The following is a 126,244-nucleotide window of genomic DNA, read 5'->3' on the forward strand; positions in this document are numbered from 1 at the left end:
ACAGGAATGTTGAGAGAATGATGTGGGATTAATGTAAGGGATGACGATCAATGTGGACTCAATGGACCAAAGAGCTTGCTTCAGTGCTATACAACTCCAGGGCAAAATACATCTCTTGATGCTCCTGGACACATCATCAGGTTACATCACTGATGATGTGTTCAGGAGCATCAAGAGATGTATTTATCAATGTGACTCAGGTGGGTATTTGGAGGAAGGCCTGTGCCCTTAAAGACTGTGCAGCCTTATCACTCTGGTTGGTATATCTTGCATTGTCACATTTCTGAGGTGGCATCTTGGCACAGCTAGAAGAGCCGTCATCTCCAGTGACCCAGGAGTTGCACATTCCTCCAGTAATTACATGGGCTTCCCTTAGATGTTCAGTTTCCTGCCACATCTCAAAGACGTGGAGTTTAGAGGTTAATTGATCACTAAAAATGTATGTATGTGAGTGGTAGAATTTGAGGGAGAGGGGGTTGATGGAATGGGAATAATATGGGTTAGGGCAGGATTAGTGTAAATGGATGCTTGATGTTGGTGCAGACTCAGTGGGCTAAAGGGCCTATTTCCATGCAGTGTCTCTCTGAAACAGTGGCTCAGCTTTGGTAACAGTGGCTCAGCTTCTTTGAACATAAAATGAGATACACAAAGACACAAGCAACCTTACACAAATACCTTTTTATTTTTCATCCAAAGAATGTTACCCGGAACAGGGGATGCTACTCACAAGACTGCACATAATGGTATTTTGTTATCAAAGAGGAAAAGATAATAAATATTATGAATCTAACTTGGGTTTCTGAGAATGTGAACTTTAGAAACGATCAGGTTTTTTTTGAATGAGTTCATTTGCTAAGGAAATGGAGTAATAAAGTAACATGTTCAAAGTAAATTTGTTCACAGTAATACCAAAAAATTAGGAACAGTTTAGAAACTTGTGTCTGCTCCGCTATTAAATAAGATCACAGCTAATCTTTTAGTTCAAAATCAGTTTCCTGGACTACCACGATATTGCTTCATCCGCTTAAATAACAAATAAATCTATTGATCTCTACAATCGCACATGCACCTATTCTCACTAAAATACCAATCAGGATTTTACCATTGCAGTTAATATCAATCTGATTGATTTATTTGCACTTTACAAAACCTCTGCCCTTTTTTCTATCAGATCCATACCCCCTGGCAATTTAAAGAAGCCTGGTCATTATAACATTTGAAGTGCCAAAAAGGTCATTTAGTTTAGAAATGTAGATTTCTATAATCACAGTTCACATATCATCTTCAAGCATCTTCACATATTTTATTATTGTCCCAAAGTCTCTACAGCTCTTATATTTTCCAGGTTGTCATTAAGCAAATGCAGAAAATTTACATTAGCTCACAACCAGTGTATTTTGCATGTCCTGCATATGCCAATTTGTCTTTCACTTTTGAGTCAGTTTCTAATCCGACGTGTCAAATTATTTTACTACTGTGCATCTATGGCTGCCAAGCCTAGATCCTCTCTGTTCCGAACTTAATAGTTCCATCCTGGCAGAAAAATCACAATTTGTTAAAAGGAACTTTCTCCAAGTCATGGAAAACTGCCTAATGTGGGCAATTTAACTTTGCATGGAGCAGGTTTCAAACACCCAGACATCCATGCCCAGCCCTGCCCATCGCTCCCTCCATCGATTTCCAACCCAGCATATCCCAGAATCTCCAGAGAGATCCCACCACTGATCTCCAAGGTTCCTCTCATTGCGCTCACCATTGACCAATTAGCACTTAAAGTTTTAGATTCTCCACTCCTATAATTGGACTGGCAACTACTCAAGGGGTATTTTCCATGGTTTCCATGGAAAGAGTTTTTCAACTTTTCCTTCTTTTAAAATTGACAACTTGGTCTATTATTGACCAGATTCAAATACAAGGGATCTAGTAATAACTGGGGCCATCAGCTTTTAATATCTCATCCCCAATTCTGACGAGTTCCAATAGGATTCCCATGTTATTGCACATTGCTGCTTTAAATAAGGTGGATTCTGATAAATCAGCAAAAATTGTGCGGAATAAGTACTAACAATCGTGAGCAACGTAGAAGCGAGAATGAAGTCAAAGGAAATAGTCACAACGGAATGATGAGTTTAAATTTGAAGCAGGAAACATGAGGCAAATGGAGGTCTATAGAGTGAAGAAAAGTGTGTCTAACAGAATGAGAAACCACTAAGGCTGCATGCTTTGGCAATGGCATTGTAGACTTACTGTAGTTTCTGCTTTTTTTTTCCGCTATGTGATAAATTGCAAAACATGCCAGTGCAGTATGAGAAATTACCCAGCTTTTCAAAGTTGCACGGGTATAAAAATCAAAAGCCAGAAATATTGATGCCATCCATCTCAAATCATATTACATTTGACTTCCCATTCAACCTTCTAAGCGAATATTGCATTTGTCAGTTACAGCTGAATTCAGTCTGGAGAAGCTTCATAAAAGTAAACAGCAGCTTTACTTACATTTAAGGTTTCAAGGTCAGTTTATTGTCACATGTACCAATTAAGGTACAGTGAAATTTGAGTAGCTTACAGCCATACTAAGTGAAAAGCAACAAGACACACCACCACATAAAAGTCAACATAAACATCCATCACAGCGGATTCCACATTCCTCACAGTGATGGAAGGCAATAAAGTTCTGGCAGGATGTTTGTGTATTTGGAATTTATTTTCTTATAGAGATGTGGACATTTATTTTACACTGTTCTTGTGAATTCTCTGCCGGCCATTTTTGTAACCTCTGTAATGAGTTCATCTGATGTGCTATGAGGGAATAATCTTTTGAAGTTTGAAAAATGCGATTCCCTGTGGGACTCTGATGATTTATGATGAACATGTTGGAGGCAAAAGGAGCACTGGCAGCTGGAGGCTCTACTGGAGTAGAAGGTATTCCAAGGAGAACCAGTCCATCCCAGTAGTTGCTTGAGTGCAGGAGGTAAGGGCAGGCACTTCCCAGCATCATTCATGTGTTGTGCCCTTGGAGGATGTATCTCAGCCAAAAAACAATGAAAGTCATGTTGCAGCAAAGTCTTTGCAATTCAAACGGAAGAATAGCTTTCATAGTAACACCATTTACCATGGTTCAGAAATGTATGCCTTGTAGTAATTGATCATACATGAAACCATTTTTTGAGGTATTTCTCTGAGGTTTAATGAGGCACTATATAAAAATGCATGTAACACTTTGCTAAATAACCATTGCCAGAGTGAGGTCACATGCAAAGAACAGCACCTTGTATTCCACAAAGGTAACTTACAACCCAGTGGTATGAACTGAATGCTCCATTTTCAAATAATATATCCTACCTGCTATGTGCCCTCTTTCCCTGGCCCTATCCCCTTCCTCACACCCCTCATCGCGCATGCATTTCACCCACCACCCCAGTCACCTTCCTCCTTTCCCCCCAATCCCCCATACTAACCCTTTAACTCCCTTCTTAAACTCTCCACCGCCCCCTTCCACCCATATCCCTCCCTCCAGCTTTACATTTCACTCCTCCTTTTCTTTCCTTATAGACAATAGGTGCAGGAGGCCGCCATTCGGCCCTTCGAGCCAGCACCGCCATTCAATGTGATCATGGCTGATCATTCTCAATCAGTACCCCGTTCCTGCCTTCTCCCCATACCCCCTGACTCCGCTATCCTTAAGAGCTCTATCTTGAATGCATTCAGAGAATTGGCCTCCACTGCCTTCTGAGGTAGAGAATTCCACAGATATGTGACACCCTTTTGTTTCCTTTTCACCTCTCGGCTTTATCACTTATTCTATCCATCTTTCAATCACCCCCCCCCCCCCCCCCCCCCCCCACTTCACCTCTATGCATCTATCGCTGCCCAGGCTTTGCCTTATCCCCCCTTTTCCAGGTTTCTTCCCCATCAGTATGAAGGGTCCTGACCCAAAACATTGTCTGTCCATTCCTCCCGCAGACGCTGCCTGACCCGCTGAGTTCCTCCAGCACTTTATTTTTATATCTTGACTAACTTGTTTCTCCCCCTCTCAGTTCTGAAGAAGGGCCTTCAGCCTGTTATGTTTCTCTTTCCTCACATGCTATCTGAACTGATGAGTTTTTCCAGCATTTTCCATTATGATGTCAGAGTATGGTGGAGGTATTTCCAACATTCTCAGTGTTTTGTACCTCACTGTTCCAGCATGGCGCTTCTTTCCTTCTCCTTAATTCACCTCTTACTTATATTATCTCCAGACAGATCAGCCACAATTAACAAGCCTGAACACCCTCTCTGCCAAAATCACCCCCACTCGTGTTGGCTGTTTGCCTCCACCCCACGGCTTCTCTGCAACATAAAAAAACATATTTCTACCTTCTCTCAGATCTGATGAACGTTTAAATATGCTACTTCAGTGTGGTCGGTTAAAGATGCTGAATGTATACCTCATAATTATTCAAACTCTTTTAATAGACCGAATTTATGAAATGCATTTGAGTCAATCATTATTTATTATTCTCGGCAATGTAGCAGATATATTACAGTTATTTATTTGTTTGTTAAGTTATTTCCAGGGTAATATTGTTTTATAACAAAGGATGTACTTCCATAGGTTAAGAATAAAAACTGAATTTATTGTGCTGCAAAGTTATAACAAAATACGATACTTTAATGCCCGTGGTACCCGGTTTATCACAAGTCTGCCATCATAACTTAAAGATGCAAACAACCAGGGGTCAGCGGAGGACCATTCCACTGCATAAACACTATCTTCATGTTCTTCATAAGTAGCTATTATGCTGTCCTGTAGTGGCTCTTTCCTATAAAGAAAAATCAATAAATCGTTAAATACTTCTGGCACCTGGTGAATATCCCCTACATTGCTTAAAATAAAATCCTAATGGGATACCACCTTCCACTACAAGATTTAGGAGTACTTATTGCATAACAGTTTTGGTTATCTGAATGAAGCCACAGCACAAGCACATCAAAAAAAATACTGTTAGCACAGCGTGCTCATAAAGCCAGTGTTATTCAGTTGTTCTTTAGGAAGCCCTAAACTAATTTTTTAACCAATTTGTATTCTTTGTCCAAAGGAAGGGACTTTAATGGATACATGACTACCTCCATTTTAATTTGAATAAGTGTATTCCCAATTACCATGCTCCCTTCTCTTTGTACTCCATAAGTTTGCACTTCTTGTCCATAAACCTTTGTTGTGCCAACATTTCCTAATGTCTTTTTGCCACTTCCACTTAATTTTGCTCTCGGATTCATAAGAATATGATCCATGCAACACAGACCTTAAGAGGGAAGTTTCAGAAATTATATAATTTATATTGCACTGCAATTAACTATCATATGCCCAAGAGAGAAAAGTATTTTCCACATAATAATGGGGAATGATATAGTGTATTACAGGTTCTCATAAAGTGCATTCAGAAAGTATTCAGACCCCTTCACATTTTCCACATTTTGTTATGTTACAGCCTTATTTTAAAATGGATGAATTAAAAAAAAAATCATCAATCTACCCACAATACCCCATAATAAAAAAGCAAAAACAGGTGTTTAGAACTTTTTGCAAAGTAATTAAAAAGAAATAACTGAAATATCACATTTACACAAGTATTCAGACCCTATATCAAAATTGAGCTTAGATTCATCCTGTTCCATTGATTATCCATGAGATGTTTCTACAACTTGGCTGTAGTCCACCTGTGGTAAATTAATTGACTGGACCTGATTTGGAAAGGCACACACCTGTCTATATAGGGTCCCACAGTTGACAGTGCATGTCAGAGCACAAACCAAGCCATGAAGACGAACGAATTGTCCGTAAACCTCCGAGGCAGGATTGTGTCGAGACACAGATCTGGGGAAGGGTATAAAACAATTTCTGCAGCATTGCAGGTCTCGAATAGCACAGTGGTCTCCGTCATTCTTAAATGGATGAACTTTGGAACGGCCAGGACTCTTCATAGAGCTGGCCGCCTGGCCAAACTGAGCAATCGGGGTAGAAGGGCCTTGGTCAGGGAGGTGACCAAGAACCCGATGGTCACTCTGACAGAGCTCCAGAGTTCCTCAGTGAAGATGGGAGAAACTTCCAGAAGGGCAACTATATCTGCAGCACTCCACCAATCAGGCCTTTATGGAAGAGTGGCCAGACGGAAGCCACTCCTCAGTAAAAGGCACATGACAGCCTGCTTGGAGTTTGCCCAAAGGTACCTAAAGGACTCTCAGACCATGAGAAACAAGCTTCTCTGGTCTGATGAAACCAAGATTGCACTCTTTGGCCTGAATGCCAAGACGTGACGTCTGGTGGAAACCTGGCATCATACCTATGGTGAAGCATGGTGGTGGCAGCATCATGCTGTGGGGATGTTTTTCAGCAGTAGGAACTGGGAGACTAGTCAGGATCGAGGGAAAGATGAATGGAGCAAAGTACAGAGAGATCTTTGATGAAAACCTGTTCCAGAGTGTTCTGAACCACAGACTGGGGCAGAGGTTTATCTTCCAAAAGACAATGACCCGAAGCACACAGCCAAGACAACGCAGGAGTGGCTTCGCAACAAGTATGTGAATGTCCTTGAGTGGCCCAGCCAGAGCCAGGATTTGAACCCGATAAAATATCTCTGGAGGGACCTGAAAATAGCTGTGCATCGACATTCCCCATCCAACCTGACAGAGCTTGAGAGGATCTGCAGAGAAGAATGGGAGAAATTACCCAAATACAGATGTGCCAAGCTTGTAGCGTCATACCCAAGAAGACTTGAGGCTGTAATTGTTGCCAAAGGTGCCTCAACAAAGTACTGAGTAAAGGGTCTGAATACTTATGTAAATGTGATATTTCAGTAATTTCTTTTTAATTACTTTGCAAAAATTTCTACACATCTGTTTTCGCTTTTTTATTATGGGGTATTGTGTGTAGATTGATGATTTAAAAAAATGAACTTAATCCATTTTAAAATAAGGCTGTAACGTAACAAAATGTGGAAAAAGTGAAGGGGTCTGAATACTTTCTGAATGCACTATATAACGGAGGGAAATCCAAGTTTCTTTCAGGTTCAGTATCCACATATAAAACTTTAATATCCTTTCCTTTGGCCCCCTAGTCTCCTTGTCCCTTATGAACAATATTCATAAATGTTGTCCTCTGCAGCAAAATAACTATTGGCCCTTTGTTTGCAGACTAATTCAACATGCAGTGTTGTTTTCATTTCTCAGTAACATCTACTGAAGACAAAGACCCAACGTTGATCAGTAACTTTTCACTCCCTCCTATTTTTTTAGCAGGGAGAAAATAAAGGAATAGCATAGTTGTGATTTTCTTTCTTCTATTTAAGGCTGGAAGAAAATAAACACACAAAATACACAAAAGGAATGGAAGTAAATGAATATTTAAATGAAGGTAAGGCTTGGACAGCAGAACAAGAGTTCAAATTCCATTCTGTGAACTAAACACAAAACCTAACGTGTTCAGTCATAGAGAAGAGATTTTGTACTTTTGGCAGGAAACTTTCAGGTGTTTATTAAAAAAAAGACCCCGCTCTCTGGTCAAGTGCACGTAAAAGATCTTGTGGCATTACTTGGAGAGCAGCAAGGTTGGTGCATTGTATCAACATACATTTACACCCCACTTATCTAAAATTACACCTTTATTTTTAAAGCTAAATTTTCTATTCCCACAACACAAACTCAGATTGAAAGCTACATATAACTCACAGAAATTATTCATGTACAATAGCTGTTGATGCTGGTACAGAACATCTCACATTTGTCTGTAAAATGCTACCATCTTTCGAAGGTTATAATGAAGTGATAATTAACATACTTCTCTTCTTGCTGGTTCTCCTCTTGGTCACTTAAGTCATCATCATCCACTAAGTGGCCGAATGGCTCTGATGAAATAGACACCATGTTGGAAAGAATGACTCTGCTGTCACTGCTGCCAGTCAGCACCAGCTGATCATGTGAGTGATTGTATCGGACACTCCACACCCTGCATGCAGGAAAATATTTTTTTTGTAGGAATGTGAGACGATACCATTAAAATGCAGAATATATCTCATCTATCAATTCACAGATTTTTGTTATTTTTCTTTTTAAATTTTTCTGCAAGTTTCTGCCTACTGAAATGGCGTCATGACATACTACGGTTTTTAGGGTCGAGTGGTCTATCTTGTTCCTCTAATATCTTTGCGTCAGTCTGAAGAAGGGTCTTGACCTGAAACACCACCCATTCTGTCTCTCCTGAGATGCAGCCTGTCCCACTGAGTTACTCCAACATTTTCTGTCATCTTCGGTTTAAACCAGCATCTGCATTTCCTTCTTACACATCCCAATGAATCTAATGCTTGCCTGCACTGTTTATTGATTAACTATTTTCATGAAGGCTGGATATTATGGCTGGGAATTAAGTTTTGTGCAGGCTTACCAAGGCTTCCAACAACGTTAAGTCTTGCTCCAAATTGGGCCTTGGGCTCATTTCCAGCAGGCCGTGTGCTAATCGGGCATCTCACTTGTGGATCCCTTTTAAAAATGAGCAGAGCTATGCTCCAAGCTAAATTGAAGTTAAGTTAAGAAAGCACAGAGCCAACAGGAGACATTGGATGCGTCAACCTGGTTGCAATCCATGGCACGCTTAAAGGACCCGGGGAGCAATTAAAAAATGAATGCTAAAGTCAGAAATTTAATCAGTGAAGAATTTTAAGCAATGGGGAAAGGATATGCTTTTCGGGACCATTATTTCTGGTGGTTTGTGTTAGCTTCAGGCAGTAATCTTTCTTAAAATTATCTGATACAGCTTGTATTTTTGAAAACAAAAGTTTACTTATTTAACACATATCAAAAAAGAAATCAATTATTATACTTAGAATCACACTGTATAAAATCTTTGCACAGCACCATTCAACTTTCATTTGAAATCTGATAGCAATGGTGAACGCAATGAGCATTTCCATGAACTGCAGCATGCCTCCCCATACAGGGGCAGGTAGGTGCACAAAGACTGCTGATCGTGCACCATGACATCAATCATCTTATCTGCATGCATTCAATCCCCAGTCTTTTGCCAGGTCCACTCTGGTCTTGTCAGTATTCAGTCACAAACTGTTGATCAATTCCCAACCCAACTGAAATCCTTACCCTGACCTGCCATACCCCATTATCCCTTGATTCTCTTTCTACCCCTTTGATCTTCAACATCTCTTTTTCTTCCTGTCCCTAAATTTCAACTGTGAGAAATTACAGAAGCAAACGTTGTGGTATGAGTTGTGCACAAATGCATGTGAAGGTTTGCAGATTACCTATCCAACACACCAAGTTCATAAGTTTTAGGAGCAAAATTAGGCAATTTGGTCCATCACGTCTACTCCGCCATTCAATCATGGCTGACCTATCTTTCCCTCGCAACCCTATTCCCTTTCCTTCTCCCCATAAGCCCTGACACCCGTATGAATCAAGAATCTGTCTATCTCCGCCTTAAAAATATCCACTACTTTGGACATTGTTGGGGTACGGAATATGGGATCACTGGAGCTTTACTACAACCGGCATATTCAGCCAATTCAAGGTGTGAATACCACATGTTGAAGAATTTTCAACCATATCAAAGCACTGCGAAGTTTTCTTTATCCAAATTCCACGTTAAACATTCAAGTGACAGAAAAAATAGTTATTCTGATGGGTGTCTCAGCAGGGAGCAATGCTTGCACTGATTCCATCAAAGGAATTAAGAGGAAAAGAGCAAAAAAAAATGCTTTCCACGAATTTAATCCTGCAAATGTGACTGATAATGTCTGGGCCTTTGAATGGTAATGCATTGTATGACTCATTTAGTTTAGAGATACAGCGCGGAAACAGGCCCTTCGACCCACCGGGTCCACGCCGACCAGCGATCCCCGCACATTAACACCATCCTACACACACTAGGGATAATTTTTACATTTACCAAGCCAATTAACCTACATACCTGTACGTCTTTGGAGTGTGTGAGGAAACCGAAGATCTCGAGAAAACCTACGCAGGTCACGGGGAGAATGTACAAACTCCGTACAGACAGCACCCGTAGTCGGGATAGAACCCGGGTCTCCGGCATTGCATTTGCTGTAAGGCAGCAACTCTACCACTGCGCCACCATGACCACTTATGTAAATACTCATGTATTTTTATGCATGATGTAAAATTTAAAAACAAATTTTGGTTTAATAAAAATAATTTTTTGAACAATGGAACTTAAAAGTTGGGTTATTCACAGGTGTGCTTAGAGAACTGATTGAGCTTTAATTGGAAAAAAGGACACCACCGCTTAGTCCGAGCACATCCTTATCCAAGTGCAAGGACAACCAGGTGCAAACACACACATGCAAATTCCAACAGGAATTACTGTATAGCAATCAAAAGTGGAAGCCAAAGCTCGGTTGTTCCGTGTCTCCAGTCTCCAGGATGCTGTGTTATCCTTATCTAGCAGTGAAAGAGCAAATCTGGAATGTTTATCCACTGGATCATACAATCCCCAAATCTGAGGAAGGATGTGCTGGCGCTGTGGAGGGTTGCAGAGGAGGTTTACGAGAATGATCCCAGGAATGAGTGGGTTAACATACGATGAGCGTTTGATGGCGCTGGGCCTCTACTCACAGGAGTTTAGAAGGATGAGGGGAGACCTCATTGAAACTTATCGAATAGTGAAAGGCTTGGATAGAGTGGATGTGGAGATGATGTTTCCACGAGTGGGAGAGTCTCGGACCGGAGGTCATGGCCTCAGAATAAAAGGACATTCCTTTAGGAAGATGAGGAATTTCTCCAGTCAGAGGATAGTGAATCTGTGGAATTAATTGCCACAGAAGGCTGTGGAAGCCAAATCAATAGATATTTTTAAGGCAGAGATAGATAGATTCTTGATTAGTACGGGTGTTAGGAGTTATGGGGAGAAGGGAGGAAAATGGGGTTGAGGGGAAGAGTTAGATCAGCTTTGATTGAATGGCAGAGTAGATTTGATGGGCTGAATAGCCTAATTCTGCTCCTATCACATGAACTTATGAATCCATTCGGACTAAGCTCACTTTGGAGTCTGAGATGGTTGGGGAATGTACTACAGGTTTCTAATGAGATATGTAACTTCAGCCACAGCACCTGCAGAATACTATCTTGCTTTTGGCAGAGAGTCAAAGAACTAAAAGTGAACAATTTTATAATTTGAAATATCTATGGACCAATTAGGAGCAGAATTATGGCTTATACTGCCACTAAAATCGGAAGCGATCAAAAAACTAGTTTTTTTTAACACAACAGAAAAAGTAAAATAATATGATGTTAATGACAGTCTCCCAACCTCATGGCTATGTGGCACAGTGGTGGAGTGGAACTGCAGCTTCACAGTTTCAAAGACTCAAGTTCAGTCCTGACCTCCAGTGCCATCTGTGCGAAGGTTGCACATTTTCCATGTTTCCTCCAATTTCCTCTCATATCAAAAAGGTTTTTTTTAGGTTGGTGGGTAACTTGGCCACTGGAGAATACACTATGGAGGTTACAGAGAAAATTAAAAGAGGGAAATGGGATTGTTCCAAGCTCCCATAGACTCCATGGGGCAAGGAACAATAGTGTCTTGTCTCCATAACCACAGACAACAATTCCGAGGAAGAGGGAGAATTGGCTCTTAACATTCTAATCTACTTAAGCACAGCTTTCAGAAGGAAGACCCAAAATATTGTCAATTACATCCATACCAAAATGAATGAGTCTGCAATGCTGATTAAGAAAATTGCTTACCAGTGGGAGTGCTCTTCTAAAGTCTTGACTGGTTCCTGAACATTTCTGGTATCCCAAAACTTCACTTTACAGTCATCACCACAGCTTGCTAAATAGTACTGCTTGTTAGGATTAAAGTCAAGGTCTCGTACCAACTGGCCATGTGCATTTTCCACACAGTAGACTTGACTGTGGAAAGAAAATGCAAAGTAGTTCACATCTGAAGTAGCCCAATGCACATGTGCATCCATTTTTTTTCTGACAATGAAAAGGATAAATAATGTGCAATCAAACTGTACATCAAGGGAATTTTCCCTGATCAAGATCATGTCTCCGAACGTGCAAGTTAAGTGAAGCTTGTCCTTAATAAATAGTACATGCTTATATTTATTTGACTTTGCAGTGGGAATCTGTTTATGGAAATGTGGTATTTTATCCAGGTATTGAGAATGATGGCACCAAGGCACATTTTTCATTTGATCTTTCCATCTTTAATGCAGAACTTCTGAGTCAACCAGCTCCGTGCTTGGATGCGAGGGTCTGTGCTAGGAATGTAGGCAGTTCCTGGGTTATGTAAGGATTCAATTTCTCTGAATTATCCTTAAGTCAGAATCATCTGTTTTCTATAGCGATCCATACTTAATCTTCTGGACCTATCCTCAAAGAACTTGTCAAATGCTTTACAAAGTCCCTGTGCACAACATCTACTGCCCTATCTTCATCAATCATCTTCATTACTTGTCCAAAAACACAATAGAATTTGTGATAGGACCTCCCCTACACAAAGCCATACTGATTTGTCTATTTTTTTCAAATGCAAGTAAATCCTGATTCTCCGAACCTTCTCCAATAATTTCCCTACCAATCTTGTAAAGCTCACTGATCTATACACTGGCCTATAATTCGGTATATTGCATTTATTTGTTAAATACTGATAAATTATTTCATTTTTATAAATACAATGTTTTGCACGAGATCCCATTTTCTCATCAGGATGCAAAATAACCCATGACAATTTAGGAGAACAGCAGCACTTTCTCCCAAATCCCTAAGCAATATTCATTCCTTAAACAGTCTCACCTAAATGATTAATTAAGTAGTTAACACTTTTTTATTTATTCTCAGGGAGCAGTTGACATTGACAAGACTGGATTTATTGCAGTGATGGTGATGATGGCCTTTCTCTTGAACTTATACAACTCTATGATGATGGATGTCCAATAATAAAGTACGGTCATGAATTCTGCCACTGACTCAGCACCAATGGAGGAACAGTGAATTATATACAAGTTAAAATGCTGCACAAATTGGAAGTATCTTTACATGTTGTTTACACACCATTGCAGCTGCAGTCTGTGGAGAGAGGGAGAATGTTGCAGCCAGAGTAAGCTTTATGATTTTCTCCATGTCCTGAAGCCAAAATGCACCAGTGATGCTGCACAGTCGGCATATTGGAGGGCAGCGGATCCAGGATCATGGTCAAAAAATGAGCAGACCTTTCAATTTTTAAATCATCAAGGCTTGAGTGTTGCAGGTATATTCTTTCAGGCACAATGTCTGCACAGACAGCGGTCCTATTGTAAAACTTATTACGTCAAGTTAAGACAAAAAGTCTATAAAAGGGAAGAATTGACTGTATTCTGATCTGCTAGAAGCCTCTCATGTAGGCTTGCGACCATTGGCAGGCAAAGAAGAAAGGCTTGGAGATGGATGTCCCATCTTGAGGTGGAGAGGTACTGCTACAGAATGTATTTGGAAAGATCATTATCACACCAGTAAAGTCTCTTGAAAGGGGTAGACAGTCCTAAAACACAAAAAAACATTAACTTTGGCAAAACAAAATAAAGGGAGAGGCGAGATCTAAAAATGCCTTCTCCATCATCAAACTGAAGGCTCACTGTGAACACGCCAGATCTGGCACCACGGTTTGTGGATGGCAATTTGACGATCTAGAAAAAATCATCCACTCATTTATTTCCTCCCGCCTGGACTACTGCAACTCCCTATACACTGGGATCTGCCAATCATCCCTGTCCCGCCTGCAATTGGTCCAAAACGCCGCAGCGTGAATCCTGACGGGTACCCGTAAAAGGGACCACATCACCCCGATTCTGGCCTCTCTCCACTGGCTCTCCCCCCCCATATCAAAAATCTTCTAACCCACCACTCAATCTCCAGGTCTCTCAGGTAGGCCGACTTGGGGCTACTGACTATCCCGCGGTCTAGGCTTAAGCTCAGGGGTGACTGCGCTTTTGCGGTTGCAGCTCCTACACTGTGAATTAGTGAATATTAAATAGGTTAATTTATATTTTCAAAGGCATTACACATGGTGTTTTCATACAATTTTCATACAACTGATCATTGTGTACAAAATCTTCTACAAATCTGGTATTTTTGTAAAGTTTATATCTTTGTTGCAAAAAAGCCCTTTTTCCTTCTCCACTAAACGTTATTCAGTATTGGTAAGCGTATTGAGTATAAAGTTGGCACATCATGATGTAAGTGTACATGTCCTCAGTTTGTGTACTGTGTAGTAAGTCCGGGTCACCCAGCTATGGGAAGGATATCATTAAGTTGGAAAGGGTGCAGATGGGATTCACTAGGGTGTAACCTGGGCTTTTGGGCTTGAGTATAGGGAGTGTTTGGATATACTAGGTCATTTTCCTTTGGAGCGTAGGAAACGCAGGGCTAACTTTTTAGAGGTGTTCAACTTCATGAAGGGCATGGATAATGTGACCATACACATTCTTCTTCCCAGGCTAGAGGATTCTAAAACTGGAGGGCACAGGTTCAAGATAAATGAGGAGAGACTTAATAGGGATGTCAGGAACAACCTTTTCTCTCAGAGGGTGGTCTGTATCACTAAAATAAGCTGTCAGATGAGCTTATTACGACTTTCAAAAGACATTTGGATAAATATATGGATATGAAGGGGTGAGAGGGCTATGGACCCAATGCAAGAAAATTGGACTAGGCCAGTAATACCAACTTGGTCAGCACAGACAAGATGTGATGAGGGGTCTGAGGGGCCTGTTTCCTTACTCTATAGCTCTATGACTCTGTTATTTAAATAAGGCAATAGGACCCTGATGAGATTTTCTTAGTTTTTGGCTGACTTCCCCCCACAAGGGATTCTTTGTGTAAATCTTTTTTATTTTTTATGAAGTCCTAACTGGATTGAATTCTTGAAAATTAGCAAAGTATCCTTCAAAAAAATTAAAGAACAACCATTTGAATAAAACGTTCAGATGTTCCGAAATCTTTTCAGAAGTTCAAATACTTTGGAAGGTCAATCACTGTATAGGTAAACAATGAGTAGAGCTCAATAGGAAAATTTGGTGCAGTTTGCTATCCAATGAGGTGAAAGGGTGAAGTCAGAATTGCTTGGGTGATTTTTTAAAATATAATCGCTGCTTGCAAAATGCTGTTTGATTTCTTGAAAAAATATCAATAGCTTTATTCTGTGTTTAAGCATGTCCAATGAAATCTCAATGGTTGCAGGGACAGAGACAAAGAATTCTGACATTACAGAGTTGGCACTGGCTGCACAAACAAGTCAATTAAATACCATTAAGGAATTGTTTATTACTGACTCAATAAGATATTTGTATTTTCAACTAAACCATCTTAAAGCCACCTGTGTAGTAAAAACAGTAATACCAATTACGAAAGTGACAGTAAATTGTAAGATGTTAATTTGCTGAAGTGATCAACTGAAAGCATGCCGAAAGGTGGTCATTTAACAGGCTGCATTTTAATAAGTTTAGAATGTCAAGCATTTTCAGGTTATGTCTTCAATATACAGCAACTACAATGAACTGCTGATTGGGAGCCATTTTGTGCTTACCTCATGGTCCTGGTGTCCCAGCCTCGAATAACTGTGTCGTTAGCTGTTGCAATTTGTGTGCAGTTGTGGTGAGGACTCCATTGTCCAGAAGTAAACTTTAACTGGCCTTTTCCTTCCAGAGTTGCTGAACTTGAGAGCTGAAACACGTTATATAAACAAAAGGCATCAAGAAAGGAAGATAAAGAATTCAAGAAACAGCCAAATAAATTAACTATGCAGGAATTCATAAAAAATGTTGTACTTTATAGTCACAGAGAAATACCACACTGAAACAGACCCTTTGGCCCACTGAGTCTATGCCAACCATAATGCACCCATTTATACTAATCAGTCATTAATCCCACATTCTCATCTATTTCTTGCCGGCAATACTTACAAAACATCTTTGGACCTCACAAGAGTTAGAAAGTATCCTGACTGATTGGATTATGGCCTGGTATACCAATTCCAAAGCCAAGGAACGCAAGAGGCTGCAGAGAGTGGTAGACTTAGCCCTGTCCATCACAGGCACAGCCCTCCCCACCATCAAAAGCATCTACATGAGGTACTGCCTCAGGAAGGCCACATCTATCATCAATGATTCCTACCTTCTAGGCCATGCCCTGTCTTCACTGCTAGTGTCAGACAGGATGTACAGAAGCCTGACGCTGCACACCAGCAGATTCAGTAACAGCTACTTTCCTGCAACTATCACGTTCTTGAATCAAGCCTTCTCGTACCTCGACAATAAGCCATCTCTTGCACTACCATAGATTTGTTTTCTTTGCACTAATGTCTTGTTTTTTGCAGTCCTTTTCTCTTTTTACCAAATATATTTTTGTGAAATTCAAATATAATTTATGTAAAAGATATATTTCTGTTTGCTGTCTGAGTTTATGTGCCTGTGATGCTGCTGGAAGCAAGATCTCCACTATATCTGTACCTCAATGTACTGTGCCTAAGACAATAAACTTGACTTGAAGAATGGTTATACCACATGCAAATAATAGTCTTTGATATGTTGTGCCAAAAAAAATAAGACCAGTGAAAAAATATTTAACCAGGGAGTCTATATTGCAAAAACATTTAAGTTCTCAGGATTTCCCAATGATGCACGACACTTGATTGCACCTGTTCCAGTTGCCACCACTTTCAACTCCCAATGTGCCATACAAATAAAGTTTAATGGATGTGAAGCTGCTATTGATTTCACAATTATCCTGCTGATATTTTCTGATTCACTTTAATTTTTTGTGACCTTTCCCATTCTTCACATATTGGTAACAATTCATTAAAATGATTTGACCCTGTTGTTTCCTTCCACTGGAAGTAAACCAGAGCCAAAGTCAGCAACTTTCTGTACAATCCTATTAATTTATGAACAATTGGTAAATGTTTACTTATAAAATTGATTTAAAAAAACTATATGGGATTAATACATAAAGAATGAATAATTATCTTTATTTTCTTTTAAATCTTAAAGCCAGTCATTTCACCACCTTACAACTCCTTTAAAACATTACACAAACTTAAATATCACAAACATTTTGCTCTCCATCCATTTTTCAACTTTTTATTTTCACGCTCTCAACTCCCCACTGCACAGTGTTGCTGTACACATTCTAGACAATCCAAACACAGATTTACGGCTAAATCTCTCCAATGCATTGGAGAGCCAGCGAGTTCATTTCCCTGCTGATCTGGTGTGGTATTCGGTGAATTGTAGTGGATCCAGTTCCTTACCCAGTATTATAGTTAATTTATTGTATAATTGATTATTATAAATGTATCCATGTGTTATTGCACTAATGAGCCTATTAAGCTGCAGCAGGTAAGAATTTCATTGTTCTATTGCCTGTATACAGTGCCCTCCATAATGTTTGGGAAAAAGACCCAACATTTATTTATTTGCCTCTGTACTCCACAAATTGAGATTTGTAATAGAAAAAAAATCACATGTGGTTAAAGTGCACATTGTCAGATTTTAATAAAGGGCATTTTTATACATTTTGGTTTCACCATGTAGAAATTACAGCAGTGTTTATACATACTTCCTCCATTTCTGGGCACCATAATGTTTGGGACACAGCAATATCATGTAAATGAAAGTAGTCATGTTTAGTATTTTGTTGCATATCCTTCTTTGCACGCAATGACTACTAGAAGTCTGCGATTCATGGACATCACCAGTTGCTGGGTGCCATCTCTGGTGATGCTCTGCCAGGCCTGTATTGCAGCCATCTTTAGCTTATGCTCGTTTTGGGGGCCAGTGCCCTTCAGTTTTCTCTTCAGCATATAAAAGATATGCTCAATTGGGTTCAGATCGGGTGATTGACTTAGCCACTCAAGAATTTACAATTTTTTAAGCTTTGAAAAACTCCTTTGTTGCTTTAGCAGTATGTTTGGGATCATTGTCTTGCTGCAGAATGAACCACCGGCCAATGATTTTTATTATGCTACTACCATCAGTAGTTGTATCATCAATGAAGATAAGTGAGCCAGTACCTTCAGCAGCCATACATGCCCCGGCCATATCACCCCCCCCCCCCACCGTGTTTCACAGATGAGGTGGTATGTTTTGGATCTTGGACAGTTCCTTCCCTCCTCCATACTTTCCTCTTGCCATCACTCTGATATAAGTTAATCTTCATCTCATCTGTCCACAAGACCTTTTTCCAGAACTGTGGTTGCTCTTTTAAGTACTTCTTGGCAAACTGTAACCCGGCCATCCTATTTTTGCGGCTAACCAGTGGTTTGCATCTTGCAGTGTAGCCTCTGCATTTCTGTTCATGAAGTCTTCTGCGGACAGCGGTCATTGACAAATTCACACCTGACTCCTGAAGATTGTTTCTGATCTGTCAGACAGGTTTTTGTGAATTTTACTTTATTATAGAGATAATTCTGTCATCAGCTATGAACGTCTTCCTTGGCCTGCCAGTCCCTTTGCGATCAGTAAGCTCTCTTTCTTCTTAACGGTGTTCCAAACAGTTGATTTTGGTAAGCCTAAGGTTTGGCTGATGTCTCTAACAGTTTTATTCTTGTTTCTTGTTTCTCAGTCTCATTATGGCTTCTTTGACTTTCATTGGCACAACTTTGCTCCTCATGTTGATAAACAGCAATAAAAGTTTTCAAAGGTGATGGAAAGACTGGAGGAAAGAGTAGGTGCTGAGAGCTCTCTTATACCTGCATTAAGGAGTCAATTAAACACACCTGAGCCATTACAAACGCTGGTGAAGCCATGTGTCCCAAACATTATGGTGCCCTGAAATGGGGGGGACAATGTATAAACACAGCTGTAATTTCTACATGGTGAAACTAAAATGTAAAAAAATGGCCTTTAATAAAAACTGACAATGTGCACTTTAACCACATGTGATTTTTTTTCTATTACAAATCTCAAATTGTGGAGTACAAAGGCAAATAAATAAATGATGGGCCTTTGTCCCAAACATTATGGAGGACACTGTATATGCCAATTAAAAACTCTTGACTCTCGTCCCTTGTCAAGCACGCCAATCAGTATGAAGCGAGAAAATAAAAAAGGTCTAAAAAAACTCCAATTAATTAATGATAGAAAAACACAGGGCTTTTGAAGTCTGAAGATGTCCTGACCCAAAACGCCACTTATCCATGTTCTCCGGAGATGCTGCCTGATCCACTGTGCGTCTTTTTTTCAATTAAATATTTTTTGGGGGGAATATTTTCCAATTTTACCACTTTGTTAAGTTATTCTGGTTCATTGAAAGTTTTCTATAAAGGCATTAGGAATGAGGAACTTCAATTCATATAGAAAGGTGTTGGGATTGATCTTCTTAAAAATTAGATTAGGGAGAAATTTAATAAAGATATTCAAATTTATTAGTTTGGAAAAGTTCAAAGGAGAAATTGTTTCACTGGCAGAAGGAACATTAACCATTAGAAAGATTCATCCAAAGAATAAGCAGTTGATGTGAAGTAGATTCTTCACAAAGACAGTATGATAGACAGTGAAGATGGTTATCAAAAATTACCGTGGGATCTTAATCAGTTGGGCAGTTGATTCTCTCTGCCCAACCTGCAGAGCTTTCCAGCATTTGCTAATTTAATTCAAATTACCAGCATCTGTGGTTTATTGATTTTTCTGAAATATTCTTGCCTGATTATGCGATCAGAGAGCAGCAACCCTGTATGCAGAATGTACATGCTGCCACTTACACCTCAGCCATCAGATTATTTCTTATGCTTCCAATATACACACACACACACACACACATATGTGATGAGGTATTTGAATCTGGACACTGCGCCTTGGATTGTACTGCAATAACGATAACATATCTAAATCGGCTGCCCCAAGGAAGTGACTGATGTGTGTTGTGGAGGTCAATAGGAGGATTGAGTGGATTTGGAGGTAGGTTTGCTCTGGAAGCTCAAAGATCAGGGACCCGGCAATAGAAGATGGGATCGAGTGAATGGAAAGAGTTGAAGTTTGCAGATTGGATTCAGAGAAATTGTAGGGCCTATATGAAACAATTCTCAGGACTGTGAGCTTTCAGTTGTCAGTAATTACCTCATTTAGGGCACAGTGTTTGGGGTTTGTTTTCTCCAAACCAATCAGCAGCAACCCAAAGCAGATCTTCTACTTGACTCAAAGCTTCATTAAGCCTTTTTTCTGAATTTTCAAATGGTCTAATGCGTGCTTCATAGGCACAAGACGCCTTACCTGTTCTTAGCCATTCAGAACCAGGTGCAAACATCTTCCCTGTCTTTTGGCACTTTGGGAGGATGTATACCATCTGACAACAAACCTGGCATGGTCCACTTTAGCTTCCAGTCAATCAATCTTTATTTTGGCCCTCAACAATTATAATAGAAACTCTCAATGTAAATTTATCACACCATAATCACATTTTGTAAGCAATTTTGACAATATACATTCACTATCAAAAAGATGCAATTACTGTCAATACGTTTACAAAAGGATGTTTCCAGTAAGAATGCAAATAAAATAGATTTTTACCGAAAACAACTCAGAATAGGAAAACAATGTTTTTATCAGAAAAGAAAGAGGTAAACTACAAAATTACTGACCACGGCCTTGCTTGAGCTTTCTTGCAGGTCCCAAAGAAGAATATGATTATCAGCCAATGATGCCATCTTTTTACCATCTCCCATTGGCTCCCATAGTACACTGTAGATCAAAATTTCTTTAGTAACAATCCCAACAATATTCACCAACACAATTTAATAGTAAAGTGCATATATACCATGTATTACAAGGTCTAGGTTTGCACAATTCAGAATATCAAAGAGTCACAAACTATGCGGAATTATAGTAGAGCAAGTTACCCAAGTACTTTGTTCCTGTTGTATATAAATGTCATTACTTACAAAGGGAGGATATAATGGAATGATTATCCAATGATGCCACTTGGAGACTCATTGCAACTTGCAAATATTGAAGGCTGAAAGTCTGACACTTATCTAATGGGAAAGTTAAAATTCATGCAATTTATTCACCCAAATATATTTTCATACACTTTTTAATAATGTTGCAAAATTTCGTAACAGATTTGAAGCATAATGAAAAGTTGGGAATTAGATGAGGCAGAGGAGGTTAAAGCAACAGAGTTAAAAGGGGATAAATACTTTTCAGATGGCATGTTAGATCAGAACCTACTCATGGAAGAATGAAAATGGTCTCTAATGCATTTATAAGTGTGCTCCAATAGATTACAAAGTTTCACATCTTCACTGGAACTGACACCCTACTTAAGGTGAACACAACTATTTATAATGCCCATGATAATCCCATATTGAATGAATCAAAATCATAATTAAGTAGATTGATAGTCCTATTGGAAAGGTGCAATGTTGGAACTAATCCAACGGAATGCAGTCAGGCAAATAGATGAAATGTCACTGAGTGAGCACTTTGGAGACAATAATCATAACTCTGTAACTTTCAAAGTAGTTTTGGAGAAGAATAAGGATAAGTCAGAAATTAAATGTCATTATTATCACTAGCTACAATACCACCCACTTTTGATTCATCTGCAAACTTGCTAATCATGTTCTCATCCAAATCATTGATATCGATAAAAGGGCCCAGCACACCACTTGTCACAGGCCTCCAGTCTGAAAAGCAACTTTCCACCATAACCCTCTGCTTCCTTCCATGAAGCCAATTTTCTATCCATTTAGCTGTCTCTCCCTGAATCCCATGGGATCTAACCTTCCACAGTAGCCTACCATGTGGAACCTTGTCAAATGCCTTACTAAAATCCATGTATACAACATCTGCAGCGACCTTTTTAGTCACATCTTCAAAACACTCAATCAGATTCGTGAGACACGAACAGCCACATATAAAACCATGTTGATTGTCCCTAATCAACCCTTGTCCACCTAAGTGCATGTATATCCTATCCCTCAGAATATGCTCTTGCACCTTCCGACCTCAGATGTAAAGCTCATTGGCCTGTAGATTCCAGCCTTTTGCCTGCTGCCCTTCTTGAATAGAGGCACAACATTTGTCGCCCTCCAGTCTTCCCCCACCTTGCCTGTCTTTAACGACAACTCATAAATCTCAGTGAGGGCTCTTGCAATTTCCTCTGTAGCTTCCCACAGTGTCCTCGGATATGTCTGATCAGGCCCGGGAGATTTGTTTATCTTTATACACATCAAGAACTTCAGCATATCTGCAATCGTAATACTGACTGCTATCAAGACACTTCCAATGACTACCCCAAGATTCCCCCATCCTCCTGTCTTTCTTCACGGTAAAAACAGGAGAAATACTCGTTGAGGACCTTGCCCATTTCATGTGGCTCCACACAGAGTTGATTCTTTGATTCCTGAGGATCCTTTGATTCCTGAGGAGTCCCACACTGTCTCTGGTTACCCTTTTTCCTTTTATGTGCTCAGAAAATCTCTTAGGATTATCCTTAATGCTATCTGCCAGAGCTATCTCCTGTCCTCTTTGGGGGATTATAATAAGAAAAACAAGGATTTTAAAAAGTTGTTTTCGTCCAAATTCAACTTGCTTGAAAAACATTTTCTGAAAGAAAAATTAGATCTCTCTGACAATGGATTAAAAAAAAATATGAACCAAGTATTAAGCACCAAGTAATCAATGTTTTTATTTTATGTCTGTTTTAAAAATCCATATGCAGACTTAAAGTGGATGAAGATCTTGAAATAAAATAGTTTCAAAACATTTTTGATTATACTTGATAATACTTGATATTCCACCAGTGCAGCTGACCTGCTGGTCCTGAGATTTGTGAAATGTGGTACTGTGTACATGATCAGCATGTACATTTCATATTCGGCTCGATCATCCTTCGAATGCATGCTAAGGTTTTGAGAAGAGAGCCTGGCTTTCAAGAAAAAAGCTTCAATCATGTAACCCTAGATACAAAATATATTTCAGAGGATAACTGATAATTGCAAAGTATGAAATGTTTTTCTACTAACATTTAATCTTAGGCATTAGAAATTTCAGGTAACTGAGAAATAAAATTGTAAATTATTTATTTTTAATGAAAACATTCAAAATATTTTGGGGAATTGGACAGCCAGACTGTGCCATCGCAGGAAAGCATACTTCCACTCCAAAATATTTAGCTATTTTTGGAAATAAATTGCTTTAGATCTTAAATAAGATCGTGGTATACAATTAACCCATGCTCATTCAATGCGTTGCAGGCAGAACATTAAACTGCTGCTACCTACTGCTTCATATGATTGCTGCCTGCACCCCAGCACCACCTGTGCTGTTCATTAGTCTCATGAATCATCAGGCAGCCAAAAATCAAGGGCTGTTGCAAGAAATAATGGGGACCATTTGAAAAATTAATCCCTCTGATACCTTGAGAAGTGGTCAAGCATTCAAATGAAGCTCTACCAAACATTTCTGACAGTACACAGATCTCGGTATAAGATGTCCGAACACAGGCCTTCAGACAAAAGAAGCAGTAGGCAATGCCAAGAGGGATGAACACGAATGCAATGTCAGACCAAACTATAGATCGCCAAATGCAGACCTCCCAACATTTGATTTAAGAAATTCATAATTTTGATGTCCAAAATTCAGAATTTTACATCAAAATTCATTATATGGCGTGTAATGCAACATTTCAGCAAACTAAAAAGCCTGCACGCCAAATGCGCATATGCGTTGCGCTACATTCATGTGTGAAAAACAATTATTATTTCCAACAGTCTGTAGTTCTTGGGCTACATGTACAATGTCAGGCCTGTCATGAGTATATTCTGCTATTTATAGAAAGGATATTGAACAGAAATACTTTTTAAAACACAAAGAAAAAATTGGTTTGTTTTGTTTTTAACTAATTTTCTTTTTCCTTACACATCCCAATTCTCTTGGTATTGAATAAAAGAACAATGGTCATAAAATGTATGACTAAGTTATGAAGAAAGAATTTCATATAAAACTGCACAAACCTAATTTCATTGAAGCCATTCTTGCTCCAGTGGTCTTCAACAGCAAATCACAACGGTCCATGTCCCCCCCACCCCCCCAAACTACCCTTCCCCTCCCCCTTTCCCCCCACCCCTCCCCCTTTCCCCCCACCCCTCCCCCTTTCCCCACACCCCTCCCCCACTCTACCCCATCACCACATACTCCCCTCCCCCTTTCTCCCCACCTCCACTCCCCTTCACCCCCTTCCCACTCCCTCCACCCCCCCCCCCAACTCCCCTTCCCTCCACCCCCCCACCCCCCACTCCCGTGCACCCCAACCCCTCCCCATTCACCCACCCCATCCACTCTCAACATCAACGGGCCTCACGCTATGCAGCGAGGCGTGGCCAATGGCGGGGCCAGGCCGGGACAGCAGCGGGGCGGGGCCAGCGGCGGGGCGAGCCGAGGGGCAGGGCATGCCGCGAGGCATATGTTTTACGGGAAAATGTGAGGCGAAATCGGAATGACGGAAATTAAATAAGAAAGTGGAGACCTCCTGCCAAATTCGGAAGGGTTGGGCTCAATCTTCAAATAGCATAACTGAATAACTCCAGACCTCTTCGCTGCCGCCGATGTCCTCCCCGGCCATCCGCTGACCGGGCCGACCGCCACTCACCAGTTCCCCGCGGGCCTCCCCCAGCGACTGTGTCGACCCATACCACTCCACTGCCCAGCAGCAGGTCGCAGCCGTCGCTGTACCCGGCTCCCAGGATCAGCAGCAGGTCGCAGCTCCACCCAGCCCACAGACACCGCATTGGCCCACAGACCCCACCAGGCAGAGTCCCACAGCACCGCTGGATCCTACTGCCTACCCCCTACTACAGGGAACCACAGCAAGTTTTCCACTGGGTCTCCCCCTTCCCCCTCTAGCCAGGCGGCCCTAACTACTCCCCACATCGGTCCTCATGCCCCCCCATATGCTCTGTTAACCCACCACCCCCTCACCATGCATCCCCTCCGCCTGCCCCCTTACCCTCATCCGACCCCAATCCCCACACTTGCCGGGTGTTCACCATCCCCCCTGACCTCTCCCTTTCAGACCTCCTCTCTTCAACTGTACTACTGGCCTCACCTTGTAAAAAATCAATCTTACAATCTCTTTTAATCAATATTCAGTCCTTCAGTTCAAATGTTCTACATTTCACAGTGTAGATGCCTTGCACTCCTAACTCACATACCTGGCAATTATCAAACCAGGACAGTCAACTCACTTTTATACGTTGTAAAATGCTCACTGATTTGCTTCTTTTTACTTGCAGGAAAATGTGTCAGTCCACAACAGGGAAAAAAAGTAGAACTCATAGAACAGAGAACAGTACAGTACAAGAACAGGCTCTTTGCCCACATTGTCAGTGCTGAACATGGTGCCCCGATAAACTCATATCTGCCTGCACATAATCCATATCTCTCCATACCCTGCATATCAATATACCTATCCAAAAGTTTCTTAACTACCACTAGCTTATCTGCCTCCACCACCATCCCCGGCAGCACGGTCCAGGCACTCACCACCATCTGCACAAAATAACATGCCCCGCACATATCTTTTAAACTATGCCTCTCTCACCTTAAATCTATGTCCTCTAGTTATTGATTTTTCCATCTTGGGAAAAAGGTTCTGCCTCTCATAATTTTATATACTTCTATCAAGTCTCGCTGCAACCTCTGGAGTTCCAGAGAAAATAATCCAAGTTTTTTCAACTCTCCCTGTAGCTAATACCCCTAATCCAGACATCATACTGGTAAACCTTCTCAGCACCGTTTCCAATGCCTTCACATCTTTCCTGTATTGGGGCAAACTGAAGTGTGCTTAATCCCCCATATTCTGCCTTACCAAAGAACTCTCCAGCCGCATCTTTACTTCCTTACTCTCATACTCAATGCCCCGACCTATGAAAGCAAGCATTCCATATGCGTTTTTACCACTCTAGCTACTATTGTTGCCACTTTAAGTAAGTTATGGACGGCCCTCAAGATCCTTCTGTACAATAATGTTAAGGGCCATGCCACTAATTGCATATATCTTCTTCACATTTGACCTCCCAAAGTGCAACACCTGAAATTTGCTTGGATTCAACTTAATCTTCCATTTCTCTGCCCATTTCTGTAGCTGATCTATACCAGCTATGATAGACTATGATAGCTACTATGATCGTTGTATGTAATGCCATCCTCACAGTGTGCAACCCCAGCAATCTTGGTGTCATCTGCAAACGTGGTAACCAAGTCGACTACATTTACATCTAAGTCATTTATTCCTATCCCGAAGAAACTTCTCCAATAGTTTCCCTACCATTGACACAATATTCACTGACTGCCACTGTATGCTTCATTTTTTTTTCCTAATCAGATGTGCAGCACTTTGTCAACGTGGGTTGTTTTTAAATGTGCTATACAAATAAAATTGACTTGACTTGACTTGACCTATAATTTCCCAGATGCTCTGTACATCCCTTCAAAAAATAAAGGAAAAATATTAGCAACTCTCCAGTCCTTTGGGAAGGTCTTCACCAAGTCTCACACAATCTCCTGTCTTGCCTCTCTCAATAACCTGGGATAGATCCCATGAGATCCTGGTGAGAAATCTACCTTAATGCACTTCAAGAGTCCCAACATCATCTCCTCCTTAATCTCAAAATGCCCTTACATTTCAGCATTCTCCACACTGACCTCACTATTCTCCATGTCCTTCGCCTTGATGAAAACAGATGCCAAGAACTTAGAGCTCATTATTTGTCATATGGAAAAGCTAACACAACCGTGAAGTCACCAAAGATAGACACAAAATGCTGGAGTAACTCAGCGGGACAGGCAGCATCTCTGGAGAGAAGGAATGGGTGACGTTTCAGGTTGAGACCCTTCTTCAAACTGGGAGTCAGGGGAAAGGGGGATATAGAGATATGGAAGGGTGAGGTGTGAAAACAACAGATCAAAGGGGGCGATGGTCAAGGCAATATTGAATGGTACATTGTAAGCTGAGGGGAAGGTGACAACGAGGCATACAATCAGTAATATTTAGTTAGGAGGACAATTAAAATAGACAGACAACTAGGATGGGCAAGGATGGAGAGTAAAGGAAAGCAAGGGTTACTTGAAGTTAGGCAAATCAATATTTCTACCGCTGGGTTGTAAGCTGCCCAAACAAAATACGAGGCATTGTTCCTCTAATTTGTGGTGGGCCTCACTCTGACAGTGGAGGAGGCCCAGCACAGAAAGGTCTGTGTGGGAATGGGAGGGGGAGTTAAAGTCTTTAACAACCAGGAGATCGGGGAGGCCTCGGTGGACTGAGCGGAGGTGTTCAGCGAAACGATCGCCAAGCCTGCACCTAATCTCATCAATGTATAGGGGTCCACACCTGAAACAGCATGAAGTAACCGTGCTGCAATATTAAATGGCCAATGCTGAGGTTTTAATCAAAGATTTTCATATCATCATATCATATCATATATATACAGCCGGAAACAGGCCTTTTCGGCCCACCAAGTCCGTGCCGCCCAGCGATCCCCGTACATTAACCCTATCCTACACCCACTAGGGACAATTTTTACATTTACCCAGCCAATTAACCTACATACCTGTACGTCTTTGGAGTGTGGGAGGAAACCGAAGATCTCGGAGAAAACCCACGCAGGTCACGGGGAGAACGTACAAACTCCTTACAGTGCAGCACCCGTAGTCAGGATCGAACCTGAGTCTCCGGCGCTGCATTTGCTGTAAAGCAGCAACTCTACCGCTGCGCTACCGTGCCGCCCGTTTTCATGCTGTTTTGGAAACACATGTTGTTGCCTTGCAAGTTCATACTACCGCCAACATAATTCTGGACACCACTTTTCATAATTCAATACATTTTCATAATCTGGCAACAAATGAATCACCAAGACTATGGGGGTGAAGCAGCTATAGAAACAAAGAAGCCTAATTCATTGTCAGAATTTTAGCATCTCTGCTCCCAAGTCCCTCACTCTTTAATCTCTATGCTGTTGCCATGTACTGACCAGGACACTCAGGCTTGTGCAGATGAGGCCTTGATGTACATTTTGTGGTCATTTTCATTTCATGCATTATGATAAAAAGGATAATGTGATGTAAATTATTGGGGAATAGCAAAAGGTATTGGCGAATTGCATACACATTACTGAGGATACCAATGAATAATTTAAACTTGTTGAGCCTGGGCAGAAGAAGGCTGAGCATTTTGCAACTCCCCCCCCCCCCCCCCTTCCAATTCTCTACTTACTGTTGTACTTCCTACTGCTTTATTTCCATATCCAGCTCTCAGCCGGCAGCTACTTAATGCTTAGGATGAGCAGTTTGCCAATACACTAACACAAGCTTTCAAAGGTGCTCAACTGCAGTTCCACACTGTTTCAAACAATGGGAGCCATTGCTTTAAAATGTCAATGTGTTCTGTATAATTTTCCCTGTGGTACAATGTTGCCTTGCAATGCACATGTGACCAAAGATCAAAAGTCATATCATGAGGAGTTAATTCTCGGTGCTCAGAAGGTAGTCCTTGAGTTGAAATGCTGGTTGAAACATAAATAGAAGTGAGGATGAGACAACAAGAAGGTATAGCATCATTGGCATATGCCAGCATGATGCACTGCCAATGGCCATACTTTAACAGAGTGAAACAATTTTTCCTTCTTAAAAAGAGCCAAGGTCACACTTGGCAGGTCAATCTTAACCTGCTCAATTGGAAGGCTGCCATGTGCAAAACTGTGTTCACTGTGCCTGTGCGTCAATGAGAGCAGGATGAGTGTTGCTTGCCTCAAATGGTCTCATTCATGAAGGACTGCAAACTGTGCCTTGTGGTTTGCAGCAGTCTGAAAGGAGCTGGATACATAAGTAAATAAAAACAATCACTGATGGCATAAGGCAATACTATAGTTGTGCTTTGAATCTCACTACAATTAAGAGCAGGAGAAGTGCCCCCGCAAATAATCCAATCCAGCTGGTAGCAGCTTGTCTTGTTCTGTGCAGCAAATGCTGTGCTGTAAACTCAGTAATGCCTTCATTTTTCTCATTTACATGCTGGCAGCAGTTCCTAGCTGCATAACCACACAATCTCTTTTACAAATGGTGTTTTATGCAGAAGCTTCCAAACCCTTTTTGAACACTAAGTCTTGTAAACTGAATGGCACTAAGAAAAAAAAAAGAATACTCTGTGGCCAGGTTGATTCAAGTGTGTGAGAAAGGCAAGGAACTTAAACATGGAAACAACCATTTCTGTACCATTTCTCAGGAGTAATGGCTACCGCAAGTGTAGTTTCCAATGAAACATGCACCTTGAAAGTGTGAGTATATTTATTTTGAAAAGCATTTAATTTATTATTGAAGTGTTATCAAAAACTTGAAAATCAGATTTTTAATTAAATCTCAGGTTTAAGCATAATTCATTTAAACCATCTATATCTAATGTTCAATGATTGTCATAATTAGCCAATTACAATTGCTGCATATTGATTAATGAAAGAAACAGATTTGGTTTATCATGAAAATTATAACACAAATTATTGTGTTATTTATTTGGAAACATTTCAGTCTCATTATTTCAAATCTTGATGTATATATTCCCCAGTAACATTTACCTTAATCAGCTCCGTGTTAGAATACATTAAAGCTAATAACTTGTTAAACTGAGCAGAAAACTGATGGATAATTACTTGAATAAAATAAAACCGTATACCGGTGTAAGACATACACAAACTAATTGTGGCTTTTTATTCCCTGAAAATTTCTCTTTTTTCTACAGGATTTTGCTATTTCTATGTTACAATTAAAATTTTCACATCCTGAAATGCATCCTGAAGGAAGCATTTGAAATCTTTTAAATCAATACTGACCGACCTACCATGAAACGTTGCCATGGGCTGTGTTGTCAAGGTGACAAAGCAGCTCCAAGGTCTGCGGGTTGCTTGATGAATCATCAGGAGATTCATGACTGCCTGATTCCAATTCCTTCGGCATCCGCCACACAGCAGCACACGTCAGGATTTTGCTGTCCGAAGCTAAGCACCAAAGAGAAAAAGATTGGCTGTCAACAAATCTTTTAATAAATGTGCTGAAAATTTAACTCATTGTACTCTCAGATATAGGCAGCTTTCACAAAAGGATAACTGGTTTATTTATTAAAACCAGGAGCTTAGTTGTAAACATTACATGCATACAAAACAACTAATAACCTAAACTCATCTTTACCACAAATTCTATTTTATATCACTATTTTTGCCAGTGATAACCTGCTCATTTCTGAAATAGAGGACAATTTTCAACCCAATGGTCATAATCAGTGCACATCAAAGGTAAATGTAATGAAATATTTTAATTAAGTATTAACTGTCATATTTCAATTAAGCAGCAAAGAAAGAATAATAAAGCAGATTTAATTTGGAGAACTGCAGATATTTGTGCTGCAATCCAGACAATGGCTTCTGAGGCAAGACAAATTTAATATTTTATGTGTTCCAGCTGCCCCTCAGATTTTGAAAAGATCCCTGTGAAAATCGTAGCATAGGTATCAAACATCTGAAGCTTAGGCTCATGTAATTCGCCATCAATGATGCTATCATTTTATACCAAATTACATGTATAAACAATAAGTGTTTCTTTACTGTGGGTTACTTAATTGGAATTTATTAGCATTGGTAGGTATCCTGAAACAAAAAGATTTTTGGGAGTCCAGTTAAACAAATGTTTTCATTAAACCATTCCTTCAAGAAAGTGCTAACATCCAAAAAGCAACAAAAAAAAATCTCTCCCTCACTTTAAAGTCTTCCTAGATTGCTTCTTAAACTCCCTCCCAGTCCCGTTTAGTTTAATTTAGTTTGCCACTGATTTTAGTTCAGTTTAATTTAAGGATACAGCGTGGAAATAGGCCTTTCTGCCCACCAAATCCATGCCGACTATCGATTGATCATCCATTCAAATTAGTTATCCCACTTTCCCATCCCCGACACACTAGGTGCGATTTTCAGAGGCCAATTAACCTACAAACCTCCACCCCTTTGGGATGTGGGCTGAAATCCATGCGGTCACAGGCAAACATGAAAACTCTGCACAGATAGCATCATAGGTCAGGATTGAACCTGGGTCTCTGGCACTGTGAGGCAGCAGCTCTACCAGCTGCGCCACTGACCTGTCCCTCTTCAATTATTACTGAAAGTGCTCACTGAAAGTAGGAGCACAATTCCTTGTGACCCCTCCTTTACCAAATCCATTTGCATTTACCATGAATACCATTTGAAGGTTAGTGTCAGCAAACTATTGAGATGTAGGTGCCTTGACAGCAAAACCAGTCCTCTGCTTACCTGAAATATGTACATATCAATTTCCCTGTATCGCAGTGCAGGGAACTATTAGGAATGGAAATTCCGGTTGAGAATTCTTTCTAGCTGAATGCTAGTGGTGGAGCCTGACTGTTGTCTGACAGATTCATTAATTTTTCATTCAAAACCCAAGCAAGCTCTTAAAACAATTATCAGACAGAATGTGAATAGGGAACCGTGCTCTGGACTAAGGAACCAGCTTTACATGGAGTGGGCACACCTCCATGCAACAAAAAAAAATCCAACTTCTGTTTTTTATCACTGTTTTTCACAATCTCAGCTCATGTGATCTTAAAGAATATTTTGCCAAACAGTTAAGAAATTATCTGTCTGCCAGACAGTCCATAATGCAATCATGAAAAGCCAGCTCAAAACCAACCCTGTTGAAAGTCTTGAGTTGAATAAATCCCTTGTTCCTGTGGATGAATATAGAAACATGCAGCACAGAAACCGGGCTTTATGGTATAGCTCAATCATACTGTGATGCCCAACTGTGCCTCATTTGTCTTCATCAGGCCCATATCCCTCTCCTGTTTTCCTATTCAAATGCTTGTGTAAATTGCCTTTTAAACATTGCAACAGTATCTACATCCACCACTTCCTCGGGATGATCGTTCTAACCATATACTCAGTGAACAACGTCCAGAAGAGGTAGTGGTAGATACAATTACAATGTTTAAAAGGCATTTTGACCACATGTGAATAACTTGCCCCTAGGCATTTTTGCCATATGTGAATAACTTGTCTCTTTAAATTGCATCACTTTACCTTAGATCTGTGACCTCTTAATTTAGACTCCCCTGTTCTGGGAATTTTTAAAAAACTATTTATCCTATTTATGTTCGTCAAAATTTTGTAAATGTCTATAATGTCACTGCTCATCCTCCTAAATTGCGGTGAGAATACAGCCAGCCTATCTAAACTCTTCTCATAACTACAACCCTTCATTCCAGGCAACATCCTGGTGAATTTCTTGTGCGATGAAGGTTTAGCAAAGGCAACTACATTTTAGAGTTCATTTAGTGTTTTTTTTTAATTGCAAAAATAGTACCAAAAGTCAGGTTTTCCACAAATAAGAGTATTACAGTCTCAACTTTTTAAATGTTTCAAATGAAGATTAATACGACTCTAAATTTGAGTACTTTTTAAATCATGCATGTGGCTTATATATTTTAATGTAAAGTTCATTTTATTTCTTTAAATTAAAATTTCATTAAATAAAACAATTTCAATATCTGCAGTTGTAGCTGCAAGATAAATTTAAAAATAATTTATTTACATAATTCTTAACAAGATTTATCGCATTTGTTTTGATACAAAGAAATTCCTTGCATTTATCGATCAGGAATCCTACCCCTTTGACTTTTGATTTGAATGAGTTTTACTTATTCTGATCAGTTTTCAAGAAATAAGATTTGGTCACAATATTACATGAATGGTAATATTCAATAGTCATCAGATGCAATCTATATTTTTGCACCGTCTGTCTGTTTTCCTGTTGAATTCAAATACAGCTACTGGGAAGATAATGTACTGCACACTTTCTAATTTAGCTATTAACCACACACTGGCAGTTCATTCCATTTAATTTGTTACTTCTTGGGCACGATGCTCTGCCTCATTTCATTCTAAATGTTTTTGTTTTGTTATACTGTTGTCTTTTTTTTAAGTCTTTGCTTTATGTGATGACATACATTAAAAAAAGAAATGTATTAATCTGTGCAGTGCAACTCGAACAGTTAATTTACCATCTACTGCCTTCACTCTTACTCCATTTTATATTATCCCCCCTGTGGATTTCTTGCTCCGTTTCAAAATCCCCCTGAGCACGCAACTTATAGTGGATTTTCCAGTGGAAAGAAAGCCTGTGTTATCATTGCCAGCAGCACAGAAAATCAATAGAGCTGATCAGACACCCCATGCTGCTGCAGGGATAATGAGCATTGAGTGCCAAAGATGGAAGGGACAGAAAGGAATGGGAAACAAGACAAAGGTGAACAAGAATAAACCTGGAAAGAAGCCCATAAATAAACCAGAGAGACAAGGGAGGGTTGGGAAGAATAGAAAAAAGAAACAATAAAAAAGAATCAGGATAAATGGCAAGTAAAAGAGATGTTTTAATAATTTCTATAATTTTGTATTTTGGAAATACAAAAAATAAAATTGGTGTTACTGCATATTTTTAAAATATTTTTTCACTGTAAGCACTTGTAAATAGAATTTTGACGACTAAAGTGTGATGTTTTCCTTGTACCATCTGCCAATATTCTTTATATTAGTTAAATAAGGAACTCCAAACATAACGTTAAAATATATATTCTGGTAGAAACATTTAAAACACTAAACCTGAAGGCATAAACAAGTTGTACAGGACATCGTTTTATAAATGTTTTAATAGTTTATGATGGGTCCCTGAGTTTCTTTGTAGTTCAAGCACAGCAGTTTTCAATAAAGAGCAATTGTACCAAAAAGTACACATATTAAGTTACATTAGACAATTGGTAAATATTTCAAGGTGCATTTCTTATTGGAGTACAGATCTTGCAATTCATTCTAAATTCTAGATTATTTATACTTGTCCCAACCCTCGTTGTAAGGGAAAGTAAGATAAATGCATGAGGGAGAAAAGAATAGCATACATTGATAAATTGTATAACTATGATGTTTAATGGGAAGGGGCCTGTATGCAATGCAAATAGCACAGAACTATTGGACCAATAAGACTGTTTTGATGATAAATTCTATGTCATTCTATGTAAATACTTGCCATGAATAGCCCCAGAACCTGATTATCACGTTGATAGTCTAAACTATCATATGAAGTTCCTCAGGATATTCAGCAGATGGCAAATAAATTCCTCCCATGCAGTCCAATTTATTCAATTACCTCCAAACCGGCTGCTGCCTGCAGTTCACAGCAATAATCTTCAAACGCCAGCACAAACCCATTCCTCTGAAACCCAAGTTTGCAGTTTTCATTAACCAAGAAACGAACACATATTTTTGCATAAGGTAGACAGAAAATGCTGGAGTAACTCAGCAGGTCAGGCAGCATCTCTGGAGAGAAGGAATGGGTGATGTTCGGGTCGAGACTCTTCTTCAGACATATTTTTGCATTGCATACTCCATGGTAGTATACAGCAAAGAGCATAAAACATGCATGGGAAGAAAGCTATCACATTATAGAAGAGAAAAGGCAACGGGTATGGAAGATAATGTTCGTGAATTTTACATTCACCTCTTCTCTCTGAAGACTTCTTCCAAGAATGATCAACAATATTCATTTTTCCTCATCATTAAGGAGATAAAATGCACAAATTGCAAACAATACTAAGTTTTTCAGAGATAGAAAGATCACAGAATGGAATGCAATTAAAAATTACTTGTCTTCTTATGCTGCCCCTTGGTGTCAAAGGATGATTTACTTCCAGTTTTGTTGGTTCTGAGATGGCTAATGACGCCAATGTGAGGACTACAGACTCTCACAGATGGTGCCGGCAGCAGCTGATGGGCTAGACAGATTTTGTGGTAGTACATTCTTTTGGCCACTTATGCAGAGCCTCTGTGCTCACACAAACCCAAGGTTTGCAACACTTTGAATGCTTCATCTCCACTCTATACAGAAGACATTCCCAGGTTTCACTGGGGACGGTTTGGGCACAACCTTGATTTTTTTCCTCTCCCTGCCTATGCCAAATCTCTGAATTAGGTATATGGCATCGGGCATACAAATCGCGTGGCAAACTGAGTGGAACTAGTGTTTGAACACCAGAGGCATTAGTCTGGAAGTGAACACTAACAATGGATCTCTTAACCTCCAGTAAATTTGTAGAATTTTAAGCAAACAGTTCCAGTCATATTTTTCCAGTGTCTCAAGCTACTTAATGTAGATTGCTTAGGTTTCTGACGCACAAAGAGCACGTAATCGTGCTGAGTGATAGACCATGAGGTTTGTTCCGGATCTGATGTCTTGATCTTCAAATACCCTTTTGCTCAATCAACTAAAGAGTGTCATGCTGCATTGAAGGTGGTGGTGTATTTCATCCTCCACGCCTGCCTTCACCAAGATGTTTCGAGGTATTAGGAGTATACATTTATTCTGTAATCAAACCGAAATGTGTCTTTGCACATTGGGTGTCTTTTGAACAGTGAAAATTAACTGGGAAAGTTTGTAAGTATTCCTATATCAACAATGAAATAAATTATCAATTGAATTGTTTTGAAGTGCTTGAGGATGCATAGCTCGGCAGACGTTCTATATTATTCATGTATGGGACGCAGATATCATTGTCAAGGCTTATCTTTAAATGTCTTTAAGAAGAATGGCTTGCCAGCTTCTGGACCTTGGGGGAAAGTACTAAATTGGGAAAGCAGATTACAACTCTATTAAGCAGAAACTAAGGTGATTATATTGGGGGCAGTTGTGACTGGGCATGTCCATATCAGATACTTATGTCATTTAAAGGCTAGCTGATCAGCATTCAGAAACTTTGAATGACAATAGAGGTTATATATTTGATCAAAAAGAAAAAGATTTAAGAAGATGAAATCAGACATGACCTTTTGGGAATATGAGCCAAGCAGGAAGGAAGTCAGGTAGGGAATTAGAAAGACCAAAACGTGCCATGGGATGTCACTGGCAAATCGCATTAAAGAAAATCTCAAGGCTTAATAAATGTATGTTAAAAATAAGAGAGTAATTATGGAAAGGGTAGGACCATTCAAAAATAAAGGAGGGAATTTATGCTTGGAGTTTGAGGCTGTAAACGGGATACTAAATGAGTACTTTGCATCTGTACTTACCAAGGAGAAGGGCATGGAAGATAGATCAGTCTGAGGAAGACTAATATGCTAGAGCACTTTGAGATTAAGAAGGAGGTGGGGTTGGGGCTCTTGAAAAACAAAGCAGTTAAATCCTCATGATTTGATGGGATCTATCCCAGATTATTGAGAGTGGCAGGAGAAAAAATTGCAGGGGCCTTAACAAAAATCTTTATATTTGCTCTTAGCCAAGGTTCCAGAGGAATGGAAAGTCGTCAATGGTGTTTCTTTGTTTAAGAAGGGAAGGAGAGAAAATCAAGGCAAGTATAGACCACTGAGCCTCATGTCTGTAGTATGGAAGCTATAGGGGAGAATTCTTCGAGATAGGATTTACTTGCATGTGAAAGTGAATTGGAATAACCAAGGATAGTCAGCATGGCCCCGTCTGTGGCAGGTCATATCTTACTAACTTGATTGAGTTTTTTTGAGGAGGCGCCAAAGGTGATTGATGAGGTTAGCGCAGTGGATGTGGTCTAGATATATTTTAAAAAGACATTTGATAAGTCCCTCATGGTAGGCTGATCGAGTAGATTAAAATATATGGGATCTACAGAGATTTGGTAGTTTGGATTAAGATCTGACAGGGGGTAGTGGTGGTTGGGTATTATTCTGGCTGATGATCTGCAAGTAGTGGTGTTGTACACGAACCTCTTGGACATAAATGGAAATGGGTTGGTTAGTAGGTTTGCAGGTGACACGAAAATCGGTGGAGCTGCAGACAGTAAGGAAAGTTATCAAATATTACAGAGGGATATCGATAAGTTACAGGTATGGGTGTAGAAATGGCAGATGGAGCTTAATCAGCACAACTATGATGTATACAGTCAATAGCATGGCCCTTAACAACATCGTTATACAGATGGATCTTAAGTGTCCAAGTTTATAGCTCCTTGAAAGTGGCAACACAAGGAGATGGAATGGTAAAGAAGGTGTATGGTATGTTTGCTTTCATTAGTTGGGGCATCAAGTGGAAGAGCTTTGTCGCAGCTTTATAAAACTTTGGTTAGGCTGCATTTGGAGCATTGTGTGCAGTTCTTGTCGCCTCAGCACAGGCAGGGTGCGGAGGCAATGGAGAGGATGCAGGAAGAGGAAGAGGTTTACCAAAATGCTGCCTGGATTAGAGGGTATTAGTTACAGTATGAGAGGTTGGACAGACTTTGATTATTTTCTCTGGATCCTTGGAGTTTGAAGGGAGATATGATAGAAGCATATAAAATTAGGATAGGGTAGAGAGTTAAAAACATTTTCCATGGTGAAAACATTAAAGACTAGAGGGGATTGGTTTAAAATCAGAAAATTTAAAGGGTGATGTGCAGGGCAAGTATTTTTTTAGATAGGAATGGGTGCCTGGCAAGGGTGGTGGTGGAAGAGAGACGATAGTGGCATTTAAGATGCTTTTAGATAAGCATAGGGATATGCAGGGAAAGCAGACAGGAAAGATTAGTTGAATTTGGCATTGTGTTTGGCACAGATATTGTGGAAGAAAAGGCCATGCTGGTCTATATTTCTTGCACTCCGACACTTTCTAGTGAAGCTTCTTCCACAAGGTAGGATGTTCAGAGACTAAAGGGCCTGTCCCAGTTACACAATTTTTATGGCAACTGCCGGCGACTGTCAAAGACGTAGCAGATCGCCGAAGTTTTCTTTTACCCTACGACAATGCCGAGACAGGTCGATACAAGTTACTTTTTTTGTGAAACTAGCACCTGGCTAAGAGGTTACACCATCTTCGGAAACATCGCAAAATTCCCACGCTTACCTGACCGTCAAACTGTCGCCTCCAATCTACCTGTCAAATGTCCTGACGGTAAATAAATTGGTTAAACAAAACTATCTTCTGGTATCTTCAAATGCCTTTTCTTAATTTAATATTCTGTGCTTCTAAAAGTATCTGCGACAACCTAGCAAACCTGGGGACAGCATGTGACAGCGCCCGCAATAAGCTACGATACCTGGCGACAAGCCAGCTGTCACGAGAAATTTCTATCTGGAATTTTTTCCCATGATGCGCCGAGATCCGCTACGATTCATTGAAGACTCCTCACGATTATGCCCGCGACACCCGACGGCGAACGTTCGGCGACAGCCTAGTCGCCGGCAGTCGCCTTAAAATCGCCTAACTGGGACAGGCCGTTAAGTAAGACTCAGTAAGACTAACACCATAGAACAATTTCCATGGTAGGCACAATGGGAGCTGCACAAGCTGGAATTCTGAGCAAGAAATACAAAGTACTGGAGTAACTCGAGGGGGTCAGACAGCATTTTTGGAGAACATGGATTGGCGTAAATATTTTGGGTCAGGTTGCTGTTGGGCAAGTCCACATCTGACATATGGGAGTCGTTTAAACGCCAGTTGATTGAAGTTCAGAACTGGCATTTTCCAGTAAGGAAGACGGATAAGGATGGCAAAGTAAGAGAACCTTGGACAAACAAAGAGGTTGTAAATTTGATCAAAAAGAAAAATTAATTGCATGCATGGTTTAAGAGGATGGAATTAAAAAGGCCTTCGAGGGCACAGCATTAAGGTGAAAGGGGCAACGCTTAAAGGAGATGTGCATGGCAAGTGTTTTGTTTTTGCACATAGGGTGGTGAGTGCCTGGAAAATGCTGCCGGGGGGTAGTGGTTGAGGCCAATAAGAAAGTGGTATTTAAGATATTTTCGATAAGCATGTGGATGTGCATGGAATGAAGGGATATAGATTATGTTCAGGCAGATGAGTTGTTCTCGGCATCATGTTCGGCACAGACATTGTGGGCCAAAAGCCTTGTCCTTGTGCTGTATGTCCTATCTGGACAGCTGAGTGATGGGAGTCTTTGTGTGAGAAAGATCATGGGAAGGAAATATTTTCGAACTCATTCTGAGACCCAGTGGTAACTTAAGAAACTCATCAAAAAAAGAGGGGACTGGGAGGGAGAAAATTTGAAAGATGCAATGTATGTCAGAAACACCAAATGCCTGTGTTCAAGTTGTAAGGGCAGACAAGAGCTTTCAGTTGCCTGTCACTATAATTCTCCAACCCACTCCCATTATAACCTCTGCCCATGGCTTTGTGCACTGTTTCAATGAGGCCCAATGCAAGTTTGACGAGCAGCACTCCATCTTTCAACTGGACATATTGGCAATAGTGGGACTCAAAATCAAATTCAACACTTCTCTCTTTGTATCGGAATTGGCCAGTTTTACTGGAGACATACCTATCTGTAAAATAAACTGCATTATTTTTCTTCTTGTTCCAATTGTCTGTAATAACTCTGACTTGCATTTCTGAGCTTTTGCATGTCCTTTAGTTTTTTTTTCTCCCCAAATGCCCTCACTATTTCATAATCATAATAATCATAATAGTACTTTATTAGCCAAGCATGTTTGCAACATACGAGGAATTTGATTTGCCATACAGCCAAACCAATAAAGAGCAATAAGATACCCAAATAATGTTTTTACGTGAACATCCACCACAGTGACTGCTCCACATTCCTCACTGTGATGGAAGGCAAAAGAAGTTCAATCTTCTTCCCTTCTTTGTTCTCCCGCGGCCGGGGCACTCGAACCTTCCGTTGACGGGGCGATCTTGGCTCCCGCAGCCGGCGGCCGAGCCCTCCGCTACGGGGCAATCAAGCTCCCACATCGGGGGGATCTCAGCACCCCCGCGCCGGGTGATCAGACCCTGGGTCGGAGCTACTCGAACCTCCTGCGACTTTGGAGCTTCCCGACATCAGAGATATGATCCAGAAACTACCCGAGACTGCGACCTCCTCAATGTTGAAATCCGCAGGCCGCGGTTGGAGTGTCAATGGACAATAGGTGCAGGAGTAGGCTATTCGCCCCCGTCGAGCCAGCACTGCCATTCAATGCGATCATGGCTGATCATCCACAATCAGTACCCCGTTCCTGCCCTCTCCCCATACCTCCTGACTCCACTATCATTAAGAGCCCTATCTAACTCTCTCTTGAAAGCATCAGAGAATTGGCCTCCACTGCCTTCTGAGGCAGAGAATTCCACAGATTTACAAATCTAAGTGAATTTTTTTTTCCTCATCTCCGTTCTAAATGGCCTACCCCTTATTCTTAAACTGCGGCTCCTGCTTCTGGACTCCCCCAACATTGGGAACATGTTTCCTGCCTCCAGCGTGTCCAATCCCTTAATAATCTTATATGTTTCAATAAGATCCCCTCTCATCCTAAATTCCAGTGTATACAAGCCCAGTCATTCCAGTCTTTCAACATACGACAGTCCCCCCATTTCAGGAATTAACCTAGTGAACCTACGCTGCACTCCCTCAATAGCAAAAATGTCCTTATTCAAATTTCAAGACCAAAACTGCACACCGTACTCCAGGTGTGGTCTCACTAGGGCCCTGTACAATGGCTGAAGGACCTCTTTGCTTCTATACTAAACTTCTCTTGTCATGAAGATCAACATGCCATTAGCTTTCTTCACTGCATGCTGTACCTGCATGCTTACTTTCAGTGACTGATGAACAAGGACACCCAGATCTCTTTGTACTTTCCCTTTTCCTAACTTGACACCATTCAGATAATAATCTGCCTTCCTGTTCTTACCACCAAAGTGGATAACCTTTCATTTATCCACATTAAACTGCATCAGCCATGCATCTACCCACTCATACAACCTGTTCAAGTCACCATGCATCCTCATAGCATCCTCCTCACAGTTCACACTGCCACCCAGCGTTGTGTCATCTGCAAATTTGCTAATGTTACTTTTAATCCCTTCATCTAACTCATTAATGTATATTGTAAATAGCTGTCGTCCCAGCACCGAGCCTTGCTGTACCCCACTAGTCACTACCTGCCATTCTGAAAGGGACCCGTTAATCCCTACTCTTTGTTTCCCGTCTGCCAACCAATTTTCTATCCATGTCAATACCCTACCACCAATACCATGTGCTCTAATTTTGCCCACTAATCTCCTATGTGGGACCTTATCAAAGGCTTTCTGAAAGTCCAGGTACACTACATCCACTGGTTCTCCCTTGTCCATTTTCCTAGTTACATCCTCAAATAATTCCAGAAGATTAGTCAAGCATGATTTCCCCTTCGTAAATCCATGCTGACTTGGAACGAACCTGTTACTAGCAAGGGATCGCAGGCTCCGATGGCAAGTCCATGGCCCCGCATTGGGGCTCAAAGTCACTTGAACAAGACCGCCAGCTCCATGATGTTCAGCCGCAGAGCGACCGGAAATACAATCCAGAAGAAAAAAAAGGGAAAAAAAGAAAAAAAAAATTTGCTTCTCCGGCAACGTACGAGATTGACAAAAGTTTTCCCCGACCCCCTCCCCCGCATAAAACAAACCAGAGAACATTAACATATACTTTTAAAACACACTAAAAATAACAAAAATGACAAAGACAGACTGCTGGCGAGGCTGCCATCGCTGACGGCACCACCCGGTGGACACTAAGCAATCTTCACAAGCAAATAATCAACTTCATAAGCAAGGTATCACAAAATGCTGGAGTAACTCAGCAGGTCAGGCAGCATCTAGGAGAGGGGGAATGGGTGACGTTTTGGGTCGAGACCCTTCTTCGGACTGAAGAATTCATAAGCAATGTACATAAAACACCTCTTTTTGCAGATACTACATGACCTGCTGGTCTGAGATCCATGGAACTGACAAACCAATGGGAAGAAATGTAATACCTACCAATTTTTGCCCCAGGCCTCTCCATCTTCATAACAATAACTCCCTTAGGAACACTTATCCTCACAAGAGAGAGAAATTATACCAAAAAAAAGCCTTACTGCCTTATACACACGTTGAATATTTTAAATGTATATTTATTGGCCGAAAAGATGCTTTCTTCCTCAAGTCAAGTCAAGTCAAATTTATTTGTCACATACACATACACGATGTGCAGTGAAATGAAAGTGGCAATGCCTGTGGATTGTGCACAAAAAAGAATTACAAAAAAGAATCCTAACATCGCCACTGAATTGACCTTACTTTTATTTATACTGTTATATGTATAGTAATGTTAATATTGTTTAAGAAAATAAACTAAAGTACTAACATTTTCATTGTTCATTAAATTTGTGAATGATTTTTGTTTTCTCTTCAGACCCCATGTTTGTATACTTAAATTTGAATGAAGACATCCGGCAATAAGTATGGATACTATAATAAGTAACATGCAAAACTATTTGGACAATGTCCCAACACAAGCAGTTTACACATTTTAAAGATATGAAATCCCTATCTTGCCATCTGAGTCCTAAAAGCATTCTGAATATCAGGGAGTAGGTTACCAAATTACAACCCAAATTCCAATCCAAAAAAGCTATCTTGCATGGTTCCCAAGTACCATTCCTAGGAATCTCAGTGACAATGATACCTGGAGGACTTATTTAGTCCTAAAGATATTGCATTTCACCATCACAAGTTGTACTTACAGAAACTATTTAAAACAGTATTTCTATTTTTTTTTTTTTCTTCAATATTTGCAACCATTTCAAAAGTTTCATGCAATGACTATGTCATGCCAACCTCAGCTTTCAGAGAACATCATCAATACCAGTTCTAAATTCTAAATCTTTGCGCACAATACATTGCTCTGCACAAGAAGGCCTGAAGAAAATAAGATGCAAAGTCTCTTACCCAGTAATTAAAAGTCCTAACCCTTGTTTTCAGCTCCCTGAAGTAAATTGGATAGTTGTGTTTGTGGCCCATGGAAAACCTTCCAATTTAAATTCTAGAAAAGGAAATCAAAAATCATTGCTACGACATATGGGCCATGGAAATGAGACCCAACCATAACATACATTCCTTCCCCCACCTCCCCTAATATCCAGAATTGCATTTAGGTCTCTGATGGCAAGGTTGGTATTTCATCTCTTTAGAATGTGTAAACTGCTCCTGCATGCTCATTGTCCAAATAGCCTTTTATTTATTTGTTATAATATCCATAATCATTCTGTAATCCTGCAATATTTATTATAGCTTGTAATTTTGGAAACTGAGTGGAAACAAATCAAAATTTTCAGAATGATTAAAAGGAGGAGTGCAACTGAGGACAGCATGAGGAGCAAGATAAATTCTTGGGAACGGAAGGCAAGTCTAAAAATCAAATGTAGCTAATAAAACTTTTAAAAATTATGTCAATGTAATGAAAGCCTTACAGAGAGGAGGGGTTGAGAAATAGCAGTAAAGCAGCAAGCATTGCACTCATTTAAGTAATTGCTGCAGGCCCAGCATCATTTATGCATAGGTGCACCATGTGCACAGAAACACAATTCAAAAGTTCATTATGTATTATGAAGTGCTGATCTAGATTTGTAATCCATTTTACACATCAGTCAGGTAGCACATAAAACATGTGTGCAATATGAGAGAAAATGAATTTCTGGTAACCAAGTGATGCTGGAATGAGATTACTTGGCCAACAGACATATTACGCTTTATAATTTATGAAGGCATTGGCCTTGGCTTCGCTTGCACAACTCATGCGGCTGAAGCGCTTATCAAATCCTAAATATGAACATGTATTATGTCACATCTTTACCACTACTTTATCTTAATTAAAAATAACTTTTACTTTATGTTCTGCTGTTGATTGAATGCTTCAATCCAAATATAGTTTATTTTTATGAGTAACATTTTTTTGAATATCCAGTCAGATAATGAGATATTAGAAATTAACTGAAATTACAAAGTTAACATACCTTTCAAAAGTTAATTATGATACATTTGCAAATGAGGACACCTTGAGAGAAAAATACAACTGCTAGGTATAAATATATTGTAAAATACGAAGGAAATGAAAAAAAAATGCATAACGTTCCTTCACTTGATCATTTAATATAAGTCTATATTAAAAATGTAAATATGCAGAATTATTTTTACTGTTTTAAAATGGAGCCTTTTTTTGCAATTTGTGAATGGTCAAATTAATTCACTCCACTTACTTTTATTGTAGCAAGTTGCCAGAACACCTTTATCTGCAGGGCTCGTACTCATGTGCCATATTTCTCCTGCTTGATGCAGAAGGACGTTCTTGTTAATAATGTTATTTTCATCATCAAAATCTATGATGTGAATCTGAAAACATAATAATCCACATCCATAAATTAGTAATAGTGACTGTCAGGCATTTTATAAAATACTCTAATTTAAGAAACAGAGCATGAGATCAATGGTGTCCTTGGAGTGCAGGATCAGTTCACAAATAGTCTGTGGAATAGAAGTATGGTTTCATGGGATTGTGCATTGAAAGGTAGAAGTCAGTCTTCCATTCAAGGGTGATTTAATCAACATACATTAAACAGCAAGGCTTTTCATGTGCTGATATTAATTATCATGTTGATCAAACAATTTCATCTCAAAAAAAAAAAATTACTTTTTAGAAACTCTAATGAGAACTATAATGTTTTTAAAGGAATAATCTTTACTCGTCTGTGCTTGCTCTCCAGTAGTTTCAACCATTCTCCGAATGATGATTACTTACCGGTAAGATACAATTCCAGAGACAGGGACTACCTTTGTAGATACATCACCAAGTTGCCATTGTTTAACCTCAATACATAATTCCTGATAGTGTAAACTTGCAGGGTACTTAATTCTGATCTCAGTTGATGCAGCTGGGACTGCTGACCAGCAACTATTACTAAGGATCAAACCGAGTAGGCAATCCCCAATCATTTAGCTCCATGAACATTTAACATCTCCCCTGGGGGAGGGGGGGGCGAGAATTGTCGACAATTTTGGTCGAAACCCTGCACCGGGACCGAGAGTGGAAAGAGTAGATTGCCAGAAAAGAGGAGTGTGGTGTAATGGTGCCCATTGGATTCCTTCCCCATCTGGTTCTATCTACACTTCACCTCTCTGCTAATGGTTTCTATTATTATCTTCCTTACTTCTCAGATTCCAACACCGCTAGTCTTTATGTTCCCACTAATCATTCTTGAACAGTTGTTGATGCTTTCCCCCTCCCTTCCCTGCACCTGGCTCATCAGCTTTTGTTTTTGGCCTGCTTCCATTAATCATCTGCCTTACTCCATACCTCCCCCTTCCCCACCTAGCTCCATCTGCCTGTCATTATTCACACTTTCTCAGTCCATCAATTACTTTCTTGCCCTTGTCTCACCACTTCCCCTCTCCCTTTTATTCTACCTATCTTCCCTCTTCACTCTCAGTCCTTCTGCAGGTTTCCAAAATGTCGATACTTATTTTCCCCTCACGCAAGCAGATTGTTTGTTGCTCCAGATTCCACCACCTGCAGTCCCTTGTGTCTCGAAAGTGAGATTAGCAATCAAGTGCAAAGAGATATAGAATGCATTGTAAATTTGTGACAAGTGGCATTCCCCATATATATCAAGGAATGAAGGAATAGATGTGTAGTTAAATTGACGTCAAATTAGATACAGTAGCTTTTAAAGATGGAAGCTGGAAATTACAAAATAAAAGAAAAGTGAGTAAATAAAACTAGACCAGTCCCAAGGAACTTTAATTGCAAGAACTAGAAATTGGGAAGGACCATTAAGTTATCGATGTCCAATAATTTAAATCACTAAAATATTCTGCATGGTAAATTATCATATCATCATATCATATCATATATATACAGCCGGAAACAGGCCTTTTCGGCCCACCAAGTCCGTGCCGCCCAGCGATCCCCGTACATTAACACTATCCTACACCCACTAGTGACAATTTTTACATTTACCCAGCCAATTAACCTACATACCTGTACGTCTTTGGAGTGTGGGAGGAAACCGAAGATCTCGGAGAAAACCCACGCAGGTCACGGGGAGAACGTACAAACTCCTTACAGTGCAGCACCCGTAGTCAGGATCAAACCTGAGTCTCCGGCGCTGCATTCGCTGTAAAGCAGCAACTCTACCGCTGCGCTACCGTGCCGCCCATTGGATAACAACGCTACCGTGCCGCAATTGGATAACAAAATATTAGCCTTACCTTAAGGATACTGTTTTATAATGAGAAATGGACAGGTTGGGAAGAAATTTAAGCTTCAGTTGTACAAGGCCTTATACTGACAACTGGAACCCCATATTTCATCAAAGGTACCAAGTTTCAGGGTAGTTGTATTGATCTTAAAATGATTACAGTGCAGTTTTATCAAGATGGTGTTGGCACTAAAAAGACTAAACAATGGAAACAATTTGCCATAAGAAATAAGAGGGAAAAAAAGAAACTGAAGCTGAGAAATGCAGAGCTTTGGGGAATGACCAGCAGGTCATGCCTTGCTTGTAGAAAGAAAAAAAAACGAGTAAAGATAGTACATAATGTACCCTGGCCATACCCTGTCAGAGACACCCTCTTTGCCCATCCATCTATCTGTATCCATCTCTTCTGTATCATTATAATTAACTTGTTTTCTCTCTTTCTCTGTTCTCCCAAGTAATCTTGAAACTGAAATGAAAACGTAATTTCTCGTTCCTCAAGTGCCTGTCGAGTGTTTGGAGCATTTTTTTGTTTTTGTTTCAAATTTCCAACTAATTCAATTTCTTTTTTTTCAGAGTGAGATTATTGTTAATTAGGTATGGTTCAGCTATCATCTGAACGAAAGATGGGTCTGGCACAACAGGCTGAATGGTGTATTTTTTTTGTTGAGTATTTGGTTCTTGAAATTTTCTATCTTTCAATTCAGTATAAATTCATTGAAGCAGGACACAATAAACCACAATATGAAAGTAGGAGAAAGAAATAAGTGTGAATGACTCTCAAGGAGAAAACAGATGGGCCTATTTATGTGATATGCAATCTTTCCACAAATCTAAGTCAAACATATTTAAAATATAAAGATGTCCCCACTTTATTGATTATTAAAATTTGAAAATGTATTGGTATAACTAAAGTTTATTGCTAAGCATGTTGAAAAAATATTGCACTAGATATGAGATACATTAAAACATTTCCTGATGGAAAGCTTGAATTACAGAAACTTTATATTTTCTCTCCCTATATCCTAAATATTCCAAGATGCTGCTCAGGAGCATCATTTAATTTTTTTTAATCAATACCGTGCCACATAAAGAAGACACAAGGCCAGGAAACAAATGTTTGGACCACTACATACAGGTTTTACAGAAATCAAACAAAAAAAGATGTAGAAACAGAGGGACAGAGATTTGGAGGGATGGGGAGATTTAGGAGAGAATTCCAGAGTTTCAGACCTTGGCAACAGAAAGAGTAATCAGTAAAGGTGAAGTAATTAAATTTGGGATGAGCAAGAGGCCAGAAGTAAAGCAGCACAAATAAATTGGAGAGTTATATGAATGGAATTGTTTACAGATATTACAAGGAGCAAGACTATGGAAAAAAAAATGCAAATGTAAGGGGCATTAGAAGTGGCAAGGATGTTATGATCCCAGTGCTGTCCCGCTGTGAAAACAGAGAGGATGAGACGGAGTTTCTTCCCACAGGCCATCAGGACTGTTAACTCTCATATCACCAGGGACTAATTTAATTTACTGTATTAATTTATTTTTTGTGTGAATTTTTTTTTTAAATTTTGTTTTGTAGTTTTAGCATAATCTGCAGACGTTGCCACTTTCATTTCACTGTACATCTTGTATATGTATGTGACAAATAAAGTTGACTTGACTTGACTTGACTTGCATTTAAAGGAACCTGCTCAAGTCTCCCTCATTCAGTCACATGTTTAGTCCTGCTTTCAGGTTCAGAATTTACTATCTCAAAGTAAAACGATCTTGAAACTAAGTATGAGCTTATAAATTATGTAAGCTTACTTATTTTAAATTTATGGGAATCCAAAGGCAATTTTGCATATTTCAGGATCTTGTTAATAAATTATAGACAACTGTATTCACATTTAACTGCACCACACGGCACTTACCTTGCAACGGTATTAAACTTTTAGACGGCAAATAAAAGTGTAGAGGAAACTGCTAAAAAGATGTATTTCTCATTTTTTCCAATAGATTTACTGAAATCTTTTGACACCCCCCACCCACCTCATTAATCCTCATAGAAGAGATATTCACCAACATCAAGCTAATGGCCATAACTAAAACCTCGAGGGTCTCTGTATTTTATTTCTCATCAATGTTTCACTCATTCCTTTCCCCCCGAAGAATTGAATCCTTGTCGATGTGCCAGTTCACAATGCCGAATTATTTTTTATTACTTATACGAAAGTTTGTGAATGAGCCTGTTTGAAAGAAGACATTTGATAATGAACTTGAATTTTCTTCACATTAAATATTCACAAATGTCACTTTAAGCAGGGACTCCTGAACAGCAATCCAAGCTGCACACCAGGACCCAATTTGTTTGCCCAGGAGCCAGCGAGATCCTATCTACTCTGCCCCTCTCCTCGCTAGTTAAATTCAAACTTGGAACTTCCTGAACTGAATAAAGAAGCTGCCCACTTGTCAATCTTTCTGAATTTTATGAAAGCTTAGCAAGGTGGGCTTATACCAGATGCTCCTTTACTCTCTTTTCCCAAATACAGCCGTCCATCTGCTATGCTACTCCAAACCCGGTTATCAGGCTCCCCTTCCCCTTTTACGAATCCTGAAAGAATACAATTTTCAAAATACAGATCATAAAATTTTCAGAAGGTGAGAAGGGTAGGATGTGCTGTGGGGTAGGGAAACCAGTGACACTGAGTATCTGAATTTAGTTTGTGCCAGGGAACGCCTTGGTCCATATGAAATGCAATAGTCAGTGATCTGATAGAGCTCATCAGTCTTGCCTTCTTTCAGCTGTTAAGTTCCTTAAATCCCTGGAAAGTCGACTCACAATTAAATCTAAAATGCCAACATTTGAGTTATGCAGCCAAATTGACAGATTAGTTGTCCAACCCTTGCTCCATAACCTACCACTACTGAAATCTGTTTGAAGGGAGTTGAGATCAGTTTTATCATTTTCAAGTTTTTATTCCATCCATCTGTCATGCCTTAGAATTCTACCTATTATGTTCACACTATAATCAAAGTCAAATGCCCCATTATTAGAACCCTGAATATAAGTACCAAAATTATACTTGGCTGTTGGTAAGAAGGGCCCTGCCCATCAACCGGAATCTCAGTCCACTGCACACTATCGCCAACGTGGTTTGGCATGGATGGGACTGTCATCCATCTACTTCTGGCCAGTATGTCTGCCAAGAAGATCTTCAGAACTGCATTAGTATTTTGTTGACGTCCATTCTGAACTGCTCCACCAGCTGCACCCAAGGCTGGATACTGAGACAAACATTCACTGCTGCTGGAAGATCACACCTCAGTGAATGACTGTTTGATCTGATGAATATCTGCTGGCTCTCGAGTACAATGAGTTGTCAGAACCAAATGCTAGTCAGATTGCAAGACCAGTAGCTGAATGATGCACCCAGTGCTGCAGTTTCCAAGGCTCTGTGGGCCGAGCACACAAGATAGTGTTCTTCTGCCACTGGTCACTGAGGGGGCTGGGCCCTGTGTAATAACCTGGCAAACATCGCTCATGGACTGTTTGGAAATGAAACTTTGATGTCATTTTGACAAAGGTGGCCAGGTGAAGAGAGAGATGTCGGTTTGCGGGCCAATCAGGCGACAGAGGAAGGCCCTGCCGGAGTCTGGGGGTTACCTGGATCGGAAACTATTCCAGTATAAAGAGTGCGTCAGCGGACCAGAGTTTGGAAATGGCACCAAAACATGGCAGTGCCCGCATATGTAAATATGCAAAAGGAATTTGACTGTGCAGTTGCGTATATGTCAAATAAAGAATCAGTGAGCATCAAGTAAATATTGCAGAGGAAGGAACTGCAGATGCTGGTTTACACCGATGATAGGCACAAAATGCTGAGTAACTCAGCGGATCAGGCACCAGTAATTGAACATAAAGGTGCACAATGAATGAAAACAATACAAAGTTCTATAATATATAACTGTATTTTATAAATAAACTATAATTTTATGGATAGTTAGTGTTAAATGTTTTTCAATAAATCCATTATGCTCACATCATAACTGGTCATTATGTCATTATTCCTTAACATACATACTGCACTTATGTCGTAAGGTACAATTGACATTCACCTGATTATCATACTTCAGTGACTGAGTGCCAACCAGAAATCTGATTGCATCTGTTTCAGCTATCTGTGGTGCCAAAGCACGAGCCTGTAAAATAAAAATGACACAAATTAATATTTTTGGTTTTGTTAGTGCATCATCTCATGTGTTTGCTTTATGCCAACGTTTGATTTAATGTCACCAATCACAACTTCCACAGATTATTTTTGTTTAGTTGAGAGATACATCATGAAAACAGGCCGTTCAGCCCACTGACTCCACGCCGACCATCGAACAAACAAGTTCCATGTTATCCCACTTTCTCATCCACTCCCCATGCACGAGGGGACAATTTACAGACGCCAATTAAACTACAAACCCGCACATCTTTGGGAGCTGGGAGAAAACTAAGGCACCTGGAGGAAACCCCTGCAGTCACAGGGAGAGCGTGCAAGCTTCACAAAGACAGCACCTGGGGTCAGGCTGAAACCCAGGTCTCTGGCGCAGTGAGACAGCAGTTCTACCAGCTGTGTCACTGTGCCGGCCTGTTCAAATCCAGAAGAAAGAAAGAAAGTATTCGGAATTAAAAATGACCACAAAACAACTATTCATAACTGGACTACTGAAAAATGCAGGATATATGGAAACAAGGAATACATTTGACTAATAGAGATACAAACAACTGCAGATGCTGGAATCTGTGGCAAAAAGTAAACTGCTGGAAAAACTCAAGTCGAATCTGTGGAGACAAATGATTGGCCATTTGATTTATGTGCCCACACTCTGCTTCGAGAGAGCTGCAAAAAATGCACAATACATTTAAAGAAAATCAATGATTGTAATTTCAACTGGGATATTCTGATGGAGCCATCTGTGTACAGCTTAATCTATTTTGTAAGAGTTGATCTGTAATTCAAATGTGCCTTTCAGAATTTGAAATTACTTTCAGATCATCAAAATTTCCCATCAGTTTTAAAGGATTCGTGGTTATGCGGGAGCCAAACAAAGCAGGAGAAAGTCTGTTAAAATGCAGTCAATAGAATGGACATTAGTACCTTGTGTTGGGAATTATTTAAGCAGAAGCATTGGCCAGCATATCAGGACTTATGGACATTTGGCATAATTGTTCAGCCTGGTATTGTGGCTTGATTCAGAACAAGTAGGGTTATAATTTTGTAGCTAGTTCACTTTGTTTTCAAATGGTAAACTTTATCTTCTCATACCAGTTATCAAACATTTCTACACCTATAAATACATTTAATCCCATTAAAGGACATCTGACTGTCTGTCTCTTATCAACTCAACTGGACGGCACGGTGGTAGAGTTGTTGTCTTACAGCGCCAGAAACCTGGGTTCGATCCTACAGGTGCTTGTCTGTATGGATTTTGTATGTTCTCCCCATGAACTGCGTGGGATTTCCCTGGGAGTTCTGGTTTCCTCCCACACTCCAAGGACGTACAGATTTGTAGGTTAATTGGCTTGGTAAAATTGTCCCAAATGTGTGTAGGATAGTGTAAGTGTGCAGGGATCACAGGTCAGCATGGACCTGGTGGGCCGAAGGTCTGTTTCCACGCTGAATCTTTAAACTAACCTCATCTCCTCTATCCTTCATTTGCCCAGATTATTATCTGTTTTCTCTGCACCTCTGCAGTATAATCAACTACAAGACATTTAAAATCCACAGAAAAGTAGCAACCTTGGCTTCACCAAGTCTGGAGTCATCCCCAAAAGGATTTGGAGAAACTAATGCTCTGATTGTAGACATTCATTCATCACCTCTTCAAAATGTCAATAAAACCAGGATGTTTCTGATAAAAATACAATTACATCATGAGATCCAATCTTTGAGCAGCATGACATTTCTTTACTTCATTCGCTCATGTGTCAGACGACGTTCTGCCATCACTTACTGATCATGGACTGGTTAATACATGAAAGCAGAACAAGCAAACATGATTAAAATGGTAATCTTAATTACAAAACAATAATAAGAGAGGTTAAGGTCCAAAGCACAGGCCAGCTCATGGATAAAATACAAATTACTCCTTGGCATCAGTTTTTCCCAAGGAAGAAAATATTTTGTTTAGTCTCAGCAAATTAAGATGTAGCCAAGATGCTGGACTTGCTAAAAACTGATGAAGAAGAATTACCAAAAAACCTGACAAAGAGTTTTCAAACTAAACTGTCAACTGATTCTCCTTCCCTAAATGCTGTCTGACTTGTCGTGTGTTCCCAGCATTTTTAGTTTTTGTTTCAGATTTCCACCATGTGTAGTTTTTATGATTTTGAATTACTTGAAAAGCTAATTGCACTTTAAGTAAATAAATCACTTGAACAAGATGAGCCTGTCACTATAACTCAGGCGCTCAGGTCTTGCAACATACTCCTAAATCTTCTCTACATATTTTCTAGCTTAACAACATCTATTTAATTTCCAATAGCACCGTGACCAAAACTGAACACAATACTCCAAGGGCAGCTCACCAATGTCTTGTACAACAGTAACATAATATCCCAACTTCTTTACTCAATTCCCTGACTGATAAAATGCTAAAGTGCCAAAAGCTTTCTTCACCATTCTATCTATCTATCTATGCAAGTACAATGAACTTCTTGAAAGATTCCTTCAAAATCGTTGATATTGATGACAGCAGCAAAGGACTCAGCATGAATCCCTGAGGCATACCACTAGTCAACGACCTTCCACTACCACCCTCTGTTTCCTATTATCAAGTCAATTCTGTATCCAATCCCTCTCCAAGGACCCCCTGTAATCTAACCTTCTAGAGCAATCTACCATATGCAACCTTATGAAAGACCTTGCTGAATGCAGCAAGAAGAAATGGTTGATAAACACAAAGTGTTGGAGTATCTCAGCACCTCAGGCAGCATTTCCGGAGAAAAACAATGAGTGACGTTTCAGGTCAGGACCCATCTTCAGTCCTTCTCCAGCACTCTGTGTCTATCTTTGGTATAAAACAACATCTGCAGCTCCTTTCTACATGAGAAGAAATGGTTGACTGAGTTTGGGCTTAAGTTGTGCCTGAGCCATCTTTCCTTTTACATCCCACTCTTTAATATTTCGACTCTTTAATTAATTTGTTTGTGTTTTTGCTTTTTAAAATATTTCTTGCCTCTTCTATACAGGTGATCAATACCTTTTAGAGGTTAGATTTAATTCAACTTTCCTGTACCTTCTCCATTATCTCCACCCAGGGATTCCAGCTGTCCTTCCAGATGGGACAGAGGTTCATGTGCACTTCTTGAAGCCTTATTGACTGTATTCCGTGCTGCCAGTGTGGCCTTCTTTACATTAGCGAGGCCAAGCATAGAAAAGCCAACTGGACGTCCTTGTGTCCCATTTTAACTCATCTTTCCATTCCCATACCAACCTTTCTGTCCCGGGGCCTCCTCCATTGCGAGAGTGGGGCCACAAACAAACTGGAGGGCCAGCACTTCAAATTCCACTTGTTACTTTAAATTACAACCCAATGGTATGAACATTGTATTCTCCAATTTCAAGTAATCACCTCTCACCCCCTCTTCCCTGTGCATGCCTCTTCCCCCCAATGTGGATCTATTTCTCCCGCTATCTCCCACCCTCGCAAAAACAAGCCCAGAGCTACCTTCCATAAACAATGCAATAGATAATTTTAGTTAATGATCCCAAAGAGGGATACATCGTTGCGAACTGTGGAACTGGTTTAAGATTTTTCCCAGATCACACCATCTCTAGCCAACATTCGGCCCATGAATCACCCTGCCTGAAGTCATCAGGATTGGCTATTTTTTAATTTCGTTGTACTCGTTGCAATGACAATAAATGAATATTATTATTATTATTATTATTATTATTATCTTGCTTCCAGTCCCCCCCCTTACAATTAGTCTGACGAAGGTTGGCCCAAATGTCACCTATCCATGTTCTCCAGAGTGCTGCCTAAACCCCTGAATTACTCCAGCGTTTTGTGTCTACCTTTGGTACAAACCAGCATCTGCGACTAATTTTCATTAAATCGTTTTAGTTGTTTGTCTGAGGGAACAGGGGCATTGGTTGACGGAAACGGGACATAACATTCTTGCTCTGGTCTGGGATCTGTATATCTGCTCAAAAGAAACAGTCAAGAGTTTCGTGTAGTAAGGAATTGCAGATGCTGGTTTACACCGAAGGTAGACACAAAATGCTGGAGTAACTCAGCGGGTCAGGCAGCACCTCTGGAGGAAAGGAATGGGTGACGTTTTGGGTCGAGACCCTTCTTCGGAGTGGAGCTTCGGCTCGGTGTCCCATGGCATTGGAGAGACAGCAACTTCGATTGCAGTGCATTTGCATCGTTTAAATGCATCACTTAGTGAAAGATTTTGCATCACGTCCTTGTCTAAAGAAGGGTTTTACAGCCAACGAAGCGCGGTGGTTACTGGTGTGGCAACGAGAGTCACATCAGCTTGTTACGGGGCACTATTTCAGCCCAACCCCAAACTGCTGCCCGCCTCCGGCCTCACCGACCAGTCCAGGATCCACCTTCACTTGGGTGTCGTCCTTAACGCCCCCGAACCTCTGCACTGCCTACCTGGAATTCAAGCCCATAAATAACAGGCGCGTCGTCTTCCATCTCCTCTGCTTGTATTTCAAATAAACGTTGGAGGACGGGAGAGTGGCCACAGAGAGAGAGAGAGAGAGAAGATGAATTAAAACGCACGACAAACAGCAACGATAACAACAACAATAATAAGAAGAAGCCCTTCAGGCCGCCGACTCTGACGGCTCGCGAAACGGACGCCGCGGCTTGCCGTCCGTGCGCTCTTCCTGCTGGAGCGGCGCAGGCGCAGAGCGGAGGACAGGCCGGCTGGCGGCGGTCGGGGGCGACATCAGGTGAGGAAGTGGAGCGCGAGGCGGCGCCGTTAACGGTCGGTGGGTCGCGCGGACCTGCCCCTGGTGACCCACCCACACACACCCCCACCCCACCCACACACACCCCCACCCCACCCACACACCCCCCCCACACCCCCCCCCCCCCCACACCCCCCCCCACCCCCCCCCACCCCCCCCCCCCCCACACCCCCCCCCACCCCCCCCCCCCACACCCCCCCCCCCCCCACACCCCCCCCCCCCACACACCCCCCCCCCCACCCACACCCCACCCCCCACCCCCCACCCACACACCCCCCCCCCCCACCCCCCACCCACACACCCCCCCCCCCACCCACACACACACATCCCCACACACGCCCACCCACACCCCCCACCCCACATACCCACATACACCCACCCGCCCACACCCCCACCCCCCACACATCCACCCCCACCCCCCACACATCCACCCCCCACACATCCACCCCCCACACACATCCACCCCCCACACACATCCACCCCCCACACACCCAACCCCCCCCACACATACACCTACCCCCCCACACACACAACCCCCCTCACACGCACACCCACCCCGCATTCCCACCCCCCACACACGCATCGCCCCACACACACACACAACCCCACACACACCCATCCCCCCACAAACACCCCGACCCCCCCCCACAAACATCCCCCTACGCACACATCCCTACGCACACTCCCTCCACACACACACACCTACCCCCCCACACATACCACCCTCACCCCCCAGACACAAACACACCACCACACCCCCCCCCCCACACACACTCCTCCCACACACACCCCTCCCACACACACACCTATCCCCCCACACATACCTTACCCCACCCCCCCCCTCCTACACACACCCACACACCACCCCCCCCCCCCCACCCCCCACCCAAAATGTGCCAAAAGCCACCTTTACATTCTATCAACCTTTGACACTACTTTCTGGGAACTGTGTACATGTACTCTTAAATTTCTCTACAACACTCCCAGGGCCCCACCATTCACTGTGAAGGTCCCGCCCTAGTTTGACTTCTCAAAAAGCCAACACCTTGCTGTTATATGCATTGAACTCCATTAACTTTTCTTCAGCCCACTCGCCCTGTTGATCAGGATCCTTATGAAATGTTGGCACAAGGAACTGCAGATGCAGGAACCTTCAATTGAACATAAAATGCTGGAGGAACTCAGCAGGTCAGGCAAATTATCTGGAAGACATGGAAAGGAGATGAGACTTTGAAGAATGGTCCAGACCTAAAACTTATTATGACCTAAAACTATGCATGTGTTCCAGAGATGCTGCCTGACCCGCTGAGTTGCTCCATCAGTTTGTGTTCTGCATTTGAAATATACTTCACCATCAAGCACTTTGGTTGCTGAAGATGGTAAATAAAAATCTTCACTGGTGTTCTTATTTACTAATATCCACATTCTTAATTTCTTCCTTTCCTCTCCTACCCGCTGCACTTCCTTCTAATAAATTGCTATAAATAAATCAGGAATCTGACAAGATCTAGAAATTAAGTCGACTTCATTGTCATATGACATATCTAATATATCAAATGTAGGGCAAAAACAAAGAACTGCAGGTGCTTGTTTATATCAAAGATAGAGTAATTTAGTGGATCATGCAGCATATTTGGATAAAAAGGATGGGTAACGTTTTGGATTGGGATCGTTCAGACTCAAATTTAAGGCAGCTGTGTTGATGAAAGTAATTGGGAGTATTAGTTAGGAATTGAAAAATGAATTGCCAATAATTAATATTTGTTGAAGTCATAATCTAGAATTAAGTTATGCATTGTTTATTGTAATCCAGAGGTTCAAGCTTCGGATACCACAATGGCAACTTGTGAAATGTAACTGAGTAAGTTTGTAAACAGACTGGTGCCTGACGAAGTTACTCTCATCATTGCTGTATTGTAAAAATTCACTGGGTTCATTCTCATGCTTCAGAAAGGAAACGCATAGTTTATCTGTTATCTGCTTGAGCAAGCCATTTTGTCATAAGAATGGGCAATAATTAAAGAAGTAAAGAATGGGCAATAATTAGCTCAATAACAACAGGAGGACAGTTAAATAAACATCTGGGTTGGAGAAACAATTAGAAACAATAAGACAAGGCACAATGAACAGTCATGTGAATGAGAATGAACTAATTAAAGGAAGCCAGCACAAATTTGTTAAATGTGGTTCATGGATAAGTAAAATAAAATGCTGAAAACATCAGCAGGTCAGTCAGCATCTGTGGATTGAGAAGCAGAGGTATCATCCCATCATCTTTAAATAAACCTTTTTTTCTGCTGAAGGTAGTGTGGTTGCTATAAAACTGCCAAGCAGTTCTGTCCCGCTGAGTTACGCCAGCTTTTTGTGTCTTATCTTCGGCTTTTCTTAAAGATGCCTTTTCTTCACAGATAGAAAACCATGGAATGAAAACGGTGTAAGAATTGCAATAAATATTTGCAACAATTATTTAATAATTATTGTGAACAGTTCTGGTCACCCCATTACAGAAAGGATGTGGAGGTTTGGTGAGGGTGCAGAAGAGGTTTGCTGCCTGTGTGCCTGTATTTGAGATTATTAGATATTAGAGGTTGGAAAAACTTAGATTGTTTTTTTCTGAAACGTCAGAGGTTGTGGGAAGACGTGCTATCACTATAGAAAAATTATGGGAGGGATAGATAGGGAAGACAATCTGAACTTATTTTCTCCAGGGGGAAAATGTTAACGACTAAAGGGAATAGCTTTAAGGTCGGGGGAGGAAAGTTTAAAGGAGATGTGAGGGGCACGTTTTTTTGCACAGTGGTGGGTGCCTGGGACGCGCTGCCAGAAGTGGTGGTGGATGCAGATACGATTGAGATTTAAGAAGCTTTTAGATAGGCATGGGGATATGGAGGGATAAGGATCACATGTAAGTGGAGGAAATTTGTTTAACTTGGCATCATGTTCAGTATATACATTGTGGGCTGAAGGGGCCAGGAGTTTATGTGTGCAGAAGAGGGTGGGGGTAAAACAAGCTGTGCTGTTTTTAGGGTCCCAGTCTGCCCTCAAAGTACTGAATGACCACCATCTCGACTGTCACCATTCTGTTATTCTAGAAATACAATCTTGCCGATGTTAATTCTGCCTGGAAACAAGAAATAATTATCCAATGTTTAAACAAAGAAGCAAGGAACTGCAGATGCTGATTTACAAATGAAGATACCTGAGTGCTGGCGTAGCCTAGCAACTCAGACAGCATCTGAGGAGAACATGTCAAATGTTTTGTATTGGGTTAATGATAATGCTGTAATTTATAACAAAAGCTAAATTTATCTTTCTCAGATGTTAATACAATCATTTTTTTTAAATTTAAACAATTGATAGTAGCCCAGACTGTAAATATGAATACCTGTCTGACATATAGATTAATCACAAAGCTGTTATCGATGTTTATTGCCTGTTTGATAATTTGTGTTCTTGAGATCAGGACTTAGAAGGGTGTGCAGAATAACAGCTTGTGCAATCTGTTAACATTTGAGGAATTAGTGGTACATTTGTTCTTTAGGATTTTCCCATCATTGTCAAGTAGATAGTTGGCAGGTAGCAAAACTGACAAATCCCCCAAAAAGTTTTGCAAATGGGCTGGCTTCTTTTGCATTTACTTTGTCTGGAGTGTTTTAAACAATTAATTCAATCTATACCAAGGCTATTTGCCATTTCCCTGTGTACTGAAAGCATATATCTCCTGCAGATACATCTACCAGGTTAGTCAGATCAAGTGTTCAGATGGTGCAATATGATTGTGGTAAAATTCACCCATGCTTTGTGTAAAATATGCTGCATGTTCTTAATATTTGTTAGTATGTAAAAAGAGAAGTTCTTAGAAAGGTAGAAACAAGGAACTGCATCTGCTGGTTCACAAAAAAAGACACAGTGCTGGAGTAACTCAGAGGGTCAGGCAGCATCTCTGAATCCTTTTCATATTTTCTGAGGTTGCTGCCTGACCTGCTGAGTTACTCCAACACTTTGTGTCTTTTTTTGTTCCTAGAAAGATGATCCCTTCCAAGAAAGGAAAATTGGAAGGTATATCAACATTGCATTTCAAACAACCTACCATTGTAGTCTGTTTTTTTAATCAAAGAACACTATGTGTCGCGAAGGAGATTATTTTTCTTTCTTAATTCAAGATTCAAGATAGCTTTATTGTCATCCAAATTGGACGAAATTCAGTCACCCACAGTCCAACAACAAAAGCATCAAAATAGGCATTAAAATTACACAACCCCAAAAACACACAAAAAAAGAAACCAACATTTCACCAACATTTAAAACAAAATGGTTTGTAGGTACAAATGTGACATTTGTGTTTCCAAAGTAAATCCCTTTTAAGAAATTACTAGAAGGGAAAATTACTTAATTTAAGCTAGCCATTCCAAAAAATACTGCATTTGGTTTAAACACATACTAATGTTAATGTGTAAATAACGTGTTGGGTATAGACTGTCTGTAATGTAGCAAAATTTAAATATGGAAAGTCCTAAAATTGTGAATTTTGGTTGCAGGAAAAGATGGAAAATCTTCAGTTCAGTTCTGAGGTGACAGATACTGTAACATTCCATATTGGTGAGGAGATGAATAAAGAGGGTGTGACAACGATGCTCCAGGAATCCCAACCTCGACAACAGCAAATGCTGTTTGGAACAGAAAATATTGACCTAAGTGCTGATGCATTTGTATCTGAGCCCACAGATAAAATATCTGAGATCTGTCAGATGAATCTGATGGACAAGCTTAATGAACAGATGATGGAGAGTGTAATAATATCGGACTCACCGAATAATAGTGAGGGTGATGTCGAAGACCTGGCAATCCTGCGTGACTGTGAAGAGGCTCTAGACATGGAATGTGGTGATGTTCGGTCAGTAAGTTCGGAGAAGGAGGATTATAAAGAGGCTTCCGCTGAAGAGAACAAACCTCTTACACCTATTATCAATACTAATGATGACAGAACTCCAACACAGGAAGAAATGTCTGCCCCACAGAATCTGGAGCTTGCAGTCGAATCAGAAGAAGAGCTTCAAGTAACAACAGAAAGTCTTGCAAATGGACAAGATGGCCAAGTTGATTTTGAATTGCAGCAGAAACAGGGTCCAATGTCATTAAGCACTCTTTTGGCAAAGGATGAAAATCTACCAGTATGCAATATTTTTAATCGGGCCAAGCAAGCTAAAGACCTGATTAATCCTCCTTTGAAAGCAGATGGCTATGAACCTCAGATGGTAAAATCTCCTAGCTTTGGAACAATCATTGATACCCCAAGTAAGCCACCACTATTTGGAGTTCATCCTAGCCCTAGCCTAAGCAAATTTTTCACAGATGATGCCAGCTCAAGTTCATCGGCAGCTGAATTTTTTGACTCCTTTACATCAACATCTTTTATTTCTGTTAGTAATCCAAATGCTAGTGCTTCAGTACCTGATCGATTGTCCTCACTTTCTGGTCCAGGGTTGGTCAGTCCTTCCAACTCCACAAGCCAATCTTTCATTGTAGGAAATGGTGTAGCACCTTCAGCATCATCTTCTGAAATACCTCTGTCACCCAAGCCCTTCACTCAGCTCCAAGCAGCATTTGCAGGAAATGATGATCCCTTTGCAACAGCACTGAACATGAGTGAGGTAGACAGACGGTATGATGCTTGGCTTCCATCTGAAGAGACTCGGAAAATGCTAATTTCTGTAGCTACGCAACAGTTCAACACAGTTTTCATTGACAAGGAAAGATTAACCATGCCTGGCCTGAAGTTTGACAACATACAAGTAAGTGAGTTTCATTTTTGTCAAAAGAAACTGGACAGTTGATTATTTTACAATGTTTCTGATATTGAGACATGCAAAGACATGGCATGCATTTACCAAGAAACAATTAGTGATTTTTTTGGAAGAATATAAATATTAGATGTGTTCCTGAAAAAAAAACTTTTGTGCTGAGGGTTTTTCCCCAATTCAACTCTTCAAGCTTGGTGGCATCTCAGTTTTCTACCAAGCCATTTAATGGATCTTGTGCATTTTTGATTATTAATAGATTGTGTCTTTTTGCTTCCATTTAAAATGTCCTAGGCGTAGAATACAGAATACATCAGCTTTAATACTAAAATTTAGCATCCATTCATCAAAGGGTTAGGATTATTTGGCAGAAGTATTTAAACCTAGTGCATACAATTATTGAAAATGAAACATAAAGGGTAGAAGCATGGCTAAAAGATGAAAGAGATTTCAGGTAGAGACTAGCGGAAACTCTTTTTACCATCTGGGGTGTGAAGATGTAAAATCCAAAATTAGTGAAAGAAGCAGAGACTGTTCGCCAGTTCATTTAAGATTGATCAAGGAATTGAAGGAACATAAGAATATATGGGATTAGAGCTGCAGGTAGCAATGTCTCTGGATTGAATATCCAGGTTATGTTTTGCAGTTAAAGTGTAATTTGGCAAATAAATTATCAATTGAGTTTATATTAACTGCTATGGGGTAGAACATTTCTGCCACATTTACTGTGAAGTAGATCCTCCAACTTGAAAGTTTAACTCCCTTTCTTCTAGACATCCATCAAGGAAAATAGGTTTTAGCTATTATGAACACTAATGGGACAATTTCTTAATCTTGTATGGGGAGAAGGCAGGGGGGTATGGGGAGAAGGCAGGAACGGGGTACTGATTGAGAATGATCAGCCATGATCACATTGAATGGCGGTGCTGGCTCGAAGGGCCGAATGGCCTCCTCCTGCACCTATTGTCTATTGTCTAAATATTGAGGGCAGAACCTTTAGGTGAGAAGGACAAAGTTTAACGGAGATGTGCAGGGCAAGAGTTTTACAAATATAAAGGTGAGTGCGTGAAACACGTTGACGGGGTGGTGGATGAAGCAGATATGTTGTGGCATTTAAAAGACATTTGGTTGGTTACATGCATATGCAGGGAATAGAGGGATACGGGTTATGTGCAGGTAGACAATTGATAGTCTTTGCATCATGTTTGACACAGACATTGTTATCCATGGGGCCTGTTCTCGTGCTGTACTGTTGTATGTTCATTACTGGTGTATTTAGTGAAATGTATGAGAGAGTAGGACTTGAACTAAACGTTTGCAAAATGTGATCCTCAGTGGCACTACAGTGCCACCAAAAAAGGTCCACACGATACCATGGAAAATGTGGATCACTTCCCATATCTCTAGCCACCTGAACGAAAGCAGACATCTGATGAAAGTTGCTACCATCTATCATGTGTCAACCCAATCTTTGGCCTTCTGAGGAAAATAATGCTTGAAGATCTGGACCTTGCAGAGGCTGTGGTCTATAGGATATTAATGATTGTGCCACCCAGTACTTTTCCTAGATGTGGACTGCATCCAGTAAAGCGCAAGAGAAATGCCATCAGTGCTATCCCACAAATTCCTCCTTATCCATCAACCGGAAAAGCAAACTCTCCCAGGCCAATATTCGTGGATTGAGGCCCTACATACATTTAGCTTCAAATGCAAAGTCATGATATTCACATTCCTGACAGCAAAATAGGCCTCAGATCTCTGTCATGGCAAGGCATGACAATGTCATGGCATAAGGATAGAATAAACAATTCATTAACATTCTTAATTTGTGCTTTGAAAAAATGTAACTTCCCCACTGAATTCATGGCAAATGTCAAGCTGAAAATGGAGCAAAAGTGACTAGGTGACTTTTTTAGAATTTGAGGGACTGTTGGGAGCATGCAAAAACCCAATCAAATGTCTAGGCGCTTACCTACCTGATCTCCCGGTTGCTCAGCACTTTAACTCCCCCTCCCATTCCCAATCTGACCTTTCTGTCCTGGGCCTCCTGCATTGTCAGAGTGAGGCCCAGCGCAAATTGGAGAAAGAGCACCTCATATTTCACTTGGGTAGCTTACACCCCAGCGGTATGAACATTGACTTCTCTAACTTCAAATAGCCCTTGCTTTCCCTTCCTCTCCATCCCCTCCGCTTCCCAGTTCTCCCACCAGTCTTACTGTCTCCGACTACATTCTATCTGTCCCGCCCACTCCCCTGATTATCAGTCTGAAGAAGGGTCAAACCCGAAACTTCACCCATTTCTTCTCCAGAGATGCTGCCTGTCCTGCTGAGTTACTCCAGCATTTTGTGTCTGCCTAGGCACACCATCTCCCACATCATCAATCCTACTGCCCCCATCCCCAACCTGCCCCCTTCTTTCACCCTTCTTGGCACACACTGATCTCGAATCATCTCAGAAACCATGGTACTCCAGTGAAAGTATGTTATCCTGTATCCTGAGAGGCTGCAAGTTATCTGATGGGCCTAATCAACAGTGAGGCAATTGATCCTGATTTTCAACATTCTGGCAGAGAACTTAAATGGAGTAAAGTGTTTTTAGGAATGGGATTAATGGAAATAACTAAAAACATAAATGGTCTTTATTTTTAAACATTACAAATATATCGATGACCCAGTTAGTATTCAAGTAAATTGCAATTATAGGAAAGGGACAGTTGGAGTAAAGCATTTAATTTCTTTAATTTTTGAAATGATATATTATGTTCTTTTTTTTTGAAATTTGGATTTTACACTTAAATAATAAACCATATTATAATTCTGTAAGCAGTACTTTCCTGCAACCTAAGATGAAAAACTAAATACAATTGTTCCACCAGTCAGGAGAATTTATTGTAGCATTACATGTTTATATTGGTTATTTGCCTTAGAAATGTGCACCCTAGAATTTATCAGAGTTGAGAAGAAATTAATGAAGGTGAAAGATCAACGTTTATATAGATATGTAAGGATCATTAATGCGCATTTGATTGTGTTCAACTGCAGCTGGGTTGATCTTTAATGGCTAAGAAATTATTGGAAATAATTCCAGCCAGATTTGCTGATTTGTTTGTGTGTTATAAAACATTGCCTAGTTTAAGGCACCATGACAGAGTGGGAGTTTAAAAAAAATCTGCTTAGTCTGCCACAATGACTCATTAATCAAACTGGATTTGCTTTGATCCTTTCAGGGTGATGCTGTCAAGGAAGTAATGCTGCGATTTATGGGAGAACAGGCTGCAATGAAGAGACAAGTTTTGACTGCAAGTGCTGTAGAGCAATCCTTTGTGGGGCTCAAGCAATTAATAGTAAGGAAAGTTTTTTCTTTATACAGTCAGAGTGGACAAATAAAAGAACATTCTCATGGTAGTCTTGTTTGCTGGAAATGATGTACAGAAGGGAAGGAATCCCAATGGGCCAGCCATTTTATAAAGATCCATAGGCTGATTTATGGGTGGATGTACCTGTCACTGGGAAATTCCCAAGTGAAAAATGTAGTGTGACCTTCTGCTCAGAAGAGCACTTCAATGATGCCTGGTAGGACTGGATAGAACAGACTTTCCAGCTCTCATTGGACCTATCCAAACGAATAGGAGAAATTGGCTGCAGGTGAAATGTATGTAAATGATTTAATTTGATATAATTATGTTGCCTTAAATGCTTTAATTAATTTTTACGTGTAGTGTCTTAATAATTTGGGGGATGTGGATGGCACCAGCAATGCTGGCATTTACTGCTTCCACCTGATTTTGCCTAATCAAGGAAGGCAGGCTCAAATACATAGGCTGATTGGTTAGGGGGATGGATTTCTTTACTTATTCTTAAACCTTTAAATAATTTTAACTTTTAGATTTCTGACAGGCCCTGAGTGATTATGAATGCGAAGATATTCGCAAATATTCAAATGGTGGGTCTGAAGATGAGTGAGCAAGACTGGGATCTCACTGATGTTAACTGTTCTTGAATAAATGTAGTTAGGAATGTTATGCTTTCATTCCTGCTCCCCTTAAAGCCAGCTCTCCATTATTACCACTATATCCTAACCACATGTACTCACTTCCACAACATCTTTCAGTGTATTACACAAATGCATTTCAACTCTTCTTGGCCCTCCTCCATGACTCTCTCTCTCAAATCATTACTTTTTCTGAATACTCTTTGGCCTCATGCTGTTTGCCTTCACCCATCCTCTGTGCAACCTGATTCTCCACAGTGCTTTATCCTGGCTTTCTTTGTCCAGAATGGGATTGGATAGACTGACTTGAGAGGCTAACCGAATTGTATACAAATTTAATAGGATAGACGTGGAGAAGTTCGATTGTAATGTGATAAAACAAGAGACGATAAATATAAGCCTGTCACCCAGAGATTGTCTCCACATTCAAACCACATATTTATTGAAACAAGTATTATGGATGAGGTGAAATTGGATTCATGCAAAAGGGTGAAAGAAATGTTGATACATCTGCACAGAGAAGAATGGGGGAGGCTTGTGAAGTTACCTTTTTCTTTTAAATGTAAATCTTTTATTGGCAAATTGCTGAAATCACACCGTGATGCTCAGTTCCATTTGTATGGAATCAAACATCATATTTCTCACCAAATCACACCCTTTCCTAACATTTCCATTTCTCCTTCCAGCTGGAGCTTCCTCTCGAACAGAATAGCAGAAAATGTATCACCTTATGGACACTTTCAAGAATAGAAAAGCTTGAAGGCAATGAAGCCTTTTTAACTGTCCTTTTCTTGATTTTTTTTTTCAAAAGCATTAAAGATGAGATTTTCCTAAGCTGGTAAAACTGATCATTGTAAATGATGCTCCCAAGATTTGTACATACTTGAACAAATATACCCTCGGGACTACCATTCCCAAAGTAAAGTTGAGTCATTGCCTTTGAGTGAAAGGGGAAAATTTGGAGGGAACAGTAATACGAGTCCCAATGAAAACTATTTTTTTTTAATTGCAAATGTTGGAAATCTAAAATTAAATAAAAATAAAACGCCGGAAATGCTCACAGTCTGGCTGCATCTATGAGCAAAGAAACAAAGTTAACGTTTCTGGTCAAGGAATCTTTGTTCAGCTGTGATACGGGATCAGCTTGTTATTTCTTTCCCCTTTTTGTTCCACTGAGAGTGGAGCACTTGGCAGACTGGCCTTTTGGGTGTGTCGTCCAGCTCTGCTATTTGCGACTTCTACATTCTTTTGTCTGTTCTTTGTCTATCACCCCGGGTTTTACCCTATCATCTAAACAACGTTATTATGTCCCTTCCCCGTTTTGACAGAGGGTCTTTGGCCTGAAACTAAATCTGTTTCATTTCCCACAGATGCAACCTGACCTGAGTACTTCCAGCACTTTCTGTTTTTGAACTCAATAGTTGCTCTTGAAAACTTTTAGTCTTAAAACCACTTAAGAGGTTTCATATTTGAGTATTTGTAAAATTACAGTCATGTCTTGATGGCATCAATAATTGGAGTTGTCATTGTCCAAAAACACTTATTTTATCAATTTGGGTATAAATCGTGACATAGAAATACTTTGACAGCCAATACAAATGTTGTCTAAATTGATCTCATAGAGTTCTTGAAAGAGGTTTTATCTTATTTTTTTCGATTTAATTGGAACTGGCTTCTCCAGCACTGCAACCTCCCACTACGCTGCCTTTACCAGGAATCTGGAATTTTTAATTGACAACTTTGAATTTGGTTCACCTTTTAACATTCCGGATTGGAGACTTTGCATATTTATCCTGAATTCAATTCTATGATAGAATTACACTTATCTGTTCAAAGTATTAAAAGCAATTGGTGAATTGATAATTTCATTTTCTTTGCAACAGAATACTAAAAATTGGCGAGCTGCTGTTGATCTTTGTGGAAGATTACTAACTGCACACGGTCAAGGCTACGGCAAAAGTGGTCAACCAACAAACCACACTACAGATTCTGTGCAAGTAGGTGATTGTGCAATTTTTAAATTTGCTCTCTAATCCTCTGGAATTATTGCTTAGCTGTGGATGAGTAAACATTAGTTTTATAATTTTAAATAATGTATGTACATCACTTAAGTGAATACCTGTGTAAGGAAACTGCTCTCAATTAGCATTTGGGGTAAAGGGCAATTGATGTATATTTTAAGTACAGCATTTGAATCAAGAAAATATTTAAGTTCATTTTGTAGGTGGCTAGCATCACTCGAGTTTAAATTTAGTACGTTTGGATCCACATCCAACCTTTCATCAGTATTATGATGATACAAGCATTGAGATAAATCAATGCACAATTTTCAACATAAGTAACTTATTTTAGATTTAGATGCTAAACTTTTAAAATTTTAGAAATTTGGGATGTGCAGGTTTTATGCTGAACTCATTTATCTGTTCCTGATTTTGGAGTTGAACTATAATCTGGATTAAAAATATGCTCCGCTATGTTCCAGTTGTGGAGCTTCTGAATTAACTCTATGTACAGCAGAGGAAGTTTGAATTCAAAATGACAATTTTTAAACAGTTTTGGGTGATAGGTATAATTTAATATGGTGCAAATAAATTACATTTATATGTTCATTCTTACAGCTGTGGTTTGTGCGACTAGCCTTGTTGATGAAGCTGAGTTTATTCCAAAATGCTGAGATGGAATTTGAGCCATTCGGGAACCTCGATCAGCCAGACTTATACTATGAATACTATCCTCATGTGTATCCTGGACGAAGAGGTCATTTTTAACTTTTTTCAAAGTTAATGCTTTTTGGACTAAATAATGTGATTTTATAGAGAAAGCAGAGAAGTACATCTCTCTTAAATGTTTGTATTTTCCTTGAAATAAGTAACAAAAAAAGGTCAACGTCTCTTATTTACATTCAAAGTATATTTTCCCAAGGAAGTAAAATTTCTTACATTGCTTTTGTGTAAATGGTTTAGGAGGGAGAGATAGATCAGCCATGATTAAATGGCGGAGTAGACTTGATGGGCCGAATGGTCTAATTCTGTTCCCATCACGTGAAATTATGACAAAAAAATAAGGAAGATATTTAGATTTGGGAAACTGACAAGGGTGTATTAATATTCTGCTGCCATTATTGCCAAAAACGAAGGAGATGCTAGCATTTTTTATCAGAACAGAGAATAAGAAATCATTCTGAGAATAAATGGGAAACTTTTTTATTAACTGGAAGGTTGGTAAACAAACAAAATAAATTTAAATCATTTGGTAGAACCACCAGGTTTAGTGGAAGAGAAATGTAAAAGCACCATTTTATAATCGGAAATACAACACTTGAAAAAGTGAAAGAATCATATTCTATAATAATTGGATGAATTATTACAAGGAAGAAATCTCCAATTATGAAGACTGAACAGGCTTTTCTTAACGTTGAATCAATAATGCAAAAAAAGTGGCTTTTCTGAAGCTAAAATACTGATTGAATATAAAAGGGCAAATTCTGTGGAAATGGGTAGTAAAACTGCTCGTGTAAGAAGGAACTGCAGATGCTGGTTTAAACCGAAGATAGACACAAAAAGCTGGAATAACTCGGGCAGCATCTCTGGAGAGAAGGAATGGGTGACGTTTCGAATCGGGACCCTTCAGTCTGAAGAAGGATCTCGACCCGAAATGCTACCTATTCCTTCTCTCAAGAAATGCTGCCTGTCCCGCTGAGTTACTCTAGCTTTTTGTGTCTGTAGTAAAACTGCTCAGCAGGTCAGACAGCATCTGTAGAGTGAGAAATAGAATCTTTCAAATCAATGACTTTAGGCAACAGGTAAATGTTAGAAATGTAACTGGTTTTAAGTTTAGACCAATGGCAGGGAAAGCAGAGAGGACGAACAGAGCAAAAGGAAGGTCTGTGATCAATGGAAGCTAGAAGTGATTAAATACAGATGGTGCCTCAACTTGCTGTTTCTTCAAAAAGAAAACATCTCTTGTATTAATCCCTCAATACTTCACTGCAGTGTCTCAAAATGGAATGTAACCTGCAGTCTCTTGATTTGGACAAGAAGGTACCAAATGTGGCATGGCTGATTTGAAAGCATGCATGTGGCAAAGCAAACTATTGAGCATTGATTTTGGAAGCAACAAAAGCACCAGGCTAAATATGATGGAAATAAATTGACTGATTATTCTGCTGGTATGAACATTTTCTCTCTATTCACATCCAATATGAATTTCAGATTATGGTTTGTAGCAGAAAAAAACTAAGGTTTCACTTTGCTTGGCATAGCTTTCATTAAGCCAAGATGGCAGTAAAGTTATTTCACTTGATTTCAGTGATTATGGATTATGCAATTGGCCAATGTTGCTGCTGGTTTTTTTTTTGTTGCAAATCCCTGTTGAACTATCCAAGTCAACTGGTTGGATAAAATGAGATTTGAGTTCACTGTACAAGTAAAATACTATGAATGGGTATCGTGTTTGCTTGTGGAAACTCTCCTCCTTGATACATGACTAAGAGAAAGACCACAGGCTTCAGATACGTAGTTACTCCATCTGCAGATGTTACGGTTCCTACTATCAGTTCAATTTATTTTAATCAGTTACATGTTTTAATGGTTTTTCTTTCAAAAGGATGATTTCTATATCAAATGCATCTTTTCCCAATCAAATGATTAACAATTTACCTTTGTACAGGATAGGTTTAGGTGACATTTACGATGTAAGAATGTAAGAAATGGAAGCCGAAGTGGAAAATCAACCCCTTAAGCCTGCTCAATCATTCAGCAATTATTGGGTGATCTGCCATTATTTTCCAGTCCTGTCCCTATATTCCTTTGATTCCTTTATAATAGAGACATTTTTGATTTTCATTTTGAATTCACAATGAGTTGGTGTCCTCAACCTTCTGGTTGGAGTAAACCATAGATTCATGATTCTGCTGAAGAAATTCTAATCCTAAATGACACACCACTTATTTTGAAACTGTGATGTTCTAATCTCCTAAACTAAACAAGTTACTGTCCACTCATTCTCTACTCTTTTTTTAATCTTTTACGGTGATCTTTTAAGGCCACCTCTCATTCTTTTAAATTCTAGAGAATTTAGTTTGGCGTATATAAAAGCTTGTCATTGGGCAACTCAGATCAATCATTAAAACATTTTAACTGGATAAAATAGATTTGGCTGATAGTAGGAGTTAAAAAATCTGCACTGGCAATAACCTTAAGCAAACCTGATTTGAGTTAGAACAGATATTTTTAATTTAAAAATGGACCTGAGAATTGCTACTGGGAATGTTTTACATGTGTTTCAGCAGCAATCTCTTCCCCTTGTCATATTTAGCAAGCCTCAGGGTGCTTGTTTTCATCAAGCAGTGGAGAAAATCAATGACTGCTGAATGCACATCACTTCCTTTACTGTATCTTTAAGGGACTATTACTTGGCCACCTTGAATTATTTTATTTAGCCATCAGTATTTGCCACATGGTGCTGCTTCACTGTGAAAAGCAATAACGTCTGGAAAATATTATTCTGTAGCAAGAATACTGTGAACAGTGATGCTTAATCAGCACTCTTTAGATCTGCTAAGAATAATGAGCTGTGACTATTTAATAGCTCTTTATGAATTCCTGTCTGATCAATTTATCCCATCACAGTGCCTCGAAGAGAAACAGTTCAATTCCAAAGCGACAGGCCTTTGAAACTGCACATTAAATAATGTTCAGTTTAAAAAGGAATAACGAACTAGCATTTATTTGATGTTTATGACCCAAAAATATCTTGAAGTGCTGTGCTGCTGATAAGAATTTTAAAGTCTAATTATAGTCAGAATATTTAAATTTAATTCAAATTGTTCTCCATTTTTTTTTAAATTGCACATCGTTCTGTCCAGGATATCTGTTGTAGTCCTATTTGTGCTATTGGATCCAAATGCTTGAGCTCTCTGTTAGCAGCATCTTCACCCAATGGACTAAGAATTCATGAAAATGGCTTATTGACATCTCTTGGAGGCAATAAGGAATGCTTGCCATGCCAACAATGCAACTGTCAAAGAAATTAAAAAAAACTAAAGGCAGAATTCAATGTCCACATGAATTATCCAGCATTTATCACTCTCCAATACTTTGCAATGTTATTGAAGCATGGTTCAGTTAACAAACTCTGTTCAATGATGAATCATTAGTGTGTGTGTTTGAGCCATTGTACTCAATGACGTGCAGTGTTCATGGTGAGGGAATTATGAATTCTGAACTTAATGAATTGATAGTATCGTAGTTAACGTTTTGGATTGGTGATAAAATTATTTCCTGCTGTTACTTGCATAAAATGCCATAAGGTAGGCTTATAAGACCTTCCTTGATCCAAGCACGCAGCTTTTCACTTTTGAATTGCCCAACAAACAAAAGCGATATACTATCTTGACTATACTTCTTCCAACCCTGTTTCCTGTAAAAACTTTTTCTCCTACTCGCAATTCCTCCATCTGCGCCCAGGATGAGGTGTTTCATACTAGGGCATCAGAGATGTCCTCATTCTTTAGGAAACGGGGCTTCCCCTCTTCCATTATAGATGAGGCTCTCACTAGGGTCTCCTTTATATCCTGCAGCTCTGCTCTTGCTCCCCCTCCCCCCACTCGTAACAAGGATAGAGTCCCCCTTGTCTTCACCTTCCACCCCATCAGCCGTCGTACACAACAAATTATCCACCAACATTTCCGTCATCTCCAACGGGATCCCACTACCGGCCACATCTTCCCAACTCCACCCCTTTCTGCTTTCCACAGAGACCGTTCCCTCCGTAACTCCCTGGTCCACTCGTCCCTTCCCACCCAAACCACCCCCTCCCCAGGTACTTTCCCCTGCAACCGCAGGAGATGCAACACCTGTCCCTTTACCTCCCCCCTCGACTCCATCCAAGGACCCAAACAGTCTTTCCAGGTGAGGCAGAGGTTCACCTACACCTCCTCCAACCTCATCTATTGTATTCGCTGTTCCAGATGTCAACTTTTCTACATCGGCGAGACCAAATGCAGGCTCGGTGATCGTTTTGCTCAACACCTTGCTCAGTCCGCCTTAACCAACCTGATCTCCCGGTGGCTCAGCACTTCAACTCCCCCTCCCACTCCCAGTCTGACCTTTCTGTTATGGGCCTCCTCCATTTTCATAGTGAGGCGCAGCGCAAATTGGAGGAACAGCATCTCATAATTTGCTTGGCAGTTTACACCCCAGCGGTATAAACATTGTCTTCTCTAACTGTCCCTCTCTTTCCCCTCCCCCCTTCCCAATTCTCCCACTGTCTTCCTGTCTCCAACTACATCCTACCTTTGTCTTGCCCCCTCCCCTGACATCAGTCTGAAGAAGGGTCTCGACATAAAAGGTCACCCATTCCTTCTCTCCTAAGATGCTGCCTGACCTGCTGAGCTACTCCAGCATTTTGTGTCTACCTTCGATTTGAACCAGCATCTGCAGTTACTTTTCTATACTCCTTAAAATAATTCTTTGTAATCCGTGTTGGAATTCCCTTTCTTTGTCTGACGAAGGGTCCCTACCCGAAACATCACCTATCCATGTTCACCAGAGATGCTGCCTGACCTGCTGAGTTACTTCTTCTTCTTTCTTTGGTATAACCTGCAGTTCCTTGTTATTACATTTCCTTTCTTCGTAATCTGTCTCCAGAGGAATTTTGCACCCTTGAAATTTTGGTGCTGGACGGGTTGATTTTCTGGTTTGTTGGATGCTACTTCTAATAATACCCCAACATGATTTTTTTAATTTTACCTTTATTTTCACACGTCACACTGTAGGATAATAAATTTTCCTGCGAGCCAGGTGAATTTAAAGGGGCCAGGGAGCATACAAGTAACCTGGACCTTAGCTACAGCTGCTGGTCATTTACCCATGCTACTGATTTCTGGTGATCTGGACATTGGCTTCAGTTGCAGTCCCTGTCCACTGTCTGGCTCTTGAACTTGACTGGAAGCTTTTAACAGTAGTGTACTGCAGAGTGATGGTGCTGAGACTTTTACTGTTTGTAATACATATAAGTGACTTGGATGAGAATGTAGCCATTCTGAATAGTAAGATGACAGAAAAATTGATGGAGTTGCTGATAGTGAAGAAGGTCCTCTGAGATTATAGGGTCAGCTGGAAAGTTTGGCGGAATGGTATCTAATCCTGATAGGTTTAAGATAATGCCCTTTGGGAGGTCAAAATTTGGTAGGACAATTAGAGTAGGGACCTTAGGAACATTGATATACAGAAAGTTCCTTGGGCGCAACTCCATGACTGCACGTTGCAACACAGGTGGATACGGTAGTAACAAAGTATTTGTTATGCTTGCCTGCCAAGGCATAGAGTATTGGAGTTAGTTCATGTAAAGAAACATAATGTCCTAAGTTCCCAGGTGGCAGATGTCTGCAACCCCCTCAGCAGCCAGCATATCTGTGCTACCGGTCTCTCAAATGCTTGATTGTATGCACATGCTGTGCATAGATCTGGCATTTGTAAACGGGAGGATCTGTATTGCTTTCTGATAAAAGGCTTCAGGTTTGAGAGGTGCTATTAGAATAGCCAAGGCATGCAAGTGGAATGCATTTTGTAGATAGTACAAATAGCCACTGTGCACTGGTGATTTGGTACCAGTCATGTAGGTTGCTCTGTTCTAAATTGTGTAATGATGGCTCTGCAGTCATCCAGCAAAACAAAACTTCTATCACACTCCTGCATGTGTTCTGTAACTGATAGAAAGGCTTTGGGGTATCAGGATATGAATCTGAGCAGGATATCCAGCTTCTGGCATTGGGCTAGCCACATAATATCTATGGCTACAGTTGAGTCCCTACTCAATGCTGCTCCCTCTGTCCCCACCCCAGGATGTTGATGGTGGAAAATGTATCTATGTTAACACCAGTAAACATTGATCCAGAATTTTGAACCAGCATTGATGAAGAAAAGTGATGGTGGTGCTGTCTGTCTTGGATGGGAACCTGCACTTTGTTGTCTGCTACAATATATTATTGCAAGTAAAGATGACAGATAACCAATAGCTACCATAAAGGCAATATGGTTATAAATTAATGTTTTAACTAATTTGTAAGTGCAATGATATTGGCAGTAGCTGCATTGCTACCGGTGCTACCAGTGCTTATGTTTCATCTGGCTTGCATTTCCCTGTTTAAAAAATATATACAATTTCCAAGACTGCACAAAAATCTAAAATCAATGAACAATTCCTTGCCACTTGTGTTGTAGTCTGTGGCCTATTAGAAAAAAACAGGCAGACAACCGAATTCGTTTAACCTCTTTATTCTACCCAGGTAGGAGAGAGTCTAGAAACCGAAGCGTTTAGAAACGCTTAGGAAGCTAGAGTAGTCTCTCTCCCAGAATGCTCACAATTACACACATTTTATACCCTTTTATACATGTGCCAGTACATTTCTGTTGCTACCTTGTATGGCAAGTTTTACAATGTCCTATAAATCTTTGTGTCTTTCGGGACCTCCGTGTCCGTTGTGTCCATCGTGACCTCTTCTTTCTTGGGAACAAAGGGCAGTCCATATGGCAAGATGTTCTTCTTAACACTTCAAAGGATGGCTAACCATCAAAGCCTTAAAGCCAGTTGCCCATATCAAAGGATACCCTTAGCCATAAACCGCGCTTCCATGCTGACAACAGGATGTCCTGGCAACATAATCGAGCTGGAGCTTTTACACCTTTTTTACACCCCTGCAATAAAACCCATATGGCCACATGCCAAATGTTTGTTCGCCCTTACACTTGTTTGTTTGGAACTTGAGTAACATTCCTAGACGTATGATTTGGCGCCAATTAGAGAGTTGGGAATGGGTGTTGACATCACCCAACTTTGGACAAAACTAATATTCATTGTTAAATACAGGCAGTTTATCTTGAATTAATATTTTTAAATGTTATGAATATAGGTTCTCAAAAATATGAATAATCAGCTCAAAATGTGCAAATGACAATACCAAAGAAGCAAAAACTGAAATAGTTGATTGTCTCTTGTGGTCATTATTCTCAATTTCTTTTGTAGGGTCCATGATACCATTTTCTATGAGAATCCTTCATGCAGAACTGCAACAGTATGTGGGGAAGCCACAGGAATCATTGGACAGGCTGCATTGCCTGAAAGTAATATGCCAAAAGGTAGGAACGACATTTAAACGTTTGCTTAGGGTTGGTCCAGTTGATCACATGACTGGGAAATGTAGTTTGCTTAATAATGTTGCCAGTGAAGATATGAATGTCTGTTTTCAGAGGATCATAAAAATAAACTGCCTACAAGTTAGTACATCATTGCTGGCTGATTCTATCTCCACACATCTTAAGTACCTATTTTTTTCTTTTCTGATTGTGCTTCCATTTGTCATGGCTATTCTTTACAACAGAGAAAATAGGCTCTTGTGACAACTTTTATGCTATTATGAGTTCCAAACACATCCTAGCATGGCAGGCAGAAGGTTAGAGGTGCAATGTATCAGGTGTGTGACAATTCTGTCAGAACTTGCAAAGAGATATGCCAGTGAGTTTTCAATAGGAGAGAAAGCGGGGGATATCTCTTTATTGTACAGACCAAAAGAGATGTTTGTGACAGGAGGAGTCATGATGATTTAATGGCAGTGGTTATGAGTACAAGGAGCTTCTCAGTCTGTGTAATGAGCTGTTAACGACAGGTTGTGTTTTCCCATATTTTCCTTTATCTTTTTTTATATCTGTTTGCTAATTTATTTTTCCTACTTGTATAAATTTAGCCTGTGAAGCAAACATACTACCTTATCTACCATTCACAACTCATTACACAGACCAAGAATCTTAATAAGCTGGAAGTTATTGCCATTGAGTCATTTTGAATTATCCTATCCCAAACATTCCCTTTGTTCCACTCATTACTACCCCACCTGTACTGAAAACTAATTATCAACTCTGATGAAGAGGTAGTTTCATTTTCTATAGATGTTGCCTTGCCTAAATCTGCATTTATGTTCTGTTTCTCTAAGTCCGAGGTATATGGTATAAAACATATAAACCATTTATTTCCAGACTTGTGGATCGATAGATAGTTTGAGGCAAGGAATATTTACTGTTTGTTAAATGAATGTACTTTCGGTATCATGAAATATACAGTAAACCCATGCAATTACGGGCCAAGCCATCCGTTCATGTTGGCAGGAGATGAGGAGAGAATAAGCAGTAAAACACTCTTGAAGAGCGTTGCTTCGGACATGGTTTTGCAGTGGCTGCAATAAAGGAAGATCCCAGGGTGTTGGATACAGGTGCAGTACATGCTCCTACACCTGCTTCACCCCGGCAATGCGTTCCTCAGTTGCTTGGTAAAGGCGAAAGGCTTCCGTTGCATTGTCTGACTCCTTCTTCCCCCCCCCCCCCCTCTTCTGCCTGCTGGCACCATGTGGTGTGCTTCTGGTTGGGGGAACAGAGAGAGGGAACAGCATGAAGGCAGCATGAGTACCAGGTCTGTCCCTGGTGCACTGAATGTGGGTCCGGAGGCTCTGTGCCTCCCCATCCTGTGAATTCACCTTTGTTGAACACCCGGGCGCTGCGCTTCTTCCCACCTTTGGGTTAAACTAGTCAATGTCTATCCCCCTTACTCGGTCATAGCAGACAATCGACAATAACAGAGAGTATCCCCTCCCCCACCCCATTGGAATTTGCTTAATAAAATGGCTTGGGATTGCAAGCAGGTACAACATCTGGCTTGTATAGATCAATACAATGCGTTATTTATTTTATCCCTTGGTAGTACCATTTAATAAAGTTCTTTGAATATGGATTCTCAAATTAAAATATGTACTAATCTTTATCGAGCAAGTGCACACAAGAATATAGCCAATTAACATTTTTAGAGGTTTATGGTTCTTGTTGGCAACTGAGTAAAGTTTGATAAATGTGAGAGTTAGAGATAGTGGTGACAGATACTTTGGCCTTTCACAGGTGAGATTGAGAATCCTCTTCTCTCTCCCCCCCCCCTCCCCACTTTGATATTCATCAAAATTAGAATAGTAAATTCCCAAGCAAACTATTATTGATATCAAAATTGTTTTCTTTAAATTGTAATTGTAATTAATTTATTAGCCATATATGTAAAAACATACAAGGAATTTGATTTTCCATACAGTTCATACCAAATAAGCAACAAGACACACAACTATGTAAAAATTAACACAAACATCCACCACAGCGCACTGTGATTGAAGACAATAACGTATTATCATCTTCTCTCCTTTTCTCCCGCGGTCGGGGCAAATTATCTATTTCTTCATTTTTAAACACTGTTACTATGGTTGCTTAACATTAGATAATTCACATTGTTATAATAGAAATTACTGAATTATCACTTAGATTGTGCACTTTTGCATCAAATTGCTGACCAGAATTGGCCGAAAAACACGTTATTACATCTACTTTGGTAATCTATGCGTACATGGACCGCAGTAAAAGGACTCTTCATTCACACTTCCTTAAAATGAATTAGTTCATAAGCATAATAAAAAATTGTATTGATTCAGTTCTCTGGTTCTAAATTTTAAATTGGCTCCCTTTGGGTAACATGCACAAACCTCCCAACCCTTCCGAATTTAGCGGAAAGTTTCCGCTTTCTTATTTCATTTCTGCCATTCTGATTTCGCCTCACATTTTTCCGCAAAACACATGCCTCACCGCTCACCCGGCCCCTAGCCACTCGCCTCGCCCCGCCACTCACCTCACCCCACCCTGCCACTCACCTGGCTTCGCCCCACCGCTTGCCTCGCCCCACCCCGCCGCTCGCCTGGCCTCACCCCACCACCCGCCTCGCCCGGCCGTTCGCCTGGCCTCTCCCCGCCAATCACCACACCCCACCTGCCGCTCGCCTGGCCTCGCCCTGCCACTCACCTCACCCCACCCTGCTGCTCGCCTGGCCTCGCCCCACCCCGCCACTCGCCCAGCCGCTCGCCTGGACTCGCCCCGCCGCCCGCCTGGCCCCTCCCCGCCAATCACCACACCCCACCCTGCTGCTCGCCTGGCCTTGCCCGGCCGCTTGCCTGGCCTCTCCCCGCCAATCACCACACCCCACCTGCCGCTCGCCTGGCCTCGCCCTGCCACTCACCTCATCCCACCCTGCTGCTCGCCCGGCCTCGCCCCACCCTGCCACTCACCTCGCCCCACCCCGCCACTCGCCCAGCCGCTCGACTGGCCTCGCCTCGCCGCCCGCCTGGCCCCTCCCCGCCAATCACCACACCCCACCCTGCTGCTCGCCTGGCCTCGCCCCACCCTGCCACTCACCTCGCCCCACCCCGCCACTCGCCCAGCCGCTCGCCTGGCCTCACCCAGCCGATCACCTGGCCTCGCCCCGCCACTCGCCTGGTCTCACCGCGTAGCGTGAGGCCCGTTGATATTGAGAGGGGATGGGGGGGTTGGGGTGGGGGGGAGGGAGGGAGGCAGTGGAGGGGAGTGCGGGTCGGCGGGAGAGGAATGGGGGTGGGGGGCAGAGGAAGGGTGAGGGGAGTGGGGGTGGGGAGGAGTGGGGGGGAGGGGAGGGGTGTGTGGAGGTAGGGGGAAAGGAGGGGAGTCGGGGGGAGTGGTGGTCGAGTGGGAGTGGGGGGAGGGAAGGTGGGGTGGACATGGACCGTTGTGATTTGCTGTTGAAGACCACTGGAGCAAGTATGTCTTCAATGAAATTAGATATGTGCAGTTTTAAATAAAACTCTTCATAACTAAGTCATACATTTTATGACCATTGTTCTTTTATTCAATACCAAGAGAATTGTGATGTGTAAGGAAAAAGTAAAATAGAAAAGAAAAAGAAAACAATTTTATCTTTGTGTTGTAAAAAGTATTTCTGTTCAATAACCTTTCTATAAATAGCAGAATATATTCATGATAGGCCTGACATTGTACATATAGTCCAAGAACTACAGACTGTTGGATATAATAGTCGTTTTTCACACATGAATGTAGCGCAACGTGTTTGGTGTGCATACTTTTCTTTTTGCTGAAAAGTTGCATATTATGAATTTTGATGTAAAATTCTGAATTTTGGACATCAAAATCATGAACTTGTAAAATCAAATGTTGGGAGGTCTGCATGCAGTACATCAAGCATGCCTTTAATGTACTTAAATGTTGCTTATGGATATTAATATTCAATCTTGTTTGCTGCTTTGGTTCCAAGATGCAACTCTTAATTTTGATGGCATAGAAAAAACAATAGCAAACCTTAAAAGATTATTAAAATTTTCGGGTAATGTTTTTGGTACTAAATGGATACCATCGTTTCCCAATTTCATTTTATAAATTCTGAATGAGTTTACGAAAATCCTTGGAACACAGGCAACCTCGTTGGGGTGGAGATTGTCTTCCTAGAAAAATGTCTGTTTCACAATTTTCCATAACACAAAGCCACATCATTTGTGCAACAGTCTAGAAATGCATTTCGAACAAAAAAAATTGTTGTGATTTGTTTACTTTTCTTGCGGAGTAAATTTTGTGAGAGGGAATTTTATTCCTTTGCTCAAATTTTTGGTTCGTGATTTGTGAATTTTACAGAATTTCTGTAACCAAAATGGCTAGAATGCATGGGTTGCCTGTATTCCTTATCCTATGTAATGGCAGTTCGGGGACTGGAAATTTTCCCTTATGAAATTCACAATTTACGACTAAAAATTTTATGATATGGAATATAAATTTGCTCTTACAGAATTTATGTGAGTGATGGCAGGGCAGTATATAACCTTTTTTTCTTATCTTGACACATGCGCTGATGGCGCAGCTTCGTGTTACAGAAAATACTGATTGGGACATTTTTCTAGGAATTTTTCTTCTAGGAACAATGTCCCTCCGCTGAAATGGCAGGATCAGCTGTATTCACTGCATTATGTTCATTGACCAGCTTCATTGCCTTAAATTCATTTGGTTGCTTATGTTAGGAACAGTGAAGACTTATTTTTTGATTCATGTGTAATTTAGTAAAACATGGAAGCTCAATATTCTTTGACTTTAATTTTTTTTAAATAACAGATTTAAACATTCACTCTTTTATGTGGCTCATGTATTTTAATAAGCTTTTAGTAAGTAACTTTACATGCTGGGTTATTTTTGCTGTCAATATTTGGGAAACAGCAATACTTTGTGTATTTTAATGAACCTCTGCCGTTTCAAAAATTTAAGACTGATTTATGTTTCATGTAGGTTCATGATAATTTGGAAAATGGGCTAGCTGAAGATGGAAGCATGATCAGCATATCCTCGGAGAACAGACAAGGCATGAATTATCTTAATACTTTTTTCTCATGAAGGGTAGTGCATTTTTATTGGTCTTCAATTTCACCTTAATTTTAGTTTAATGTCGTCGAAGATTGTGCTTTTAAGACCTTTCTTAATACGTAAGTAGAAATTTGAGAATCATATTTTGTGAAATCATTACACAAGGAATTCTACATTGCTGAAAAATGAAACCCTCAAAATGCAGTTAACCTTTTGCAATTTGAAGGTTTTTCTGTCACCTGTCAATAAGGACTGTATTTGTATATCAATCTTCAGCTTTACTTAAAAGCATCCTGCAGGTGTATGGGACAGATAATTCAGACTGGCCAAAAATTGACAGCCTCTTGCACATCTGTGAAATGCATGGACTTTACCCAATTATGCATCTGGGAAAACTGGCAGAACAGAGAAGCATGATTAGAAGTCTCAACACAGTTGATCTGACTTCATGGCATTCCTGATAATTGTTTATCCCTGTCATTTGCATTTGATTTTTGTTGCTTGACTTAAAATATTTCTCTTATTCATTAATATGTTAATATTGAGCATGTTTTCACAATTTTGGCATATTAAAGAAACAGCATTTCCCTGGTGAAACATGTTAATGTTGAACTCCTTGCTGATTTTGAAATTAAACTTTATTCAAATGATGTAGGTAATCTTGAGTGGGATTATGCATGGTTCTAATCTAAGTCAAATCAACTGGGGAGATGCTGAGGCAAAGATCCAGCAGTGATTACATGATTAGTACAAATGGATGATTAATGGACAGTACAGACCCTGTGGGCTGAAGAGCCCGTTTCCGTGCTACATCTCTATATGTAAGAATCAGAATGCAGAAGGATGTCTTCTTGCTAAACTCCTTTCACTTTCAATTTCTATTTATTGTTTCCTGTATCTTTTAATTGGTGTTTGGGTAAATGAAGAGAGTCAGTGCATTAGATTTTTTGCAGGAGAGGGAATTTTAAAGTCGAGCATTTGAAAAGCCAGTTGAATATGGACAAGGTCAGATGTGCAGATGCAATACTGAAGAAGATGAGGAAAACTCAAGAGAATTTCCAAATCTCATGGAATGCAGCGAGTCAGGAAGCATATGTAGAGGGAAATGCACAGGAAAGTCCACATTTCGGGTGGGAACCCTTCAACTGACTATCCAGATGATTGGTCCTGATCCAAAATATCAAGCAATCCAGATGGAGGATTTCAGACCGAAAGCACCGTCATGCATATCCCTCCACAGACGCTGCTCAACCCACTGAGTTCCTTCAGCAGATTGTTTGTTGCTCTAGATGACAGCATCTGGAGTCTCTTGTGTCTCTGTCCCACTGTAAAAAAGGTTAATTAATGTAAACTCCACATTTCTGGGGGGAAATAATCAGTTTCTCTTGCAATCCTGTCCTCCAATTATGTTACTTCAGTATGAAAACGTATTTCACAATTTCACATTCTGATTAGAAGTATAATGTTAATTGAGTAATACAATTGAATGTAACTAATCATTATCAGTAAAAGTAATTACAAAAACATACAAACTTAGGAATGGAATACCAGGTCGTTGGCAATCCAACAATTGTAAAGTAATAGATCAGACCAGAATCAAAAGGTTGCAAAATATGTGTTAGACTTTTAGGGCTTAAGTAGATTATTCTTTTGGGATACTACATTTACTACCAACCCACTGACTCCCACAGCTATCTGGACTACACTTCTTCCCACCCTGTTTCCTGCAAAAAGTCTATCCCCTACTCCCAATTCCTCCGTCTACGCCGCATCTGTGCCCAGGATGAAGTGTTTCACACTCGGACATCAGAGATGTCCTCATTCTTCAGGAAACGGGGCTTCCCCTCTTCCATTATAGATGAGGCTCTCACTAGGGCCTCCTCTATATCCCGCAGCTCCACTCTTGCTCCCCCTCCCCCCCATTCGTAACAAGGACAGAATCCCCCTTGTCCTCACCTTCCACCCCATCAGTCAGCGTATCCAACAATCATCCTCCAACATTTCCGTCACCTCCAAAGGGATCCCACTACTGGCCACATCTTCCCATCTTCTCTCCTTTCTGCGTTCCCCAGAGACTGTTCCCTCCATAACTCCCTGGTCCACTCGTCCCTTCCTACCCAAACCACCCCCTCCCCAGGCACTTTCCCCTGCAACCGCAGGAGATGCAACACCTGTCCTTTTACCTCTCCCCTCGACTCCATCCAAGGAACCAAACAGTCTTTCCAGGTGAGACAGAGGTTCACCTGCACCTCCAACCTCATCTATTGTATCCGCTGTTCCAGATGTCAACTTCCCTACATCGGCGAGACCAAACGTAGGCTCGGCGATCGTTTGGCTCAACACCTTCGCTCAGTCCGCCTTAACCAACCTGATCTCCCGGTGGCTGAGCACTTCAACTCCCCCTCCCACTCCGAGTCTGACCTTTCTGTCATGGGCCTCCTCCAGTGCCATAGTGAGGCCCACTGGAAATTGGAACAGCATCTCACATATCGCTTGGGCAGCTTACAGTCCAGCGGTATGAACATTGACTTCTCTTAACTTTAGATTGTTCCTCTGTTCCTCTCTTCCCCTCCCCCTTCCCAGTTCTCCCTCTGTCTTCCTGTCTCCGCCTATATCCTTTCTTTGTCCCGCCACCCTGACATCAGTCTGAAGAAGGGTCTCGACCCGAAACGTCACCCATTCCTTCTCTCTTAGATGCTGCCTGACCTGCTGAGTTACTCCAGCATTTTGTGATACATTCTTTTGGGATATATCGTAATATAATGCAAAACAGTTGACCAGAATGCTCTTGGTGTCGCCACTGCAGAGGACACTGCATTGTGGATAGCAAATGCAATAGAGTAAATTTGTAAGTACAAGTGCTATTTTATCTGAAAATGTATTTTCGGTGTTGCATATTAGAAATGGTTGAGTTGACATGATCGGTGTTACATGTGAATGTGTCATAAAAAGTGGAGGCTGTGTTGATAGTGAAAAAGGTATACATATTTTGCCAGAAATGGAAATTGACCAATTGAAAATGGAGGTGGATGAAGGAACAAAGCTTCTAGTTTCCTGTTGCTTTAATTCTCCTTATAAGTGCACTGTTAACGTCTTCACCATCCTTGTGTCCAGTGACACTGAACTTAAAATCAAGGAACAATGCCTCAGCTTTAGTCAGGACACATTATAGTCTTCTACATTCAATTCACAGTTCACCAGTTTCATAGAATGACTCTGCTTTTCCTCTTTTTGCCTCTTCTCGAGCGATCGTTGGTTCCTTTATAGGTAACCATTGTTGATTTTGTCAGTTGGACTCTTTTCCTTTCACACAATCACAGCCCTTTCCATTGATTTTCAGTGCCACTTTATCTGCATCTTGTCTAATCTTTTCCAGTTTGATAGAAAATCAACAACAAAACCAATAACTGAACTTTCTGAACGAACAGGTGATACCTGACCTTTTAAGCATTTCTAACACTTCTGATTGTCATCTCATTGTTTCTAATATAACAGTCTTAACGTTTTCATTGAAATAGCTTGCTCATTTCTTTGCGGTGCAACAGTGTTGTATAATCGCTCAATATTTTGAAAAATGATAGCTCTTATATACTGAGTTATAAAATGCAGCACTGCAAAGGAATTTCCATTATAAATTTCAAATATGGAAAGCTGTAGCCTTTCAGTAGTAGAAAAATAACATATTCCCAAGTTTGTACATTTGACATTTTAATTATCAAATAATATGTGGCTGTCAGAAATAAACTGCTTAAACAAGAATAACTATATAGGAAGCAAACATTGGATATCATTTGTTTGCATTTCATGTACAAGCCATTAGTTGAATGCAATTGTAGTAACATAGGCAACATAGGTATAATTTCTGTATTTGGATTTGGCATATTTCCCATTCATTGGCCAAATATGAGAGTTATTCCATTTGCTGTCTGTCATTGTAAGGGACAGTTACCACCTTAACGTTGCAGTCTGTGTGAATATAGATAATTCTACAGCGATATACGACAAGACGTTTCTCCCTGGAAGTTTCTAAGACAGGATGATAAAGGAATTCAATGTTTAAGGAGGTTGCTGCTTCCCATTTCATTAGGCTGCTTTGTTGCAGATTGATGTCGGAGTTTCTGACCTGCACATATCCTCAGTATTTAATGCAGAACAATATGTAATTTTTGGTAAATATGCATCTTTTACTTTAAAATATATAGGGATAACATTGATGAAACTGTCGATAGGGCCCTGAAAATTATCCTGAGGAGTTTTTAATAGTTTGACACAGTTTCACATCCACATTCCTCACCCAGATTCAATTTAACTTCAGTTTTACTGTGGCTCCTTGATGTCACATTTGGTCATATGCTGCTCTGGATATTTTTTGGACTGGACCAGAGTGATGCTGATGGAAGTCAACTTGGGCTTTAGTGAGAAGGTTATTAATGAATAAGTATTACTTGTGCTATCCACAACAGTTTCCAACACTGCTGATAAATGAAAGTTGGTTAATGGGGCTTCATTTGAGTTGATTGTTTTAATTTTTCCGTGTACGTAGCAAATCTGGGCAATAAGGTTTTTCAAAACTATATCCATTATTTGTTGGAAGTGTCCTATATCCAGTGCACTCAACAATTTATTTATAACCCAGAGTGAATCAGATTAGCTTCCATAATGTTTGAAATGTTAGTACTGTGTCATGATGCATCATCTATGAAGCATGGCTATTAAGTTTGCAAATGACACTAAAAGTACAAGGCATGATTAGGAAGTGTGCACAAGAGACAAAATAGGTGGTATCGATAGTGAAGATAGTTATCAAGATCTACAGTAGATCTTGAACAGCTGGGCAAGTAGGTCAAGGAAGAACTAAAAGAGTTTAATGCAGGTAAGTGTGAAGTGTTTCATTTTGAGAATTCAAACCAGGGCAGGACCTCTACAATGAACTTCAGGGCCGTAGTGTGTTATAGACCAGAACAATCTACGGGTCCAAGCACATAGTTCCATGAAAGTGGCATCACAGGTAGAGAAAAAGGCTTTTTGCACATTGGCTTTCATTGGTCAGGGAACGAAGGATAGAAATTAGAACATTACATTACAGATGTACAAGACATTGTTAAGGCGACACTTGGAGTATTGCGTTCATATTTGTCATTTTGTTATATGAAAGATGCCATTAAGCTGGAAAAGATGCGGAGAAGATTTATTAGGATGTTGTCAAAACTTGAAGTCCTGAGTTATAGAAAGGTTAGGTCATTCTTTGCACTCTGGAGACTGAGGGGTGAGTGATACAGCGTGGAAACAGGCCGCCCAACTTGCCCACACCAGCCAATATGTCCCATCTACACTAGTCCCACCTGTCTGCGTTTGGCCCATATCCCTTCAAACCTGTCCTATCCATGTACCTGTCTAACTATTTCTTAAACGTTGAGATTGTCCCCACCTCAACTACCTCCTCTGGCAGCTTGTTCCATACCCCCACCACCTTTTGTGTGAAAAAGTAACCCCTCAAATTCCCAGTAAATCTTTTCCCCTTCACCTTAAACCTATGTCCTCTGGTCCTCGAATCACCTACTCTGGACAAGAGACTCTGTGCATCTACCCGATCTATTCTCCTCATGATTTTATGCACCTCTATAAGATTGCCCCTCATCCTCATACGCTCCAATGAATAGCGTCCCAGCCTATTCAACCTTTCCCTATAGCTCAGACCCTCCAGTCCTGGCAACATCCTCGTAAACTTCTGTGTCCGTTCCAGCTTGACAACATCTTTCCTATAACATGGTGCCCAAAACTGAATATAATACTCTAAATGGGGGCTCACCAATGTCTTAGTAAACTGCACCATGACCTCCCAACTTTTATACTCAATACTCTGACTGATGAAGGCCAATGTGCCAAAATACTTTTTTACCACCCTGTCTAGCTGTGACCCCACCTCAAGGAACCATGCACCTGCACTCCTAGATCCCTCTGCTCTACAACACTCCCCAGAGCCCAACCATCACTGTGTACGTCCTGCCCATGTTAGACTTCACAAAATGCAACACCTCACATTTCTCTGCATTAAATTCCATCAACCATTCCTCAGCACACCTGGCCAATAGATCAAGCCAATTTTCTATACATTCAGCAATCTCTCCTTGGATCCCATGCAATCTAACCTTCCAGACTAGTCTACCATGTGGGACCTTGTCGAATGCTTTGCTAAAGTCCATATATACAACATCTACAGCTCTACCTACATTGACCTTTTTGGTCACGTCTTCAAAAAAACTAAATCAGGTTGTGAGATGCCACCTCCCACGTACAAAACTATGCTGACTATCCCTAATCAGCCCTTGTCCGTCTAAATGCCTGTATATCTAATCCTTCAGAATACTCTAGTAACTTTCCAACTACAGATGTTAAGTTCACTGGCCTATAGTTCCCAGTATTTCCCTGCAGCCCTTGAATAGAGGCACAACATTTGCCATCCTCCAGTCTTCCGGCACCTCACCTGTATTTAAAGACTACTCGTAAATTTCAACAAGTGCTCCTGCAATTTCTCCTCTAGTTTCCCACAATGTCCTTGGATATATCTGATCAGGCAGTATACATTTAGAAACAGCAATTTCTTTTGGGGGTTTGTGTAAATGAAGAATTCTGGTAACTGTTGCAACTTAAGCATGTTTCATTTAATAACTAAATCTAATATGTTGCACAATATATTTAGGTTGGTCTCTGTTGAAGTTGTTTGTAAAACTGAATTCAAATTAGACTAGTTTGTTGGCTCTAAATGTCATACCTACAAAATCAAGAGATGTTCTAAACTAAACTCAGCTAATTATTATCATAATAGTAAATCTTGATACTCTTAGTTCACAATTATACCCATTTGTATTCAGTTTAATTGGGATCTTTACACCTTTGAATCTTTTAAAATTTTGATCATTGTCTCATATTAGGTACAGTGCCCGCCAGTGTTTGGGACAAAGACCCATCATTGATTTATTTGCCTCTGTACTCCACAATTTGAGATTTGTAATAGAAAAAAATCACATGTGGTTAAAGTGCACATTGTCAGATTTTATTAAAGGATATTTTTATACATTTTGGTTTCACCATGTAGAAATTACAGCTTTGTTTTTCCATTGTCCCACCATTTCAGGGCACCATAATGTTTGGGATACATGGCTTCACAGGTGTTTGTAATTGCTCAGGGGTCTTAGGCTTAAATGCCTCCTTAATGCAGGTATAAGAGAGCTCTCAGGGCACAGTCTTTCCTCCCGTCTTTCCATCACCTTTGGAAACTTTTATTGCTGTTTATCAACATGAGGACCAAAGTTGTGCCAATGAAAGTCAAAGAAGCGATTACGAGACTGAGAAACAAGATTAAAACTGTTAGAGACATCAGCCAAACCTTAGGCTTACCAAAATGAACAGTTTGGAACATCATTAAGAAGAAAGAGCACTGGTGAACTTGCTAATCGCAAAGGGACTGGCAGGCCAAGGAAGACCTCCAGAGCTGATGACAGAAGAATTCTCTTTATAATAAAGAAACATCCCAAACATCTGTCCGACAGATCAGAAACATTCTTCAGGAGTCAGGTGTGGATTTGTCAATGACCACTGCAGAAGACTTCATGAACAGAAATACAGAGGCTACACTGCAAAATGCAAACCACTAGTTAGCTGCAAAAATAGCATGGCCAGGTTACAGTTTGCCAAGAAGTACTTAAAAGAGCAACCACAGTTCTGGAAAAAGGTCTTGTGGACAGATGAGACGAAGATTAACTTGTATCAGAGTGATGGCAAGAGCAAAGTGTGGAGGAGAGAAGGAACTGCCCAAGATCCAAAGCATACCACCTCATCTGTGAAACACGGTGGTGGGGGTGTTATGGCCTGGCTGCCGAAGGTACTGGCTCACTTATCTTCATTGATGATACAACTGCTGATGGTAGTAGCATAATTAATTCTGAACTGTATAGACACATCCCATCTGCTCAAGTTCAAACAAATGCCTCAAAACTCATTGGCCGGCAGTTCATTCTACAGTAGGACAATGATCCCAAACATACTGCTAAAGCAACAATGAAATTTTTCAAAGCTTAAAAAATGGCCAATTCTTGAGTGGCCAAGTCAATCACCCGATCTGAACCCAATTGAGCATGCCTTTTATATGCTGAAGAGTAAACTGAAGGGGACTAGCCCCAAAACAAGCATAAGCTAAAGATGGCTGCAATAAAGAAACATCCCAAACATCTGTCCGACAGATCAGAAACATTCTTCAGGAGTCAGGTGTGGATTTGTCAATGACCACTACAATGCAATACAGGCCTGGCAGAGCATCACCAGAGAAGACATCCAGCAACTGGTGGTCCATGAATCTCAGACTTCAAGCAGTCATTGCATGCAAAGGATATACAACAAAATACTAAACATGACTACTTTCATTTACATGACATTGCTGTGTCACAAACATTATGGTGCCCTGAAATGGGGGGAGTATGTATAAACACTGCTGTAATTTCCACATGGTGAAACCAAAATGTATAAAAATAGATTTTATCAAAATCTGACAAAGTGCACTTTAACAACATGTGATTTTTGCCTATTACAAATCTCAAATTGTGGAGTACAGAGGTAAATAAGTAAATGATGGGTCTTTGTCCCAAACATTATGAAGGGCACTGTATGTAGTCGAAGGTAGATATTACTTCATAACAAAGCATTTCACTGTATCTAGGCAATAAAGTATCATTGAACCATTGAATTAAATAATTTAATAATTGCATTGAATCATTGAACATCTCTTTTCAATGATTTTCAAACTGAATCACATTTAGATTGGGGCAGGGGTTTGGTTTTTGAGACTAAATGTTGGAGAGATGGTTCTAAATGGATTGGAATTTCAGTAAAGAAAAGTTATATGAGTCTTATATCAAAAAGATAGTGTAGGATGGAATCATAAATGTACATGGTTGTAACATCTAGAAGTTTGCTTATTTGACCGAACAGTAAATCCCAATTAATTACAGATTTCTCACTTTTTTTAAAGCATATACTGATTCGCAGGGTTTTCTCAGCCTGAGATAGGATATTTATTTATTGATCAGAGTTCCAAATTTGTTCGTACTGGCCAAGCTCAGCTGGACATAGTAATAAACTTTTTACATTCGTGCCTGACTTCCCAGGATTGAGGAAAGGAAATCATCCTGTGTTCCAGATGGTGATTAATGAAATACTATGAAGCTTAGATAAATGCTTGCATTGATGTTTGGTTTGGCTGTGATACATGCATTCACATATTCTACTGATGATTACAATCTGGACTGGTGTAACTGTCATTTTGGTGACGTACTTAGCTAGTCATCAGTTTCAATTTTCTTCGGGGGGGGGGGGGAGGAAATAGCCACAGTTCAATAGCTCCTTGGTAATTGTCATCCACAAAATGATTAGCTAGCTTTTGGTCATAATGAGGGCCGGAATTGCTCCACGATGGACCACTGCCTTTAAATCCACTGGAAACATCACAGAAAAATTGGATGAAATTGGGGGTGAGGAAATTCATTATTTTATGTCTTTGGGTATATGTAGGCCCCACTAAATGCATAACTAATGTCACACAGCAACTGCCTGTTCAGTTTTTATATTAGTATTGCACAGCTAAGTTGTTAATTTTTTTTAAATTTAACATGGCCACCTGAATCAGAGTATGTCCAAAACATGCAATGTGCTTCTTTAGTGATCTTCTATGGATTTTCACTATTTCTACTTGGCTTTGTTTTGTTTTAAGTATTTTTATTTATGCATCACTTAATTAAAATAAAATGTAAAAATATGAAATATGAATGATTTGAATAAATTATATTGTCTTTTCCAAGCAGATATTCAAACTGAATTATTTTCTTTTGTTTTAGGAAAAATGTGTAGAGCCCAATATATTAAGCTTTTAATCATAAATCTGTTTGCAGTCCTCGTTGCATTGTAGGAGAATGCATCGGCTATACTTTTTTTCTGGATAGTAGTAATAGAAATCATAAATTTATGTACTCCATTGCCAATGCTCACTGGTAGTTGAATCGGTGAAACTAGTAACAGAAAGCAATTATTTGTCTGCCATATTTTTATGAGATGCTCCTGTGTCTTGCAGCTTCTATGCAGTTGTGGAGGTCACGTCTGGGGCGTGTGATGTACTCCATGGCAAACTGCCTGCTGATGATGAAGGTACGTGGGTGGCTATGAGCTGCAGGATTACCGTATATATGCGATGATTTGAGCATTCCGTCTGCAATGCAGCAGTTTAGTTCAAAATGTGTATTGTAGGAGAAGAAACGGAGATGTGTAGGTAATTTTAACCAGACATATTAGATAACGTGAAGATCTCTTTTCAGACTAAAGGTCTTTTCATTGCATTTTATGAAATCCAAAACAATACCATGTCTGTATATTTAATGTCCTGTTCCAGATTTATTATTTCTAGCAACACATGCACCATGGGACCAGTATTTGTAGCATACTGCAATATTTAAGGTTTTCTTAAATTCTTCTTTCAAGCATCCCCAAATTTCTTATTAAATGCTTTAAATTTGAGCCGAGGCACCAGCTGTAGTATTCTGCATGAAAAATTAGTACAGCTTTATATAGGTCAATTTATTATTTTGTAGAACGTCGCCCTCTGCTGTTAGAATCTTTGTCATCAATACTGAATTGGACTGAAACTTAATTCCGTTCATACCCTCATTGTTTCACATATTTTGCAGCTTAATAAGAAAGGAGAGCCATTTAACCCATTAAGTCTGTTAGCATTCCCATCAATCTCAATCCCCACTTATTTTCATGTAACTTCTCTGAGGTTTACCACAAATGCATTGATTCACTTGCACTGACCAGTCAACTTACCACTAATATCTTTAATATAGCAAATTTTCCTGATAAATTACACTGCTATCAAATAAAATTTGACACAAATTATAATTTGGGTGGAGATCACCAAAAACTTGATCAAAGAGTTTAAAGACTGTGTCTGAAAGTCATTTAACCGACCAGTGCATCTTTCAGATACAGGAGAAAATTGTAACCTGTGGGGACACAGACAGAATGTGCAGACTCCACACAAACAGTGCTGTATGTCAGAATCGAACTCTGTTCGCCAGAGCTGTGCAGTAGCAGCATCAACAGCTGTGCCACTGTGCTATCCACCCGATCCTAAATAAATATTGGGGTGCTAATTGTATTCAAGACATCCCATCATCTTACTGCCACCATCTAAGTCCTGGGGCTCCATACCAAACAGCATTGTGGATGTACTTAAACATGAAGATGGGTGATCCAGAAGGGTAGGACTGTAAAATGCTGGCATTGTTACTTTGCTGAAGCCCACCTCCTAAAAAGTGAATCATTAAAAAAGCTCTTCCAGAAATTTATCAAAACCTTTTTTCACCTCTCAGCCAGATAAACATGATAATGTTGTTACTTTGTTGAATCATTTGCATGTGATTAGCCCTGAACATTGAGTAAATTAATTACACTGTATTACCAGTTTGTTTATGACAATTGGTGACCATTCTATTAATTGGTTCCAAAGAAGAAATAGTATTCTGGTCTCTTCTGATCTATTATAGATTTTTGTTTTGTGCCTTTCTCTCTTCTGAAATTGAGTGGCAGATCTGCAGGAACTAACTGCTTCTGGATTCTTTCTAGAAATTGCCATTCCCATTGTATAAATCAAAACAGCCTATTCATCACACCCAACTATTGCATGTCTTCTTCAGCTGGGGAGGTGACAGATTGGACAGTATTCCACAAGAATTATGAATGAATTTTCCCTGCTTTTTCGCAGTCCGACATTTACCCTTTTGGGGGTCAGTTTATGTCAGCATGGGTGTGGATCAGTCTCAAGTGTCACAGCACTTGGCTGAATTCCATACTGTAAAATTCATATACTGTCTGACGATAGGTAGGGGTTTATTCATTATTCTTTTGTATGCTTCTTCATTTGTCCAATCTGTGTCCTTTTTTGGGAAAGTGACTTCGGAAAAATGCAGAATAATGTGCTTGCACAAGGGAAGACCTTGGGTGCCTTTTACACTCATTAGCAATGCAGTGGCAACTGGGTTGGCTTGAATGTTATCAGAGCTAGTTAGAGATTATAGTTTTATTTAAAGAATGTTATTGACTGATTGAAAGACAGCAGATTTACATGATGTGATTTACAGATGTTGGCCAAATCATGTTTGCCACCCGTAGATAAAGTAGAATGTGGTGTTTTGTATATTTGAATAACATGATAATATAAGTGTAGGAAGAAGTGAAGAAGGGTCTCGACCCGAAATGTCACCCATTCCTTCGCTCCAGGGAGCTGCCTGACCCGCTGAGTTACTCCAGCATTTTGTGATACCTATAATAATATATAAGTAATTGGACATCACTCGCAAAGAAGATTGAAGCAAGGAAATGCAGATGCCAGTTTCCAAAAAAAAGACAAAATGCTGGAGTAATTTAGCAGATTGCCCACCGAGTTGCTCCAACACTTTGTCACAAGGTAGGTTATAGGTTTGATCCCAGTTTGTGGCAATAACCAAAATTGTTTAGAGATCAGTAGTGCCAGTTATCTTTATTTCTCAATAAAAAATTTTTTTTATATGCCTCACATTTAAATAGCTTCCAGCAGCACCCTGTATAGCTTCATGCAACAAGAATAGGTTGAAATACTGATCTGTTACACGATCAAGGTTAGTAAGGAAACGGTGATTTAAAGACTAGCAGGAAATTAAGGATACCTTTCAGTGGAACTGCTTTCACCCATTATTTACAAAGCAGCATATCCAAAACCTCGATGGCAATTCTATTGTGAGATAAAATCAATATCCCCAGCAAGCTCTCTTAAACGCACTTAACCGAGCGACTTTTAGGCAAGTACCATCAATGTCAAAGATTAGCACTTTTGTAAGCATCCATTGAAAGAAACAGACTTACCATCATCCAGTTATCTCAGGCCATGTTAACTTTTTGTAAAAATTATAATGCGCAACAGAATTTTACTTTATTCTGATTCCCGTGGCCTTTCCCCATTGTTTTACAATTGCTTTCCCATTCAGGTATTTAACAAATTCCCAAATTACTCTTTCAACACCTTTTCAGACTATGATCATCCTCTGCTTTAGAAGTCTCATGCTGCCTCTGATTCTTTTACCACTTAGTTTAAATCTGATCCCTCTTATTATCATCCCTCCTTTTACGGGAAATTTGCTTTTTATTTCATGCATCATTTGTGATTTTCAGCATGTTTATGATAACTAAATATGATAGCTAAATGGATCTTTATGGACTTCATTAAGAGTCCTCTCATTATAGATAATCCTTAATCCTCTGATAATATAAAATGTAACCGTGCAAACATTTCCAGAGGATTAGAGTAAGTGAAGACAAGTACCAGGATTAATTGGCCACTTTATATTCCATCCAGTGTGTAGATGACTGGTAGCATCTAGGAGGTTTGAGGAATGTGGCGAGGATAAAATAGGAGTCAGTAATAGGTAAATAGGCATTTTTGATGGTCATCATTGATTCAGTGGGCTGAAAGGCTTGTCTGCATGCTGTATGACTGGACAACTGAGAAATATGTATAGATATATGAAAGAAACCTCATTGGAATAATCCCAGATGGGGGCAGTATTGTTCTCATGGTTTTGGCATAATAAAGAAGACTGGATTATGGACCTGCAGATATGCCCAAACCAATTATGCTGGTAATTCAAATTCGGTTAAACCTAAAACAAAATGTTGTAATGTAACACCGTGGTGCAGCAGCAGAGTTGCTGCCTTACAGCGCCAGACACCCGGGTTCTAACCTGACCACGGATGCTGTCTGTACGGAGTTTGCACGTTCTCCCGGTGACCTGCTTGGGTTTTCTCGGGTGCTCCGGTTTCCTCCCACCCTTCAAAGACGTGCAGGTTTGTAGGTTAATTGGCTTTGGTAAAATTTTAAAATATTGTCCCGAGTGTGTGTAGGATATTGTTAGTGTGTGGGATCGTTGGTCGGTGTGGAGTCGGTGGGCCGAAGGACCTTTTTACGGGCTGTATCTCTGAACTAAACTAAACCATTGGATTGCTGCCTTGAAAAAAATGTCTATAGCCGACATAGACTCTCTATCCCAAAATATAACCTCACAATAGGGCAGAGCATAAATGGGACAACATCTAGGGCATGTGTGAAGGGAACTGTAAGTTTTATAGGTGATCTTATGGTTAAAGATGCCCTCAGAGATAGTGTCCACAACATGATAGAATTTCAGATACAGTTTGAAGGTGGACACCACAAGGGCAAAACCACTATCTTCAATTTAACAAAGGGCAATTATGGTGGTTTAAAGGTGGAGCTGTCAAAGGTGGATTGGGAAAATTAAGCTAAGAGACAGATCAGTAGATGAATAGTGGCAGATATTTGAACAGCTGGCCTGTAATGTTCAGTGTGAATTTATACCAATTAGAAAGAGGTATTCAATGAAAAAGAGGCACCATCTGTGATTAGCAAAGGAGGTCAAAGATAACATTAAATTGAAAAGAAGGACATGCAAAGCAGCATGGACTGGTGGTAGGCCAGAGGACTGGTAATTGTTTTAGGATCGAGCATTGAAGAACTTGCAAGCTCAGAAGAAAGGGGGAATCCTCCATCAAAACTCCTCCAGAAATGCATTTGATTCCAGCTGCCTATTCGTGTCCCATACCTCCTTTTTCCTGACCAGAGCCTTAATTTCTCTTGTCATCCATGTGAGAAATCTCTTTATGGGATGGATAGAACAATCTTTGTTACAGTCCATTTTAAGTCCCTCTACTTAATTCTCTTTCCAAAACATTAACGAGTAGATTGGTGCCGTTTTCTTACTCAGAAAGAACAATAATTTAATTACTTCTGCTAATTTTCACCTTTCCTGCACCTTTCACGTGACGCCACTTTAATTCACCATCCCACTTTCTCGCTGACCTATCTATCTCTGTTGTCGAACATAAGTTTGAGGAACAGCATCTCATCTTCTTTTAAGGCATTGTACTCTTTAGGCCTCTATCAAATTTGCAGATGATACAAAGCTGGGTGGTAGTGTGAACTGTGAGGAAGATGCTATGAGGTTGCAGGGTGACTTGGACAGGTTGTGTGAGTGGGCGGATGCATGGCAGATGCAGTTTAATGTGGATAAGTGTGAGGTTATCCACTTTGGTGGTAAGAATAGGAAGGCAGATTATTATCTGAATGGTGTCAAGTTAGGAAAAGTGGACGTACAACGAGATTTGGGTGTCCTAATGCATCAGTCACTGAAAGTAAGCATGCAGGTACAGCAGGCAGTGAAGAAAGCCAATGGAATGTTGGCCTTCATAACAAGAGGAGTTGAGTATAAGATCAAAGAGGTCCTTCTGCAGTTGTACAGGGCCTTAGTGAGACTGCACCTGGAGTACTGTGTACAGTTTTGGTCTCCAAATTTGAGGAAGGATATTCTTGCTATTGAGGGCGTGCAGCGTAGGTTTATTAGGTTAATTCCCGGAATGGCAGGACTGTCATATGTTGAAAGACTGGAGCGACTAGGCTTGTATACAATGGAATTTAGAAGGATGGGAGGGGATCTTATCGAAACGTATAAGATTATTAAGGGGTTGGACACGTTAGAGGCAAGAAACATGTTCCCAATGTTGGGGGAGTCCAGAACCAGGGGCCACAGTTTAAGAATAAGGGGTAGGCCATTTAGAACGGAGATGAGGAAAAACTTTTTCAGTCAGAGAGTTGTGAATCTGTGGAATTCTCTGCCTCAGAAGGCAATGGAGGCCAATTCTCTGAATGCATTCAAGAGAGAGCTAGATAGAGCTCTTAAGGATAGCGGAGTCAGGGGGTATGGGGAGAAGGCAGGAACGGGGTACTGATTGAGAATGATCAGCCATGATCACATTGAATGGCGGTGCTGTCTCGAAGGGCCGAATGGCCTACTCCTGCACCTATTGCCTATAAATTCAACAATTTCAGGTAAAGTGTTTTTTCTGTATCAGAATTGGCCAGTCATTCAGGTTATTCATCTGTTATATAATCTCAGGTTTTCTCTTCCTACAGGCGTTGTCTGAACTGCTCAGCATTTCCACCTTCTCCTGTTGTGTTCAGCTTTCTGCAATAACTGTGACCTGCATTTCTCAGCTTTGATATTTACCTTTGTTTTCTCTGTCTAAAGCTTTGATCTGTACCTGTTTTATTAATCTCGATTAATCATTCAGACGGTGGTTGTGTTCGGCAAAGATGTGGGCCAAAGAGCCTGTTGTATATTCTATCGTGCATGTTTTGTCAACTATCCTTTTTTTTAAATCTAGGTACTGAATATCTGCATTCACTTTGGGCATTATGTGCCATAAGTCATGTTCAATATGCAGGATGGAGATGTAAGAAACTGCAGATGATGGAATTTGGAGAATAAAGTAAACTGCAGGAAACTCCTGGGTCAAGCACATCTATGAAAGCAAAGGGATGGTCAATATTTTGAGTTGATGCCCTGCATGAGGACTGGGCGCATAAAGAGAAGATATCCAATATATTGCAGTGGGACGAAGGGGCAAATCAAATGCTGGAAGTGGTAGATAGCAACACAAGGAAAAATAAAGAACATTTTAAGCAGATGGGGGTGGGATAAGGATAGAGACAGAGACTGGTAAGTGTTAGAACCAGATGAGACGGATCAAACCAGATGGAAAGTGAGTTAGGAAATGTGAACCATGTAGAGAAATGTCCTCTTTAGTAAACATAATTCCCCCCGCTGTCATAGATGCACTCTCTCTGTTGTGCTCTCGCTCCTTCTCTTACCCCAGATGGAACAAAAATAGAGTTCCCCTGTTCTCGTCTTTCAGCCAACCAACCTCCACATTCAACACATCATCCTCTGACATTTACGTCACCTCCAACATGATTCCAACACTAACTTCTCATCCCCATCCCTTTCCACGTTCCACAGAGACCACTGCCTCTGCTACTCCTTGGTTCACTCATCCTTTCCCATTTAAACCATCACCTCTTCAGGAACTTTCCCGTGCAACTGCAGGAGAAGGAACACCTGTCCCTGTACCTCCTCCCTCACCTCCTTCCACGGACCCAAGCAGTCCTTCCAAGTGAGACAGGTTCACGTGGACCTCCTGTTAGCTCATCTGGTGTTTCCTATGTGGACTCCTGTACATCTGTGAGACCAAGCATAGACTCGGCGACCATTTCAACGAACACCTGCACTCAGTCCGCCAAGTCTACCTGATTTCCTGGTTGCCAACCATTTAAACTTCCTCCTCCCATACCCATACTGTCCGGGGCTGCCTCTATTGCCAGTGAGGCCATACGCAAATTGGAGGAACAGCAGCCCATATTCTGCTTGGTTGCTGACAACCCAACGGTGTGAGCATTGACTTCTCCAATTTTAGGTACCCTCTAATTATACCCCCTCCCCTTTCTCCACCACCCACCCCTCTTTTCTCCAGGTTTGGAACAAGGACTGTTGCATATATCATATATCATATATATACAGCCGGAAACAGGCCTTTTCGGCCCTCCAAGCCCGTGCCGCACAGCGATCCCCGTACATTAACACTATCCTACACCCACTAGGGACAATTTTTACATTTACCCAGCCAATTAACCTACATACCTGTACGTCTTTGGAGTGTGGGAGGAAACCGAAGATCTCGGAGAAAACCCACGCAGGTCACGGGGAGAACGTACAAACTCCTTACAGTGCAGCACCTGTAGTCAGGATCGAACCTGAGTCTCCGGCGCTGCATTCGCTGTAAAGCAGCAACTCTACCGCTGCGCTACCGTGCCAGTAGCCAAAAAAAAACCCACAGGCATAGCTGGGGCCCTTGTGAGTGCCGATGACTTACCTTTGATATGTAGAAAGTGAGAGGAATCGGAGGAGAATTAGATGAGGGTAAGAACAAATTTTGCCAGGTGGATGAGAGTGTTATAGGTGGGAACAGTCTGGCTAAGGGAAGACAGAATAGAGTTAAGCTATAAAAATATTAGTCAGGCAGGAACAGTGGATCTATTAAGGCAATAAGAAATAGATGTGGACAGTGCAGTGTTGCAATAAATCAGGAGGATGTGAAGTAGAGATGTGATATGAGTAAGAGAGAATGGCCTGGTGTTTGTTGGTGCGTCATCAGCTGGGGGATATTAAGGGGTCAGAAAGGGGTCTCCAAATACAAGGGCACTGCTGGAGATGGGAGAAAGCGCATTAGGGGAAGTTAGAATTCCTTGTCAAATAAATAGGCTCGAAAGATAAGGCAGTGGAAGAAGAGATCAATGTTATGTTGGGCGCGAAATTCATTTAGGTGCAGGAAGAAGTGTGGAAAGGTCAAGCCACTACGGAGTACTAACTGTTCAGTGTCAGAGAGGGGAAGCTCACGGATGGTGAAGACGCAATAGGAGTTGGAGCAGAGATGCAGTGTGGGATCAAGGGACGGTAATGGGAGAGAGCTCACATTGGGGGGAGAGTGTGGGGTGAAGAATGGTCAGGCTGGAAAGAAGGGTCAATGTTGGGACTGGGATATGTGATCAAGGAGGATGAGAGAGAATAAGGAGGCCCCAATAAAGTTTTGGGGGCCAGGAGCTGGGCAAGAGAGTGGAGGTGGGGTGGCATGGAGGATCTCGGGGCTAGGCCTGGAACCTTCTTGCATGAGGAAGGGGCTGGATGTCCCTTTGAAATGTTAATCTTGTTGAACCTGGTATCCTCTACTGAACAATTTCATATTGCACCTGTCTCCTTTAGTTTTATTTTTTAATTTTAGAGATACAGCATAGAAATAGGCCCTTCAATCCACTGAGTCCGCACCAACCTGCGATCCCTGTACACTGTTTTTTTTGTTTGAGATTTACTGAGAGTAAATGGGTTCTGTAAATTGTGCTTTGGTTTCATGTAGTTCACTTTTTCCATTTTTTTAGCAAATGAACGCGGATCCCATTTATTTTTCCAAAATGGCATTGCAGCCATTAAAGATGATTTATTGAATATAGATGCTGAATTGAACAAGCTACCTACTTTTCTTCCCTCTTCCTAGGACTACGTACTTGCTGTTGACATGTATCTCTCAGTCATTCAGTACCAACCAGAACAAGAGCCTCAGCTTTTAAGTGGAATAGGAAGACTACTTTTGCAGGTATGAGCCATAAGATAAGTGAGGGCTTTTTCAATGTCTTATACTTTGAATGTGATATTTTAGTCCTGAGTTCAATTAATTTTACAATAGATTGGTCAAACTTATGGGAAGTCAAGAATCACAATGTTGGTGTCTTAATGTAATTAGTCCGAATCCTAAAAAGTTTTGAAAAAAGGTAAAATAATATTAAGACTAAAGTATAAATTGAGTAAAGTAGGAAGTAAAATTTTAATTGTTTTGTGTAAATCTACATTGTTCCTTGTTTTGGTATGCAGTATCATTGGCAAAGCCAACATTTCTTGATCATTCCTATTTGCCCTTGACAAAGAGATGATACACCACTGTCTTGGGTGTTGAGCATTTCTTTATATAAGGTGGCACGTCTACGTGAGTAATTATGTTACATTTTGTAAAATACACAGATTGCAGCCAAGATGTTATAATTCTTGAGGAAATGAATCTCTGGGATGGCAGATGGGTTACTAGTTATTCTTGAGTGTTGAAGCTGCACTCTTCAAGGAGAGTGGAGAATATTCCATCGTGTTTCTTTAGTTTAGTTAATTATGGTCATGTGCAATGAGGTGCAGTGAAAAATATTTTTGTGTTGCGGTACTATCCAGTCAGCGAAAAGACTATACATGAATACAATCAAGCCGTCCACAGCGTACAAATCCAGGATAAAGGGTATAACTTTTCTTCATTATATTTTGCCAACACTTCTCCATTATATTTTCTCCTTCTCATCCTTTAGTTATTCTCCCGAGTATTGGACATTTCCACCTTGGATGAAAAAAGTTCTGACTATCCTATCTTTGCTTCTCATAATTTTATATACAAATATCCTTGGTATACATGCAGGAAATGATTTATTTAGCAGATTAGAGACATGAGAGAATATAGATGCTGGAATGGTGAGCAAAAGAAAGAACCAGGGGAGCTCAGCCGGTCAATCTGCATCCGTGGAGAGTATAACAGACGACTTTTTGGGACAGGACCCTTCTTCAGACTGATGTTGGGGGGAGAGGGGGGGAAGCTGGCAAAGAGAGGTGAGGGTGGGGCAGAGCCAGGCAAATGATGGGTGGATACAGCTGAGCATGGGTGATTAGTAGATGGGTGGCGATAGTGACAAAGGCTGGAAATGAAAAGGAGATATCAGATATGGTAAGAAGGGGTGAAACGTAAAGCCCAAGGGAGGGATATGAATGGAAGGAAATTTTTTTGGGGGGAAGGAAAAAGTGGGGCACGGTAGCGCAGCGGTAGAGTTGCTGCTTTACAGCGAATGCAGTGCCGGAGACTCAGGTTCGATCCTGACTACAGGTGCTGCACTGTAGAGTTTGTACGTTCTCCCCGTGACCTGCGTGGGTTTTCTCCGAGATCTTCGGTTTCCTCCCACACTCCAAAGACGTACAGGTATGTAGGTTAATTGGCTGGGTAAATGTAAAAATTGTCCCTAGTGGGTGTAGGATAGTGTTAATGTGCGGGGATCGCTGGGCGGCACGGACTTGGTGGGCCGAAAAGGCCTGTTTCCGGCTGTATATATATGATATGATATGATATGAACTGGAAATGAGAGACTCGAAGAAAGAAGGGTTGGAAGATGAGAAAAAGAGGAGGGTAAAAGAACAGTGAGACGGGGCTGGTGGGAAAATGTATGTGCACAAGGTTGAAATTGGAGAATTCAGTCTTCATACTGTTGGGTTGCAGGCTAGCAAGCAGAATATGAGGTGCTGTTCTTCCAATTTGCATGTCACCCCACTCTTCTGGCAGTGCATGAGACCAAAATCAGAAAGGTTGGTATGGGAACTGAAGACCTATTGGAGTCCAGGATGGAAGTGAGAGAGTCTCGACCCGAAATGTCACGCATTCCTTCTCTCCTGAGATGCTGCCTGACCTGCTGAGTTACTCCAGCATTTTGTGAATAAATGGAAGTGAGAGAGGTGGTGTGACATCTTCTGTGGTTTCAGGGAAAAGTCTGAACTAAATGACCGTTGTACCAAACACTAAATATGGAACTAAATCTCCGCCCCATGTCTCAAACATTTCATAGAGTTCATTTTCTGCTTTTTATTAATAGTTTTATATGCAGATAAAAATACTCGTATATATTTTACTCTGGCATCATAATGATATTCAATTATTTTAACCTATAATGTGTTTATTAGCCTAGTTTCTGTACAGTGTAGAGCAGGGGTGTCAAACTCGTTTTAGGTCACGGGCCAGAATGGGCAAAATGAGACCCCATGCGGGCCAGATCAGTTGTGCACGCGCAAACGCACGCGCGCATGTTCCCACAACTTTCGTTGCCTTCGTTTTTTCAACTTGCTCTCATGTGTCTCAGTCTCTGCTATAACTTCAAAGTGTTTCACTTTATGAATTTTGTTTCTTATTAAGAAGATTGCCTGGCAAGCATTATGATTGGTATCTAGGCCTTGGATAGAATGGATGTGGAAATAATGTTTCCAGGAGAGTCCAGGACCAGAGGTCAGAGCATCAGAATAAAAGGTCATACATTCAAAATGGAGATGAGGAGGAATGGGTGGTGAATCTGCGGAATTCATTGCTACAGGCAGCAGTTGAGGCCAAGACAGGGTATTTTTGAGGCAGAGATTGATAGGTCTTGATTAGGTTACAGTGAGAAAGAAGACAATAGAATGTGGTTGAGAGAGAAAATAGATCAGCCATGGGTGGATGGCGAAGTAGACTTGATGTACTAAATAGGCTTGATGGGCTAAATGGCCTAATTCTGTTCCCCTGAATTATAGTCTTCCTACAGTGTTTATGTTTTGCCCACAATGGGCTGGCTGGGTGGTGAACAGCCAAACAGCAGCTACCTGACATGGTGAAAGATGGTCTGTCCATCATCTCACCTGAAGGCCCCACTCCCCATCCTTCTCCTTATGTCTTTCTTCCTTCCCCTCACATCCTCTCCCCTCACCTCTCATGTCCTTCTCTACCCTCACCTTCTCCCTCACCTGCCCTCTCCCTTTCCTCAGCCTATCTCTTCTCTCATCCCCACTTCCTTCCTTCTAACTACTCCCCCACTCCCCTCCCTTACTTCATCCTCTCTCTTTCCTTACCTCGTCCCTAAATCCCCTTCCTTCCCTCATCCCTAAACACCATTCTTTCTCTCATCTGTTCCCTTCCTCACTCCCTCCCTACTTCCTTTCTTTACTCCCTACTCCCCTCCCTCGACACCCTCTCTTTCCTTCCTCATCCCTAAAAACCCTCCCTTCCCTCATCTGCTGCCCTCCCCTTCCTTTACCACCACTTTCTCCCTTCTTTTCCCTATTCCCGCATAACTACCAGCACGTCTTCACATCCCACCAAGCCTTAACCCAAACCCAGAGCCCGCACTCTGGAGAGCAGCTCAGACTTTGGATCGCTGGCTGCGGCCCCATTCACAGTGCGGCGACTTCCCAAACACTCACCTGGGTCTCAGGTACATGGTGGCGGCCTCTGTGGCGGCAGCCCAAGCACCACAACAATGCTGAGATTCCCCACCTATCCACGCACTCACCTGGGTCTCAGTCAGGTACATGTGGCGGTCTCTGTGGCGGCAGCCCCGGCACTTGCCAGTGCCCACAACAATGCTGAGACTCCCCACCTTCCCCAGCGCCGGCCCCTTCCCGCCTGCATCACCGCATGGCCAGATATGGGCGTAGGGTCCACTCACCCCTGGGAGCTGGGGAGTGGGGAGGTGACAGCTGCAGACCGGGCTTGCATTTTCCTTCTGCGCAAAATTCATATTTCCTGCGAGTTTAAGCGGTCATGTAGCCCACTTTCTGTATATAATCTAACACAGAAAGTGAGCTACATGACATCCAGCTTGGCGTCATCTGTAAATCTAAAAAATCTAACAGCGCTTTTTTTCCCCAAATAATCCCACGGGCCGGATTGGACAATTTCGCAGGATGGATGTAGCCCGTGGGCCAGTAGTTTGACACCCCTGGTGTAGATGTTTAAAAATAAGACTGAGGCTGGTATAATCAGAAATCACATTTTAATGACTTCCATGGGGAAAAAAAACCTTACTGCAAAAAGGCCATTTAACTAATTATACCTGTTCCTATTGTGAACTGATATGTCAATTCACTTTCACCATTGAAAGAATTCCTGATGCTTTTTTGGAGGATCAAGAAAAAGGCCAATTTCACATCATAAATATATCATTGCCTATCAGGCTTGCACATGTGTGAAGGCAATCTTTGATTGTTCCCAGCTAGTTTGTAATATTCTGTAATTATATTCATCTAATCTCTTTTAAAGCAATATTAAATTGTCTTCGGCAGTCTCTTGGGATTGAGGATAAATTACTTCCATTCTTGTTCTTGGGTGACTGATGACACCAGCATGAGAATTACAGATGCATCCATAAATATGACAGGAGAGGAGTAGGAGGATAGTTTGAGGTGATGCACTCCTCCTGTTTATGCTTTGTTTCTTTGCACTCTTAATGTGTGAGCAGTAAGTTCTTTGGGCCATGTAATTGGGTTTTTCTCCCCTTCAAATGCCCAGAGATCGCCAGAAGTCGGTGGGAATTTTGTATTTTTTTCCAATTATAAAATGGACAGAATCATTTCCTTGATCTGCCTGTTAATCTCTTACCATGGTAGAGCTTGGAGTAGAGCATATGTTTCAAGATTCTGGTGGCAGGCAAGCAAATTGATCCATTTGACTGTAATTTTTGCCACACAGTGTCAGTGATCCTGGTTCAATTTTAACTCTAGATGTGTTTTGAAGCAGTTTGACCCTTCACCTGTGGCCTAAATGTTTTCCCATGTGCCCTGGTTTCCTCCCACATCCCATAAACATGCTTCTTTTGGATCAAAGGATAATGTGAATCACCTCAAGTGGTAGGGAGTCGATGAGCATGAGAGAATAGATTGCAGGGTAATTAAGTGGCAGAATGGAACTGGTGGAATTGCTCTGAGAGCTGATATTGACTCGATACACAGAATTGCCTCCTATGAGGATTTGGGGGAAAATATGACCGTCTCAGACGTGGTAGTGTTGGTCGAGGAGTGACAATGACTGGTTGGCCAGCTATTAGATTTGGAGAAATTGTAGAAATGTACAACACAGAAATGCTTCCACCTTATCCATGCTGACCATTATGCCCATTTATCTGCATTGGACCTGTTTCGTTCCTATCCATGTCCCTGTCCAAATGCCTTTCAAACATTGTAATTTTATATGCCTCCACTACCTTCTTTGGCAGCTAGTTCCAAATATTCACCAGCCAAGGTGTGGAAAAACCTACTTTTCTGATCTCCATTAAATTTCTCCCTTCTCACCTTAAACCTGTGCCCTGTAGTTCTAGACTCACCTGACATAGGAAAAACATTCTAACTTTCCGTCTTATCTGTGCCAACTCATAATTTTGTAGATATCTATAAGATCACCACATGACCTCCTACATTTCCAGATGATGTGCTGAGGATTACAATTGCACATGTCACATAATTACAGTGGCTGAAAATCCTGTGAGGTTCATTTTCAGGATTTCAAACCATTTTTGAAGCAGGATTTGTGTTTTGAATTACCACACCAGTCACTAAAAAATAAAAAAATCTTAAATGATGGCTTATTTGAAATTTTAAGATTTCAATATTGTATTTCTTTGATATCTAGATTGGTGACATCAAAACAGCTGAGAAATACTTTCAAAAAGTTGAGAAAGTGATCCCAAAGTTAGGAAGTGAACTGCAACAGAGTATAATTATTCAGATGAACAGGTAAGATGGAGAAGAAAAACATTTTCAAATGTATAATTTTTAATTCCTTGTCTAATTGCTGTCATTCAAAACCTATGCCTTAAACATGGAAAATAAGTAAAGTGTGGCAAATTGTTTTCCTTTTTCACAGAGGCTAGTGATGGCATGACAATCATGCAGCAAAATCTACCATGGGTGAAGAACATATTAGATTAATCCACAGATGGGTAGTTATAAATCTAAGGAACATGTTCTTTTGCCTGACAAATTAAGGTAGTAGGGAGACTGATGACACAGATCTGGGACATGTAGAAACAAGGAAAGCAACAACATGCTTTCTCAATTAATCCAATCAAATAATGATCACTTAACTATGAAGCATTCAAACCAAGATTTGAAAGCTAATTTATAATGCTTGATTAATCCTGCAGGAGAGAGATTGAAAATCTGAATTTTATGGTGAGAGGGGAAAGATTTACTAGTAATCTGAAGGGTGACTTTCTTCACACAGAGGATGGTGGGTATATGTAATGAGCTGCCTGAGGAAGTAATTGAGTCAGATACTATAAAAAACATTTAAAAATCATGTGGACAAGTACATGGACAGGAAAGGGTTAGAGGAATATGGACCAATGCTGGCATGTGGGACTAATGTAGATGGGGTATCTTGGTCCGCATGGGCATGTTTCTATACAGTATGAATGGTGCCAGAACAACAATATTGCTGTCAATGTCAGCAAGACCAAGGAGCTGATTGTTGACATTAGAAAGGGAAAGCTGAGGATCCATGAGCCTGTTTTCTTTGACGGGATGGCGGTGCAGAGAGTCAACAGCTTCTGGGTGTGCATATCTCTGAAGATTTGTCATGGGTCCAACACATTGATGCAATCACAAAGAACACTCATCAACAAGTTTACTGTGAGATTGAGGAAATTTGGTATGTCGGAGAATACTCTTAAACTTCTGCAGGTGTACGGTTGTAACACTGCCTGGTTGTATCATGGTCTGTGGAACCGAAGGAGATTACAGAGAATGCTAGACACTGCCCGATTCATCACAGGTACTGACCTCCCCACCATTGAAGGGATCTATAGGGGGTATTGCCTCAAAAAGCCAGCCAATATCCTCAAAGACCCACACCACCCTGGCCATGCTCTCATTTGACTCCTATCATTGAAAAGATGTTACAGAAAACTGACCACCAGGTTCAATAATAGCTTCTTCCCAGCAACCAAGGGCTCATAAATACTTCACAACACTAACCTCAGCAGCTGTGAACTTCTTTGGGCTTCTTCTTTGGTCGCACGATGCACTTAGTTGGGTTTTTTGCACTCGTATTTAGGTTATTTATTAATTTATTTGTTTTTTTAATTACAATATTTGTCCATGTGTATTGCATTTACGGGCCTTGTAAACTACTGCAAGTAAGAATTGAATTATTCCATAGAAATACACCACTTGTGTAAAATTGTGTTTAAAAAAAATAAAATGAACATGAAAAGAAAAATAGAACTGAACACTAGGAACTGGAAAGAATGGATTGTTTTTATTTCCAATTTCCAGCAATAAATATTAATTTTAAGTGCAGGGAAATGACTGCTTTTAAGATTATGTGCTGTTAAAAATGCACCAGTTCTTTGTATGGGGAAAACCCTGACTTTTCTGTGCTGTGTCACCAAGCTTTGTTGAATAGTTTGCGAAGGAGTAGGGCAAAGTATACATCAACTTCTGATTTCCAGGCTTAACTGCAGAGGTATCCATCTGACATTCTCAAGTCGGACTGAATCATTATTCATACCATTAAATCTTAACCTGCTGGTCATGCAAAATTCTGTGCAAAAGAGGTATGGGGATACAAATGTAAAGGCTGCTTTATAACCCAGTAGAGGGCAGTTTATTTTTTATTAAATGCACCCCACTGTCCTTGATAAAATTTAATGGTTCGTTGCCCTGGCCTGTATTATGACCATGGCAAATACTTGTATTTTTTAGATTTTATTTTACTGTATTCTACATTTGTCTTAACTGGTTCCTTACTCTAATTTTGTTCTTTTTTAAATTTCAATTAAGTTAGATATTTTTAACCAATTTGTTGCCATTTAGAATTGAAATCGTTTGGATTTTGTATTTCTGCTTTGCTTCTCTGTATTCTTTTAATTGTAATATATTTAATCTTGAATGTCTTATTCTCATTCACATGTAAACTGTGGCTTGTTACATTCTGCAGTGTAGTAGTGAAATATAACATCCGCAAATGCAATCTCTTGACAGAACAAACTAATCACATCAGAGGAAAAAATATGCAGAACCAGTCAGTGTGGGCAGCTTTTTTTATATGAACAGCGTTGGTGAAGATCTAGCTACATCATTGTGTGGGGATGCCCGAGTGGAAATTAATGCCAGTCTGTTCATGTCTAATTAAAGCATTGTGATCCCACCACATGAAATCCTGTGTGGGTGTTTAGAATTCATCGACAACATAGCTTTGTGTGAATGTGTAGGTCCAAATGCAAGAAATCTTTCTGCTGAGGGAGGTGGGGAGAAAGTATTTGAGATATTTGTTGGTTTATCCGGTTAAATTGCTAAATTAAGCACATTCTACCAATATGTATCTTCCAGTCACACGGGAATCTGTTTCTCCTGTACCACATGTTTCGTTCTCTGTTTGAGAACCGTTTTAGCTTACTCTTGTGCAGCTAAAGAATGACATTCCACAGTAGGGCACGTCGAGAGGTAATTACATGACATTACAGCCTTTATGATGCTGAATATCATTTATTTTAAGGTGCTTTATTTTTAAAGAGGTACATTCTGCAGGTTTATGCGGGCACACACACAGACGCACTCACTCACTCACTCACTCACTCACTCACTCACTCACACACACACACACACACACACACACACACACACACACACACACACACACACACACACACACACACACCCACACACACACTCTCTCTCTTTCTGACCAAAAGTCAACTTAAAATTTCCAGCAAAATATGAGTTTCCCGTGACAAAAAGCAGATCTATGAAGTGAGAACATTTTTTTGTTCCACTCCTGAGAGAAATGACTTCAAATTATGACTATTGCACATTGAGTGTTTCATTCAGTTTGACATAATTTGTTTTTTTAAATTTTGTTGGTTTTAATGGATATATATGATTTATGACAAAAAGCTTTAAGTGGAGTGAAAATGTATTATTTCTATCATTAGGGCATTCCTGCACCTTGGTCAAAATAACTTTGCTGAAGCCCATAAATTTTTCGACGAAGTTACCAAATTAGATCCAAGTAATCCAGTGGTGAGTAACTGTGGTGTGTTCTCAACATTATACAATATAGTTCTACTTTAATAAAATGCAATTGTAATTTTCATCATACTGCAGGTTTTCCTCATTGCATTTTCCAATATCTTGCGTTCAGTTGTAACTTTACTTTGTTTATGCAACCAGCCATCCCATCCATCCTGACCTAATTGTTTTATTTACTTAAGAAATAGGAGTAGGCTATTCCTTGTGCATTCTCTGTCATTAGGACAAATTTATTGTCCTATTAAATCAATCAATCGGTAAACCTTCATTCCACTCCTATTCCAAGTATACCATTCTTGGATCGGGATATCAGACTAGGTTAAGCAGGGCTCCATATACTTGCAGTAAGACATCTTTATTCTTGCACATAAATCCTCTTGGATTAAAAGACAACATATCATTTACCTTCCTAATTACTAATACCCTCAAATTAACTTTCAATGAATACCATTAACTTTAATTTTCTCACCATTTTTTTAAAAAATGCACCTTTCTATTTTTTCCAACCAAAATGGGTGACCTCACATTTTTCCACATTGTGTTCCATTTGCAGTAGGTGAAGTGTTTTTCCGTAAGCTGGCGTTAGGCCTTGTAAAAATGCACAAGGAAACAGACAAAAGTCAGAGTGATAGTGGGATGCGAACTTCAAGTGAAAGACAACCAGGTTATAGTCACGCTTGCAGGCTGAACACAAGTGCAGCACAAAACAAACATCTGATCTGCATTTGGTTCTTCCAGTATGGAGGGGGCTGTATTGTGAACACTGTTGCCCAATATGTTTGCACAATACATGTGCACAATAAAGTTGACAGTGAAGCTCTGTTTATATTACTGCAGATAAGTGAACAGGTTTCTCAAGCAAGGCATGATCATGATTGAGTGAAAACCTTCATTCTACTCTGAAAATCTTATTTTATTCAAATGCTTTTTAAGTCAAAAGTAGTCAAGCAACTAATTGCCAAATCTTACTGGCCTGGAATCATAGTCCATGGTCTTCTCATGCTCATCCTGACCTGATTTGGGTGAACAGAACTCTGGCCTGTAATGAATTGGATTCAAAGGGCATGGCTTGATCAGAGGCAGAGCTTCCAGCAGTGCACTCAGGAAGCCCCACCCCAACTCTGTTTTAGGATTGTAACACATTTTAAAATGTCTGACTTTGAGGCATTTAAAGCCCATTTAAAAAGTGGCGTCTTCACCGAAATTAGGTAAATGCTAGCTTTTCTGTTCAAAAACACTAGCAAGCTGCTCTCCCCTCTCAATTTGACATTTAAGAAATGCTGCTCCAGTAGTTAAAATTAATCAACAAAATTTATTTTCTCCAATTTAGGCAAATAACAATGCTGCAGTATGCTTACTATACTTGGGCCAATTGAAGGATTCCCTCAGGCAGCTGGAAGGACTTGTACAGCAGGATCCCAAGCACTACCTGCATGAAAGTGTGCTTTTTAACCTGACCACGATGTATGAGCTTGAATCATCCCGCAGCATGCAGAAGAAACAGAGCTTGCTGGAGTCGGTGGCCTGTCGTGAAGGAGACAGCTTTAATATTCAGTGTCTAAAACTAATGTGAAAGCATCCATGTTCTCCAGTTTGTAATTAATTATTGTAACCTAATCTGTAAATATGTAAATATTTTAAAGATCGTTACCTACAGCTGATTGTTGATATTGCACGTAAATAATCTTTTCTCTTTCACAGCCAGTTTCTGTTAGGGATAAGGGAACAATTTGAATTTCAATTACCCCTGCCTGTGTGTATTTTTATTTGCTCCAACTGCCTGCCCATGCAGACTGACCAGATCTGTCCTAAGTGGATGGTTAGATATACAAGAATAATGTTTTTTTGGTTTTAAATAAATGCCATATAATCACATGGAATTTATTATTACAAGCTACATTAGACCCAAACAGCAGATATGCACCTAAAAGGAAGACGAACTTCACGTAGCATGGCACTGGCCCTTCACCCCACCAAGCTTATGCCGACTATCAAGTATCCATCTCCACAAATTCTATTTTATTCTCTCCACATTATTGTCAACTCTCCCCAGATTCTACCACACATTCACATTAGGGGTAATTTACAGTGTTATGATAAAATAAACCATCCATGGATCTGCAGGAATCCCTTGCTAACGCACAAAAAGTGTAAACTCCCACGCAGGCAGCACAAAAGTCAGGATTGAACCAGAACATAGAGCTAGCTGCGAGTTAGTTGCATCACTGTTTTATGGGATACTATGGCCCGCATTATGTTTGGGACAAAGACCCATCATTTATTTATTTGCCTCTGTACTCCACAATTTGAGATTTATAATAGAAAAAAATCACATGTGGTTAAAGTGCACATTGTCAGATTTTAATAAAGGGTATCTTTATACATTTTGGTTTCACCGTGTAGAAATTACAGCAGTTTATACATAGTCCCCTATTTTAGGGCACCATAATGTTTGGGACACAGCAATGTCATTGTAAATGAAAGTAGTCATGTTTAGTATTTTGTTGCATATCCTTTGCATGCAATGACTGCTTGAAGTCTGAGATTCATGGACATCAATGGGTGCTGGGTGTCTTCTCTGGTGATGCTCTGCCAGGCCTGTATTGCAGCCATCTTTAGCTTATACTTGTTTTGGGGGCTAGTCCCCTTCAGTTTTTGCTTCAGCATATAAAAGGCATGCTCAATTGGGTTCAGATTGGGTGATTGACTTGGCCACTCAAGAATTTACCATTTTTTAGCTTGGAAAAACTCCTCTGTTGCTATAGCAGTATGTTTGGGATCACTGTCTTGCTGTAGAATGAACCACCGGCCAATGATTTTGAGGCATTTGTTTGAACTTGAGCAGATAGGATGTGTCTACACACCTCAGAATTCATTATGCTACTACCATCAGCAGTTGTATCATCAATGAAGATAAATGAGCCAGTACCTTCAGCACCCATACATGCCCAGGCCATAACACCCCCACCACTGTGTTTCACAGATGAGGTGGTATGCTTTGGATCTTGGGCAGTTCCTTCTCTCCTCCATACTTTGCTCTTGTCATCACTCTGATAAGTTAATTTTCATCTCATCTGTCCACAAGACCTTTTTCCTGAACCGTGGTTGCTCTTTTAAGTACTTCTTGGCAAACTGTAACCTGGCCATCCTATTTTTGCAGCTAACCAGTGGTTTGCATCTTGCAGTGTGGCCTCTCTATTTATGTTCGTGAAGTCTTCTGCGGACAGTGGTCATAGACAAATCCACACCTGACTCCTAAAGAGTGTTTCTGATCTGTCGGACAGGTGTTTGGGGATTTTTCTTTATTATAGAGAGAATTATTCTGTCATCAGCTGTGGAGGTCTTCTGTGGCCTGTCAGTCCCTTTGCAATGAGTAAGCTCATCAGTGCTCTCTTCTTATTGATGTTCCAAACAATTGATTTTGGTAAGCCGAAGGTTTCGCTGAGGTCTCTTAACAGTTTTATTCTTGTTTCAGTCCCATGATGGCTTTGACTTTCATTGGCACAACTTTGGTCCTCGTGTTGATAAACAGCAATAAAAGTTTCCAAAGATGATGGAAAGACTGGAGGAAAGACTAGGTGCTGAGAGCTTTTATACCTGCATTAAGGAGGCATTTAAACACACCTGAGCAATTACAAACACCGGTGAATACATGTGTCCCAAACATCATGATACCCTAAAATGGGGGGACTATGTATAAACACAGCTTTAATTTCTACATGGGTGAAACCAAAATGTATAAAAATACCCTTTAATAAAATCTGACAATGTGCACTTTAACCACATGTGATTTTTTTTCTATTACAAATCTCAAATTGTGGAGTACAGAGACAAATAAATAAATGATGGGTCTTTGTCCCAAACATTATGGAGGGCACCGTAGTTGAAGGGTGGAAGGAGCTTGGGTGGAACATAAACAACTGTGTGGATAAGTGGGGCCCACTAGCCTACTTGTTTATCTAATATTATCTATAGCTGATTACCAGTTATGCAAAGCCTCATCTTTCCTCAAAGTTGTCACTTTATAACATAATTTTTTTGGACTGTTTACCATCACACACATATATCAAATGTTACTCCACAGTCCAGAAGAAAAAAAACTGCTAATACTGAAAATTTGAAAATCAGAAAATTCTGGAGATATTTTGCACGTCAGGGAGAAACAGGTAATATTACACGAGAAACAGCAATGCATTCATGTATCCGATGACATTGTGGGCAGCTAGGAAAGAAATTGCAGGGACCCTGGCAGAGATATGTGCATAATCATTAATCTTGGGTGGCTACTGTTGTGCATTAATTTAAGAAAGTTTGCAAAGACAGGCCAGATAATTGCAGGCTGGTGAGACCAACATCAGTGGTGAGAAAGTTACAGGAGGAATCTGAGATGTGGCAGTCTAGCCTAACCTCTAACTTTTCACCCTCTGGATTATCAAAAATCTCCCTACATCTACTTACATATATTCAAAGTTTCTGCTTCCATTGCCCTGAATGTGCTCAATTGTCCGAGAAGAAGAAAAAAATTGTCTCTGTCTTAAATGGGCAACTCCTTATTCTTCACAAACTAAAAGCACTAGTCAGACAAAATAATTCTGGATGTGGTCAGATGTTCCACTCTTGGTCAGCCACCACAAAGGTATGGGAAGGACAAATTGGGAATGTCAACCTCTATTCTGTACCGACCAGAACAATCTACACAAAAGTTGAGAGAACTAGGAACAGTTTGATTACTTAAAAGTGCATATTTTGAAGCAACGGTAAACTTGCCATTTTCTCCCAATGTTAGTTTTATGATAGGACATTGTAAATTAAGATTATTGTATGTTAATTTATGTAATATTAATTGCTGTGTATATTGGGTCATCTTGGGGAGGGAACTATTATGAACATGTCCTCAAAATGGTTTAAAACTATAAATAAGTCCGTTAATTTCTGACCGAATAAGCATTTATGAATTATTTTTAAAAACATTTAGACTGGCATGAAATTGTGAAAATTGATGGGAAAGAATCAAAAGTAATCGATGCTTTAAATTTTCTGACGCTTTATTCAATTGATAGGAGTTCCTGATGCTGAGTGTACTATCTAACAATGTATTGTTTTGTCAAAACAGAAATGCAGGTGCTGGTAAATACACAAAAAGACAGTTTTGATAAGTAGCTGGTTCGAACAAAGGCCAAAGATGGATGGTGTGAGATATGTTTAAAGAGTTGCGGATTGTAAAGCCAGAGGGAGGAAATTGGTGGTGGGGGCGTGGGATGTGAGTGGAGGGGAGAAATAGGTGGCAGTCCAGGTGGAGCACATATCCCTCCGACCTCGCCTCCATCCAGAGACTCAGCAGTCATTCCAGGTGAGACAGAGGGTCTCACCTTCTCTAACCTCATCAACTGCATCCGGTGTTCCTGATGTGGCCGCCTGTAAATCGGCGAGACCAAACAGACAGTGACTGTTTCACTGAACACTTACACCCGAAAATATCTGGCACCATCAGCTGCATTAGCATTACCTGTTTGACCTCTATGCTGATCAATAAACCCAATGATGCTGTTAGGACTTACATTTAATTCAATCGATGATAGATCCCTGCAGGAAGGTTATCATGTCTCCCTTTACCATGGCAATCCGGATCCATCTGTCACCTTTATCTCGCATATCTCAGTACCTACTGCCACCAAGAACCTAGCAAACCTCATCGTCCAAGTGAATGTGTTCCTGGAAAAAAGATCGAATTAAAATTAATAGGCATATTTAATGCCACTTCCTAAAAAAAAAACCCACACATTTTATTTATTAACTGGTGTCTTCCTAATGCACGCAGTTTGAAATAAATATATAATTTCCCAGGATTATTGTCCTCTCCAGGAGGAGTGCCAAGGTGTGCATCGATCATTTCTGATGTTCTGCTGCTGTGCTGTGGAGGAGAGGTCTGGGAGAGTGAGTGCCCGTCTTCATGCTTCCCCAGAAGGTGGTTTGCGGCTCAGCAGTGCGGAAGTCCGTCTAATGAACCATTCAGCATTCACTGAGGAGAGGCCAACTCAAATGTCAGTGAATCTGATTCAGACCCAACTGGGAATGTATATAATTATATTTCATTGTGGAAAAATGTCAAACATGCAGGCAGCAGTTGCGAGGACGAAGCTCCTGTATTCTCCAGCGTTTAACAAAGAAAGCATCCTTTCAAAGCAGTTACCTCCATTTTTTTCCCTAATTCAGAACAGCCGTAGCTCGTTTGGAAGTAGGAAACATTTTCACACAAAGCACAGACGAATGCACTGAAATGTTTGGCAAGTTGCCATCAGCCGCAATATTCATCCTGTTACAGCAAAGTGCTGGCATCTAGTGACCACAATGCGAAATAACAATCTCCTTCACTTCCAATCCACCTGCTCTCAATATCAGATGTATATTTCCTTTTAAACCACGATATACATTTCTCATTTTATTTTGTGTAAGAAGGAACTGCAGATGCTGGTTTAAAACGAAGTTAGACAGAAAAGCTGGAGTGACTCAGCGGGACAGGCAGCATCTCTGGAGAGAAGGAATGGGTGACGTTTCGGGTCGAGACCCTTCTTCAGATTTTATTCTCATTTTATTTTGTTGAGGCTTGGTGTTACATTTTATTGAACAACTTATCTGCAAAGCAACTTTGGTCATTGTCATCTGTTAGGCAGCAAGGAGGATGACTGAATCCCACTCCAGATAGACACAAAATGCTGGAGTAACTCAGTGGGACAGGCAGCATCTCTGGATAGAAGAAATGGGTGACGTATCGGGTCGAGACCCTTCTTCAGATCTGGACCCAAAACGTCACCCATTCCTTCTCTCCAGAGATGCCCCCTTTCCCAATGAGTTACTTCAGCATTTTATGTCCATCTTTGGCTTTAACCAGCATCTGCAGTTCCTTCTTACAACATGAACACCACTCTAGTTTTGTCAGTTTTGAGGAGGCTAAGGAGGCTAATGAGGCCAACACACAAACCACTCTTTCACAGAAAATACTGTTGGATGGGTGGATGGGTTATAAAGTGGTCCGCTCCTTAAGCGAGTTACATGGAGCTGCTATGCAACTTGACCAATATAGCCAAATTAAAGTAATAGGGCCTCGTTCTCGGGAATATTGACCTGGGTGAAGACACTAATATTCTTTTGCCCTTTTTGCCAGTGAACCTGGAAGATTGTCGAGGCAGCATAGATGGTATTTTCTTCAACTGCGACTGCAGGTATTTTACTGCATTAAAGGCATGGTATTAATTGTTTTTGCCATTTTATTAGCAAATGATATGCAACCAAATATTTTGGTGGTATCTGGGTGATATAGGCAAATAATGCTTTTGCTGTGCTCCCAGAGACAGCAATGAGATTAATAGCCCATAGTTGTTTTAAATTAGTGTTTTTTGAAGGGTGATTATTGGTTGAGTCTCCTGGTGTCCTCTGGTAACATAATTAGAATTGAGAACAGGAGTGAACAAAACAGCGGTTGAACCTTCTCTGGCATTCGCCGAGATAATGGCCAACCTTCAATTTGAGCTCCATTTTCCAATGACATACATTCCCTGATTCCTTTAATACCCTGAACTCTGATCCCTGCTTTGAATTAACACGATGATTGTGTCTTTTGAATGAACCTAATGATTGTGGCGATTTGGTAGGTTAACAAATACTCCTTTAACCGTCTACAGGTGTACAAGAGAGAGTATTTTGGCGGCAAAATGGTAAAGGGGAAGTGCAACGAAACCTTGGTGTCCTTGTACACCAGTCACTGAAAATAAGCGTGCAGGTACAGCAGGCAGTGAAGAAAGCTAATGACATGTTGGCCTTCATAACGAGAGGTTTTGGGTACAGGTGCACAGAAGTCCTTCTGCAGTTGTATAGGGCCTTGGTGAGACTACATCTGGAATATTGTGTGCAGTTTTGGTCTCCTAATTTGAGGAAGGACGTCGTTGCTATTGAGGCAGTGTAGCATAAATTCATGAGGTTAATCCCTGGATGGAGGGACTGTCAAATGAGGAAAGATTGGAAAGACTAGGCTTGTACTCACTGGAGTTTACAAGGATGAGAGGGGATCTGATAGAGACGTATAAAATCATAAACGGACTAGACAAGCTAGATGCAGGAAAAATGTTCCCAATGTTGGGGGAGTCCAGAACCAGGGAACACAGTCTAAGAATAAAGGGGAGGCCATTTAAAACTGAGGTGAGAAGAAACTTTTTCACCCAGATAGTTGTGAATTTGTGGAATTCTCTGCCACAGAAGGCCAATTCACTGGATGAATTTTTAAAAAGAGTTAGTGCTCTAGGGGCTAGTGGAATCAAGGGATATGGGGAGAAGGCATGCACAGGTTACTGATTGTAGATGATCTGCCATGATCACAATGAATGGCGTTGCTGGCTCGAAGGGCCAAATGGCCTCCTCCTGCACCTATTTTCTATGTTTCTATGTTGACTGGTTGCATCACAGCCTGTGTTGGCAACTCATACAACCAGGAACTAAGATGATTGCAAAGAGTGGTGAACACTGCCCAGTCCATCACAGGTGCTGACCTCCCCACCATCAAAGGGATCTACAAGAGTCACGTTTCTGATCAAGACCGTTCTTCAGTCTGAAGAAGGGTCTCGACCCGAAACGTCACCCATTTATTCTCTCCCGAGATGCTGCCTGACCCGTTGAGTTACTCCAGTACTTTGTGTCTACCTTCGATTTAAACCAGCATCTGCAGTTTTTTTTCGTACACTATGATGATAAAAAAGTTTTGGACTCTTCACAGCCCTCAAGATACAGAATTACAAAAATTCACCTGCCGCTGAGTGAAGAAATTGCTCATATCCTAAACCATCGACCTGTTATTCTGAGATGGTGGTTATTGGCTCGAGACTCCGCAGTCAGGGCAAACATCTCCCCTGCATCTACCATGCTGAGTCATGTGATACCATGGGGCCTTTCACCATGGGATGCATCTAAGCAGTTGCACAAGACTTTGATATGGCACAGTCATCCGAAAGGTACGTGGTACACTCCCTCATCCTGCTTGGAAATGTCAGTCTAGATTATGTGTAAGAAAGAACTGCAGGTGCTGGTTTAAACCGAAGATAGACACAAAAAGCTGGAGTAACTTAACGGAACAATGAATGAAAGATATGCAAAAAAGTAACGATGATAAAGGAAACAGGCCATTATAAGCTGTTTGTAGGGTGAAAATGGAAAGCTAGTGTGACTTGGTTGGGGAGAGATAGAGAGAGAGAGGGAATGCCAGGACTACCTGAAGTGAGAGAAATCAATATTCATACCACTGGGCTGTAAGCTGCCCAAGCGAAATATGAGATGCTGTTCCTGTGTTCAGCCTCACTCTGATAATGGAGGAGACCGAGGACAGAAAGGTCTGTGTTGGAATGGGAAGGAGAATTAAAGTGTCCAGCTACCGGGAGATCAGTTTGGTTCAGGCCGGCTGAGCGAAAGTGTTCCCCGAGGCGATCGTTTCATTCATTCTTCTTTATCTCTCCACATCACAGCCTAAATCTCTCGTTTCCCTTATCCCTAATCAGTTTGAAGAAGGGTCTCGACCCGAAACATCACCCATTCCTTCTCTCCAGAGATGCTGCCTGTCCCACTGAGTTCTCCAGCTTTTTGTGTCTATCTTCAGTCTAGGTTATGCTCTCCATTCTGTAACTTGGTTTGATGCCCAAAACTTTTCATTTGAAGAGCAATGTCAACTGAGAAGTGCGCTATTTAAATAAAGTAATTAAACTAAAAAACCCTCGGGTCATTCCAAAATGTCTATGAGCATTTGCATGAGCAGGGCTGCATTCTGGTAAAGTTATTATTTCAGCAAAGTGTGGTTTAATGGTTCAGCAACACCAATTTAGTGGCTAAATTAACTTGATATAAAAGCTGCTGTCCACATGAAACTGGACACAAAATGCTGGAGTAACTCAGCGGGTCAGCCAGCATCTCAGGAGAGAAGGAATGGGTGACGTTTCGGGTCGAGACCCTTCTACAGACTTCTTTTCAGACTTCAGACCCTTCTTTTTTCCTATCCGTCCACATGAAACTATTGCATTGTTATGAAAACTCACTCATTAACTTATTTGTGGAAGGAAATCTGCCATCCGCCTCGTCTATGTCTGATCTACCTGTGACTGCAATACAAATGGGATTGATTCTTAATTATCCCTGAAACAGCTACTCAGTCCAGCACACGGGCAATGAATGCCAGCCTTGTGAGAGAAAGTGCTTTTGATGATGCAGGAAACAAGATGGCTAATTTGAACAGAAACGATCTCCACAGACAGCAGTCATAACTAGGTAATAAAAGGTTTGCATTGGGATGGAAAAGTGAATAATGGAACAATAGGCAGGTGGTTCTCCAGTTTAATATTCCATCCACAAGAAGAAATAAAGTCTACACTGGACTTAGAGGGGCTGAGCTCAGTGGGGACACCCCACAAGCATGGGCAAGGACATCACCCCACGGGGTGAGAGGCAATGGTGTGATGTGTAAAGAAACAGTGAGCTGCTAACAAAACTAAGTATAACACCAGCAATGTTGAATGCACACATGCACTAAGAATACATTGAGTTTTGCACGATATTTGTTTTGGATATATTTTGATCACAAATGAAACTTATTTTTGAAATTTAAAAAAACAATTGCTACTTGCTCCCTCATATCGACACACAGGTAATGACAGGAACTGCAAAGGTAAATGGGATATTATCCTTTATTGCTAAAGGATGTCTTGTAATTCTACAGGGCCTTGGTAACACCATACCTGGAGTATTCATATTAACACTAGGGAGGATCTATTTGACGCAGCCAACATTGGCTCACAAGGTTGGTTCATTGGGCGAGGGGTTGTCCTGTGGGCAGTGATTGAATAGAATGGATATGTACACTTTATACATCGATAAGAATGAGATATGATCCCATTGAGTTGTACAAGGTTCAGAGCAGAGAGATATTGAAAGGCTGCTTCCCAGCAGAAGAGTTCAGATTTTGCGAACGAAGTCTCAGATGAGGTCCATCAATTAAGTTTTTTGTTTACTTAAATGGTTGGCGATTTCTTTGGAATACTGCAAACCCAGAGGGCGGTGATTCTTTTTTCAACTTTACTTATTAAGGATTAGCTACTTGCCCTTGTGGGTTTGGTGGGGAGCCATTCCCTCTTCAGCAAGTGAGTCAATCCAAGGCTGAAACCAGCGCATTTAGGATCTTAGGGAATCCGCCAGGAAAATGTGCTGGAAGTGAAGAATCAATATCCAGACGGAGGGTCTCCCACACTCCAAAGATAAACAGGTTTGCAGGTTAATTGACTTGGCATAAATGTGAATTGTTCCTCGTGTGTGTTAGTGTGCGGGGATCGCTGGTCGCTGTGGACTCGGTGGGCTGAAAGGCCTGTTTCCATGTAAACTAAACTAATCATTGGCAATGTAGCTTTCTGTGTCGTTATAATGTCCATCCAGGAACAACTTCTTTTTTTGCACATCTTAAACAGTTCTGGATCGTTCTCATCTGACTGCAGAGCAAGGCCACTGAAGATGAGGTAGGTAAGCTAACTGGCATCAAGACTTCACGAGGAATTTTACAAATACCTGAAAAAACTGTCAGGTATAATTCATTCTGGCTGCAAAATAATTGCAGCCAAAATCAATTTAGGGAAACTTGCGAAGTGGATGAGATTTTAAGTTTTCTTTGATTTACAAAAAACTGATAATTACAGATCATTTGTGCAGCCTGCCGATGCCACTAAATGGCAACAATAAGACAATTTTCAGGTTAATAATACACCAGGAATACAATATGCAAAAATATGATCAACATAGATTTCTGCCACTATGTTATTATTTCAATTTTGTTCCTTTACTATCTGGCTCTGTCCTGGGGGATTCATGGGAGGTGGTTTTGGAGTGGAAGATGCTCCTCAAACTGCGGAGCATCCTGGACAATATCGCTCATCCCCTCCATGACACACTGGTCAACCTGAGGAGTACCTTCAGCAACAGACTGGTTCCACCAAGATGCAGGACAGAATGCCACAGGAGTTCCCTGTGGATATCAAACCATACAACTCCCCCTTCTGTCGTGGGGTAGACTGAGACTGACTTGTTTCCATTCTGATTCAGCCACAGCAAAGGGAATCAAGGCAATCAAAACATTATCTTTGGCAGCCAATTCTTCGTATTTCCCTGCTGCATAATGCTTGCCTGCTATGGTATATCATCTTACAACGTTTAAGGTGCAACATAAATAGAAGCTGTTGGTACTTGCTGGCTCAAACTCTACTTGTCCAATACATGAACAAGGCCGTAGAAGCTGGTAATGAATGGGATATAAAGTCTACAAGGAATTACAAGAAGACAGGAAAACCTGGTGGAGTGGGAGGAGTAGAATTAATGATTGAGGGAAAAATTAATTGTGTCGCAAGAGATAATAATAATAAAGTAGACACTGGAGATTTTATGGGTGGTATAGAGAGGATCTAAGCCAACAGGGGGCGTGGCTGCGTTCTGCAGCTGCGGCTCACCGGCAGTCTCTGTTTTTTTTTTTTTGTCTATTGTCATTATTTAAATGTATCTTTTGATTTATTTTTAACTCTGTATATGTGGGGGGTGGTGGAAAGCTTTTTTTCCAATCTCCTCCTCAACGGAGATGCGACCTTTACCGTGTTGTATCTCCGTTCGCGCTACGGCCTAACACCGTGGAGTCGGCGGCCTCCAGCTGGGATCGACCTTGAAGACTCCGGTCGCAGGGCCTGGACTTACCATCTCGGAGGCTTCGGCCGTGGACCCTGCAGACCACAACATCGGGAGTTCGCAGGTCCCTGGCTGGCGACCGGCTTTCGGGAGCTCCAGCCGTGGCAGCTTCGACCGCCCCGAAGCTCGAGGTTTGATTGACCCGCTCGCAGGCCCCTCATCGCCCTGCGTGGCCTGGCCGTGGCACTTTCCATCGCCCGGTGGGGGCTCAGGACCTTCATCAGCCTGCTCGGCTCGGCCCTGGGACTTTCCATCGCCCGGTGGGGGCTTCAAAGGTTGGGAGCCTCGATCGCCTCGTGGCACCACGGGGGAAGAATGAGGAGGAGATAAGACTTTTCTTTGCCTTCCATCACAGTGAGGGTGTGCCTGGAGCAATCACTGTGATGGCTGTTTGTGTTAAAATTGTAATTGTGTGTCTTGTGTTCTTTATTATCTACTGCCGGATCCTGACGTGAGAGGACGCTGGCGCTATTTGTTCGCCGCTTCTCCGTCAGGACAGTTCGTTTGTTTGTTTTTATGTCTTGACTGTTTTGTAAAGCGTCTTTGAGCATTTGGAAAAGCGCTATAAAAAATAAATGTTTATTATTATTATAACAGTGGCAGCTGTATAATCTCCCCACACCACAGAATTAGTTGTGAAATTACAGAGAGCATAAATTGAGTCACCAGACACACATACAGCGAATATGTGGTGGGTTTTATTCAAAGTTTTACATTTTCTTATGGATTCAGCTAAAACAATCTCACATCAGTAAGAAACCACTTGAATGTATTTGTATAGTTTTCCACAACAAAACATCCTAGAACTGCAAACACCAAGCCATAGTGGCAAAGTAATGAGCAATAATTTGGTTATCACAAAATGCTGGAGTAACTCAGCAGGTCAGGCAGCATCCAGGAGGAAGGGAATGGGTGACGTTTCGGGTCAAGACCCTTCTTCAGACTGAAGGGTCTCGACCCGAAACATCACCCATTCCCTCTCTCCTAGATGCTGCCTGACTTGCTGAGTTACTCCAGCATTTTGTGATACCTTCGATTTGTACCAGCATCTGCAGTTATTTTCCTACAATAAATTGGTTATAGTTCACATTTTATTGATATGTGGATATTTATCTAAGAGTGATCAGAATACAACTGATATTGTCTTTAAAAAAAGGTATGCAAAACAATTACTAGTATTTTAAATTTAGGTATTTTTTAACAAAGACTGGCCCCATAAACTGGGCAGATGTGTTGATCAATAACATTATAGAAAGAAACATGATAGAGGACAATTATATGTTTCAAGAGATTGGATCCCTGTTTACTGCAAAGGGCAACTAAGAGCGAGGAACATAAAAATAAAAAATAAAAAACGTATGTAACAAAAATATCGTTCTGCAAATGGGAAAGAAATAAAGAAATAAAGGATGTTGAAACAAGAAGCACATTCTGTAGAATCAGCTGAGTCAGTAGCCAAGAGACAAGCTGGGAAGGGTGAAAGAGGGGGGATAGGAAGAAGGATGGTGGTGGGGATGAAGGGAAAATGCCATCCATCAAACAGGAGACAGGAACAGATTAAAAAATACAAGGAGGAATAATTAGCAAAGTGATATCGTACAAAAATAATAAAAGTGAGATATTCAAATTGAGCAGTTATATAGGTCGAAACACACTAACATTTACTTGGGGGGAAAAGTTAAAATAAAAGATATTAATCTTCATGTACTGCAATACTTGAACTAAAAAACAAACTTGAAAAAATCCTCTTTGGTATGCCACAGAAAAATGTACATGAAATTGCACTGAAAATGCAAAGAATAGAATGACAAGGTTAAATTATAATATTTTAAGAAAGGACAAAGTGGGTTCCTGTTGGGGTGGAGGTGGGAATTCATGCCATCAGATGAGGCACAAACAGTCTAGACAGAATCAATATAAATTTAAGAAAGACTTGCTACATAACTGGCACAGTACTGCACATCCTGTGATATAGACAGTTATCTAGAGATGGGTTTTGGAGATAAACAGTAAGGTAATAACAACCCGAGAGACCAGGGTTTAATCCTGACCTCGGGTGCTGTCTGTGTGGAGCTTGCACATTCTCCCTGTGACCACAGGAGTTTCCGCCGAATGCTCTGGTTTTCTCCCACATATGATTTATTGTTATACTTCTGATCTCTCTACAGCTGAAACTCTCACCCTTGCTCTCATTATTGATAGATTTGGAATTTATTCAGCAAGCTTTCCAATGTCTCTTTCTCTTATAATTCCCCTTATTCCTGTACATTTTTAAGAAACTCTATCACTTGTCCTTAACATTTTTCCATGTGGTTCAGAGTCAGATTCAGTTTGATGTGAATAGTACAGCACAGCAACAGGCCCTTTGGCTCACAATGTCTGTGCGGAACATGATTCCAAGTTAAATTAATCTCCTCTCCTGCACAGGATCCGTATCCCTCCATTCCCAGCATCTAAAAGCCTCAAGTGCCACGATCCTATCTGCCTCCATCGTTACCCGTACCACCGCTTTTCAGACACCCACCATCCTCTTACAATAGACAATAGACAATAGACAATAGGTGCAGGAGTAGGCCATTCAGCCCTTCGAGCCAGCACCGCCATTCAATGCGATCATGGCTGATCACTCTCAATCAGTACCCCGTTCCTGCCTTCTCCCCATACCCCCTCACTCCGCTATCCTTAAGAGCTCTATCCAGCTCTCTCTTGAAAGCATCCAACGAACTGGCCTCCACTGCCTTCTGAGGCAGAGAATTCCACACCTTCACTACTCTCTGACTGAAAAAGTTCTTCCTCATCTCCGTTCTAAATGGCCTACCCCTTATTCTTAAACTGTGGCCCCTTGTTCTGGACTCCCCCAACATTGGGAACATGTTTCCTGCCTCTAATGTGTCCAATCCCCTAATTATCTTATATGTTTCAATAAGATCCCCCCTCACCCGTCTAAATTCCAGTGTATACAAGCCTAATTGCTCCAGCCTTTCAACATACGACAGTCCCGCCATTCCGAGAATTAACCTAGTGAACCTACGCTGCACGCCCTCAATAGCAAGAATATCCTTCCTCAAATTTGGAGACCAAAACTGCACACAGTACTCCAGGTGCGGTCTCACCAGGGCCCGGTACAACTGCAGAAGGACCTCTTTGCTCCTATACTCAACTCCTCTTGTTATGAAGGCCAACATTCCATTGGCTTTCTTCACTGCCTGCTGTACCTGCATGCTTCCTTTCAGTGACTGATGCACTAGGACACCCAGATCTCGTTGAACATCCCCTCTTCCTAACTTGACACCATTCAGATAATAATCTGCCTTTCTATTCTTACTTCCAAAGTGAATAACCTCACACTTATCTACATTAGCACGGTAGCGCAGCGGTAGAGTTGCTGCTTTACAGCGAATGCAGCGCCGGAGACTCAGGTTCGATCCTGACTACGGGTGCTGCACTGTAAGGAGTTTGTACATTCTCCCCGTGACCTGCGTGGGTTTTCTCCGAGATCTTCGGTTTCCTCCCACACTCCAAAGACGTACAGGTATGTTGGTTAATTGGCTGGGTAAATGTAAAAAAAAATTGTCCCTAGTGGGTGTAGGATAGTGTTAATGTACGGGGATCGCAGGGCGGCACGGACTTGGAGGGCTGAAAAAGGCCTGTTTCCGGCTGTATATATATGATATGATATGATATTAAACTGCATCTGCCATGTATCCGCCCACTCACAGAACCTGTCCAAGTCACCCTGCAGCCTTATTGCATCTTCCTGTCAAAAACTTGCCCTGTGCATCTCCTTTAAACGTCCCGCATCTCTCCTTAAAGGTATGGCCTCGAGTTCTTGACATTTCCAGCTTGAAAATAAGATTGTTGAACGTAAACATTAAATACCCAAGATATTTCTTGATACATTTTATCTTAACTTTAGAAAAATGCCAAATAAAATGATATACACGAGCTACAACTTCCATGAAATTTTACATTGCAATGGGAGGCTTTAATGCCTTTTATGAAAAACAGTGTGAAGCCTATCAGACAGCACATGCTGCCTGGTGGCTGGCTTTTGTTAAAATAATCCTTTTCAGGAAATGGGATTTATCACTTCATTGTAGTTTCATGATTGTAAAGTACTTTGAGATTTGCTGAAAGTGTGAAAGATGCTTAATAAATTCTTATTTTCACACACTAGCATAAAATGATTATTCAATCAGAAGCTTTCAAGCTGTGACAAAGTTGAGATTCACTCGCTCCTCTGTCAGGCAGTCTTGTACTGGAGAATGGGGAAGATCCATGATTGGGAAGGAGAGGGAGACAGTGGGGGGAAACAGGTAGAGAGGTAATGTCATAAAGTGAGGGTTGGGCGGACAGATGGGAGGCAAAAGGAAGTGTGGGAGTAAGAGTGGGTGCAGGAAGAATGGGGGGGGGGGGGGAGTCAGGAGATGAAGAAGGGGGAAGAACTGACAGAGAGAGACGAGGAAATAGCTGAGGAATGGAGAAAGGCGAGAGGTAGAAGGAATAAACAGGGATGGAGGGAGGAGGAAGCAAACAGATAGAGAGTTTGTGAATTGAAGGTGGGGAAATGAAGAGAGGAGAGAACAAACCGAGAGGGAGAGCAAATTGAGGGGAGTGAACAGAAGGAAGAAGGGTGTTGGAAGGATCTGCAGGTGCTGGTTTACACTGAAGATATAGACACAAATGCTGGAGTAACTCAGCAGGTCAACTAGTAGATCACGTCTTGGGTCGGAACCCCCCTTCAGCCTCAAGTCTGAAGAAGGAGTCGAACCTGAAACCTCACCTACTCCTTTTCTCCAGAGATGTTGCCTGACCCACTGAGTTACAGAAGGAAGAAGGGATGTGGAATGATAGCTTCTGGCAGTTCACCGTCACTTATAGAGACCTATAATCATCTGAAAGACACAAAGAGCTGGAATAACTCAGTGGGTCAGACAGCATTTCTGGAGAAAAGGTCGAGTTTCGGGTCGAGACAGTTCTTAAGACTGGGAGTCAGGGGGCTGACTCTGTCTGAAGGGTCTCGACCTGAAATGTCACCTATTCCTTTTCTCCAGAGATGCTATCTGACCTGCTGAGTTATTCCAGCTTTTTGTGTCTATCTTTGGTTTAAACCAATTAGTTCCTTTCACATTTGTGTTAATTTATTTCCACATTATTTATCTGCCATCTCAAATCTTTGGGTAGCGAATTTTGAATTCCAGAAGGGTGTATTTCTATGACCCAAATGGCCAC

At 40.7% G+C, this 126,244-nt stretch overlaps 2 protein-coding genes across 5 annotated transcripts; one reads left to right on the forward strand and one right to left on the reverse strand.

Annotated features, from left to right (window-relative positions):
- Positions 1–4,346: 4,346 nt before the first annotated feature.
- Positions 4,347–54,984, reverse strand: eipr1 (EARP complex and GARP complex interacting protein 1). Of its 3 annotated transcripts, XM_078399209.1 has the most exons (9): positions 54,740–54,984; positions 50,195–50,278; positions 44,099–44,231; positions 29,878–30,034; positions 20,627–20,726; positions 15,578–15,714; positions 11,752–11,919; positions 7,817–7,984; positions 4,348–4,802 (listed from the first exon to the last, which is right to left on the reverse strand). In XM_078399209.1, exons 1-9 carry the CDS (start codon positions 54,779–54,781, stop codon positions 4,631–4,633), a joined length of 1,161 nt encoding a protein of 386 aa, XP_078255335.1. In that variant the 5' UTR covers positions 54,782–54,984; the 3' UTR covers positions 4,348–4,630. The 3 variants fall into 3 exon arrangements, with proteins under 3 accessions (XP_078255338.1, XP_078255337.1, XP_078255335.1); XM_078399212.1 differs by lacking the exons at positions 44,099–44,231; positions 50,195–50,278; positions 54,740–54,984 and adding an exon at positions 42,792–42,808 and having other exon boundaries at positions 4,347–4,802; XM_078399211.1 differs by lacking the exons at positions 44,099–44,231; positions 50,195–50,278; positions 54,740–54,984 and adding an exon at positions 31,334–31,415 and having other exon boundaries at positions 4,347–4,802.
- On the forward strand, positions 54,867–112,006 carry trappc12 (trafficking protein particle complex subunit 12). 2 transcript variants are annotated; one of them, XM_078399207.1, is made up of 12 exons: positions 54,870–55,041; positions 59,598–60,851; positions 64,085–64,201; positions 66,732–66,845; positions 67,467–67,605; positions 74,875–74,987; positions 80,025–80,097; positions 90,220–90,293; positions 99,135–99,233; positions 104,865–104,968; positions 108,169–108,256; positions 109,596–112,006. In XM_078399207.1, the coding sequence occupies exons 2-12, from the start codon at positions 59,604–59,606 to the stop codon at positions 109,836–109,838; spliced, it is 2,412 nt and encodes an 803-aa protein (XP_078255333.1). In that variant the 5' UTR covers positions 54,870–55,041; positions 59,598–59,603; the 3' UTR covers positions 109,839–112,006. The 2 variants fall into 2 exon arrangements, with proteins under 2 accessions (XP_078255334.1, XP_078255333.1); XM_078399208.1 differs by lacking the exon at positions 108,169–108,256 and having other exon boundaries at positions 54,867–55,041; positions 109,596–109,778.
- Positions 112,007–126,244: the final 14,238 nt, after the last annotated feature.

The sequence above is a fragment of the Rhinoraja longicauda genome, chromosome 5, assembly GCF_053455715.1.
Source record: "Rhinoraja longicauda isolate Sanriku21f chromosome 5, sRhiLon1.1, whole genome shotgun sequence".
NCBI classification, from domain to species: domain Eukaryota; kingdom Metazoa; phylum Chordata; class Chondrichthyes; order Rajiformes; family Arhynchobatidae; genus Rhinoraja; species Rhinoraja longicauda.

Coding starts and splice junctions, on each gene's coding strand:
- eipr1 (XM_078399209.1), bottom strand. CDS start 54,781: ATGGAAGACGACGCGCCTGTTATTTATGGGCTTGAATTCCAG. Junction 50,279..54,739: donor TTTATGGGCTTGAATTCCAG/GTAGGCAGTGCA, acceptor TTTATTTTACAG/GCTCGTGCTTTGGCACCACA. Junction 44,232..50,194: donor CACTGAAGTATGATAATCAG/GTGAATGTCAAT, acceptor TTATGTTTTCAG/ATTCACATCATAGATTTTGA.
- trappc12 (XM_078399207.1), top strand. CDS start 59,604: ATGGAAAATCTTCAGTTCAGTTCTGAGGTGACAGATACTGTAACATTC. Junction 80,098..90,219: donor ATCCTCGGAGAACAGACAAG/GCATGAATTATC, acceptor TGTGTCTTGCAG/CTTCTATGCAGTTGTGGAGG. Junction 104,969..108,168: donor ATAATTATTCAGATGAACAG/GTAAGATGGAGA, acceptor TTCTATCATTAG/GGCATTCCTGCACCTTGGTC.